Consider the following 107,391-nt stretch of genomic DNA (forward strand, 5'->3'; position numbering starts at 1 on the left):
CAGTCTCTTTAAAGTGCAAAGGCATGCAGGTTACCTGAACTATAAGTTTTCTGTTGGTGCATCAAAGTGACATTTCACCCAGTGATGTTTAAGTAACCCATTCAAGGTGTTTCCGTCTTAGGTATCGATTTGGTTATCTTACACACTGATCAGTTTCTGCACCTGAGCTTCTCTCACCACTGGCACAACATACCTGGGAAAGGTCATTGAAAATATATTCCACAATAGTGATAGACATGAATGCTGACTGTGCCGACAGAATGTGTTGTGAGAACAGTAGTCAAACATTAATATGTAATATATTTGTTGAATACATATGTCTTTGCTGTGAAATGATATAAACAAAAGGAGTGCTGAATTCGGAATCTTCAAGTGTCTGTGTCAAGAGATTTATTCTAAAGACACTTCTTCAGCTGAGAGTCTAAGAGGAGAAACACACACAGACGCTGCAGCATTTACATGTATACAAGGGCGATCACAGAACGCTCACACCAGAGTGGGGGCCCTGCGATGCGCGCTCTGTTCTTGCACATGTCTTTATTTATACATAAGAAAAATGAATACATTTGACGTGAGCATGTGCGTATGTGATTGTGTGTGTGTGTGTGTGTGTGTGTGCGTGTGTGTGTGTGTGTGTGAGGTCAGAACTGCTTGTTTGACTTCTTCCTATCGCTGTGAGAAGACTCAGATACAAATATCAGAACATGTTTTATAAAGAACAACCAGTCCTGAACAATGAAAAGAACAACCAGTTCTAAGCAAGGAAATGATCATCATGCAGCATTCTATCACAAGCAAACTTATATCATTAAAAGCTTATACTGACTAAAAAATACAATTTTCTATTGACATTCCCTCCTGTTGTCAGTATAACCTTTAAGTGAGATATCAGTATGTAACATCTTGTTGTACATTTTCTGTCACATCATCATTAATCACACAAAGTCTTCACATTCCAACAGGTCGGGGTCATCACCATCATCATTTGTCACGGCAATGTATGCAGCTACAGTGGAAACGATTATGCGGTTAATCATGAGTTTTAGACATGGCAGGATACATGTTACAAAACACAAAATAAAAGTAAAAATACTCCAGCTCCGATGAGTAAGATAAGATAAGATAAGATAAGATAAGATAAGATAAGATAAAACTGTATTAATCCTATTAACTGTAAAATTCGGTTTCCAAATAGCACAGCACCGACAGAAGTTACAGAATGTGAGCAGAATACTATATATACACATATATAAATACAGAGACATATATATAAATAAGAGTATACAAAAGGTAGAAATAGAATAAATACAAATACAAGGGAATTGCAAGTATTTCAAGTATTGAAGTCTATTGCACCGTTGGTTGTTAACAAAAAGTATTGCACAGTGAAAAGGCAGTAGTAGTCTTTTTAGCACCTGTAGCCAGGAGCCAGTGTAAAGCCAAGAAAACCAGTCACTTGTATTACTCACATAGTCCTGATTTTGGGCCTGCTGGATCTGTCTCAAGGCGTTCGGGGCGTCAGTCATGTTTGATGAGTGTACATTGTCTGGTATGCAAGTGCAGCAGGTGTTGTTGAAGAGGACGCAAAGTCCCCCTTTCTCTGCTAGTATCATGTCCAAAGCTACTCGATGTTGCATCACTGCGATCCGTAATGCATTGATTTCCTGATTCTGCTGTTCGTTGATCTTGCACGAAGCGTTCAAGAAGAGTCCAAAGCGGTAGTCCAGAGTTTCGATCCTCAGCATGTTTTTTCCGGTTCCCACCCAGGGGAACAATGTGTGGAGTACTTTCTGTCCGGTAGTCCACAGTTTGAATTCCTCAGGTACGTTGCTTCCCCATATCGGGTCATGTGGTTGAAGTTTAGGGAACGTAGATCTTCTTTTCCGGCGTGCTGTAGAAGTGATGTTTACTGCGGTCATCCTGAAAGTGTGGTCTGACAGGAATATAGGAGCACATGTTCCTGTCCAGCCTGGGGGCAGTATGAAATATGCCCGTTGTCCACATAGCCAGGCCATTCCTTGCACCCAGTACGTGCCGTTAGAAGGTCCACTCATATTCACAGGGGCGCCCTCTCCGTGGACTGCAGTTTGGACGCAGTTTGTCGTGTTTCCAACGGGTGTGTTACCTTTCTCTTGTTGATAACACATGGAGTGGTTCTTCCCTGGGAGTTGGTCCAGAAACACTGGGAAGTGGATGGATGTATTCCGGTTTGTCACATTGAAATCGATCCAGAAGAGTTGATCACATGTTCCATTACTAAGTCCAACAGCATGTGGGATTGTGTCGCTGGTGATGATTCGGCTGTGTTGGGATCCAATGCCAGCAAAGCTGGCTGCACACTTTGCTTGAGTCTTGTTCATATATTCACCATATAGTGTGGGGTGTGTCGATGTGCTGGGCATATGAGAACAGACATAACAGTCTGTATTTTCCGATTCTGTTCTGGTCCTGTCGTGGATATAACGGTACCAGGCATTGTTCATCCAAGGGTGGATGTGGTCTTGCGTCATGTCTCTTAGGTGCGAGTTGTCGTGCGTCCATCTTTTCTGTCTGCCTCGTGGTTCAGCTGTTGTTGGCGTCAGCTGGGGTCCTGTAAGGGTGAGCGTCGTAGTCAAGGTAACCAAGAGGGTCCACCTTCCCATGGTTGTACACACCTGCACCTGGCTGCCCTAAAGTTGATCGGATGAAGATTGGAGTGCGGGCTTACCCTACGGGGGCCCAATCAGCACTGCCCCCCCTCACCCCCGAAGCAACCAAGCGCGAGTGAGACTTTCCTTTACTAGTTGATTTCTGTGGAAGAAGTGGAATCTCGGGGACCTCAACTTTTTGCAGTGGCTCTGATGTATCCAGGAGGGTCTCTCCGCTATTTTGCAGGCACTTGGTATGGACCCTCCCACCGTGGCAAGCTCCAATTTTTTCTTTGGAGTACTCGGACAAGGATCCAATCACCTGGCTTCAACCTGCAAGAAATAGGTGAAGAACAGTCTTGCGGCAGTTTATTGTTCAAAACAACTTCTCTGTTTGTCAAAATTGTCGGTTTCTAATAAGGACCATTCCTTGGATCACCCCTCCTGATGAGCCATGGCTTAAAACCATGGCTCGCTAGAGCGGCTGTTTTGTGTAATGATTTGGGAAGAATGGGCTTTCCTGCTATTTTCAATATGTCATCAGTGTCTAGTACTGCTCCGTGTTTTAGCCATTGTTTTCTGTTCTTTAGGTGGTGCTTTTTGTTCGTCCTGCAGTACAGACAGTCGAATGGTGTGATTTTCATGAGTTGTTAATAAGACTGTGGTTTTATGGCTGCTGCTGTTTTTTTCAGCTTTGTCAGCAAAATTGTTTCCTTTCTAATTTCAGAGTCATCCTTCTGATGTGCTGAACATCAGAAGCATAGTGCTAAATGTCGTATCACATGGCGAGTTTTCTCCCATGTAAACAGATGTGTGCCATGATAAAATCTTCCTCCACACACTAGAAACAAGAAACTAATTTCAACCCTCTGTTACGTTTTATTATTATTATTTTATACTTATACTTATATACTTATTTTATAATCCAGTCATTTTTCAAATCTAGTATCAATCAACTAATTTGCATGTCAGCTCATAATGCGCTAAGTTGATAGGTCAACAGAAATGCACGTTCAAAGAGAATTTCCTTCATACAGTAAATTACTTGTTTTGCATCAATCAAACAGAAAGCATTCCACAATTTATTGTATTACCAACTAAATTTATTGTCTGATTACTGCTTGGTCATACCAGACTCTCTCTGTGTCTTTATTTTTTCTTCTCTGTTTTCACAAACGTTTCACCTATTGTCTTGCAAGCTGGAGAGTTAAATGTCAGCAGTGGATAAATTCAACATTTGATAACAAAACTCTGTTAAGTTTTTCCTGCTTTAACACCAATGAGAAATATAGGCGCATGTATAGTGTGTGCTATAGTATAAGCTGTCCTTCATTGCATGTATGTGTGTTAGTACGCTTGCATGTAAGGCCTGTGGGCTTCTCTCACCCAAAAAGGGCATTTTCTTAACAGCTGCCTTTCTCTTGCGTGTGTTCAGAAAGGCAAATCTGCTTGTAGCAGTTGTGAGATTATTATGCTGTTATATATTACATTATACCTGTAATCAAAATGAGTGAATCATGATACTGCTGTAGGCCACATCATGCTTCTTGTGTAATCAGTATGTAGTTTTAGTTTGCATCATACTTCTGAGTTAAAAGAATGTGAAAATCATTAGATTAATTAGATAGGTTGGTATTATCCTATACTGCTGATTTGCTGTGAGTGAGTTACACTATTTCATGTCATTTCATACTGCTGAGTTATAAAGAGAATATTGTGTTCAGAGAGTCAGGGCCTTTTTTTTTTTTTTTTTTTCTCATTGTAGAGACAACAGAGCACATTGCACGGGAGCAGATAAACAGGGAGCCAAGGTCATAACTCAGGCTCACTGGGAGTTAGAAAGAATGTAAATGCTTAGTTTTGTGGCTGTGGTGCATTTTGTATGGCTTCTTTTCTTTTGTTTAGTAGCTTTCTGCCTTCACCTGAGAGGGTGTGCCCTAAGTATGTGACTTTATAATTAGAGTTTATTTAAAGATACCTTGTGGCCTTAACTCAGCGACGTAACACAGCCATAGTATTTTGCTTACACCCTCCCTCTGGGTGGCCAGTCACTAAAATGTCATCTACGTAGAGTAGAAACTGTCTCTGCCCCTCAAAAGTGAAGCCAAACACTGAGAAAGCGTTTGATAAGTCTGTCACTGAGAACCATTGTTTTGTTTTGGAGTGACTTGATTCAGTATAGTGTGGGGATTTGCTACTACTGGTGGCATCATTTCAGTGATTTCATTTATTGCTCGCAGATCATGCACTAGACGGTATTTTGCAGTATTAGCTTTCTTCACCACTTAAACAAAACATCACTCTTTGTTTGTTTTATTATTATTATCATTATTATCATTATTATTATTATTATCATTGTTGTTATTATTATTTTAAATTCTCCTTTCTCAAAAACAGAAAATGAAATTGTAGTTGTTCTTGGCTGAGTAACACAAAACCCCTTCTTTTTTTTTCTTTTTTTTCCCAAGACAAGAAACTAAGTTTTAACTTTTCTGCCTTATCACCTAAAACAAAACAGACAACCCAGCTCTCAGCTGGCTCTGAACTTATCATCAAGGTCGCATGGTGAGAGCTACTTCAGAAGTCAAAGTACTCCTCACTCAAGCAACACGTCAAAAAACAAAACAAAAAGCAAAAAACTCTACACACACTACACAGAGAACAACAGTAAAGACACAACTGAAAATGCTGTTCTTCTTCGTTCTCCTTGAATTTTAGAATAAACTTCACCTGCATTAGTAAATCATATGCCTAATCATTATGTGTCACTAGTGTGATCACAAATTTATTTATTTTTTTCCAATTCAACAAAACAAACAAAACAAAACAAAACAAAAAGGCTGCTGCCAAAAACAAATCAGAAGTATGAGGGAAAAAAACTGAGCTCACAGACAGCTGCATGTTGCAACTCCTGCTCTAAAAAATGTGTAACCTGCTCATCAGCTTGCAGTGACCACATATTTAATTCAGCTTCTCACTCTTGTAGCTTTAGCTGTTATAGACAAGGTTTAGCTTATTAGTTGTTAGTATAGGTGTGCTCTATATTTCAGCAATGTCTTATCTAGGATGACAGGTTTTCAAGCAGGTCAAGTGCTTCTATGCACTTAAAGAAAATATCTAAACTAATTATTTTCTTCATCTCATATGTCATTGTACTGAAGTTGAGCAAACCTTAAGCTTGATGCAGACTACTTTTAGCAATTATCCACCTCACATCATAACTGACTGAGGTGCCTCTTCATATTAATATTATTTCATTATTAACGCTATTATCTCTTTACATAACAGCAATAGTATATTACAATATTTATTTATATTTTATTTGTATCCACCAAGGGTGGTGATCTGCAGTTTCACCCTTTCCCAAGCTGGAGACATTTACATTTTCACACACTTTCCTTGGCTGAACAATGACACAACCTTAATATACCTTATACATTTCTCTAATTTATTTAATATGTGTTTGTGTGAATCATTCTGTTCATTCAGGGCATGGTCTTCATCCCAACTATGTGTCATTGTTAATACCAGTTTACAGGTTGTTATCCTTGCTATCATCAACTTGAATACATTACAGTTAAGTTCTAAATCAATTTAGCCTTTTGTTTATTTTACTTTATTCCTCTTGTATCTATATGTATTCAGTCGGGTCTGTTTCCAGCCCTTTTTAAACTTCTGCTTTCATCTTGAATTTTTCACTTGGTGAGGGATTATTATGTTCTTCCTGATCTGAACTATTCTCTTCACCTGAGCTGCTATCCTGTTCTGAGTCACTGTCTTCTTTGTTTGTTAATGCTTTTACTCTTTTTTGCCTGTCGTCCTCTCCATTCCTCTCCCCTTCTTTTGGATTATTCCTGCTCCGTTTTGTTGTTTTTCTAACCATCCCTCATCAGGTGTTAATTTTGCTTGTTTATTCCCCATTTTTAAAGATTTTGCTGGGCCTTCGCTGGCACGCTTGACTTCAGAGTGGTTTACTGATACGGCCTTCGACTTGACCCTAGAGGTGAAGCGGTATCAGTTTTATGAGACGAAGCTCAACTGTTCTCCTCTGTCACCAGTACGTGAGCCTCAAGCAAAGAACAAAATAAAATAGAAGTAGTTCAGCAGCGTATTGTGCTGTAAAATTAACTTACTTCTAGACACATACACACATAGACATTTGCGCGCTTTTACAATTTGTTATGAAGTAATTACGGCTACTTCTAAAACCTAAGTCTAATTCGGTTCGTTACGGCGAATCCTAACCTATTTTAATTTGTTATGAAGTAATTACGGCTACTTCTAAAACCTAAGTCTAATTCGGTTCGTTACGGCGAATCCTAACCTATTTTAATTTGTTATGAAGTAATTACGGCTACTTCTAAAACCTAAGTCTAATTCGGTTCATTTTGGCGAATCCTAACCTATTTTATTTTTCTATTTTGTTTGTTATTCGGTTCATTACGGCGATTCCTAACCAAAATAGTGTTTCTCTCACCCTCAGACGTCTCACTGGTGGTTCGGATCGCCAGACTGAATCCCACCGCCATGGACCAGACTAAAAACACCGGCCTGGACCCGAATTTTAGCGTCCCAGGTCTTTCGGCCTCGTCTAAGAGGGCTGTGCACAGACTTCAGTGCTGGCTTCCCACGGCGTCAGGAATCAGTGCTGGATCCTGGAACAGAGTCACAGATAACAGTTCTGATGTTTCTGCCCCGGCTTCGAAGGACCAAAATAAATGTCAAGAGATTTATTCTAAAGACACTTCTTCAGCTGAGAGTCTAAGAGGAGAAACACACACAGACGCTGCAGCATTTACATGTATACAAGGGCGATCACAGAACGCTCACACCAGAGTGGGGGCTCTGCGATGCGCGCTCTGTTCTTGCACATGTCTTTATTTATACATAAGAAAAATGAATACATGTGCGTATGTGATTGTGTGTGTGTGTGTGTGTGTGTGTGTGTGTGTGTGTGTGAGGTCAGAACTGCTTGTTTGACTTCTTCCTATCGCTGTGAGAAGACTCAGATACAAATATTAGAACATGTTTTATAAAGAACAATCAGTCCTGAACAATGAAAAGAACAACCAGTTCTAAGCAAGGAAATGATCATCATGCAGCATTCTATCACAAGCAAACTTATATCATTAAAAGCTTATACTGACTAAAAAATACAATTTTCTATTGACAGTCTGATAAGCTCAAAATAAGCAAAACTGCATATCATGTAGTTGAACAGTTTTTTGGAAAGGATGGAAAACAATGACAGTTACAAATACATTGTGCATGAAACGAATTCAAACGTGGTGATAGAGCCAGCTGCAGATGTGTGTCACAAGTTAATCTGGCTGGATAATAAACAGAAACAACTGATCCCTGTTGTCTTTGCTTACTGATTGTTTTTAGTGTTGACAATCCACATTGCTGGCATTGCGTCTTTCAAACGGTTTGTGGGTAGATTTGGATGTACCAGGTGTAAGTGCAGCCATTCAGCCTCAATGTGATCATAGACGCAGGTGCAGATGTGTGTCACAAGTTAATCTAGTAGTAGGCTATGGTACTTGGCCACAGGTGGCAACCTCCATTTGAGACTGCTCCAGCTGCGATGTGGTAGTCAGTAGATGGGTTCCAACTTGAAGATCATATACAAGTTTTGGAGACTGTTTATTACTAATCACTGTGTAACTGCTGTACATTCACAGTAACTGCCATCTCCTTACAAATGTTTTTTTAGATTGACCACACTTATACAGTCTGTATATAACGACCAACTCTAAAATATTCGTTTGCAGAGAAAAGACACAGACAGACTATGCTTACAGGATGCGATGTGACAACACTAATGAAATATTGATGTGTCATATTTGTTCAAGACATTTTTCATATGGGCAAAAATATTAAAATCATGATGAACAGGGGTGGTGATTCTTATGACTTTGTGCATATAATTTGGAATTTTTTACAAATGTGGGCCAAAAATAGATACATGATATCATTTCAAAGGTTTATTTGCATGACGCACAAACAGACACAATTGAAAGTTACAAATGTATTGTGCATGAAACGAATTCAAACGTGGTGCAGATGTGTGTCACAAGTTGATCTGGCTGTAGGCTGTGGCACTTGGCCAGAGGTGGCGCTGGTTGATTCGAGACCATGTTAGTGCACACAAAGTAAACTGCACGCTTTAGTTGTGAAGCAAAAGCGCTGAAATCGGAGTAATAGCACGTACGAAAGGGATGATAACGACGACTAGATTCTCCCGATCGTTTACCCTTGCTGTCCTGTGAAAAACATCGGCGTAGTGTTAATTGTTTGCTGTTTTCGCGATCGCGTCGCGCATGAGAATATCACCAGGTAAACTCGCAACATTTTTAAACATTTTGTTGTTCAACAGCATCAAGACTGACGGAGTGTGTTTGAGATAACCTCACAAGTGTCACAGATGACACATTTGGCGGGGTTTTTTTGCTGGTTTGTCGGTAGCAGCTCCTGAAACGCAAGTGTGCCACACATCTGTTCGACCAAATCCAGTTAATCTAAGCGCCAGTTAATCTGGAACACCGACGGCGTCTCAGATTTGGCCGGGGAAGATGCACTAGGGCCTTCTTCATTACGAGATCCTGGAAGCACTGATCAGTGTAATCTTGGAGAGCCTCTAAACTCTCCCCGTTGTTCTCCAGGGTGTTGGAGATGATTTAGACAAATGCTGTTAGTTATAAGACAATTTATAAGTGTATTTGGTAATACTGAAGCTTAAAGGAATTTGTTCAATTCTAAACTACCATTCACTTTAAGTCCGTCACTTTTACATACTTTATATTCATTGCAGGTAAGGTATTCCAGATGCCCTCATCTTCAGCAACACTTTGCAGATCCTATGAGATGTTCCCAGCCAAAATAATGTGTAATTTCTCCAGCAGGTTCTGGTTTACTCTGGATTTTCCTTCCAATAGGAAGTGTGTCTGGAAAAAAACCCCAGGGGGTCAGTCAGGAAGCATGCAAAACAGATACCTAAACCACAATGGTTAAAGGAGTCTGATTTTCATGAGCATCATAGCTCATGAAAATCAGAAATGCAGTGTTAAAATAGCACAATATTTCCTAAGATCCAGAAAAGCATTTACAATGCAGAAATGTCCAGTTTCATTTCATTTATGCGTTCAGGTAGAGCTTCTTTTTTTTTTTTTTTTTTTTTTTACCACAAATTCATGCCTCATGGTGGTGTGGCATGGAGACAATCAGCTTGTGGCACTGCTGCGGTATTACTAGGGGCCCCGGATGAATTGATAATTGTCTTCAGCTCCTTTATTTCTGGGTTTCTGGGTTGCCTGTTTCTCATCTTCCTCATTGATTTTCAGTGGGATTCAAGTCTGGCGAGTTAGATGGCCAGCCAAGCAAAGTAGCCTAATAAAATGATCAGCAGCCTAAATGGTAGTAATTTTTGTTAGCAGATAGAACTATAAAGTTCACACTTCACACCGGACTTCAAACACCTTTGATTCTTCGGCTCTCCACTTTTCCTCATGACTCAAAGACTTTGAATTTCAAATGAAATGCAAAGTTTACTTCAGACCACTGAGCAGCAGACTTCTTTTTCTCCTTAGCCAACATAAAATCTACTGATGCTGTCTCTCATTTAGGAGTGTCTTTCCATTAATCAACTCAAGTCAACTTCCCATTAATATGCTGTAGTTTTTAGCAGTTAGCTTCTGTGGATTACCCTTCTTGCCAGAGGGTTTCGATCATCATCCTTTGAACAGCTGTCAGGTCAGCAGTCTTCCTCATAATTGTATTTGCATGTAGCAAACTAGACTCTGAAGTACAGTGTGTTTATGCTGTTTGAGTCATTTGTATTAAATGTTTTAATAACTGGAGAAACTGGATTTCTCATTTTCATGAGCTATGGTCATAACCTGTGGTCATGAATATAGAACACATGAAAGTTTACTTTAAAAAAAAACCCTCCAATTTTTGTAAATTTTGGAGGTGCACTAGAGTGTATATATATTTTAATAATTGTGTACTTTCCCCAGTTTCCAGCATTACATGTTGAAACCTAAAGGACTGGCTATTGCAGTTGTGGCTCAGTATGTCATCATGCCTCTTACAGCCTTTTTCATAGCTAAGGTTGGTATTTATGCAAAATTTTAAAAAGATTATACAGTAACCAGTTAAATAATGCACTTTTTATTTATGTCTACATATAGTTGAAGCTTCACATAAGGATATTTCGTTATGATTTGTGCCTCCTACAAAATTTGGACAGAGATGAGTTCAGTTACTTGGTTAATGTAATTTTTTTCCACGCCCATTTATTATACCTCCCATGAACTCTCATTTATGTCACTGTACTTTATTTCAATACATTTTCCATAGCTGACACCAGACTGGCATTTGTATTACTATTAGACATTCTTACTGGTGTTTGCAGCACCCTGTAAGAGGTTAGTGTGATTTTGTGTCACAGGTGTTCCAGTTCAGTGATATAACAGCTGTGGTTAATCTGGTCTGTGGCTGCTGTCCTCGAGGAACTCTCTCTAACACCCTGACTCTGGGTCTACAGGTGGACATGAACCTCAGGTGCATACACAAAGTTATGCAGTTAATTGGTCAATGTTTAAATAACACACTGATATATTTTTCTAACATAACTGATTGACTTGATATGTTAGCTTTTCTGTCTAATCTCACCGGTCTACAAAAATATCCTTTGTTTGCTACTGGGAATTCAGACCAGCTCTACATCTTTTTTTTTTCTTTTTTTTTCCCACACTGACTCAAGTAAGAACTAAGAGCAGTCAGTCATCATGTTCAGATTAAATTTTCCCTGATATTCATTGCCTGTCACTTTTATATCCTGATGTTCATCACTGAAAATGCCCAAATTTGATGGAAAAAAAGTTGAGATGAGAATGGAAAAAGTTAATCTTTAGTGATATTCTGGCACCCATTAGCAGATGTGCTTTCAGCACATTATCCATGAGTTCACCATTGTTATATGCTCTATAAATGCCAAGAAAATTCCTGGCAACCTGCACTAATGCTTTCTGTGCTGCTGACTCAATCAGTTTTCTTTTTGAACTCATTGTCAAGCAATAGTGCATGGATTTCAGGACCAAAAAAACACCTTTCCTACTTTTGGTGACGAAACGTATTTATTAAATGCTGAAATGAATTGCACTTTCTGTCCATTCTTACTATTGTCCGATATTTCCAGTGTCAAGATTATTACCTGATCAGCCATAGAAATTAAAAAAAGATGCAATACATCTGTGTTGCAACATCAATTAAATGTTCGTCATCACGGGGGAAATATCTGCCATGTTTTTGTGTACGATGTCAGGAACTTAGTGGTAAAGTGAATGTTCCCAGTCAGAAGTCCTTTTTTCACATGAATACACAATAAGGACGGGAGTATACAATTACTGGGCACTGCATTAGGTACACCTAGTAGTACCAGGTCAGAGTCCTTTTTGTCTTCACGACAACGTTAACCCTTTTTGGCACAGAATCAACAAGGTGCTGGAAACATTTCTTAGAGCTTCTGGTCCATATTGACTTGATAGCTTCACATAGTTCCCGCTGATTTGTCGACTCTAAATCTTCTGCTCCATAAGAGCCCAAAGGTGCTCTATTCAATCGAGATCTGGTGACTGTGGAGGTCATTTGAGTATAACAAGCCCATTGTCAAATTCGAGAAACCAGTTTGAAATTATTTAGGCTTTCTAACATGGTGCATTATTTTGCTAGAGGAAACAATCAGAAAATGGGCACACTACAAAGCAGGATGAATTGAGTTGAACTCAGTTTTATTTATATAGCACCAAATTGCAACAGTTGCGTCAACAACATGGATCCATGATTTCATGTTGTTTACGCTAAATTCTTACAATATCATCCAAATATGTCTGCAGAAATTGAGACTCATCAAACAGGCAATGTTTTCCTACTTTTCTGCAGCTGTAAGCAATCTGCTTCACGTCTTAACCTCCTAGGACTTGGTGTCCACATATGTGGACATCACATTTTGGGTTGTCTAGACCAAAATACTAAATTTTGCTCTACAAGGGCCTGATATCCACTTACAAGGACATTATACTGCCTCTGTTTTATAGAAATTTAAAACGAATATCCTCATATGTGGCTCTCATTTTTCTTAGAAACAAAAATCAGGTAAAAAAAAATATCTGGTGATTCCTTGTTTTGACATTCATCGGGTCCTAATTTGCCCAAATATCAAAGAGAAATTAAAAATGCATGCCATGAAAGAGTTCAGGTCTTAGGAGGTTAATTTGCTGAATGTTCAGAGAGGCTCTTCTGCATACCTTCTTGTAACAAATGATTACTGTTACTGTAGTTACTGTTGCCTTCTTATCAGATCAAAGCAGTCTGGCCATTCTCCTCTGACATCTGGCATCAACAAGGCATTTTCCCCTAAAGAGCTGCCGCTTGCTGGATAATCTTTTCCTTTTCTCTGTAAACCCCTCATGCCTAAATGCATTCAGTTGCTTTCCCTCACTCAGTTGCTTTTACTTATTTCATATTTGTATTAATCTAATGTAAAAGAATGTAAAAGTAATGTAAAAGAACCCACCCAGCACTTTATTTACACTCTAGCTCTTGTTTTAACATATGGCACAGAAATTGAACATTTAACAGTGTTTCCTGAAAACCCTCTCTTGTCAACATAGAATAGAATAGAATAGAATAGAATGCCTTTATTGTCATAAAATGCCTTTTATAACATACAAACCACTGCAGTGCAGTACCTGCACTGGTGGTTTGTATCATATCTATCTAATAGACTCCAGTTTGTTCGTGTAAATGGAGAGCCCTCTTCACACACTGAAGTTAATTATGGAGTGCCACAGGGTTCAGTGCTAGGACCAATTCTGTTTACATTATACATGCTTCCCTTAGGCAGTATCATTAGAAGACATAGCATACATTTTCACTGCTACACTGATGACACCCAGCTATCTATCCATGAAGCCAGATAACACACACCAATTAGTTAAACTGCAGGAATGTCTTAAAGACATAAAGACCTGGATGACCGCTAACTTTCTGCTTCTAAATTCATATAAAACTGAGGTCATTGTATTCGGCCTGAAAATCTTAGAAATATGGTATCCAACCCAGATTCTTACTCTGGATGGCATTATCTAAAAACTCCCTGAAGTTGGTCCACAATGCTGCAGCAAGAGTACTGACAAGGACTAGAAAAAGAGAGCAGATTTCTCCTATCTTGGCTTCCCTTCATTGGCCCCCTGTTAAATCCAGAATTGAATTCAAAATCCTGCTTGAATAATCAGGCCCCATCTTATCTGAATGACCTTATAATACCATATCACCCCATTAGAGTATTTCGCTCTCGCACTGCAGACTTACTTGTTGTTCCTAAAGTATTCAAAATTAGATTGGGAGGCAGAGTTTTCAGGCCCATCTTCTATGGAACCAGCTTCCAGTTTGGATTTAGATAGACAAACACGATCTCTGCTTTTAGGCTTAAAATGCTACTGAGGGATTTCCATGATGCACTGAGTATTTCTTCTTCAATCACCTTTCTCACTCATTATGTGTTAATAGACCTCTCTACACAGAATCATGTTTGTTATTAATCTCTAAATCTCTTCAACAGAATCTACCTTCTCTCACCTCAACCAGTCCTGGCGGATGGCCGCCCCTCCCTGAGCCTGGTTCTGCCAGAGGTTTCTTCCTGTTAAAAGGGAGTTTTTCCTTCCCACTGTCGCCAAACTACTTGCTCAAGGGGGATCATATGATTGTTGGGTTTTTCTCTGAATGTATTATTGTAGAGTCTGCCTTACAATATAAAGCATCTTGAGGTTACTGAATTGAAATAATGAGGAGTTTTACTGGTGTACCTAATAAAGTGACTGATGAGTATATATGGGAACTGGAGGAACCAGGTCAAAACAAACTTCAGTAAGTGTGTATCTAAAGTGTTTTTGGACAATAACAAGGTTCTATATAACTTCTGTACTTCTTAGTGTATCCGTTTATTCTTCTTTTCATTGAGTTTGATGAGAATAATTAAAATATAGAACAACATATTTAATTGTTAAAGATATAAAACAAGAATAGAAGCTAAACAATGATTTGCTTCCTATCTTGTTGTTCTCAAGTAGGTGTTACTACACTCAAAGAAATGAAATTGGGTGGTTGTTGCATGTACAAGATTCAAACTTGTAAGTTGAACTAAATGATTTCATGTTTCTATGGTGAACGTAACTAAATCATGTAGCATCTGCATGAAATTCAGCAACTTAATTTGTTCTTGTTGAGATGACATGATACAATCTAGTAAGAGTGGTTAGTTGCCTGGACTCACGAAATTCACAAGATCACATTAGATGTCAAACTGCAGGAAAATCACTGGAGTTTTAAGAGGCAGACAACAACACCCACACCACGTGTATGCTATCGCTATTTATTGTGGTTTAACCTGTCGAGGACAAAAATGTACAGAGAATTCTGCATCAAGCCTTGTAATCATAGCTTTCCTAGTTTTGTTAAGCCTGGATTGACAGCTTGGTGACGTGATGGTTAGTGCTGTTCCCTCACAGCAAGAAGGGCCTGGGTTCAAATCCACAATCCAGCTGGTTTGCAGTGTGTAAGTAGAGTTAATTGGTGATTCTAAATTACCCATGAATGTAAGTGCAAATAGTTGTTTGCTATGAAATCATCAACCCCCATATTGGTTCATTAAGCAAGACTAGCAGTTATTCCCTTGATTAACAAAGTAGTTGTTCAAACAATAAGATTTCATTGTGTTTTCCTGAAGTTTTTAACTTGTGTAGAATGAATTAAAACAAATTTCACTCTACATACTTAAATCACTTCAAGTCAATGTAAGAATACTACGTTGATCCAACTTAATCTGATTACATTAAACCACCAAATGCCAAATGTGTTGGTTTGACATGGTCAAAAATGGGTTATTGTACTTGGTTAAATCACGTGGAAATAGGTGCCATGATTAAATTGTGTTCATCCAACAACAGATTTTTTTTTCGTGGCGATCTTTATCTTAACATGCATTGAAAATGGAGACATTGCCAAGGCTGTGCTGTCTCCTTCACTCTTGGCCACTGGTGCTCTCATGCCTTTCATGGGCTTCTCCTTTGGATATCTGTTCTCTGGGATCTTCAGACTCAGCCATGCGTAAGTGGTTTTATTCAGTCACTGACAGATATTGTTAGTGGTCATATGAGCCTTTCTGTATCTCTCTCTCTCTCCCTATACATATATAAATATTACACATGTGAATTACTCTATCTGCCCTCAGGGAATGGAGGACCGTTTCTATGGAAACAGGCTGCCAGAATATCATGCTGGGCTCCACCACATTGAAGATTGCTTTCCCCCAGGAAGTGATAGGCGGTCTACATGGTGTTTCAGCTGTTGGAGGGGATGGTTCTCACCGTGCTGTTTAGGTGCTAAAAGAGAAAGTAGAAAGGTAAGCGTGACAGCAGGTTTCAGAGTTTACATGTTGACAAAGGCCTTTTACGTCTATTAACAGCATAATATTGTATTTTCACAAAGGGGTAATAGTTCAAATGTATTGTTCCATGCATCGTTGTGTGTAGCAGGCAGGTTAGGACCCAAATGCAGGACTCTCAGGATAGACTGAACTTAACAGCTTTATTTAACACATAACTAATTACAAGGACCTTAAATGGCAGGAACTCCAGCGTGGTAATAAGGATTTTTAAAAGATGTGCACAAAGCTGCATCTGGTCAGTCGGGAAAACCACCCTGACTGATAAGAGATATTTGTACCTTCATGCAATAAAGAGGATGCACACATATGTTGTATCACAAGAGGGCTGATCAATTTGTTTTACCAACTCACCTACACAAGGCATTTTGTAAAGGGCATAGCAGCCGTGGCAGTTTGTCTTGAAACAGCAATGGTAATCTCCTTATTTTGACTTTTTTCTCAAAATGATCACCAATAATTTTATTCTTAACATGGCCTTAAGACTCCGTCATACAGAGGGGAGAAAAATAAAGACCAATGAAAACTGAAACATCAGGGAGTTTCTTTAATAAGTGACTAAAAGATTGATCAGCTGTCAAAATAGTTAGCTGTATATCTTTTCGATGCATGCGTTTTAAAATTCAGTGACACTTATCTAAGCCATCGGGTGACTTACGAAGCTACAAGCACATTTACAATTTTTCTGTCAGGCAGCACGAACCGTCTCTTTTAAAAACTGAATTTTCCTGCTTTTCCTGCTTGAAAATGTCTGCCGTTAAAATTCTCAAACCACCAATGAGATACTGAGAAAACAGTTTGACGTTTGTTCTTATTTTTCCATTCACACAAACACAAAAAAGAACAAAGAATAACCGTGTGATCATGTTTTGTCTAGGCAGACGAATAACCAGACCTTACCATTTCATGTCTAACCACTAGAAACTTGTGCTAGAGCTTGGTTTGTAATGAACCTGCCTCTCTAACCCACAGCTACTGGGGAGGAGCTGAAAGAGTCTACTGTATAACATCAATCAATGATGTGAATTCTCAGACAAGTAAATCCTAAAGCTGACTATACAAACGGAAAAATGTGCTACAGAAGAGTTATTATAGCATACTGTAATCTGAAACTTGTAAATGTATTAGTAACTTTAGTTATAAAGCACCAATGATGACAATCCAGTTTTAATTAAAATTCTTTTATTAGTTAAGTCTATTGTCTTTCTACACCATACAAACACCCATTATAATTTTCACTGAAAATAAAATCCTCATGTACAAAAATCTACCCCCCAACCAAACTCTCACAGTACCAACAAGGGCCACTGGAATTACATTTAAAACAAAAGTCTGCAATCTGTACACAAAATCCCAAATAAAAACAAGTACAACGCCAAAGAAAACCGCATTCTGTAAGCAAAACCACTGAAAGTAAATGTCGACTTGATCCTTGAGTTTTTGCCTCCTAAAATAAGAAAGCCACTGCAAAAAAAAGTGGGATTCATTAAATTAATTTTTCTGTACAGCTGTTTAACTGATGCTGTGCTTAATTTTACACAATTGTTCTTGATAGAGAGCTGCCAGAGTGAGTTACATTAGAGTTTTAAGCACAAATAGGTAAAGAAAAAAAAAAGTATTATATTCTGATGAAACAAAAGCACATGCAACCATTAGAGGTTATACAGCAGCAGCAGCTGTGGGGTTCAGAAAACATGAGCAATAAGCACAGGAAATATGAGCTCAAATTCTGCCACTGACCAGCAAAAGGTATCACAAAAGGATTTAAGTGGTGACGTATCAAAAGCATCCTAGAGTTGAACAGAAATTCAAATCCCTGTTCAGAGTTTATTATAGTGGAGAGATTCATTTAACTGATGTAGATGCTGGCTCACACGGGCGTTTTGTGAGAAGAAACAAAGGTGGTGCATGTCCGCACCTGAAATTGAGCCACAGGGTGTTAACCGATACGCGTCCGGGCTTTGTTGACTAATGAGGAAGAGGACAAACAGCATCGCTGTCCACAGAAGTTCTGTTCGAGAATGTTCTGGATTCAGAGAACACCTGTAAATATGGGAAAATGAAGCAACAGTGACTTGAAAAGTCCAGACAGGAAAAAGCAAACCTTGCTCCAGGAAAACTCTTTCAAAAGAGAGTTTACAGGAGCTCCAGTGTGCCAAATCCTCCGAGCCGATTCTGATGAAACAAGCCGTGTCTTCTGTTGACTCCTGATAACTTACACCCAGCCTTTAGCGCTGGCTGTCAGTAGAAGGAGAACGAGAGCGAGAGCGGGAGCGTGAACGCGAGCGGGATCGGGAGGCGGAGGCTCTCTGGGCAGGCGCGGGGGAGGGCGGGGTCGCCGATTTGCTCATCTTGGAGGAGCGCTTGGCGGGCTCCTTAGATTTGGAGGTCGGGGAAGAGGCGCCGCCGGCAGGTGAACCGCTACGGGACCGGGAACGGTTGTGGGCTTTGGCAGGGCTGCGGGAGCGTCTTGGGGAGCGTGATGCAGAGCGACCACGGGAACGGGACCGCGAACGAGAGGAACTCTCAGACCGTGAGCGACTTCTCGACCTGAAAGAGGGAAAAAAAAATTACATCAGCATCAACACCAATATTCATAAAAGATTAGATAGATTATTAGCTTTTATTTAAATTAGCATTTTCAGTTTCATGAAAAAAGAAAACTAATCTGTTAATAACATAGTAAGAGTCTATGCAGTGCTCAAAGTAAAACCCAAACTAATTAAATCCGTCTCAAGGGAACCATTTTTACAGATCTATTTTACTGAGAATTGCCTTCATCACACAGCAATCAGAAACTAGTACAGTATTACATTCCACCAGTCTGTACACGGCAGAATTTGAAAACGAGGGTTTAACATTTAGTTCAGGTGCATTGAATGGTTAACCTAATGTCTCCTTAATTATCATCAAAACTCAAACATGTTTGACTTTCAACACATAAGCTGTTGTTCTTCATAAAAGCGCACGCAGTTCCTTGAAAGCAGCGCTAATTTGTTACAACTGAGTGAATTCATTTTGAAGCACACTTTAAAAAGAAAAGAAATAAAAGAAAAACAGGAAAAAAGTGAGTTCATCAGCCAAAAAAGACATCTTTCATAAATTCTGGTGTTATTTGAAGTGAACGGCTTTCCACAAACACACCTCTTCTTGGCAGCTTCGATGAGCTTGATTTTTCTGCCATTAATTTCCTTTCCAGAGAGTTTGTCAAGTGCATTTTTCAGGTCACTGTGAGAAGCAAACTCAACCACCCTGAAAACAAATAAGATACTCTGTTAGTCAGAACCTCGCTTTCCTTTTTTTATTATAAACAGACACCGGGCACCGGTTAATAGTCTCACCCTTCGTTGAGCTTGGGACGATGTGCGTCTGCGAAAGTCACCTCTCCAGCTTGCCTCATGAAATCTTTCAGGTCCTATACATGCAAACTTTGGTCAATTTACGGAGCGCCTCAGAACACAAGCACAGGCTGAGACACAAACAGGACTGAAGAGAGATGGTTAGATTCTCTGAGAGGACTACACAGACTACTGCAGATAAGGAGAATGAGTCCAAGAACCTCACAGTCTGTTCAGCTTGCAAGTGTTTCAACAATATAGAAAATTACAAAAACAAAAGAGGAGGAGGGGGAAAGGAAAAGGGGAAAAAAAACAAAGAAGAGGGTTTCATAATTGCTAATTAAAGTCTAAGCCAATTGTGATTGGCCGATTACTTGCAGCAGCTTTGAGGTCCTTGGACGCACCGCTCGTTAAAACTACAGAGAGATGAACACCATCTGCAAGAACTGCAGAGGCGCAGCCTGGGCAGCATTTGGCACTCAGAGCCCCATTTTCCTTGGGAAGGAGGGCACAGGGCTCCGCGCCGGGATCATCCCTGCCTCGGCACCCCACCTCAGTAAAGAGAGTGAACAGGGTGGAAGAGAGGAAACTACTACCTGAGAGCGAAACCCTTTGGGGTGGGCCGCAGGCTCTCCGAGCCCACCATAACCGGGAAAACAGCAGATTATATCCACGGGCACCTGGCAGGAATTCACACTCTCTCGCTCACGACGTGCGGGAACACCAGAGGGGGGAAGGGAGGGGGGGATATCGATCGAAGCCCCTCAAATTAACGAACCATCGATCAATACGCCACCACCATCGACTCTCGCTCTCTCCTCTGCTTTCTCTCTGCCAACCCTCTGTTTCCTCTCTCTCGCCCTCAACCACACATCAGGCGTTGCGAGCGAGCGAAGGGGGCCGCCAGCGCCTCTAGTGTGGAGCGAGCGCTCACATGACCAGCAGGCATCAACTAGGAGTAGGACAGACTGGCTGACACCACAGGCTCAACCCAGACAGAAGGACCCAGAAGGGGTTAACTCCACCATAAGCGAGCTCTTCCATATGACTGGCAAATAAAGGGGTGAAGAATTGGTTAAAATTTGAAAACAGGAACAAATTAAGTGTTTTGTTGCTGCTTCTGCTGCTCTTTGCATCACTAATGAACTGCATGATCTGCAGATTAATCAGAGCAATCATTCTGAAAAAGAATAACTTGGGCTGACTGATATAAATATATATATGTATTACAAGGTAAAACTGTTCGAAGTGTTTTGATTTCAGTAACATAGTCTGGTTTTAGCAGCAATTCTAAAACTTTAATGTGTATTTTTGGAGTTTGACTGTTGGAGGTGATAACATTTGTGTTTTGTTGCAGCTTTCAAAGGCTTGTCATGTTTTTTTTGCTTTTGTTCTGGTTTTTAAAAGAAGCGTGAGCCAATACTAACCTGCCAGCTGACTCGAGAGGACAAGTTCTCCACAATCAGGCGGTTCTCGGTGCGCATTGGAGGAGGGTTACGACTGGAAATGGAAAGATATAAAAGAATCAACTGAGCAATAACAGTGTAGGGCTGATACAGACCTTACCCAGAGTCTAAGAGCTCTCATTAGCAAACTGTCATTACAAGGCTAACTCATGTTAAAGAGCTTTCCAGATCAGCGAAGACAAGACTTGTGCTGCATGTTAATCGTGGCGCTGAACATTTCCAGCTCGCAGGCCATTAAACTGCTGCAATAATCTGACGACTGACCTTTCACCAAATAACAGAAGCTGTTTACAGAGCATGCTTGCTGAGGTTTTGTGTGCATCCCTTCTTTTTTTTGAATGTAATTAAAGGAAACTTGCATGGCATCTTAAAAAGGGGAGCTGTTACCTCCGGCTGTTCTGGGAGCCGCGGCCGTAGCGATCAGAGAAACGTCCCCCTCCGCCGCCGCCACCGCGTCCGCGGCCACCACGCAGACGCACACGAGCATGCTCAATGGTCACCCTGATGTATCAAGCATTAAAAATATATTTTATTATGGCAACAAATAGGAAACGAGTCCTCTTATTCACAAAGGAAATTCATTACCTTTCATTGCACAGCTCTTTGCCATCAAGCTCATAAACAGCGTCTTCTGCATCTCTGGGGTCGTCAAACTCCTGCGGACCAAGCACACAACACCCTTTACATCCACAGTTCTTAATGTTTATCCTTTTCATCATCAATGTGTCCTTCATAAACATGGCTAGATAGACATTTTAGCTAGAAGACATCACCATGACACCTAGAAAACAAAAAGGGCAACAGGTTCATTTGAACTCAATCCATAATCACTGAAACCTAACCAAGCTGTTTTTGTTACTGAAACGTTTAATGACTAATCAAATAGCTTTTAATACCAAGAATGGTAATGAATAACATTTAAAAAAATACATGACTCTTTTACAAAGTGTAAAAATTCATCACACGTATGACTCAAAATTTGTCTCCGGGCTGAGCGGTAAAGTGATTCAGTCCACCTCCAACCCTTCCAAATGTCACAATGTGGACTTTTCTGTGGTTCTAGAGAGGGAAATATTAATGTTGCATAAGTGGACACAAATCAGAGCAAATGAGACCAAATTGTGTTCAAGGACATGAAAATAGGGGAAACTGTATTAGATTAGAGGTTGTGGCTAATGCCAGGATTTTTCAGTAGGTATTACTTTGTCTAATCAAATCTATGAATTTTCCTTCCATATCTGCGGATTTCTTTAACGAAAGTGTTTATTATTTCAATAAAAGAGACCCCACTGATAGATGTAGATTTTGTGATAGATATAGCCATGTTCGGTTTATTCTAATGTGGATTTTAACTTGTAATGAAATAACCTACAACATTTTAGAAATCTGATTAAAACCCCTTAAAATTCATCTTAAATTCATGCACGTGTTGTCAAATCTTAGTTAAAATTTGGTTAAAGTAATAACCCTACTACAAGAATGACACCTCCTGGTGGTTCTAGCGATAAATGTCCATCTTTACATGACTAGAGTGTGCCCGTCTTCTGATGGCTGCTTGCAACAGGATGACGCTGCATCTCAAAAAGCTCAAACCATCTAAAACAGCTCTTTTAATATGACAACGAGACCACGACTGTACTCAAATGTCAAAGTCAGCAGACCTCAATCCAATACAGGCCCTTTGGGATGTTCTCATCAGCATCATCATCACCACCACCCAACAAATCTACAGCAACTGTGTGATGCTGTCAACGTCGATACGGAGCAAAATCTCTGAGAAATCTGTTAGCCCGGGCCATTTACTAAGTAGAATAAACTGTTAAAATCATAACGTCATTACAATGTTGGTGATTTTTCATTGGGGGAAGGCCAAATCCTCTTTAGGGGGTGCCATAACATTTTTAATGCAGGAAAACTCTTTCCAGATGCAATTCTCGACACTCGGCAGCCATCTTGTAACGCTCCCAGGTCCTTATTTGGGTAGGTATTTAGATGCATTATGCAAAATACCTTTATTTCAATTTTCACCTTGAAATATATACAAAAACCGCTTAAAGTCGAGCATTGTTCCACCTCGAAATTTAGGATTTTTTATTATGGAATTTCCGATTTAAAAAAATACACGTATTTTGAATTGCTTTCTTTATGACTCTGGTATGCAGAAAACGCTCCAAGCATATAAACGAGTCTCGATTTGGCCCTGATTTGCTGGTGGGTGTGTCACCACACAAGAGGTAGGCCGTGAAAATGAAACCATGATGATTCCCTGCGGCAGCCTGCTTCAAAAAAACCACATCAGGTCTGTAAAATACAGTATGGAGTCTAAATTTAACTGCAGAGCTGTGCATGGCGCCCAGAGTACATTTAAATACCTTTCAGCCATCCTGACCTACTTTCGCTCGGTGACTCACCACAAAGCCGAATCCTCTCTTCAGGTCGATATCTCGGATGCGGCCGTATCCTTTGAAAAACCTCTCCACATCCTTCTCTCTGGCCGAGGGGCTCAGCCGGCCGATGAAAATACGACATCCGCTCATGATTTTGGTCACGTTTAATTAGCTACAAGCAGAACACTGGCGTTAGTTTTTAAGGATTTAGCTAACACAGCTTCAGAGGAATACAAATGACCTACTTATGTGACTCAGCCTGTGGCCCGCTTTCGCAACGATAGCCTGTCAACCTTCGGTCCAAGATAACTAAATACCCAGATAATATCAAGTAATGACACCCGTCTGTAATGTAGATATAATGAATTCCAGTCGATGTACACGTACCTTTAAGAGGACTGCAGCAGCAGTTGTTTTTAATGACTGACAACAGTGATCCTCAACTCCAGAATAAAACAAAATGGAACCTCAGCTGTCTCCGGGAGTTTGGGAGGAGGGAGGGGGGTACATCCCACGTGACCAGTGACGCAGCCTGACACTGCAGAACTCGAAAAAAGCCGAAGTGCTGGGAGAACGTCTACGGAGATGACGTCACAAATCCGACTCATGTAGTTTTGGAGTCTGACCAATAGGTGTCACTCGGCAACTATATAGAAAACATTTAAAACCAATTTTCTCATTTTGAGCATTATGTCTACGGTTTAATTAGGCTGTTTGGCATAACACTAGTAGAGCAGCAGGACAAAGGATCATAACAATAAAGCGCAAGTTGGAATAATTTTTACAGAAATCAAGCAGAAAACAAAACAAAAAAACAGGTAATAAAAAAGCAATGCCACACCTTTAAAGGAGGATAGGCTTCTCAGGTTTCAATCAACCACAGCAGACACCACATATGGATCAAAAGAAACCACGATAACCTTTAACCGTGAGTACACGTATTTCCATCTCCCATCAGTTTAACGTTTAAATTTTATTTCTACCGATTTGGAGGAGATGCAATACCACCCAAAACTGAGCTGCTAGGGTAATGCAAAAATATATATGATCAATATGGATAGATCAGAATTATTTAATACTGAATGATTCCTTTAGCTTTAATTATAATTCAGCTGAAAAGCTAAAAGAAGCAGTCCTGCCACAGCCTGTGAATTAAATTTGGACTTTTATGGACAGGCAAAAGTGAAGTAAAAAGATGCTTAAACCTAAACAAGAATTCCATCTTGATTATCTTGTTTTAATAATTGCAGGAAGCTAGACTTGTATTTAAATCAAAATCTGATTCACTGCACAGCCCTGTTAGGCTTAAAAAATATCAGATGGTTCTAGGAAGTCTGCTTGTGCATTCATTCAGACTGGAGCTGGCCATCCATGTGCAAAACGAGATTCAGGTCTTCCATTTTCCAGTCCAAAGGAAAATGAATCATGTTCCGAGTAACACAAGCAGATACACATTGCACTGGAAATGTCTTGACATGACAATGTGATCAATATTTTCCTGGAAGTGCATAAATTCGGCAACACAGAGGAGTTCCAGCACGATGTGGTAATGAATAAGAGACAGGTTACTTTACACATTCAAAAGAAAGCTTTAATTAGAAAGTTATATACACAATGTAAAATTAAATTAAACTTTATACAAATATTAAATTACTATCTTCACACCCACTGCCATGTACAGAGGAAAAACCAAAGCTGAAAGCATTGAAACAAACAAAAATCCAGATGTTTTTCAAACTGGGAAGCAACACTGTACAACAGTGCTTCTGAATGCAAATGAATTCAATTTTTGCCCCTTTACCATGATTTTTTTAATGCCTTTTAATAAGAGAGAAAGCCAAGGGCAAATAAAACATAGGTGCTTAAAGGATCACCATCATCATCATCATCATCACAGTAGCTGGAAAAGCTAGGGGAGGACAGAGAAGGATGGACATTCATTTAGTCGTGTCCACAACAAAAGTAAACTCATTGATACATATACAGACAGTTTTATGCATAGAATAGAAAAGAACAGAGTAAGGCCATTGGGAAAACAGAACATGTTGCAGTACTGTGGCGCAACCAATGCAGAGGCTTAAGATTATACATCAAAAAAAAGAAAAAAAGAAAGAAAATTTACAAGTCTAAGGCAACATCTGTTTGCATTAATAATGTAGCCATTGACGTGACAAACGAATGTCAAAATAAAACTGAGAATAGAAATTCGGACAGGTTGCTGTGTTGTTGTATTTTTTCCCAGGCAGTTAAGCTTATAAAAGTAGCTCTGAGGATCCATCCGAGTCATGCTGTTGTCAGGGTGACCAGCTCAACCCTCTAAGCTTTTCAAGTGGCAACGAAAACAGAGGATGACTTCTCACAGAATAACAAGATTCTCTCTTAAGCTTGCACTTGGCATTCGAGGGGTGAGTGAGTACATGTGACAGGGTGCTGTATATATTTATATTTATAACAAAACTCTTATTTACTTCACTGCAACCAGTTGCAGTTTGTGTCAATAATGCACAAAAGTGGAGAGTCCTTAGTTCAGTGTGAAGATGGGCATGAGCCAGTTCCTCTGAGGAGGCCCGTGTTTTACAGCCATTCAGCAGAACATAATAACTATTCTAGCTTGAGAGCGAATGAATAATACACACATTGTGTTGTGGACTCGACGCCCGAAGTGAAGCTGGTTTGTTCATGTGACTTATTCAATGCTGGGAGGGATGTTTTCCTATGGTGACTGACGGGGACATTGTGAAGCCAGCCTTGGATCAGAAGGGAGGCAAATCAGGAAATGGCTGTATCAAGGCCTAACCAATAAGAGGACATGTCCTCTGTGGCCTCGCTGGCACATAAACATGCACGCACACGCGCACACACATGCACTCAAAATCAAGCAACTTAAAGCAAACCGAGCCACACGCCAATAAATACGATGGGAAGAAATTAAATTTCACTCATGTGCCCAATCACCTTGTTTAACAACAACAACAACAATAACAGCTCACTCTTAAGCTCAGATAAAATGTTGCATTTTGTTTTTCTTTCCCTGTACAGCTAAGATGTGTAGCGAAGTTGTGGATCGAAAACACCAATTAATCCCACTCATGCGACAGAAGGAGCAGCTTCCAGATGCCGGGTGCAGCGAGCAACAGAACAAAAAAAAAGAAAAAAAAAAGAAGCAGATCTTTTTATAGTTGTGATTTGGTGAAGTGGTTGTCGCTCCTACTTATCCACACGTTAGACGCCAACCGGATGCACAGATAAGCAGACAGTCAGAGAGGAGGCTTCATGCTTCATTCAGAATAGGCCGCCGTGCCGTGACAGCAAACAACTGAAAACCACATGCAGCATTCACAAGGAACTCAGGCATCACTCACAACTTTTCAAGTATGGTGGGAAGACTGAGTGCCGACAGCATCAGGAGCGAAAATCACACCTTTTTTCTTTTCTTCTTCTTGTTCTTTTTTTTTTGTATCCGCGGTTGTGTCAGATGCAGCTGGCGTGTCTCGATTGTTGTAGCCTTCTCTGAAGAAGCCTCTTTTAGCAATGTTAATATAGAGAAATACATCTGGGTAGAGGCAAGTGTATGGTAATACATAGCCTATAGTACACAACCTTGACTCAGGTATGTTTTTTACTCATATACACAGGATCTACAGGATTTAAATTGAACTTGCACCACTCTGCTTGTCTGGCTCGTCTTTAGTCTGATCCAGCAGGTGGGTCCTGTGGTGCTCCATAATTGCTTACAGTGCAGTACGGGTATTGGTTGTCAGCTTTGCTCTGCATGTCTAGCAATGGCAGAAGAGGCTGCGATAGGGAAAGGGCACAGTTCTAGTCTTTTCTCTGCTGGCTGCAGTGGGGCAGGTGGGACAAGTTCAGGGAAGAAGGTTGACAGCCACAGTCAGTTCTGGCCAGCAGCGTGAGAAAGGGAAAGAGGGGCTCTGCTGCTGATGCTGATAGCAGGCCAGCAGGCTTCATGCTTCCTTCAACAGGGGAATATCTGCAGGAGAAGAAAAGAGTCATATGAGAAATGACCAATACCTTAAGGGTCATTCTTAGTGCAGTCCTCAACCCATCACACGTAAAATACATGACATCAAAGTTTATATTGAGTTTTATTCATTTGTCATTTTTGGTTTTGTCTACTCTTGTCCTTGATATGAACTTGTTCTTTCAAAAATAAAATCTATGTACGTTCTCAGGTGTCACACTGGCTACTTTTTAATGCTATCCTCTATAAAAAACAAACAAAAAAAAAGGAAACAATTTTCAGTTATTTAAATTTACAAACTTAATCCAATGCAGAGAGGTTGAGTTTTTAATCTAAAGTGCTCCTCTGTCTTTATTCAGAATCTTAGCTGCAACTCCGTCTATGGAATATACAGGAACACAGTTAGACCATTGCAGCTACAACTTAAAAATCAGAGAAAAATGAGAAGACTGCTTCGTCTTACCATCACAGAAATCATCTGTTGAGGTGACAGAAAGCAGGCTGTGCTGGTCGCTGCTCTCAGAGTCTCTACGGAGAGGTAGGGGGCCTGCGCATGCACCCCCAGGGTGCTCTGTAATCCATGATGATGAAGAGGAGGAGGAAGAGGGAGCCTGGTGAACCAACACCGTCTCTGCATGACGGCGGGAGGAGAAGGATGAAGAGGAGGAGGTGGATGGGAGACAGAAGTCTAAGGCTCTGTGGTGGCGGGTTCTCCTGGAGCTTTGACCTCCTGTGGCTCCCTGAGGAAGCCCCTCAGAGAGCACAATAGGAACTCGAGACTCTGGAGGGGCTGGAGGCGGCGGTGAAGAAGGAGGAGGAGGACCGGAAGCGCCACACGGTCCACTGCTTCCATATACTGCCTCTTCATAGGAGGGCAGGGTCACCTGGACACCCTCCACCATGATGGAGCTGGCTTGGCCCGACACGCCCTGCTCCCTCCTGATAAACAGACATGAAGAAAGAATGAAAAGTGTGAACCAGGTGGATCACTAAACCAAGTCCATGTTCAAGCTGAAAGTCATGCATCTTGTATGCTGCAGTAGATCCTCTAAAGCGATTACTGATTAGTGTTAACTGTGCAATTTCTTTACAGCAGGCTACACTAAACCCTTGAGACCACTAAACAATCAGGAATAGTGTCAATGATCATTAGATCAAACCCTGCTGTCCTTTTTATCACAGAGCTACGCAGTTACGCAGATGGCATTAACTCATAACATGGGCTATGTTTCATTACTAAGAAATTCAAGAAATGCTAACCTGCGCAACTAGTCAAACATAAACTTTTTATGACTCGAGCCAACCAAAACTTCTGAATGCTGGGTGTGTCACAGAAAGATTGTGTTAATTTATGACACAGAGGTTAAGCTTTTGAAAGTTTCCATGTAAGAGAAAAAGACTGATATGATATATTTATATATTTTCAACAAACAAAACACAAACAGAGCCACACGAAGGCTGAAAAGTCTTTACCAGGCTGTAAAATGTGACTAAATCTAAAGGCTGATGTCATTTCAAGTAATCACACTTTATTGACCTATTTTATTGATGTTTTCTGAGGAAGAGGAGCAACTTCCCTGAAACCAGCTTTACAATGAAGTCCATTAAGAACAGATGAGCGACTATATTTTGCAACAAGGATATAAACACAATTTATTCATTTGTCTTAGAAAATACCCTCTAAAATGTTACATAAGATCCTGAAATTTATGAAACCGCAACTAAAAATGCCTTCAGCCAACTGAGAAACTACACAATTGCATAGAAGTGGAGTATTTATTATCAGCAACATTTCCAACTAATTTTTTATGGTGAAGTATTTGCTAGTGTGAGACTGCAGTAAAGTTTATGTGTCTTACCTGTTGTGATGAATAGACTTGAGCTTTGGTTGTACAAGAACAAACAGCACCACTAAAAGCAGGACCAATGCCACAGATCCGGCTGTAATTATCACAATAGACAGAGCAGGTGTAACCAGTGGAGAACTCGGCTCCTTCTCTGAAAGGACAAAATAAGACGTAGAGGAGGTGAGAATGTGATCTGCTGATTTTAACATATCTGCAACTGGTTATGCATGCTAATGAACAGAGATAACAGCTAACAGAGATTAGCCGAGATGGCAGACCTTCTGTGAGTCGGCAGCTAATCTGCATGGGACGGTCCCACTCGCCATTCCGACAGGTGAGGAACTTGTACTCTCCCTTCAGAGCGTAACCCTCGTCACAGAAGTACTCGATGACGGTGCCTTCGATCAGAGGGCTGCAGTGAGTCGGGTGACAACGGTAGCCCCCGTTTTCTGGCTCGGTAGGGGGTGAACATACTGGAGAGAGAGACAGGCAATAGAGATTTTATGTTTGTTGTTGAAAATGTGTTCACTGGTTCTCGGAATTAAGCTCAATTTTCCAAAGAGGTCTGACACTTCAGATTTGGTACAGCCATGAACACGTGATCAATGTTAGAAGCCATAAAAGTTGCCTTATAGGGAAGAAATTAAGAGTAAATAAACTATAAAATACAAATATGTATGACAGCAATACAAATGTCCATACACATCCTCCCAGACTACCCCTGCCTACATAAGCGCATACGCAATATTAAAAAATAATTTGCATGTTTTATCAGCATAAAGAAAAGTGGCTTTCTTATGTGCAAAATCAGCTAAAATGTGGATTTTGACCACAAAATGGACAGTACGCTACTTGAAGTCGCATTAAAAACACTAAATTGCATTGCTTATCTGCTTTATCACAGGTATATTTGCATTTTTGAGGCTTATTTACCATTGGTTTTGATGCAGCGTAGCAGTTGTTGTTGGGACCAGGTTCCAGAAGTGGTACACACGATGGATCTGGATCCAGACTCGGCGATGTATCCAGACTCGCAGCCATACATTAACACGGTGCCGGGTGGGAAAGAGCCCCGGTTGGATTCAGTCTGGTTCAGCAGGTATCCGTGCTGCACACCAGGTGGGTGCTGACAACCTGAAGATACAGAAACAAGTGAAAAAAAGAATTTTTAGTGGGCTGCTTAAAGTTGTCAGTGGAGAACCTTTTCTGAGCAGGACGTAAACAGGATCTGAGAACTCTTCCCCTCACTTACTTAAGGAACTACCAGCTGCAGGCCAGCATCCAATTTGGGATCTTGATCCATATAAAGCGATTATAAATTATGTAACTAAATGAAGCTGAGACTCCTTCTGGAAATGATGTACATCTTAATTATCAATTCATGTAGAAATTTCCAATTTATAGGGCTTACAAGGAAACAGGAAGCATTTGACTGAGAAGTTGCTGGGTTATCTAAAGAATAATTTACCATTATTGTGCCAAATTTATGAATTAAACAGTTTGTGTTCTGTCCGACTCCATCAAAGTTTAACAGGGAACCATTTTCCGGTGACTAAAATTTTAGTGGTAGATTAATGCTGCTGGAATATAGTGCCGTCCTTTCATTACTCTGACATAAACTGCATCTTGGTCTCCCCTGCAGGCGACTGCCACAGGGTCAAACAACTTTTCAGAGGGAGCCTCTGTCAAATTGACAGGTTGAGCTTATAATTAAAGCTCTGTGGTATTGTTACTTGAAACTAGGCTGCTTTTTACAACAGCAAGAGAGAAGCACTGTATCAACATGACAAGTTAGGTGGAGACAGCCATGCTGTGCATCTTAGAGAATACCTCAAGAGCCTACAGTGGATTAAAATGTCACAAGGAGCTTCATACAGATCTAATTTCTCTTGATTATTTGCTGTTCATTAAACCGTTTTCAGCCCACGCTAACATTGGTTCTATCTGTCTGGCGGAGAGACAGAGTCTTTAGCGAGGCTCATTTACTCCGTGCTAATGACAGACTTGAAGCTCTAAGCCAGCCAATAAACACAAGATGAGTCAGAAGACCTAAAGTTAATCGAGCTTTGATCCACCTTCCTGTGCTCCATATATCACACATACATACTGCAGTGACACGGCAACTGCTCTTTGCGTCTGTGCTAATGTTTAATCACAGTGTTAGAGTGAATTTGTGCTGCACTCCCACTGCCATGTTAATACACACAGGCAACAGGAGCTGTTACTGGCGAGAGCAGAGCCTGTAAATCCAGCCGATCTGACATCAACATTGCAACACCTGTGTAAATTGAGACAGCAGGAGACTGACTTTGCTTTCGGGAAGACTGACTGAAAAAAGTTATGTGGAAATCATACACAGACATTTTTATTACCACCCATGTGACCCATTTGGGAGGAGGTCGGGCTTGGCTTCAGTGGAAGCCAAGTATTTTTCCAATAAACACTTAAACCCCTTTGGGCAATAATATATAAATTAATTTTGTCATAATAAGTGAAGGATTTTTTTTAGTCTTTTAATCCGTACATCATATCTGTCTGATTTATTGATTTGAATTATACACTGTGTTGTGGCTTTTCTTACTAACAAGTAGGGATGCACCGATACCGATACTGGTATCGGGTATCGGGGCCGATACTGTAAAATGTGTGCGTACTCGTACTCGTAAAAGTTAACCGATACCATGAACCGATACTAATGTAGCCCGGATGGGAATTTGGGAGTGGATACTCATAATTCCCATGGACTTAAACGCCACGGTAACATAAGGTGTTCACAGTTGATGTTATGTGATGTAACTCTACCCTGAATGTAATTTGCCCTGTAATATGTCGCAAGGTAAATACAGGTAATTAGAGCAATCAAACTGTTATGTTAATCATAAAAGTATTATTTTATGGTATGTAACTCTGAAGGAGTTAAAATATTATTCAGAGTTCTCATTTTCTGGAGGCCCGTGAAGGTAGCATAAAAACGGACCTGTGTATCTGTTGCAATGGAGGAGGAGAAGAGAACGGCATGGAGAGATGAACGAGGTTAGCTGAACCAAAGTGAGAGACCCGGCTAGTTTTACTGAGGTTAACCAGCACAAAAGAGTGTGTGACTAGAAAGCTGACCGTGTGAGAGCTTCACAACAGAGTGTGGGTGAAGTGACTTTTTGTTTCAATGGTCGCACCACCGTGCTGTGTTTCCAGCTACGACCGCCGAGGCTAAAGGCTAGCCCGGACTGCTTGGCTTCGCCAAGGAGGCAGCCACTATGAACTGTCGGAGAGCTGGACAGTGACTCGCTAACGTGCTGTAGCAGAGACAGCATCGGGTCCGCAAGGAGTGGATTTATTGTGGGACTGGTGAACGGCGATCTACCGAACAACGGAACTGTAAGTCAGACTTTTGTGCTCTTACTGGGGAGAAGAGGATTTTTCTCCATCGTCCGGCGTGAGCAGCAAACAGGCCTGCAACAAGTGTGAATGTGAGTGTGTGGAGCCCATGTGTGAATATTGTGTGTTTAGTGGATTTATATAACGTGTTTTGGAGTGTATATTAGTGAGTCACTTACCAAAAGGTGATAACATAAGTTGGGTTGTTTAATATAATTTGAAAGGGAATTATTTCATTTATACAGTGTATTTCATTTGGTTAAGGAATTGGAATATCATTTGAGTTTAAAAAAGGGATGTGTTGTACAGTATTTGTCTCTGCCCTTACGTTCAGTAAACGTTTCGTTTGGGTTAAAGAGTTGTCTGGGGTCGTTTCTTTACTACTGGTTAAGTTTAACTTGTGTGTGGTAGAAGTATCGGTTTTTGTACTCGGTATCGGCAAGTACTCAGATCCAAGTATCGGTATCGGATCGGTTTCAAAAAAATTGGTATCGTTGCATCCCTACTAACAAGTAAAATTAAACACTCAACACAAAAACATTAATAATGCCATCAGCGCTAATGACCATATGGCTCATTATTTAATCCCTGGTCTGAGTATTTATAAAATCATATTAGCCATGGTCTAATGCAGTGCTTTATCACTTGCTTGACATAAACAAACACACCAACACCGCAAACAGGCACTTTGTCTTTCCTCTTGTGTGTGTGTGTGTGTGTGTGTGTGTGTGTGTGTGTGTGTATAGAGATTGAAAGAGAGACTATTTCCACAGCAGTGCCTCGAACATCCTCTAATCTCCGGAGAGAAATGCCGCTCTAAGCTGGCAGCACAAGATTAAATGCAAACACTCTAAATGTGCGAGTGCCTACTCATACACACAACAAACATGCGCGCGCACACACACACACACAAACAAAGTCAACACCCAGAAACAAGGCACACCCTGGGCTCGTGGGTGTGTGTGTTTGGGTGTTTTGAGCAGAACAAAACATGCAGTTACCATAACATTATTGTAGGTATATTCTAAAATTATAAATACAGTTTTAGATATAAAATTGAAGATAATGAGGTCGACATTAAACCCTCTTTACTTCCAAATCATCTAATTTTATCAGCAGAAGCTAGAAATTATTTTTCATTATGGCTTAATCTCAAGATAACCATTGTTATTATCTTGAATAACTAACTATTTAGAACATAGCACCCTGAAAAATGCTGATTAAAGTTTCCCAAAAGGACAGATGATATCACCAGATTAGCAGCTGCATCCTGTCAAGTGTCCAAAACCAAAGTCAAAGATGATGTAAGACAAAGAAACACACAAATGTTTCACATTTGGTTTTACTGAAACGTCTCATTTGGTTTTAATATAATTGCTCCTACATTCATTTCCTCGATTGCTTATTTTTTTAATCAAATGCTAATTAAGCTCTAGTTAGCTTCTATAGTACACAGATTTAATACAGAACACACATCTCAAAATTTAATCAGATGATCCATCCTGAATCTCAAGTTCAAATCCATGACTACAGCAGCTACCTAAATTAAAATCTACAATCCCATAAACACAAACATGTTGGCTTTGATAGGCAGGATCTGTAAAGAGATATTTAAAGAGCTGACTTAATGTACTGAAAGAGATTACCACTAATAACCAGACCTTTAAAATGAGCTGGAGTTTACTTACAAGAAATACCAAGCTTTGTGTGTTAAAGTAGTATCAAGTGTTCACACACAGTCACGCTTTCTCCTACACATACAAACACTGTCTGTACTTATTTCAGGATGCCATTTGACACCATGACTCGGTCCCTGAACTGCTTGTGGGCGATTAAAGGCCCTCTGAGTAAAGGATGGTAGTAACGGAGGTGGTAAGGTGATGAATTAATGACCCTAAGCTGGAAGGCAGCAGGGAACAAAAAAAGGGCCTGAGGGGGCATTTTAGGGCAAAAGCCTTTAGCCACTGTTTTGATCTTTTGTGGTGCACTGCAAGGCAGTCAATAGCAGTGCAGAAGACAGATGAGTGGTAATTGCATTCATCCTTTTGTTCTTTTGAATGTTTTCTTATCTGCAGGACTGCTTCAGATACAAATGCATGAGCATATTAATGTAAGTTGAGTTAATGCTATTCTTAGACAAAGACAGATTTAAAAAAAGATGCATAATGCCAATACCTTAAATCTATTAAAATAAAGGCTTCCTCCATTCTCTCTCTTTATTCTATAGTAATGAGTTCAGACAGCATACTGTATTTAAATGTGCTGCTTGATAAAAAATAATGAGCTGAGAAACAAAGAGGAGACCAGAGAATGAGTTTAATCTGGCTTTATCTCAAATCTTCTCATCATGTATAACACTTGTGAGTGCAGAATGAGAGGCTAGCTCTTCTTTTAACTTTAAGCAAATACACTTTTGTTTATGTTGTTGGTAAGTCAACAAGGCTCCTGCGTGATCATGGTGTTAGCTGGCAGAGCAGTAAGAAACTGTTCCAATGACAGGCTTACATTGTTCAGGTCACACAGTTTACTGAAGTCAGGCCAGTCTGAATGAACCCCGTAGGCAATGAAATGCGTGTCAATGTGGGAACTTCTGCTCCATTAAGAAGCCCAGCAAACTAAGTGCTTTCAGTCAAGGCAGGAAAAACCTGAACTGCATATGAGCTCTGTGAGAGTTCCATTATTGGAGTTTTTCATTTGCATCTGCTACACCAAGACTAGAATTCACAAAGAAAATCAGTGACAAGCCTTTGCTTGTCATGACAGAAACAGCCCAGAATATTTTTACAAACTGCAGAGGAGCACAGTGTGGTTCGCTATACTATTGTAAGGATGATTTAACAGCATCAGATACTTCTATTATCTACCCATATTGAACAACACAAGTAAGAATTTGTGGAAAAGACTGTAAATGTATCTTTTTTTTCAATATGTCAGCTTGGGTCTACGGAAGGTTCTCGTATAAAGCTTAAAGACAAAACTATTAAAACGGTGCTATGAAATTACTTAGCTGTTCAAGTGATAATAAAAGTAATTCTGTGTTGCATTATAGTGCTACCATGGACTCAGGTATGGGTAAAATACACACACACGCACACACACACTTTTTCCCTTACTGCATCCTTTGGGAATAGAGAAACTCAAACGGATGACAGCTTAAAAAGTGAAAATGATGAAAAAGATCTGGAAAATAAAGAAACGTCAAAAGAAAGTGGAGCAGTGAAGAAATTTGACTTAAACCCATACCCTCATGGGACTGTACTTGTCAAAACTAGTTTGAGCCTACCTGAGGGTCAAATATATAATTATATTCAACTGCAAAAAGAGCACAGATGGGGAAAAGAAGTACTTCTGAAAATTACCAAAGAAGACAGAGGTGACGTCTAGAAGCGGTAAAGAAAATAACCGCGAAGCAGTAAAATCGAAAAATACTGACAGGAATATGCACTCATCATTAGATAAACAGAACGGGAGGAGAAGGGAGGAAGGGCGAGAGAAGGAAGAGCGCAGAAATACGTCATTACCGTGGAACATGATGGCTCTGAGCAATCACAATCCACAACAAGACATGTTGAGGCAGGTAAGCATGTGAGGGAGAGGCTCTGCACAAGAGCAATGGGGAGACGAGTCTTCAGTTCATACCACACTGTGCTCGGACAAGCAAAAATTGATAGAGGCCGTTAAAGGAAAGAATAAACACTCGTTTGGTGCCCAGAGATGGTGCAGTGGTAAAGATAATGTATAACCTTGCTGTTTCCCCCTTTTCCATCAGCCTCTCAGCCTAAATTGAATACTAGCTTTGAAAGCAGACACTGGGAAAAATGATTAAAGCACTAAGCAATGCCAGAGTGGATTTCAGCACACCACGTTTTGTGCTTATGAAGAAGGGAATGAGTCACAGTTAAACACAAGCTGTTCTCTCGCTGGTCTGATGTTAAGAGTTTGCTCAAGAGAGCAGGTTTTTGAGAAATGTCGAAAAACAACAATGACTAAAGGAGAGTCACAAGTGCCTTGTGAAAGAAAGTGGAAGGAACAAGTGTAAAAAGCACACTTACAGAATTTCAAAAAATACAGAAAATACATTTGTGTTTAAGGATGTGGCCAACAGATTATCCCGTATTTGCTTTCATTATCCACTGAAGACCCCAGCAGTATTATGCTCCAACATTTGCCATATTGAGTTAAATAAAATGGACATATGAAAAGGTTAAAATATTAGAATAAATCTGAGAACGCAGCTGTAAGCTGACGAAAGAGCCTAGTTGCTAAAAGGTTGGGGGAACACTTCGTATTGTGGGAGGACTGGGCCCACACAGGGCACCCATGAGGCTGATTGCTAATCCCAACATTCAGCGCCTTAAGGCTATGCTCTAGGAGACTAAGACCACGGGGGGCGTTAATATCGCCTGCCTTGCTCTAAAGTGTCGGACTGGCTGTGAATATCTCCCTTTTCCCATCTGTTACTGACGGCAGTCAGTCTGCTAAGAGCTGGAGGGGGTGGGGAATGGATTGAGGAAAACAGAAGTGGGGAAAAGGGTTTGAGCCCTCTTTGCCCCAGCAAATTAAATTTCTAATTATGCTCCATTACAAGCTGGGTGTGCTCTAAAGCAAATCAGATACTGATGACTTCTGTAGCCAACTGTCTGGTTGTTCTATGCAACAATGGGCCATAAAAGAGGGTGTGTTTTCCAGTGTGCATGTTTAAGTGTGTCAGGGAGCGAGGGAATTTGTGTGCACGGATATATGCTACAGGGAGGGGGGGGCCGTGCATTGGATTAAGCTCAAAACCGAGGGGATGATGATGCTCTCTTTAGCTGTGTAAATATGTTTTTGTTCATTTTTTGGCCTCCCTCCAAGTCCTCTGTTGTTGTTGTTTTTGACGACGTTGCTGTCATTTTTGGGACGGGTGTTTTTTTGTTTTTCGCCACGTTCCCCTGTCTCTCCCGCTAATCCGTGGGATTTTTAGCCAAGCTGTTGTTATTAGAGTACAGTACAGTACACCAGAGCCCGTGTTGAGGGTAGCATTGGAAAGAATTAGTGGTCTCGCCAACTCATTTCTACCATTGGTAAAATCTGGTATGATTCATTTTAAATATCCAAAAAGAATAAAAATTTGACAGTGTGGTCACTGTGAAAGGTCTAACAAAACTAAAAATATTACTAAAATGATTACTGATAGAAAACTGGTCAGTAAATGTTTTGACTTTACCAAATGTGGTATGTGTAAAAGTTTTTTCCTGGTTTAAAATGGACCTCATAAACATGACTGGTCTGCACATAATTACATCAATTAGTCTAGGGTGCCTTACGCAACAGAAGTCTGTGTATTTTCCTGTCATTTTTGGCCATTTGCTAATCAAATGCATTCTATGCTTTAGTAAATTAAACTCCACTTAAAAAGGTCAAAACTTTTTCAGCATCTTGGTTATTTTCATCTGGTGGGAGGATAATACGTCTTTAGTGGTTGCCACGTGTTGGGAAAAACCCTAGTATTGTGAAGTCCTCACAGTGAAAGCATTTCATAATTTCGTCATGTAGACACGAAACTAGAAGTTATAAGATGAGTCATTGCTTCTGCATAATGTGACAAAGCATCCTATGTGTAATAGTTATTCTTTCACACACACACTCAAGCAAAGCAGAGAGAAATCTCACACAGTATACAGTGACACAATGAGTACGCCGACCTAGGTGGGTGATATGTAACATCCGATGCTTGTTATGTGAGTGACAGATAATAGCAGTGTCCTGTTGTACCAAAAACCCTGATACACTGAAACACACAGTCCTACTCAAATCATACTCCACTTAGAATATGTAAAAGCTGGGCTTAAAGAGAAACAAAGAGCACAAAAAATGAAAAAGAAAAAGTTAGTGGAAATGAAACTTGAAACAAAAGAAAAAACATATTAAAAAAAACAGTGAACTTCTATTACTGTAGCATAGGAATAAATTCCAAACACAGCTGAAATCTCAAAGCATGAAACACATTTTTTTAAAAGTGCTGCTGATCAATGTCTTGAGCTTTAACTGGAAGATGGAAGGACTTAACAAAGAAAGGAAGGAGGTGGAGGATGAAGAAAAGCGAGGTGTTGTTAGGGAGTTGATGTCGCCTTTATACAATAGCCTGAGTACTCACAAATACAAGCAGTCTACTCACTATGCAAGCGGAGGTTGCAGGTATATCACAAGGTGTCTTGCACATACATTTTATCCCTGTGCTGAGAGCTGTCCAAGCTAACATTTGTCCAGTACTAGATCAGAGTTTTCCTCGCCTCAAAGGCTTTGATTGTGATTATAGTAACAAGCGTTGCTATTGTTAGCTTGAGAAAACTGTGGATTGCAGCGCTGTCTATATGCTTCCCTTTGAAGAGACTCCAGCTCCACTATAATCGACGACAGCATCATCTTCACTACTTCTGTTATCAACCGTATTGTTGATAAAAACAAACGCTACTTTGGCTCAATCTCAATACACACATGCGCACGTCTATTTTTAGCTGGTGGCCAATCCTAACTTGGATAAGGGGTTAAGGAAGTGGATGGATGTGTAAATATCAATCAGTATCAGAATTTTTACTCCCTATGTATAAACACAGCTTCCCCTGACCCCATCCCCTGATCCAGCATCAGTCAGGCTATACTTGTTTTTCTCCAAGGCCAACCACTATTGGTTATCTACACTGCTGCTAAAGCCAACGTTGTCATTTGTAGGGTAAACAGGAAACTTGCCAGAAAACATGAGTCAAACAGCTGCCAGCCTCCAAAGGAGCATTTTGCAGAAAACTTAGCCATCCAGTCGCCACGTCTCTTCCTGCAGCTGCACCCCAGAGCAACAAACCCATGCTGCATCGCCTCTAAGCAGGTAGAGGCATCCTCCCCCTCCACACCCATTACCCCCCTGCTGCTGCAATGCATTTAGCAAGCCACGTGTGCTGCCAATACACCCCATTGTTCCTGCTCACTGAGGGATGGGGCACAGTGACAGATTTAAGCAGCGTGCCTCTGAATAGGGCAACAGACAACTTTGCATCTAAAGGGTTAAATATGCATGAGAGGCCAAGGCGACTAAGGGTAAGGGCAAGGGGGAGTACCCCTATTGTGTGACCTCAACATACAGACACACACTCACTCTCAGCCTCCATGTAACAGATGGGAGGATGTTAGAGGAGGCGAACAGTGAGCTCCCCCTTCGCTCTGCTGTTACCCTCATTGCTGAGGACAGCTGGGAGGCAGACATTCCTTCTTCTCAGCTTTCAGAGGAAAACAAAAGAGTGTGTGGGACCCCTCCTACATACACGTGCATGTGTTCAGATACACACACACACACACACACACACACACACACACACACACACACACACACACACACACAAACCCCCCTAACCAAAGCAGTGTCAGTGCAACTGTGGGTTGATCATATTTCAACAGTGTGAGCTTAACAGCCTGAAGAGGTATGAATGCTGAGCCCGGAACATTTGTTGAAGGTGAAAGTCAGGGTGAAATCACCAACCCTGCTCACCAGAGCTGGCATGCTGGTGTTTTAATAGTAGCAGAGCCACTGCTGAGAGCAGTGTACGAGATGTAATAGCAAAGAAATGTTACATAAAACTCGTGCTCGTGACATAAGCTCAATCCGCAGCTGGCTGCTCTTTTCTGGCCAACTCATCCTTTCAGTCCCGCGTGAGTTGTTTCATTAACAGGTTCACTGCAAAAGCACAGGACATAAGTTTATTACAGACAACACACTGGCTAGAGCTAGAGATGTCCAACATATGGCCAAAGGGTTCAGTGTATTCCACTGAACGGCTTTGTAATCTGAGACATACTGACGAAACTGCACTTATTTTTATTAAGAAATTTCAGGGTGTTTTGTGAATGAATGGCTCATTAAATCTCAGTGGTTTCACAAGTAACTTAAACATTTTTTCAGTGAAAGAAAGGGATTTTTTAATGCACTCATTTTACTTGTCTGGCTCCTCTGAGATCAAATTGCACCGTAGTTGACCCATGGACTAAAATGAGTTTGACACCTCTGGGCTAGAGGGAAAGCACGAATAAATGAAGCAGTCGTATTGCAGAGCACTGAAAGACTTAGCAAGAACAATAAATGTTTACTTCTGTTATGTCAACATTGGGTAATACAGGATTATGGTATCCTATACCTGTCAAAAGGAGAAAGGCAGGGAATACAGAAACAATGTTACCCACACTCAGACAATGCAGTCACTGTTGCAGCCTCGCTTTTATCACCAATGTAATGAAGTCCAACTGGACGAAGACAGAGCAACTGCTTGAGCAAGTCACTGAGAGGGTGGACAAATGGCATCAAGCATGAGTGTGTGTAACCTCTTAACACTTGCAGCCTGCTCTGCTGATAGAAGTGGTATGCTGTTTGTTGTCCGTGTGTGCCTCACATTTTTTGTAACAGTTGGCCCATATACTTAACATACTTAGCTGACAATACAGTGTTTCATATTTCCTCAGCATAAAACCTTAAACTGTTACCAAACACTCTTAATAACAAGCTAAGAACTTCAAAAGATGTCTATGGCAAATCTAAGAAGAAACACTGCAAGTCTGTTTACTCTGCTGTAACGATCAGTTAATTTTCCCGTAAGGTTGCCCTGGGAACAATCCGGACACTTTCTGATAGACTATTTACTGTAAAGCCTGATCCATTTATTACCCTTTGTTTGTTCTGTGTATAGCAGCAGCAACTTTATCTCCTAATCAGAGATACAACTGTTACAAAGAAACAGCAGCCAGCACTTTAAATTCACATATTAGCAAGCAATGAATTGTGTTCAGTGTGTCAGAGGCTAAATATTTCAGAAACTGCACACACATCAGGGGCAATATAAACTTGATAATGACATCTCCACTTACTGCCAGTCCTACTGAATAGAGTAATAAAGCAAAGATGCTCCTGCCTGTATTCAACACAGACAAAAATGATTCACGACCATAAAATACCAGGGTGGTATGAAACAGCGATAAATACAAAATGATTCCAGTCTAGTCTTTAGATTTAAATTGATTTCTTTGGCCAAACATCCCTGATGGAAAACACTGAATATATAATGATGTATTTCTAAGAATATAGAAACATAATGGCTTGAAAAAGTGTAAAAACGACAATACACAGTTTCAAGCCAGAAACACAGGTTGATTTTATTATTTCTAAGTGGTCCAGAAAGAGAAGGAGAGATAACTACTGTATCATCATGAGGCAATTACAAAGTACGGTTTATACTGCTGGGTAGACCTAAAACATAGCCATTTATGGACATGAACACGGTTATAAAACTCAAAGCCTGAATGGCTCTGCGGCCAAGAGGGCAACTTTACCCACACTACGTTTTAGCTCTGTGAATGAGAACGCAAAGAGGAAGCACAAAACAATGAACAACAAATAAGTCATTTATTTACACAAACAATAGAATAATTGTTCTTATTTAGGAGTTAGCCAAGCCTCCAGTCATCAAGAAAGTCACAAGTTTCTAGTTATTTTAAAATGTGCCAAATGCATTATCAAAACTAAAGTGTGAGACTCCAGCGCAGCGACATGAACAACTAGTAATAATAACTTCAGCCTACATATGCAAACCCAAGCTGTTCAATTTAAACATATTTAGCAAATTCATTGCATGAAAACGAGGAGCCAAACAACACATAATTTCTAAATCTAGGTGTGTTGGCTCACACTTTGGCAGACAAAATAAGCAATTTAAAAGACATTTCTTGACTCTGATAGATGGAAGACACCTATACAAATAGATATGCAAATACAGAAATATGATATTCAGGATATACACAAGCCGGCTTCCCGTAAATGCTAACACAATTATCCAAATGGATTCCAGGGTAGCATATACAAACACTTCCACCATTTGGCTGCTGTTTGTCACAGAGAGCTGTTTACAAATTACGTAATAAGCACAGAGGGCATTAGAGTGGACCTAAGCCAACTGGCCACGAAATATCTCAACACTCCAACTAATGGGCTGTTTAAAGTTTGAGTGATGAGACAAGACAAAAGAAAAGAAAAAAAACACGAAATAATGAGAAATAGACAGGAAATGCTGATTGGTAATTGGGACACTCTCCTGAGACCACAGCCAAGTTTCATACAATGTATTCACTGCAAAGTCAGTAGCCGTGTCAAGAGGGTGAGACTAAGGGGGTGTGCTTTATGTGAGACCCCATTTCAGGCCTGCAAAACAGTAACCACAAATAATACTGAAGCGCTTTCAATACTGAAAGCATGTGCAAAATCAAGTGATGGTATTTCTCTGATTTCTCTGTGCAGGAACATCAGATAAGAGTCTCTTTAACCAACTGCATTTCAGTTGGTTAAAGAGAAACAGCTGTACAGCACCTCCACCCATGACAACAAGCGGCACGCATGCAGCAGGATAGCACATGTACAGCCCAGCCCTTCCCCTTGGCTCAAAAACACTCAAAAATCTGTCAGACGAATTTTATCTTGCTCTCCATTTTTCTGCATGAGAGTGACTGTGTTTGAGCAGCCATCATGCACTTTGGAGAAGTTATTTAGTTATTAAACCAGTTGATTTTTTTTAAATGAAAGCTGGAGATTAAAGAAGAGTTGCAGTAAAGCTGAATTAACAGTTAGGGTTTGTGTGGGAGGCAGCGCATTATTCTCCCATTTTTACCGCCTCGCCACAGCTCCACATGTTGAGGCTTGAACATACACTGCACATATCTACAATGTACTTCACTTTTGCAGTTTTGGCTGAAACATGATAGGTGCCATTAAATGAGCTACCGCTGAGGTAAATGGACAAAAAAAATGTCTGTATAGCCAAGTATCTTTCTATGTTTTGGAGTTGCAGTCGCTGTTTTAAGTTGCATTTACTGCTTCTGCTTCACATTAAAAGCTTTCAAATGGCGATGCATTGGAAGGCCTCGTTGACACACAACAACAGGAAGTGCAGCTTTATTTGCCAACAGTGTCAGAGATCAACTGAGCTACAAAGCAAGATAACGATGTTTTTCCAATTATATTATGGGGACTGGTCAAATCAGCAGAAAGCTGATCATTGGCCCTTATCACTAAAACCAAATTCCTGAACTTTTCTCGACGTTTACTCACAGTGTCAGATTGTGCACACTGTAAAGACATTGCATATATTGAAGCCGAGCTAGAGTTTCTGTTCCTCAATTACGCTAGGATCTTGATGAGATAAAGGTCATTATCAAACATTTAGTGCAAGGCTCCATGCAGATGTGTAAAGACTCCACTTTGATGTACCAGTTTGTACTGTCTGCCGCTGTCCAAGTCAGCAACAGAACATCAGTCTTAGTCCAGTGAAAGCTAACCTGGTCAGCTTCGTTCCCTAAATCATATAGAGTATTTCTAGTAATGATAACACTTTTGCAGCAATGCTTGATCCTGCCGACATTTTCATGAGATTAAGTGTGAGTTCCATTTTACCCTTCCATACTGCTACACAGAAAACCATTCACGATGCACGATGCACCCACGTCATGTGCGCTCATGACGATTGCTCACAGTCTGACACAGCTTGGATGTCTCAACCATTGGCAGCTTCAGCATATGTGTGTGGGATGCTTGGAGCCTTATGTGTAAGCTGATGAACTTGTTTGAACAGGATGTTGCTGTTGACTAACGGTGTGACACAAAAAAAAAGGAGGGAAAAAAACCCCAGCCCACACCGTTTCAGTGGGCCTGAAAAACACACATCAAAGTTAAGGCGAGACAGGAGGGAAAAAAGACAAGGCAGAAAAAAAAGGAGATTGAACTTGGATAAAAAAAAAGAGTCAACGACAGAAAGAGATTAACATAAAGGTTTGACAGCTTGACAATGCAAAGCCAAAAAAACAAAAACAAAAAACAAACAAAAAAAAAAAAAAACATGAAACAGAAAACAGAAATTCACAAAAATGGGCAAAAACATTGTGAGTTAATGCACGTTAAAAAAAATAGAGTGAATAAATGACAAAAAGAAAAAAGCAGAAGCAAAAGCAACACAAGACAGGAGACTGGGGGATATATTTAGCAGCTCATTAGTCAGAGATGTCCTCTACTCAGCAGGCTGGTCCCTCAGATGAGGCCCTTTGGAAATCATTATGACTGCCTGCTGCTTCAGACAACCACACACATCTCAGTGGAAAACAATTTACAAACCGCCTCTCCTCTCCACAGCCTTAATGTTGCTTTAAAATGATCCTCAGTTTTTGAAAAGAGGCCCAAAACCAAAGCTTTAAACAACAAAGTGGCATGTTTTAATCACGACAACTGCATAGGTTTTAACACAACACACACTACATCAGCCTGTAACCAGTAAGAATGAGGTTATGTTGTAGAAGCAGCTTTTTGTACATTTTGTACATTATCAAATGTGACTGGTGGTGCGCTTGTACCACTACTTCCTTGTTTGACATTCATTAACCTTTATGATGAAACATCTGTCAACGGCAAAGGGCTAGTCAAACATCTTAAGGGTGAACAGGACAATATATATGTTAACCCAAAACTGCACCAAAACCAGTGGGAATAAAATTTAAAATACAGATAAACACTAAAGACAAAAAAAAATGTAAATCACACATTGTGACAAGCTTAGTGGCAAAAAGCTGGGAGGCAGCACTGTGTAGCTAACAATAATCCTGGCCATCTGGGATGTGTACCAGTAATGGAACTGTCTGGTCAACACTTTAAAGTGAATGAGATAGTCTTGCATCGCCTGTCCACACTGCAGCATCTGTTTTCATGAAGTATTTCTTTGTCTGGTGAGGCATTTAAAGTTTCCCCTTAGGGCTTGATTGGTTGGTAGAGCTGTTAAATGACACAAGATGAGAGCAGAGATTGATGGCTCAAGTGATAAACACACAGGTAATGAAAGAGAAAGGCTGCTGCATTCGACCAGACTGCTGCTAATGGGCTCCAGTCTCACCTGGCTAATGGCTGGCTTTACACATAGAGGAAGAGAGAGAAAGAGAGAGAGAGAAGAAGAGAGACATCATATAAAAAAAGGCTGTAGTGTGTTCAACACACAGTCACATACACACACAGACTTGAGTTAGCAGTTCTAATTGCTGAGTGGTGATCTAGCGGAGGTGCAGCTTGCTGTGATTTGGGCTATAGAGGGCTAAAAGCCTTCTTTGTTCTCACATTTCAGTAAGGAGCCAGTAGCCAGTGTGTTGGATTACTCCTGCCTGCCTGCAACCGCCTTGCTAACAGGACTTTAGGGGGCTTTTCTGAAGAGTTAATTGCATAGGAACAATTGTTCCCCCTCCCTTAGGCTGCACTGTTTGTAAACCCAGCCTATCTAGCAAACTTTCTGTGATGGCTGAAAACCAATAGTGTGGAAGGAGACTCACACACTGTGGTCTTTTTGTTACACACACACACACACACACACACACACACACACACACACACACACACACACACACACACACACACACACAACATTTTGTTGCTACATAAAGCAACAAGTTTCAAAGACTTAAGCTGTTTGAAGATGCAAGAAGTAGGGCATGGCCCATTCAGATATTTTCCTCTGTGGTCAGAGCAATGACGCTATGTTAGCCACTAGAGTCTACTCCATTATTATAGAGAGAGGAGAGTTGTCAAGTCTTGTTCTTTAAGACTTAAAACTGAGCCTTCAAGAAAATAAGTTCCTTGGGTTGGACGGATTTATGACGTGCCAAGAAAAATGGATTTATAAGCACAATAGCTCTTGATGAGGCAGAGAAAAATGTATTTACTCCATGAATGCACAACAATCGACTGTTAAAAACAAACACAAATTACAAAGGAAATTAGAAATGCAGCCCTCTGGACCCTGTCCTGCTCTCATTCCCTCTTCCCTCCACCACTTTCTTTATCCTATACCTTTTTTTTTTTTTTCCCAGAGCCCTGGAGAGCCGTTTCCTGTTCTCACACATGAACATATATTAACGTCACCACTACACAGAGCACACAGCGGGCTTGTTTCTGGTCCTTGCTAGCGCTTTCATGTACAGCTTTAACTCAACTTCAGAGGATAATATTTTTTGGGGGGCAATATTTAACTATTTAACTGGGAAAGTTATAGCCTTTCTGGCTCCTGATACACAACACATTTAGAGCAGAAAACATGCAGTATGGTTATGTGAATAGACCCTCTGAGCTTCCATCTTTACTCTTTCACTTCTGACTCACTGTCTGGGCCCACTTCCTCTGAAACAAACCACAAAGGCTTACTGTTAGGAATTGACACCATATTAGGAACTGAGCTCTGTGGAGCCAGCATAGTGGGATGTCAGATAGACTCAGAAAAGACATGAAACAAGCAGCGTTTGCACTGTGCCCTGAAAATCCACCAGACTGATGCTATTTATCCTTTGCATACACAAAACCCAAGGTGCTGCTTCGTAGCCATGTTTGTTTACTGGCACCCTGCTTCAATGAATAGGATGTTTTGTTTAGTATGTTGCTACTTTGGGAAGAATGTCGAGAATCATAAACACCAATGTAATCATGTGAAGCAATCACAAACACAAATCCCAGACAGCCATTTACATTAACCCAGAAGATAACCTCCTGGTAATCTTGTTTACGACGAACAGCTGAACGACAGATATAAAAGACATGACAAAAGACAAAACAAAGCCAGTGTTAAAAATACCTAGACTTTGCAGGCTTTGCAACTACTTTCTAACAGGCTGTATTAGCAGTTACAAGAAATTGTTGTCCTGACCTTTTCCAGAAAGAACATGAGGCTGAAAATATAGGAGCTTAAAGCTTTTCCCGGACGTGTTAAAGGAACCAAAGACAGGCAAAGCACATTCAAACGGTTAATGTCCATCATTTTCTCTCTCCATCAGCTAAAGGTCAAATTTCCTAAAAGAGTTATATCCACAAAACCTACACAGACTAGAAGTAGAAATCTGACGCTGCTCTCTGCTATAGTGTAAACTTCTATTTAAATGGACTATAGTATATTTTCTAGTATCCATTTCTATTCATCATCAACACTGCTGTTTGCTGGAGTCTGGAATAGGCCTGTTGGCTGCGATGAAATTTTATATTCATGAAATTTCCACAGCAATCTCCATCCCTGGAACACGTCAAGGGATTACCTGTGTGAATTAGGTATGTCAAGCAGGAGAGCGAAAGGAAATGGCCAGTAGCTAATGATGACGTTAACACTTTAACATGAGTGTTTTGCTTTTATGGTAATTTGTCTAATTATAGATTTAACACCATACTTCTGCTGTAAATGCCTTGCTCTAATGGCACTTATGTTTACAGCCAGCCCTCTGTATTACCATTATTTCCAATGACTTTTCTTGGCTGAATTCGCTCTTTCTTTTTTTAATCGTGATGTAAATTACCAGAGTCTCATCAATAAATATCAGGTTCATCTTGCTTTGTGCGATCAGGGCTCAATTAAGAAGAATGAAATGAGCTTCAAGTTCTGTTTATTAAGGAGCCAAGGCTCTAAATGTTTCATTGCTCATTACAAGCTCCTTGAGATTGTGATTAAATATTTAAATTTATAATACAGTGCTTGAATTGAAAATATACCCCAGAAAACTCAATGGAAATCTGAAATATTGTACTTAGGATGAAAAAGCCCCCAAAAGTTGTGAATAAGCCATTCTTCATTTGGACTTAATTAATGCCAAAGAGGACAATATTAAGTGTTATAGGACACTTGAACATTTGAACTGTGAGTCAGCACAAACACTGCCTCTTGTACTTTGAGGAAGTAGTCACAAGTAAAAAAAATTCCCACAGAGCTACAACAGTTAAAAATAACCTTTGGATTTTTATCAGTTAACACGCAGCAGCGTATAAAATGTTCCATTACATTCTTGAACAGCTAGTTGCACCATGACAAACATTTTTTTTGCATAAAAGTGGAGGTTAAAAAAAAAAAAAGAAAGAAAAAAAAGTAAATACAAAATCAGTATAAAACTTCAACAGTTAGTTTGATTAATACAGATTCCTTCAAGCAACTTGCTAAAAAGACAGCAAGACTAGAATGCTACAGAGCTTAAAAGTGTAGTGCTGAAGCAGGGGTGAGCAACATTTGTTTTCCAGAAGCAAATGAAGGGCCATGGATTGGACAGATGACACACATGTTTCAGAATTACGGTAAAACTCCATGAAATGTAGTGCACGCGGAAGACTATTTTACAGTAGGCTGTTTACCTATATTTATGTTTGAGCTGACTGAGATTGTCATGCAAAGATTACTTACATAAAACAATCCTCTGATATGCTGCATAAACAACTAAATGAGCCTAAATCCTTCTAACTGTCTAATATGTATCACTGCAGAGGTCAAACACAGACTCAAATCAGACTGTTTTACACTCATCAAAAAGTAATATTTGTCTCCTAATTCAAACATTTATATGCTTGCAGTAAGAGGATGAAAGACTTAGGTTAATATTTACCATCTATTTAAAAAAAGGGATTGTTTTGTACACATATACCAATATTGAATCATTTGACATGGCCATGGCAAGCATTAGTGGCACTTGGAACCAAGTTAAACAGCAGTACAGACTCATTACAGTCATTCACGTTGAGATTCATTAACACAATGTTGTCCTTTAATTAATTTCTAAGCATTGTTTTGCTTTCTTTTCTGTATGTCGCAGGGATCAAGACACTTCATGTTTTGCTCAAATATATGTTGGGAGTATAGAGAACTAGCTGTGACTTCCCAGAAGCTGACTGACGGTGTTAAAGACGCAAGTTCCTTTTTCTGTGTCAAAAAGAATGAAGTGGCTCGAATATCTGTGTTCAGCCCTACAGGAGGCAAAACAGCAAACAGAAATACTTGATTACAGACACACACACACAATCTTCTACAGCACCCTGAGCACGTGGGCTAGGGATTTGAGGACACACTTTTGTTGGTATTGGTAGACAGTCTATGCGTGCGAGTGTGCTGGACGCAGAACGTGAGCGCGATACCAGCCCCCCTGGGCTCAACATGAGTCATGTGTGTTACATAAGGCATACCGAGAGATAATACAGTTGCCATTAGCAATCCCCTCCTCCCTTGCTCAACGGCACATCTCCCTCGGTTTATACTCCTACTGTTGCTGTTTCTGACTCTCATTAACACAATCTATTTATTTAAGGAATTAAAGAAGAAAATCAATTAACGCTCATAAACATCTGAGAGCCTTAAACCACTCCTTACACAGACACACACACACAGGCACACACGCTCACACAGTATGCTTGCTCTCTGTGGCAAGGACATCTGGCACATTTCACAAGCTGGCTATGTGTGGAAAGTGCATGTGAGTGTGTGTGTGGTTGTGTTTTGTGTGTATGTAGGGGGGAGGGGACTGGAAGATTGGAAGAGAAAAGAAAGCTGGCACAAGTGAAGGGGTTCAGCAAGTCCACAGCATCAACATTACACTTCTTTAGAAGAAACAAAGGACATCAGCTTTACTGTTTACCACGTGCAAGACCACATTTCCCTCCATTAGACAACAATGAATTCAGTTTAAAAACCTGACACTTCCCAAAAAATGTAGGACCTCAGGGTAAAACGCCAAACCTGATCTGAGGGTTGTTGTGGGGCAATAACAAAAGTTGCCTAGCCGTGCCAAAAGCTCTCGGAGGATTCTAAATGTCATGGTTGATTAAAACCTTATGACAGAAATGTGACCGCAAACGACATCATCTCTCTGTTTCACTCGATAGAGGAGGAAAACTGTTGTGACTCATTAGGGCAGTGAATGGATTCACAGAGCGTGTGGGACTGAGCTCTTAGCTGCTCTGAACCTGACCAACCCAAGGGTAAAGGAAGTCGATTTAATCTAACTGACCTGTGGGAGGAGGGGAAAATAACCTCAATCAATTCACAAGAGACAGGCAAAGATAACAGTTTATTTGATGTGTATCGTGTGAGAGAACAGGCAGTGAATTAAAAAAGCCGTGAGCATGTGACTTACCTGATGCGTGACCATGAGGGAGCAGGATGAAGAGGAGGATAAGCACGAAGGCAGCCAGCCTGTGAGCTGGAGAGGAGGAGGAGGTAAAGGATGAAGAAGAGGAGGACAGGGCTCTCGTCTGAAACGCTACCATTCCATCGCACATCTTTTCCTCCGACAACCAGGGAGAGTCCTCTATGGCTTAACCTGTGCAGGCCACACAGACAGGAAGGGACAGAGAGGTATGAGGAGGGGGGAGGAAGAGTGCGGATTACTATCAACATTCAGCGAGGATTACGTAACCACAAGCAACACAGAGAGACAGGAGGGAATTAAGAGATAACCACAGTGCACAGGCTGGAAGACAGAGTCACAAAGTGAAGGCCTGACCTGCATCTTATTAGACAGCAGCTGAATTCCTGTTATTAATAACTGCATGAATGACTCTACGTGCATTTCCTCCTCATTTGTTTGATCTATGAACAGGATCATCCAGCATTAACCAGTGTTCCTCTTATCTCCTCTCGATCCCTAATCTTGGCTCTGCCACAGCATCTAACCAAATAAACCAGACGTTAAACTCCGTTGTAGATGATGTAACGAGATCACTGCTGCTGGTGAGTTAGCAACACTGGCGGCTGGGCGGGGGTGGAGACAGAGGCTAAAAATGTGTGTGAGAGAGTAAGCGCAAAAAATTTGAGCGTGATTACAACTGCAACTTTTGCAAAGACCCAGATGACTGGAAAAAAGGAGTTTGTCTAAGAAAACCTTCATCATGAAAGAAGTTTAATTTCCAGAAGATCGTGAGTCAGACTCTACTGTGCTGTTAAAGCAGTCAACATCAGCAAAAATTCAGACATTTGTAAGGATATTATTTATATTTCATTATATTATTTATACATCTAAAAAGATTTTTTCATGCTATATGTGCACCTCAACTGTGATTCTAACCCATCCTGTAGGTTGTTTACTACAATGGAGTGTGATGGAAAATATATGCAAAGATAATGGCAATAGGTAATAAATTCACAAATGATTCCCATATTTTGTTTACCACATACTGTAAATTGGCAATGATATCAGTTTGTTCAAATTTCTTTTCCTTGTACTACATGAAGACGGGAAATAATAGTTGTATAAAAAAGTTTAATCAAAATTGGTGCTGTAAATATACATATATATATATATACATATATAATATATATATATATGTACATGTATTTTTTTTTAAAGGTAAGATGCAAATGCAAAAATCAGACACCTAGTTCTCTGGGCAGACAGCAAAGAAAAGCATGAAGGACATCAAGAGTTACTGTGAGACATCTTTAAACAGTAATATGCAAATAGAGAGCAACAACCTCATCCTCTCTCCACCAATATCTCTCCATGATACCAACTTAAATAACTTCCTAAAAGCATTTGTTGGTTGATTGAGGTGATACGATGCGACACACCATTACGTAAATGAGATGCAGGTGCACATAGAGCTGTTTATGTTGCATCAGAGGGATTAGGATGAAGTAGAAGTGGCTCTGTTCTGTGGGAAACTAGATGGCCTGCAGGCAGAATATTCTCAAGAGGAGGCAGAGGGCCCATTACATTTCCACAAGGCTGTGAAGCTAATGCCTACAGTAATGGCATGGCTGCACTTAGAGAGCCGCAAATTTAATTGCTGATCTGCTGGATGGCCACTGGCACTGACACAGCGGATGATCTGGACTGTGTAGAGGAAAATAACTGTAAGCACATATACACTATATACTGGAATCTTATTAAGTTTTTCAGGTACAGGATGCAGACATGACAGTTCAATTAAAATATAGCTGCTTCCTCATTGCTTCACTAAGAAGTCAATGAGAGTCATGTGTTGTTTAGTCTGCTTTCTGCATCAAGGTGATTAGATAGGTTCTAATCGCCTGTGTTTTAGCATTTGAGTGCCCTGGACAGGGCTCTATTCCAAATTTCCAACACAAACAAGGGGAAGCAGCCCACCCACTGCCTGCCATCTTTCTGATGCCCCTAAGAGTGGGATGAAGAGTCGTACCTGACTGTGGCGCAAGCCAGTGGGAAACAGTGACGTAAGTTAATTTTGGCAGGACAGTCTGGGCACTGCATTGAGCCAAAGAGCAGCTAGTCAAAAGCACATGCAATGGATCTGTGCCAGCCATTTGATCCATAGATGCTTTCTCATTTGTCCATGCTGGCTGCTATTGTCGGGTTATATAGAGGCCCTTCATTATCTTTTTGACAGATGAATGTCAATTTTAGAAGTATCAAGGACAAACTGAACAAAGGAAAGACAAAAAACTGCAATTGTTGAGGCTTAAATAACTGCTTAGGGCTGCATTTAAAATGCAGGACTGACCTCCTGAAAAAGCTGAGGGCATAGTATTGACCAGCCAGAACGTCTACAAAGTGAAAACTAAAGCAGAATTAGCTTAATTGCTTTCACACAAGAGAATCTGAAAAAGGAGAAAGTCATTAAGTCTGTTCTAGGGTATCCTAAAAAGCACAGCTTCCAATTAGCTATAACAAGACATTTTCACAACATGAAAGGAATTTTTGCACATCTTCTAATGCACTGACTTTATGTTCACATATCTAATTGATTAATAACAGAGCAGGCAGGTTGACAGCTAAAAGCACAGGAATACTTTAAGTCTGGATGTCAACATGCCTTGCAAATGTGTGGGTTTCCTGTCAAATGCAGCAAAAGATGCTGCGCTTGAAACATCACATTAAAGAATGTGCTTCTATTTTCAACCTCAAGTTTCCTGAAACACTTTTTTTTTTTAATCAACCTGCACACAAAAACACTTCCTGCCAGAAGCTGCACAGTACTAACAAAGCAATTGAGACCGAAACTAAAGTAAAGTCTCTTTAAAGATAGCAAATATTAGAAATCACTGCGTATTTCAGTTTTACTGCAAAACCAATATAAATGGTTGACTTCAAAAGGAATTATTAGAGTATAACTACTTTACATTATACTAAATATCACTATCAAATTATATATACCAACAAAAAGGCAACTAAAAGGAAAAAACTGTGTGAGTTTCAGAAAACATACCAACCCCCATAAAAATTAGATACAGTAAACAATACTGTAACAGCATTCTGAGGCAGGAGGACATGAAGTGGCAAGAACAGCCAACCAACAAAACTGGTATGGGCAGTTCTAGCTTGCCATTAAGTTAATAGACAAGGGAGTCTATTGACCAAAATTTTCAATCTGCACCACAAAGTCTGATTAAGAAGACTAAGGATGCAACGATCCAATATTATAATCAGATATTGACTTGTAAAGCTGGATCGCATATCAGTGACAACTTCCCAGTCTCTGGAGCAATCTATTCAAATCTTTTAACTGTTGTTCTGTGTTTATGTCGTCATGCGACGGCAGCAGAGCTGAAAAAAGCTAACAGCAAAAGAGCGAGCGGTTTGGATGTATTTCATGCCTGCTAAACTGACAGCTTTTCTTTATACATTTGCAGACGTTTTTCATTAAGTGCAAACTGTGGTCAAGTGAAAAGCTCAGACAACGAAAAGGTTTTTGTCTTCTCTCCCTTTTAGTTTTGCTCTCGTTATCTGTGCTGGGAGAGACATTATATAAGGTAGAAACTAGAAGGATGTTGTTTTGGTAAGCTTTTATTACACTTACAGTAACACACTGTGAACTAGATTAATATTTCACTTCAACTATCTCTTGTCAGTTCCGCATTGTGTGTGTACAAAGGGGCTTAAAAAAAGACAAAAAATAAGTAACTAGAAACTACCATGACTTTCTCTTTAATTGAGTGGAAATGAGATGTTGGCAAATAAGATATATAAAACTGTAACTTCAGTTGTGTTTGGTCTGTTCTTTTATGCATTACTTTACTAAAAAAAAAAAACAATTAGGTAAGTTTATATTCTTCAACGAATTCATCCATCAAATTTTATTTTACAACATTAGAAAATAAAATCTTTGTGTAAAGCCCAATAAAAGGATGATTCCCAGTCTCTTTTTCAGTGTGAGGAAAAAAAGTGTTGTAATTTAACACTGGACCTGGATCAGTACTCTGTCTCAGCAGATACCCAAAACCAAGGAATGGCTATCAAATGGAAAAAACTGGGTCATAACATCCCTCAAGTTTAAAACTGCACTTCATGAGTCATTTGGACATTTCTTCGTCGTTTATCTCATTCCATTTGTTACATCTGTAGGCCATACTTAGGTCTAGCACATTAAAGAAGTTGAGGTTTTAAAAACATAAACACATTTTTAGAGTGTGTAGTCTTGAACTTGGGGGGAAAAAACTATGCAACTCTCCACTTGAGACACCAATGAGCCAGCCAGGCAGTCAGCAGACTGCTACTGCAGTTTTTCAGCTGCCCGAGGCTCCTGGAATGCAAAGGGAGCCAAGGAGAGCAGCAGCACAGGCATGTGTCCGGGAACAGAGAGGACTCAGTGCGCCAAAGAAACAGCCCAGAAGAGATTTCCATCCGATAGCCCTCCGTGCTACTGCTGCTGCTGGTAGAGCCTGCGTGGGCCTATGAAGGGAGCCCAGAAACGGGGCTCTGCATGAAGAGAAAGGACCCTTTGTTATGAAGCACGATAGTGTTAAACCCCACAGTGCCTCAGCATCCCTCTGTACTGCCGCAAGGAAAGAGAGAGAGTGACAGAGAAAGATGAGGGAGAGAAGGAAGAAGAAACAAGGGAAAAAAGGGGGAAATATGATAGTGGTGAAAGATGAGGAAAGGATTTAAGGCAAAAGCAGTACTCTCATTTATACTCACAATGTGTTTTCTCTAGGTATGTTGTCAAAACAGAAAACGCCCCCAAACTCAGGGCCCGGAGTTATAAAAATTTCACTGCAGTTACATAATGTCCTTTAACTAAGAACCATTAAAGCTTCACATTGTATATCCATTATTCTGCGGATGCTAGGGCTTGTACAATGCATGAAAACAAAACCAGTCAGTCTAAACAATGGGGGAAATAAATAAATAAATGAAGAACATGAGTGAGTTCAGCAAAGAAAAACAACCTTTCATCTCAAGCCTTAATTCTGTTGAAAAACCCTATCCAACAAAAATAAGCTCTAGGAATTAGACGCAAACATTTGGGTATCGCTGAACAACAACTAGCAGGTGTGACAGCATTATGAAATATTGGGAAATTTTGGGGCAATAAGCCCATCATATTACTTAATGTATTGAAGTCTTTTCACGTTAAACATGAGCTGACAGCAGAACGCATGTAAGCTGGATTTCCAAAAAGCAAACTGAGCGAGGGATGGGCGCAAACAACTTACTGTTGAACCTTGACCTGCTCAATAAAATAGCCAGTAGGCAAGAAAGTGCTGTTCACAGCATGTTCTACACATGTGAGAGTAAATCATTTAACTAAGCATCATAAAAATGTTTTGCACATAAGTGAAACATATTAATAAAAAACAAAAACTTTTGAAAAAGACGAAAACTTTGGTGCATGTTTATCAAGTCTGGGATGTCTACATGATATGAAATGCTGTATTTATATTAAAACAAAAATAGAAAGGTAAAACTGATTAAAATTATCTAAAAATATGATAGCTGTACTGAAAATCTGAGCTTAAATAAAGGGCTACTGTATATGGTAGATGTTATGAAACGACCAAAACAATACGAAGGTGGCGCACAGAGATCGGATCAAAACATTTCTCAGCCTTGTATTATCAAGAGACCACAGTAGGAAATTGAACCTGAATACTTCCCAGACTCTGATCTTCGGTATAAACACAACAGTTCACATCTGGGCTTCCCTGCTCTCCGCTTTGGGTCAAGTGTCACATCTTACCCTTTCCCTAGTAACAGGAAACGACTCAAAAAAAAGTTTTACTGGAACAAAAGCGTGGGGTGGGAAACTGCACTGCTGGGAATGAGAGGCCCCCCAGCGCAAACACACACACACAGAGAGACAAATAATAGCTCAAAGATGCATGTCTTCAACTGTATCAAATGTGGTCAGCTGGCTCTTTTTAGCCGTCCTACGGCAGTCACACGCTTCGACACGTGCAACTGTACAGTGAGGTATTTAAACAAAGAGTGTGGTGGTCTGCCAATGCCACAGGAACAAAAAAAAAGCTGAATAAAAAGAGAAAACAACACGATTCAAACAAGGAATACATCTGGATGTACCCGGTTGTTCACCAACTCAGCCTCTTATGTATACACCATAAACAACACAATACAAGCACACTTCTTGCTTCCTCGTTCCTTTTTTTGTTCACATGACCAGCTGTAATGTTGTTACAGTGGGTAACTGTTAGACGGGACTAACCAGCTACCAGACAATTTGCTCTTTGTTTCACTGTATCTGACAAGTCAAGGTGAGATATTCCCACAGATTCAAACTTATATCCAAGAGACAGACAGAGAAAAAAACGTATGACATTTAGCCAAACGTTAACTACGTTTATGACACGCTAGGTTAGTTTAATAATACACCTCGTTTGTTAAACAAAAAAGAAAAGGAAAAAATCAAACTAATTACTTCCACTAACGAGTTAGTAAGCGTTACCCTAAGACTAGTTACGCTTTTTCCTGGTTATTATTATAATTATTATGTAATGACCAAATACTGACGGGCAGAGAGAGACAGAAAGAAAGACAGAGAGAGAAGAGCAAGAGCTCTCGTGTGGCCTATGTGTGCTTAGCTGGCGAAAATACGTTCAAGACTCACCAACGTAAAGGTTACCAGCGGCGGCGAGCCCTCCTCTCTCACATTCACATTCGAGGCATTAAGGGCTGTGTAAATGGAGACGCTCGGACCTGAGTATAGAAATATAAAAATACGACGTCCTCGGCGTCAAGTTCCGTCAGTGCCGCTCCGCTTTTCCCCTGTCCTCGACTCAGCCAGCTCTTTATTTTAGGTGAGCGGAAACACTCGCTGTGAGAACTCTACGGGGCTGACTCGCTCTCGCGCGGTGTCCATGGCTACCTCTGTAAAAAAAAAGAAAAGGGCGGATCCATGGGTTGTCAAGTCACTGGGCTGGATTTCAAAATAAAAGCGCAGAGTTTTGGTGAGGGGAAACAAAAGAATCAATAAAAAAGAATCAAACAAAAGGACAATAAAAATGCAAATGGCTTATGTTCATGCTACAGTTGCATGTAGTTTTTATAAAGTCGTATGAGTCGTTATAGAAGATCGATATAGTATGCAGATTTAGGTTAATAAATATCTGAGATCCCGAAGAATAAAACTGCTAGATGAGCTTCAAGAGATAAAAAGCCAAATATTATCAGAGAATTAGTAATAATCGAAAATAATATTCACCTGTTTATCAGTTATGCTTTATGAGATGACTCTAAAATACTGTAAAAATGACTGTAAATATTTTTCATTTTGTTAACATTCTAGAATATATCTAGTATATAATATCTAGTTTTGTAACATACTATTTGTCAATTAACATTTTAACGTTATGACAAAAGAATGGAATAATGTGATGTTCCTGTGTTTCCACAGAATCTAAAATGCTAAGAATAGAAAATAATAGTCCAGAGGAGTTGTGGACATGTTAATAGATTCTTCATTTGTGTGCGCCTTGCATTTTCCCGTACTCATGTTTGAATTATTATACTTTTTTTCATGCATAGGTGTTTTTTTAATTTATTTGTTCGTGTAATTTAAAGGTTTGCTCTTTCTGATGATCTCTTTAACAGAATGCTAGTGCCTGTCTGTCTCCCTTTTACTGGGGTTAATAGACTCTATAAACATCAACCATGCTTTAAAAACAAATACATTCTGGACATTACCATTATATCACAGGTAAAGTGTGAGATTATGTAAATGTATTAGTATTTGAATTATCTCCCAGGGTTTATATCTAATGAAAAATTTTCCTGATGATTTCTGCAGAGGCAACCAACAGTGCCTTGGTTGGTGCCTCTGTGAGTGTTTCATTAGATCTTTTGATGTGATTTTTTTATTGGTTTTGATGCTACAGAGAAAGAACATCCCAGTGTGTATTAACTCAGATGGCTGGTTCTTAAACTGAGGAGCCAATGGATAAATAGACACATGATCTAAATGTCTGCCTTTATGCAATATGCCTGTAGAAGAAGGCAGGAAACGAGTGGGAGAAATTTTGTTTTCATTCGCTTAGAGGAGAAATGTGAGATCTTTGAGATTGCTCATTATGGCTAAATGCAGTTTACTCATCACTGTAACGTCACTCATCATTTTCACTGCAGCTCTGCAGATCATGAAGTTTTACTGCAAATATGGATGAAAGAGGGTAGTCACTCCTTTTAAACTCCTTATGTTACTACAGCTTACCATAAGAAAGTTGATCAATTGCTTGCAAACATCACTGCCCCAAAGCTATAGATCAAAAAACATTTAACCATTTCTGTCATCCACATTTAAAGAATGGTTGTCCTAAAGAAAAAAAATGAGATACCAGATAAAGAAGTCATGGAAACCAAATAAGGTCTCACTGAGTGATTTTAAATTGGATGATATTAACCAGATTTATCTTTAATGTGAGTTTAATTTCATCCCTATCGTACAGTAATCTCTCTTATCCTCTTAAATCCATTCGAGTCACGTGAATAATTTCCTTTTAAATCCCTCAAAGTCCAATAAGAGATCACTAACTTTGACGATTGTTTAATGTTTTGCCAACATGTTGTTTCTGCATAGCTTTTAAAACACATTTTTAAAATTTACCCTCTCCAGTTTTGCTTATATTTGGATGCCATCCTAATCCCTACTTACACCAATGTCATGTTTTAATTCCCCCTCTTTCCATATAAAAGTTTCCTTTCTCTTCTCCTCTCCCTGAGAAGAAATCTCCCTGATAACAGAGGCCCAAGTAAAGGTCAGCCAGTTATAGGATTATGCTAAGACTCCAGTTTGACACCTAGACATGCCACTGAGTCCTGTAAAGAAACTCCTACATACCCAGGAGAGAAACAAGAGGCAGGACACTGTCCAACCGCTTTGTTCATTAAAATGAAAATGTATGCAATAAGGTGGTTTAACAACTAATATCTCTCGCTCTACATTGAAATACATTAGATAAGTAAATGAGATATGACTTATCATGTTCTATTCTGGTTTTGTGTTCACACAGATAAGACTGGGGCATGCTCCAGATGCAAATGTCTATTCTGTGTTAAGATATATGTACATGAGGTGTGCTAGTCTTGTACAGAAGACCGCAGGCTATATGTAAAGTAGCCTGTATTATCTTTGAGTGAGACTCAGCATTAGAAGTCTGTACTAGTGCTGACATCTAGTGGCTCCATCGACTACTTACCTACATGTATAAGTATTTTACTTCATGATATTTGCTGAAAAAAAAAAAGATCTCCGTATAAATTACTTTATCATTAGAAATGTGTTAATTTACACTCATTTACACACTAGTGTCGTGATAAAAAATGGACGATTACTGGTATTTAAACTGTGATAAATGAGTTGCCCATAATCTGTCAAGCACATCTCAGACATATTTCTCATGAATGATTTTAAATTGTAAGTATGTATCCTTTATTTATCCATATAAAAACAGGAACTGACATTAAAACTGTATCTGAATGTGAATGTCTATGTGAATGAATGTGCAGCAGAAATTGCGACAAATTTAACATAACTTTTCTGTAAGGATATTTTAAGTAGCCAAAAATGATTGAACAGATTATACTATAGAAAACTGAGTAGGTACAATAACGTAGACTCATGAACACACTTGCAAAACAGGCAATTTCGTTATTTTTATATAAACCCTTTGTAAATCCAGTTGACTACAGGTTATTTACCAACATAAGCAAATATATTAGGCATAAAATCGCATAGAAACATTAGAAATCACGCTATAGCAGACGATCGCTTTTTGACAGATCACCTGGTTCAAAATATTATGGACGGTTACATTGCGGATGGTGGGGATGGTGGTGATAACATTTCTTCTCAAACTGTCATGAAATAAAAATGTCTCTCACTTTTGACATTTTGAAAGGCATATTTAGAAAACCAGGGTAAAAAAGAGTGTTACACTAACGTAATACAAACACGACAAAGCTACAGGTGATCTCAAATCGTACCCCCGACGCCCCCGTTTTAATAAGTGGCTGCTTCCGCTTGCTTTCTACTTGGACAGTGCGACTTCCGTCGTTAGCGTCGATTTTGTACATTAAAGCTTCAAGGTTGGACAGGTACGGTCAGACTGGAGAGGGGGTGTGTTAATTCTGATACTGGTATAAACATTTTGACCTGTTTTTGGGCTGTTCGTTGCCCACAACTATAGCTAGCCCAAACAATGAAAGCAACTCAAGTTAGCTTGTTTGTGTTTTGCACCCTTGTTGTTTTGTTACCCGGAGAAAACGAAAGAATTTCTTGACCCTTCACCCCAAGGGCGTCGATTTGGCATGGACGGAAGGGACGTGTCCCCACCAATATCCAGCGATTATTGAATTGTCCCCACCAATAATTTGATCTCTTCGAGTAAAGAAATACAAACCCGATAGAAAGAAAAAAAAAGATCTGTCAACGTCTCATTCACCCAGCGGTGCAGAAAGAGTTAAATTACGTCCTCTACTGGAGTCCTACCTCATGTGACAAATATGGCCAATGTGATTGGCTGTGCCTTTCAGGGAGCTCCGTTTAGTTTTAGCAGCGGCAATCCTGCGCTGTGAGGAGCTGCAAGGAGGAGAGGATGGCAGCAAAAAGGAAGAACCTGGTTATAAGAAAGTATTTTTCAAAGAAACCTGTAAGTCACTTAAAGTCAAGTTCACTCATAAAATGTGTCCGTCATAATAACGTTACAGGCAATACCAGGCCATACATGCCAACCCTCCCGATTTTTCCGGGAGAATCCCGAATTTCATTGCCCCTCCCGAAAATCTCCCGGAGCCACCATTCTCCCCAATTTCTCCCGATTTTCCACCCGGACAACAAAATTGAAAAACCATATCCTAGATTGGCCCAGCCAATTCCAGTTTCCAACAATGGCTACTACTACTGCAGCTACTTAGTATTAATATTACTCTTATTACTCTTTCTGGGTCGCGAAATCAACTTTTAACATATTTTCAGGCGAGATTGTAGTTGTGTAAACTTCAAATAACTTAAACATGTTATTGTTTGGCCTTTTTCAGTGTTTTATTTGTTCGTGAGTAAATCGGTTTGGCTGAGATTAAAGTTATTAGATTAGATTAGATTAAATAAAACTTTATTAATCCCTCGGGAGGGTTCCTCCGGGGTTTTCACACAGCTGAATAAATGTCAAACAGAAAACTGATTAAACAGAAGTGTGAGATGGTCGAGAATCTACGCAAGCGTCCGGTTATATTTTATTTTATTTAGACAGCAAGGAGCAGACGGCAGAGGTGACGTAATTATGAAGGCTAGACCCCCCCAATTTCACAGTCGCTCATTTCCGGTCTACCCGGGTTTCGGAGGACCCGGCCCACTTAGACCGCGAAGGCCGGGTCCTCAGGTGGACGCAGCCTCTGGACACCCCCGGAACAGGCAGGTGACATTTAACTTATTTTTTTCCGATAAGTAAACACTGTAAAAACCCCTTTGAATGTCTCCCTAATTCTGAGGTCTCAAGGTTGGCAAGTATGTGCTAGGCTTTGGCCCACATCAGTCTAAAACTGTATGTAACCATGAAAAACGTGTTGCCATGTCCACCAGGACAGTATAGTATAGACTCCTTCACATAGTGGACATTGAGTTGTTGTGTGGGGCACCAGTGTCCATGTGTGTTGCTGTAACAGTAGTTCATGTTTAGAATGAAAAGTCCCAGCTCACTGATTTGATTGGGGCAATAGTGCCTAAAATGTTGCATAATTTTGCTGAGAGATCTTTTACTTTGTGGTAATCTTAGATGAGTAGTTTTATGGACAAAAACCACCAGGTCATTCAGTGTTCCCTTAGTACTAATGTGTAAGAGATGTTGGTGTACTATAACTGAAGTAATGTTGTTAGGTCCTTAAAGTCATATTCTTTTATTGTCATGACTGTATTTGAAGCTTTTTTTTTTATTTTTGTATGATACCTGATTTATATGGAATATGGCTGAAGTAAACTAAAGTCTAAAATCAGTCATTTGTTTAATAGTAATTTAACATTATATAATTCACATATAAAACTATGAATTGTAATTTTAAATGGTTTAAAAGCATGTAGAATAACATATGTAGGCAGGTATATTTCTCCTTTTTTTTTTATCAAGAAGCAAAGGCAAAAAGGAGAAGAAGAAAAGAAAAAAGAAACAGGGCAGGGTTCGGTGGTTGAATCATCCGTCCCCACCAATGCCAAAACCAAATCTACGCCCTTGCTTCACCCAGTTAAACATTACTGTGTGACGCCGTATGGCTGCTCAATCTCAGCGTGACACCAGTCTTTCCCATGAATCGATGACCCTCAAACCATTTCTTACTTTAACAGCTAGAAAGTGTGACAGACCCTAGTGTCCCCTGATAACGGTACCAATGTGACTCTTCACTCTCTTATGTGCGTAAAAGGTTAATTTTAATAACAACGTGTACATTATAATGTTTATTTGGTTACCTTTCCTTAAATTCGTTATCCATTTTACTCTTAAATTTCATTTGTAGTCATCCTTATGTACAGTAGACTGGGAGGGAACACATCCTACAATACCCCATGTAGTCTCCAAATTCTATACCCGGCATATTGCTATTTTTTATATATATATATGTATATATATATATGTATATATATACATGGTAAAAAGCAAGTTTAATCATAAGTTTAGTAGTTATACCTACATTTGTTGTTGTTTTTCCAATTTAACTTCACGGCTTAGGTCCCTGTTTGGTTGTTGTGGTCAATCTCCAAAATAAATTATCTAAACTGGAGCAATGGCTATGTTAAAGACCTCTTACTGAATACAGACTGTCTTTTATCTTCCATCTAGGCACCATGCATAGGCTACTTAAATGCAAAATGAGATTTGTGATATATCTCATGAGCCCTGTTAGGTTTCGTATTTTGGTATAAATAGTCTTTCTTAAGATTTATCTCTTTTTTTGTTGTTTTGTGAATATTTCTATTGTAAATGATGATGTTAGCACATAAAAGTGATTTCTAGGTGAAAGCAATTACATTGATTTAATTCTCAATTGCCTTGACAGATGCAGTGACACCATTCCAGGCTACAGGGAAACAACCGCTCCCATCTTAAACAGCTGAAATGGCGCAATCACAGATCCGCTTGAAAATTCTCCCCAGTGTTCGCAGCTTCTTTGACAAGATGGTGCGAGTAAAAGTAGAGGGACTCACTCCTCACAAACCAGTGGAGCTGAGGTCCAAACTGGTTGATGACAAAGGTGTCATTTTCAAAGCCTCTGCCCTGTACAAAGCAGATGAAAGTGGTCAGGTGGATGTCTTCCGCACACCCTCTCTGGGTGGCAGTTACACCGGCGTGGAGCCCATGGGTTTGTTTTGGGCCCTGGCACCAGACGCACCACACACTAAACTCATGAAGAAGGATGTGCTCAGCCCAACACGCGTGACCCTGGAGGCTCTTAATGGAGAGACTGGCGAGGTTTTAGCATCTGAATCTAATGAGAGAGGATACGTGATTGAGGGGATGAAGAGAATACCTTTACAAGAGGGCAGAATACGAGGTGTCCTCTTCATACCACCAGGTTAGTAGGATTTTAACGAATTATTCACAAAATTAGGTATCAAGTCAACATTAACTGTCTAACTGTCCCCCCGTTTAGGAAATGGCCCATTCCCAGGAATTGTAGATATGTACACTTTTGGTGGAGGTCTTACTGAACCCAGAGCCAGCCTCTTGGCAAGTAAAGGCTTTGTTGTTCTGGCACTGGCTTATTTGCGTTACCAGGATCTCCCAAAAAACCCTAAAAACCTGGATTTGGAATATTTTGAGGAGGCGGTCACATATCTGAGGAAGCGGCCAGAGGTTAGTATTGAAGAGCAAACAGCAAAGAACATATTTATTAGCAGTAATTCAATGTTATGCATCTTATGTATGTGAAGGTTGTGAAAATATTGTTCAAACATCTGCATTTGAAGTGGATTTGAGATAGAGGCCTATAATTGTGTCTAGTGTGTCAATGTTGCCACCTGCTGGCTTTTCTTCTGATATCACCATCATGGATTAATGATGAAACCTCTATATTTCTTAAGTCTTAAAATAATACAAGCTTTTTGTCATTTTTTCTTTAGTTGAAATAGTTAATTGGCCATAAGTAATTTTGATTTTGGAGGTTTACAGCAAGATGTAATGATATGTGGTAGTAATAGTTCCATGAAATTAGAAAATGTTTAGGGGTTCCAAAGTAATTGGGTAGAAACACACAAAACAAGCAAAATTTAGTTTTATATTTTAAAGAAAATATTTGTCAGACAGAAACAACAGCAAACACCCTGTTCTCATATTTCTTGAACTAAAATTAGTTGATTGACTTGGGCAGCTAAGGATAATCTCCCTCTTTGGTCACTTTGGATATATATACTTAAGGTTGTTGTCCTGCTGCACAATTAAATGTCTCTCAGTCGTTGCAGAACTTCCAGCATCTTGAACAGATAACAATATGAGCTGCTCCCTTTTCTCCTCTTTTCACATATCTTTCTTTTTTGAAGTAAACCCATTCTAACTGAAGCTGAGCCTAAAGAACAAAGAAATGCTAGTGTCCATTAGTTTGTGATCTGCACTGTATTAGCAGATGTACACCTGTTACTTTAAACAGGTTAACTAACATAATACCTCTTGATTCAGGTGAAAGGTCCTGGGATTGGCGTCATATCGATCTCTCATAGTGGTACTTTGGCTTTGAGCATGTCATCTTTTCTCTCTGGGATCTCAGCGACTGTCTGTATTAATGCCTGTAATGCAAACACTGTGCTTCCTTTACACTACAAAGACATTGTATTCCCGCCACTGCCCCCTGTCTTGGAGAATGTGAAATTCACAGACTCTGGGCTTGTAGATATACGTGACGCCTTACCAGACCCCACCGAGGGCAAGAACAGGGCGTCTTTGATTCCAATTGAACGAGCTACCTGCCATTTCCTGTTTGCTGCTTCTGAAGATGACCACAACTGGAACAGCATGTTTTTTGCCAGTCAGGCTGCTGAAATTTTGAAAAAGCATGGCAAAAAATCCTACGAGGTTGTTACTTATCCAAAAGCTGGTCACTTTCTGGATGTGCCGTACATGCCTTATTGTTCATCTGGGTTTCATCCAGCTGTAGGGCATGTTGTGGTGTTTGGTGGGGAGCCAAAAGCCCACTCTGAGGCCCAGCTGGACCTGTGGGAAAGAGTCCAGGAGTTCTTCAAGACCCACTTGGGCAACAAGAGCACTTGATACTGTATTAATCCATCAAGCATCTCTGAATGGTTGTTCTTAGAAATGCTTACCAGTGCCTGTATTTTCTAATTAATAAAATTGTGAGAACTCCATTAACCTTCTAGTGTTCTGCATTGGAAACACTCCCACAACCGTTTGGTTTTAGCTGAGGTTTTTTCAGTATGTCACGGGCTTGTAGCACAAAAATTTTCTATAGCAAAAAGAAACAGAGATTTTGACTTGTCATGGGAAGGAAATGTAAATGGACTGCACGTAAAGCTGCTTTAAACTACAGAGTTTTGTTGGGGTAGGGTGTGGAATTTAGTGTCATCCCCACTTCTTGATGCAGACTCAAGGTCTGAGTAGTGGTCTACATCATAAGCCACAGCCATCAGCTCAAACTTGATTGTTTTGTTGAAGTATCTCACAAAAGTAGAAGACACTTGGACTTTTCCTGCAGTTACATGACATAATGTCTACCTATAAAATAACCTACATATGATTACTTCTTCTCCACTGACATGATGTTGGTACAGAACCAGTTCTGCTTTTGTGCTATTTGTAACTTCATGTCCACATGGGTTGGACATGAAAAAATATTTATTTTTTTTAGTGTTTAATGTATAGCAAAAAAAGGGGGGTAAATATGTGGGAAGGAAATCATGGTGCTGGTGCCAGATTTTGGGCATCTGAGCTGGTGAAAATGCATGGAGCAGTTTGTAACTTCAGCTTGAGTGGAAAATTAACAAAACAGTAGCATGTTATGGAATCACCTACTGAAAACCAAAACTTAAGTTGTTTTAATGTTGTTTTATCTTTCTAGAACTTATCTAGCAGTATTTGAAATTAATGCGATATTTTAATTGTATAGGGACTTGAATAATTCTGTATTTTAAGAAAGCTGAAAAAAGTGATCTTTGTAAAAAATATTTGATGTTTGCCCCAAAAAAATGAATGAAATTTGTTGTCATATACAATATAATCTATAATAAAGCAAAAGCAAATATTTAAATACTATTATAAATCCCGCTGTGCTGGTTTTATTTCCATGCCTGTTTCAAAGGATGTGAATATACTGTAATGATTTGAGCAAGGATCTGAGAGTACACTGCACCAGAAAAGGGATTCTTATTCTAAAGCTGGGAAAAAACATACAGACATATGTCCCTCACTGATATTTGGATCACATGAAAATTTGGATTTTCTGTTTTTTAACAAACAGGAAAACATGGAGTGTACTTAAATGGCACCAATTCTACATTTAAACATTTTTTCATGGTATTTTCCAAAAGAAAGTATTACTCCCTTATTGATTAAAACGCTAAGTGATCACGAAATGTCCTCTGGTACGGGGTTATTTTTTGTATTTTCAGCAACCATAAGAGGAATGTCGCAAGCTCCCATGAGAGTACAGACTGAACAAGACAACAGGGTCAGTGTGAAAAGAGTGAAGTTAAACCTACCCTTGTTTTTGAATTTTAAAATCCTTAATCCCCGTTTTTTTTTTTTTTTTTTTTTTTTTTTCCAATATAAAGGTTTATAGTGCTTAGAAACATGGCCATTAAGGTGAAGTAATGTAATGAAGCATTTCCTTAAAGTATATATATATATATATATATATATATATATATATATATATATATATATATATATATATATATATATATATATATATATATTTTGTGATTTAACAGCCTATTAGGAATGTAGCCATCTGTTACCTTTATTTCTCAGTATCAGCCAGACTCCTCTTCCTCCATGCTGCTTGTCATTCATAAGATTAAGTGGAGTTTCTCAGTGCTACATGAAGAGGAGGGCTCTCCTCTTCAGTCTTGCACCTCACGCTGTTAAATATTCAGTTGCAGGCTCCCCGCACCATCCAGTCTACCAATAAACGGCCTCTGACAGTGCGATTGGCAGCGGCAGCAGGAGTAACAGTCTGTCAGCCACACATATTTTTATTTATTTATTTATTTTCTGGACGGCGAGGGGTGATGGTGCTGTGTTCTCGGTGCTGCAGGCGTCGTTCCCGGAATGGACACTTCGCAAACCGGTGTGGTTTTAGGTGCACTGGGTGTCAGATAGTCCAGCATCCATCCAGCCACACTGCGCACGGATTTCAGTGACCGATTTCTGCCGTGCATCCGCATTACTGGGGAAATATGGGGCATACAGCGTAGGCTTTCCATCTCCCCGTGCTTTGATACAGGCTGGGATTATTTTAACATGTATTTTCCTCCCTAATTTATCAGACTTAATTACTGACAAAAGACCATCTCATTGCTGGCAGAGGAACGCATTTCCTGCCTGTGTCCGCGTTAAATCTTCATGGACATCTCCCGTGCAACATAAGATGTGATATGTCGATATCCCCCTTTTTACTACCAAAAAAAAAAAGGTCAGAAATGCCCCTTTACTCTTGGCTGTTGACTCTTTGTGAGCTTTCTTGAAAAACAAACAAACAAACATCAAAAACAGAAAACCCCCACAAGGATCTCGGAGTGAATCGACATGGATAGTGCAGGGAGCCGGGCAGCGATGGTGGGGGACGGTGCAGTCAATTTCACAGCAGCCCACCTCTGGCTGGATCTACTGAACGCCTCGAGCCCATCGACCCGGTGGGACAGCAGCCCGCCTGCCGAGGGCACCGGGCTGGACGAGCGGCAGCGACTCGTGCGAGAGCAAGCCTACCGGGACTTCACCACTACCGTTCAGGTTTTCATCCTCCTAGGTTCGCTGATCGGTAAGTCCGCTCAGTGCTCCCACACATTCAATGCAAACTCAATAGGGAATCATAAACATATTAAAAAAAACCCAGCCTCCTTTATTTAATTACTTATTCATTTCTGCTAAATTTAGATTAAACAGCTGCACAGTTTTTAAACTACAGGGCACTGCTTTTCAAATTCAATTGAAAACAGTGAGAATCTCAGATTTGTGTTAAGAGGATCTCCCTGTGCGGACAACCTGTGTGCCAGTAGAATGTATTTGAAATATCTGAGACTTTTTCCAACGTTTATCAGTCAGCCAATCAATCATCTTTTGGTCAGTATGAAATAGTAAACTAGTATCTTCTACTAAAAGAAAAGTCAAATTACGACTAAAGAGTAAAGGATAAGAAAAGCATGACAGAAATGAGTGCGCAGGCCAGTTTATTAGAAACAAACAAAACTGCTACAAGTGTACTACGTTATTATTATTTTTAATCTAATATCCCGTTAAAACCACCAGGAGCTGCCAAATGTAAACAACCCACTGTCCGTTACTGTCACCTGCTTACCTTGCCTCACAGCCCACTACACTAAAAATGCCAAGATGTGTTATCACTTAGTTATCCCCACATACCCCTAGGCTTCACATGATGTGTTCTGAATATAGGCTGTTTAAAAAAAATCTCAGCCCCCTGCAGTCATGTATAAGTTTGATCAAGGTGCTAAAACCATTCAAATAATACTAAACCAGTCTCACACATAACTTCTGATTTTCTCATTTTCTGGTTTGGCGCTGGATCGTGAATATGACATGGATGTATTCCATTTAAAATAAGCAGACATACAAAATTTGCTGTATTTTTAGGTCAGCAAAGAAGAATTTTATTGTTTTTTGTTTTTTTTTTCACCAGAAAACCAGATAAATAGTAGCAGTAACTTACATATTTTAAACTTCCTTAGAGTTGAATATGTGTTGACTTGACACCAGTGATGATGATGGTGGTATAAGTGTAGAAGGAGCTGTGTAGAGTGATCTTCTGCTCTTGCACACTCCTGGCTTTGACATCCCATCTCTATCATATAGACCGCCAGAAGCATAATTAACCTGCTTCTAATGATTGCTACAAATAAATGTGTTATTTGTCACAAATGTTTTTGTGTTGCCCTCTCTGCCCTGCTACAGAAAACACACACAGCCTTAGTGTTGTATGGAAACATATGGGCTCAGTGAGAAGCAGGAGAACAGCTCACCATGATGAAATATTGTGCAACTGACACAAAACGGACACAAAAAAAAAAGTCCAAATGACTTGCTTTGATCCAGTGCCACCTCCTGCTGTGCAGTGCAATGTGCAGGGTCAGAGAAGCGTGCCCTGACTAGCTGTAAAAATTGCCCTCTGGCAGCATGGCTCAAAATGCCTTTTTGTTTCTCTCTGCATGCTCTACGTGTCGCAGGGAATATATACACCAACGAACCAAACCCACTTCCAGGAAGGTGAATAGCATAAATTCTCTAATGTCAATACAACAGAGCACCTTTACATGATCGTTAAGATTCTCGGAGACATTAATGACAGCTATCAAAAGACAATGAGTGATAAAATACAAACAGACTGTGTGTGCCATAACAGTAATAGGTTCCCCTTTGCTAATGAAATAATCACGTCGGCAGAATTATTACTGGAAAAAATAAAGATAATTAGCATCAGATATCTGAATCAATTTCAGGACCAATCAGAAGCTGAACACTCAAGCAAGGCTTCATCAGTGGGCACCTTTAAATACAAGCATTATATTACCTGCAGCATAAAATGATGAGTGTTAAACTGATGACGGTTCCACGGGGCTGTCTTTTGAAGTTGAGTCCCCTAAAAAATGTTTGTGGTCAATTCTCAAGCTACTTTTAATGATTTCAAAATAGGCTTTGGTTGTATGATAAAAGCCTAGCTGCATCATATTTATATTCAGACATCAAATATTATCATGGATGAGCAGGATATGCTGGTTCCATTATGTAGGCACTTTGTTGTCTCTATGGGGATTTTAGTGCCCAAAAGAAAACCTGCATCACTGGCTGAAAGGGAAAAAAAAACCCATGCAATTTTTATGGGGAGATGTCTGTTTTGGAGGCATCTGTGTCATTAACACACTGGGCACATCAATACAAATCATTGAAGGATTCATGTTTATTACCTGAGGCATTTGACATGGAAAAGATAAATGTGTGGTAACTGCCTTCTGTATCTGCTTATGACTTCTTCTCTTATGGCACAGAGAGATATGCGAAGGTGAAGGAAAGTAAATGTTGCACAAACTGCACATTTGTTGAAAAGCCTTGATGTGGCAACAACCAGAGCTCATTAAATTCTCAGTGATGCGGATTGTTTTCACTTAGTTTGTGCACTTTGTATCGGTATTAACTCGCTGAATCATCCACCTTCTAGGTCTGAAATACTCAAACTCGAGAAGAATGACTTTTTCTTTTATTTAAAAGATTTTGTTTAACACACATTGTAGATGTGTGCAACAAAACAACACTAATAAGACTAATAAGTTATAACTGTAGGATCTCGTTTGAAGCTTTGAACAACATTCAGCTAAAATGCATGAATGTGAAGCGTTTGAACCCTTGGATATGGATATGTAAGAAGGGTTTTTCTATCACAAATTAGGCCAGAAAACAGCCTCTCTAGTGGAAGCTGGTTGAGCCGGTTTGCTGATTAACGGGTCTGTAGAGCCACGCTCTGTTGTAAAATGCTGTTTTGGGAGTTGAATGACATATAGCCATATAGTGGTTTCAGCAAAAGTACTTTGCTGAGTACTTTGGCAGGTTGTAAATATCCCATTTAATTCCACAGTGTTCCCACCTGGATACACGTGTGTCCAGATAGGAAGTGTGTAGCTTGCCAGAGAATCATGGGCACTTGTTGATGGGTGTGGTGAAAGGTGTTAGAAGTTGGGGAGCTATTTTTACACCACTTAACCACTGTTAATGCATTTGTAACGCTCTACATTATTATCTTTAAGTTGTGTACAAACACAGTCTTCTCAAAGGTGACTGTAATCTCATTCTGACTTTGTCAAGTTTCAGAAATGTTTCTGTAACACTTGTTCTGTTTTCAGATTTGGATCAGAAGGTCATTTCTGTCTCATGTCTTTAAGGATAACCGCTTAAACCCTGGTAGGAGGGGAAAGTGCTAAATTCCAAACATGCCTAATACCTACAAAGCTGACCAGTTAGGAAATCTTGTTTGTTTACACCATAAATAAAGAGGAAATTAGTTTTACGCAGTCATTTCATTGCAGAAACAGACCTAGATAGGCCCCATTAGAAAGCTGTAACTCTTCCTAAAATATAAACTAAACTGAACTGAAGAGAGAGAGGCATCAGCAGGAAATGGCCTTTTCCCCCCGTCTAAATGCACAGATGTGCGAGCCATTCCAGTTTTCTTATCTCACTCTCCTAGAAAGGGAGAATGCATTCCTCAAAATTTAGATTTTTTTTAATGTATAACATTTGCAGTCATAATTATGCAGTTTCACTGATAAGGTCAGAGTTTTACTGCAAATCTCATTAATGTGTCACAGTGTGCATGGCACTGGCTGACTTTGCCAACAGTTGTATTAAGGTCTGTGGGGAATTATGTGGCTGACTAGCTCTGCGGTTACTGCTCCTAAATGAGCCTGTCACTAAAGCTAGGGTAATTATAAAAGCACCAGGATGTAAGTAAAAAACTGTTAAGTGTGCTTCGCATGTCGAACAGCATGTGTTTAGACATCAATAGCAAAATGATCCAGCTCAATTTGAAGCAGACCACGTTGCTGCTACCACTAGTTAGGGTGCCATTTGTTAAGCGGGCAAAATAATCATCTGTACTGTTTGCGCTCTCTCGCTATTGGCTGCTCTGACTATGGTTACCAAGGTGTTTCTCAAATGCCCAGCGAGCATTTTGGGCTCAAAAGTACAAAGTGATGTTGTTTTTTCAGACAATACAAGTCCTGAAAAAACAAAAAACAACCATAAAACGATTTTTGTTTTTTGTCACAGCAGTTTTTAATCTTTGGCAGCTACCAGTTTCTATGAGCATTTAACAGAGATTAAATTTGGTTTTAATTTTCTGTCTGAAATCTATAAAATAAAAGTCAACTCTTGTATTTTGATTATTGAAATCTGCTTTGAACATTACATGGTAGCATGACTCTAGACAAAAATATCTTAAGTAACGGTTTTATAGCCTTATAAATGTAGTATCACACTTTCTTTCTTTCTTTTTTTTTTGAAAGACTGGGTGTTAATTGCCTCACATTAGAGACCAAAGGCAGCAAGATAAAATGTCAACATACCGTATGAACAGACATTTGTAATAAACATTCTTTTTATGTAGTTTGCATTTGAAATAATGAATATTTGTGCTGATTTAATTATTCCACATTAGTCAGCCTAGCAGAATGTACTTTTACCAGGGTTTCCCCGAAATACCATGCCTCAGTGCTATTCTGTATCACAGCATGTTAATTGAGTTCTGCATAGTTAAAGCACACCATGTCCTGCTGAAAACAGCTTCTTCCGTCTCCATTTGAAACCTCCTGAGGTACATAACAACAGAAATCAGGGATGTTATATACGACCTTGCTTTCATAGAAAAGGTCTTTTTTTCTCTCTCTCACGACTGTTTCATTTAGTTTTATATACTATGGTTACTTTTCTATTCCCCCATCCACCAGACGATGAGTGCGTTTTTCTTCTGACAACCTGAGGCCTTTGTTTTAAGCACAGGTCTCAGGAAAGACGTGAAACGGTTTCCTTCACTGCAGAACATCTTGCTCTCAGCCAGAGTGCAGCTAACACTCTGTGGGTAATTACTTTTGAAGGAGCTGAAATCACACATGGTCCCGTGTGACCTGACATGAGTTAATGCAGTGCAAGAAGGAAATAGTTCACCTTTTGAAACTTAATTACCAATCATTACCACTTTGTCACTGCAAATTATGCAGAGAGAAATAGAAACATAAAAATGTTGTAGTTTCTTTCTTCCTTGCAACTGTCAATTGTGGTCTCGCTTGGTTCAGGTGGAACTGATCCTGCAAACCTGCAAAGATAATCAGTATGATCAATAATTATGATAGAAATCAACCAATGTTTAAAACCATTTCAATCCTTATATGCCTTATAAAACATTATTAGATGGTATTTAGTGAAGTACAGTGGAAGACTTTTCTATGAAAACATAACCTGATTTAACCAGTGCCACCTGGCAGTTTGTTGCCTTCTGTCGTGTGATTGGCAGAAGAGTCTTGAAAAGGAAGTGTGTGAGTGAGGTGGGGTCAGTTCTCTTCTGTGTGAATTCCAGGAGGCGATGGTCTTAATCTGGTGTGAGTGGGTATGATTAGTGTGAGGTCACAAGGTTTTATGGTTGAATTTGTCTACAATGACTGTCTCCTGTTGTCCTTTTCGAGTTAGTTGCAGTTGCAGTTTTGTTTTAGTAAGTTCCAGCTTGCAGGCTGTTAGATGTAAATGATTGGGAGGATGTCTTGTGAGGGTGGACTGTTTTTTTTGTTGTTGTTTTTTTATCCCTCTTTGAACCTGGTACAAGTGACATATAGCACGAATTTGTTATTGCTGATGTAAATTTATTTCATTTGGCTATTTTTTATTTTATGCTTTAGTGGCACCTGCATCACTAATTTTGTCCTGTTCTCTGCCATCAAGTCTTTACAAGAAGGCACTGTCCCCCGAACAATTTTCATACTTTTTTCAACCCCCCCCCCCGCCCCAAAAATAAAAAGAAAAGAAAAGAAAGAGCAAGTCTAGGAGCTGAAACTCCTTGAAACGACACAGGGGAAGCCTTTTTGCAGTAAAATGAAGGTAAAAAAGGGTGTCCAGATGCAAATAATAACATTGAACTTGAACTTCCCCCCATTTTTTTTTTTTTTTGTCAAATTCATAATGAGTTTGATTTTAAGCAGTATTCTTGGTAGCGGATGCCTCGTCCTGCTGTGAGGCAGCTTCCAATCTAATGTGTAAAGACTTCCGGTTCACAGATGAGTTCATTGATGGCAAGTGTAAAACGAGATTGAAAGTGAAACATTTTCTTTTCTTTAGTTCATCTGTCAGTTGGCTTAAATCTCTTCTTACTCTTCAGTCTGTGAAGTACTTGCATTCCTTACATCGTTCAGTCACAGTGTTTGTGCTGGATGGACGTCAGGAATAAGCAGCTGAGAAATCATTCATCTGTGCTATAGCAGATCAGTAAGATAATAAGCCTTCCTTCCTGTCAATGGGCAATTTAGTCTTCAAGCTAACCAGGTCTTTTCTTTGAGATCTATGGTGTGCCTGGTAGAAACTCATACCAGCACAACAAAAGGAAAGGGCTGCTTGTACCAGCATTCAGGTTTCCAGTCTTTATTTAAACAGAGTTAGGCTTATGACAACACAGACTGTAGAATTCAAGTTTTTGTATGTGAACTGATAATCTGACCATAATTCTACACTTTAACTCAAGATTAGAAAACCATATTGTGTTGTGACCATATTTCACATTTGCTTGGATGCAGGATAGGTGATTAGTAGGCAAACTACTAATCTAATTTTATTCTAAATCTTTAAACATCTTTCTTTCTCTCAACAGGTAATGCCACTGTGTTGTGGTGCACCTGCTGCACAAACATCTTTAAAACAGTGACCAATCGATTCATCAAGAACCTGGCATGGTCTGGTATCTGCGCCGGCCTGGTGTGCATCCCCTTTGATGTGGCACTCGGAGCCAATCCTCGGTGCTGCTTGTGGCTTCACACGCTGGTGCTCTGCAAAGCTCTCAAGTTCCTCCACAAACTCTTCTGCTCTGTCACCATTCTCAGCTTCAGCGCCATTGCATTGGACAGGTAAACACAAAAACATGATACTTTTCAGTGTATACACAGAATTGAAGTAGATAGGGGCAGCATCATTTTTTTCAGTCATCAAGTGTGGTTTGCGCTTGAAATGACAAAACCCAAAGAGCCCTCTATCCTTTCAGTAAAATGAGTGATGTGTTTATTTTTTCTCACTTCAGGTTTGTAGCCAGAATCACTGCGTTTAAATTATGCTTTTGAAAGACACTAACATGCACCTCCTACTCACCTCTCTGTATTTGGATGGACCGCTTGGGGCAAAAAAAAAGTGGGTCCTTTATATCAGCTCCGATCAGTTTGTCAATATGTTGCTTAGCATAGTCAACTCGGCTAATTCTCTTTCCTTAAACACCCGGAAATCCAACTCTGAAAGATTTTTTAAAGCAGACAAACATCTCTACACCTTCTTTTAACACCCTGTTAAGAGGGGGTATAGGGTTGTGATTGGTGGAGCGTGTGTCCCAGGCCTCCCAGTACCACTTTGAATTTGCTGAATTTGTAAGTTTGCTCACTTACAACTAAATGAATAGTCTGTCATTTTATGGTAGTTTCATTTTAATGGAGAAAAGAAAAATTACCAGCCAAAAATCCAGAAAAAAAAACCATTACACAAAGATTATAAATTGATTTTCATGTCACTGAGTGAAATAAGTATTTCATCCTCTAGCAAAATGCGCCTTAGTACTTGGTGGAGAAACACTTTTTTGCCAAGCACAGTGATAAGACACTTCTGGTAGTTGGTCACCAGGTTGAACCTCATCTCAGGTGAGATTTTCGCCCACTCCTCTTTACAGAAACTCTCCAACTCCTTTAGGTTTCTTTGCTTTCGCTTGACAACTCAAAGCTTCAGCGCTCTCCACAGATCTTCTACAGGACTGAAGTCTGGGAACTGGCTAGGACTCTCTATGACCTTAATGTGCTTCTTCTTTAGCCACTCCTTTGTTAACCTGGGGTTAATGTTTGTAATTGTCACGCTGGAAGACCCATTCACAGCTCATTTTCAGTGTTCTGGCTGAGGGAAGAAAATTCTCGTTCAAAATGGCTGTACGTGGCCCTGTCCATTGGCTCCTCGATGCAGTGAAGTCATCTTGTACCCTTAGCACCTCTGTGCTTTACTGTGGGGATGATAGGGTGGTTTGGGTCATCCTCAGCATTTCTCTTCATCCCAACACAGCGGCTCAAGCTGATGCCAAAGAGCTCGATTTTGGTTTCACCTGACCCCAGGACTTTCTTCCAAACCTTCTCTGAATCCTTTCCATTACAGCGTAGTGTGTTACCAATGATGTTCTTGGTCCAAACTGCCTTGAGATCATTAAGATGCTCCTCCTGTGTAGCTCACCCCATGAGGCATGATCTGGCTCCAGACATGGGATGATTGATGGTCATTATATTCCTTCTAGTTCCAAATAATCACACCAACAGTTCTCACCTTCTCATAAAGCTTCTTGCTGTTGGTCTCGTAGCCCATTCCCGTCTTGTGCAGGTCTACAATCATGTCCCTGATGTCCTTTGACAGCTCTTTAGTGTTTCCCGTGGTGGTAGAGAGGTTTTAATAGAAGAAATTGATTCTCTGGACAGGTGTGGTTTGTACACATAAATTGAGATCAGGAGTATTTGTCATTGTTTGAATGATTGAACACAATCTGTCTGCCACATTAGCACACAGACTCTGACTTGCTCATAGGGGATGAAATACTTATTTCACTCACTGATATGCAAATCAATTTTGAACCTTTATGTAATTTACTTTTCTGCATTTTTGTAAATGAGCAAACCTATAAAATCAACAGCTGATAATTATAATTATTTCCCCACTGTATCTCAGCTGAAGTATTTGAAGCATATCGTTTAACTAGTTTAATTTTATTTTCTCAAGCTATACCCTTTAATTAACCTTTTACTTTCACTAATTACTGGAAGTGGGTGCTGGTTATGTGTATAATATTTCCTAAAACTGTGCCTAAAGCTGACTATTGACTATTTCCTGTTGTGCACTTTGTCCACAGTTGACCTTTCTCACAGAATTTTCCCAGCTGATTCTCTTGTACAGAACTCATGTGTAAAAATGACTGTAGTTGGTCAGAGTGGCTCTAATGTTTGTATTTTCTCCACACCAGTGTTGTCTTTGCTTAAAGAAATTAATTTTTAAAAAATCCAGTAAGAAAATAGAAAATTGGCATAGAAAACAGTGGGTAGCCTAAGTACAGATGCACAGACTTATATGAAATATAAAAAAATATACTTAGAAAGTATTGAGAAAACCTAAAAGAATTCCTTTTTCAGAATTGTATACATGACATATTATGATATGATATTTATTGAATCATGTTTTTATCTCTTTGCATGTTGCAACTTAAGATAACGCAGCTTCTGTATATAGTGCAGAAAAAAATAGCAAGTATCATAAATAGACATGTTCAAAATGGAACACAAAAGTGCACAGAAGCCACATTTTTCTGAATATTAATTTATAATTTTAAAATATACCATAGATAATATGGATGACTGCAGTAGTACGTGAATATCCTCTACCAACTTTATGGTGATTGCAGGGAGACTTTGTATTGTTGCAACCTCTTCCCAGCCCTCGTTTCACTGCTATAGAGATTATGTTGCCTCCATAGCAACTGGTACAGTCAGAATGATATCAAACCAATGAATTATTTATTCTCCAGGAGGGTAATCGAGGCTGTAGATATTCTGTACACAGGTTGGGACTGCAGTGTACATACACACGAACACACACAATCATACTGCAGCACAGACAAGATAGTCAAGGGACATCGTAGTAATGACTTTTTCATTTCGTTTACTCTCCTTATGAGTAAGGAAAAACAAAAGGATGTGAGGCAATCTGCATCCTATTATCTGCACTGCAGTTATCAAGAGATCACCCGTATAATTTTAACCTCTGCAGAAGTTAATATGCCATGGATAAATGAAAATTCTTTGATCTAAAAAGGGCTAAATGTTCATGATTGAATGTGTCCAAAGTGGCCACTAAAAATGGCACATATGGCTTTATTTTTAGATAACTGAGCTTTGTCCAATTCCTGTGGAATTTCCTGTTTTTCCTGTTTATAAAATACCTCAAAATGGCTGTGACAAATACTAAGCCTATGTAATACAATAAATATGTGAAGAGGCTGCAGGATAAATTTAGTAACTACATAAAAACCCCCAGAAAACTGCACCTCTCACCTTTTTGTCTATTTGGAGCTTGTATAATGGATTCATTAATATTATACCAGCACTACCTTTCTACTAAAACCCCTTCAAGCTCATACGTCAGTATTTTTGTCGTTTATTTTAAAATAATTTTCACATAAATCACCATAAGATGGATTTTCTTGAGCATTTTCAGTATGCCTGGACTCCAGGTGATACTCTGGCTTAGGAAAAAGCTTTTTTCACAGTGTGAACATCACCAAAACTACGCCTCCTTTGATTTGCTACAGGCCTCAGGATGTAAAAAATTCTCCCCTGGGGAAAGCGCCCAATTTGAATGTTATCAGACCATTTAATAACCATTATCAGCTATTATCAGCCCTGTAGCTATTGCCAATAGATGCTCTCCTCTACAATCAGGCTAAGAAGGCAGTTCGCTATTGTATTCAGTGATAAACAGAAGGAAAAACACATACTACATAGAAGAGCTAAGTAGCAAGTATAGCTTAGTAACAAGTGCTTAGAGTTGTGAGTGGTTTATTTATTTTGTTGAGCCAGAAGTCACAACTTTTTGGATGAGAGATTGCTAAATTAGCAGCTAACGCTAGTTGGCTTTGTCAGCAAGCTAGCTCCAAATAACTCAAAAGAAATGGCTTGTAAGAAATGTTCTAACACGAGGCATCTCAAACATGTGTGGCACTTGAGTAAAGTGGAATAAATGGCCTGGTAAATGGCCTGTATTTATATAGCGCTTTACTAGTCCCTAAGGACCCCAAAGCGCTTTACATATCCAGACATCCACCCATTCACACACACATTCACACACTGGTGATGGCAAGCTACATAGTAGCCACAGCCACCCTGGGGCGCACTGACAGAGGCGAGGCTGCCGAACACTGGCGCCACCGGGCCCTCTGACCACCACCAGTAGGCAACGGGTGAAGTGTCTTGCCCAAGGACACAACGACCGAGACTGTCCAAGCTGGGGCTCGGAATAAAGCCTTCCTCACAGCCCCATATGTGGATTTTTGCTTCTATTTTAGCCTGAAAACAGATTACTCATTACTTCTTCCATTCAGCAAGGCAAGAAAGCCTTCTCTGAATAAGCCTCTAGAAGGTGAAGTAGGAAACGCATAATGGACATTGAGTGGGTTTATAACATTGGAAATGGATAAAAATATCAAATGCATGTTGTTAAGCATTGAATTACTGTCTTTCTGTCTGTAGATACTACTCAGTGTTGTACCCACTGGAGAGGAAAATCTCAGACGCAAGATCTCGAGATCTGGTCATCTATATCTGGGTCCATGCAACTGTGGTCAGCCTCCCCGTGTTTGCTGTGACCAATGTGACCGATGTGTACGTGACCTCATCCTGCTCAAATGACCCCGCCCGCTCGCTGAGTCACATGGTGTACGTGTTGATCTACAACATCACCACAGTGATCCTCCCCCTGGCTCTGGTCTTCCTTTTCATGCTTCTGATCCGCAGAGCACTAAGTGCCAGCCAGAAGAAGAAGGTGATCATCGCAGCCCTGCGAACTCCCCAGAACAGCATCTCTATCCCATACGTGTCCCAGAGGGAAGCCGAACTTCATGTAACTCTTCTGGCTGTGGTACTGGCTTTCTCAGCTTGCAGCGCGCCCTATGGGGCCTTAGTATTTTACCGCACTATTTTGGCAGACGCTAAAGAACTGCCTGTCTCACTGTATCTCACAGCCCTCTGGCTTCCTAAGGTATCCTTGCTCACCAACCCACTTTTGTTTCTGACTGTTAACCGCTCAGCGCGTCACAGCTGTCTGGACCTGCTGGCCAGGATTCACAGACGTTACAGCCGCCGTAACGTGGTTAGCACTGGAGGTCTGGCTTCTTTAGGACCAGATGGCGTGATTGGGGAGCCAGTAGGACTGGAGACTGCTGGTCGATCTGGAAGCCAGCTTCTAGAGATGTTTAACATTGGCCAACAGCAGATCTTCAGACCGTCTGAAGAAGAAGAGGAGGAGGATGTGGAGCATGATGTGGAGATCCCATCTCAAGGATCAGGAGAAGGCTCAGGGCCCAAAGATGACCAGAAAGGTGGGTCAAGAATGGGAAGCCTCAGGGGTGAAGTGATTACCAAAAAGGACTCTCTGCAGGGCACAGGAGGAGGGCTGGTTATCACCAAGGAGGTACCTCCTTCAATTATAGCACCCCGGGCCTCTCCAGTCCATACATGCGCTTATGCCTCTTCATCACAAGTGGCACCTGCTACACCTACAGAAGCAGAGGACTCCCCACAGTTTGGTTTTGGACCTTTTGAGCTGCCACCTCAGTGGTTACCTGAGACCAGGAATAGCAAGAAAAGGCTACTGCCGCCGCTGGGTAACACGCCTGAGGAGCTGATCCAGACCAAAGTGCCAAAGCAGAAGCCAGAACGCAGGATCAGCAGGAACAACAAGGTCAGCACAATTCCCACCGTGGATCCATGAACTGTACCATTGGCTTCTGATCTGCAACACTGGAAAAATCAGAACTCCATATCCCCAACCGGGCCTGGGAGAAGACAATGATGTCTGCATGGTTTCTTCTGGTTCCTTCTTCTGATTTGCAGTTGTAGCCCTTGTAGAAGTTCAGGTTTGACATTTTACTGCATAAAAGCAGGTTCCCTGAAGCACTGTATTTCCATTTGTGAATCAATTTGATATCAATATAATATTTCTAGTCTGACAAATATGTCCATTCCATCCAATTTCACAGCTTTTCGAGAGGTCCAGTTTTATAATAAAGGACTTCCACAATGACTCCATGATGAAGGAACACAGATACCTTCATAAATCTTTCTTTTTATTGGAGGTGACATCAGTAGTCAAACAACACTGTACAAATCCAATTATCTCGAGGGATGCACTGATAATGGATAATATATTTCCACAGCAAATAATCAAGCAAGTATTATGGACCTGCTAACAAAACAGTTTTTAAAAATAGTTCTAATCTGATTGCACTCTGTATATGAACACATCTCAGTGTTGGTCCTTTCACTTAACCCATTGTGGGACTTTTCTTTTCTATGTTTGATGAGTTTTACAGAAATGTTTTGGGTGTTAACAAACTGTATGCCGCCTTTGTTTTTTGTCAAATTCCACTTTCTGAACATTTCTTGTAATGTCTATAGATGTTGTCGTGATTTTCACTTTCGATGTGGATGGTTTTCATAAGATTAAAACACTGACGTAGAGTATGCAAATACAAGTTTACAATGTGGAACAATCAGAGTTCAACTGTGTGTTCAGTCTTGGTTTCTGGAAGTGCATCACATATACTGAAATCTGCAGGTTCATGCAGACTGGGGATCTTTTAGCCACCCTTACATCAATCTTAACGATTTCTCACAGATTTCCTGAAAATCGGTTGCTCAATTAAAATGTATAATAAGTAAGAGCAGAGATACCAAGTGCACATTTTATATCATCTGACGCTCTGTAAAACATGTTTCCTTTTAAATATCTCTGACTGACACTTCTGGCTCTGTCTCCTTTGTGATGCAGAATTCATCAGTAACAGCTTTGACCTGCACCTTTGGCTGAGGTAAACAGAGCTGGGCTACACTTCAAATATTTGTCAAGCCGTGACTCCCTTCGGGGCTACCCACAATTCCTTGCTATGTCCACAGAGGAGCTGAATCTATGCTGCATCCTACCCATGCTGTTATCAGGCGAATCGTTCACTCATGCTTGACTTGAAATAATATCCACCGGTGCTACTTAAAAGCAAGAGAGAGATGAGTAATAGCTTTATTCAAATACACTGGATGCAGCAGTGACTTTTTGAGCGGTCAGGCTGTGTGTGGTAGTTGCTGTAATAGATATAGTGGATATACCGAGCTGAAAATGTTATTCAGTGTTGCACAAAGGGGAAGATTATTGATTGTTTCCTAGAATATTGACTTGTATTTCCCACCCAAATTGATTCAAGGCTTATTCAAATACCCTAACCCGATTCTCTTGCAATGATCAAGGGTTTGACAACAGAAATATTGTAACTGTAAAAAGAGAAGTCTGCTTCCTAAATGAATACAGTAGTTCTTGACCTTGGGAAGGTCTTACCATCAGGTTGGTTAAAACGCCATTCTGAAGCTTTTGATCAGTGCCAGTAATGAATTTTTAGTTTAAGCTCTTAGGCTAACATGGCCCTGAAGAAGAAAGACAAAAAGAAAAGCGGAGTTATGTAAATTCAGGTCAAATATTGAATTATACAATCAAAACCCACAGAAAACTAAATCAGTGTTGGTTTCCCTAAGCTGTTCCGTGAGGCAAGTCCATGTGTGCCACTGCATTTTGTAACTTGTAGAGTACACTGCGTAAGTCTTGAGTCAGCCCCTCCCTTTTCTTTATATTTTGCTAAGAAAATGGGAAATGGGTGCAGTGATTTATTGAAACATTTGCAAACATAAATATGCAACTTGGTGTGCAAGGCAAAAACAGAGTTTGCACAATTCTAACGAGCTTGAAAATCAATATTTTGTAGGACCACCTTTTATTCTTCAATACCACTGACTGAAATGACAGCACCTCCATCATGTATTACAGATGGCTGTAGATACTCAGTGTTGTACCTCTTGACCTCCTGTGTACAATGATTTGTACCAAAAAATTTAAATCCACCACTCCATAACATCTGTTGTCACTGTGCAGTTCTTGTGAAATTTGGTATATATCAACTTTTTCTCCCTGTTTCTCTTGCTTCCTGATTTCTTGACAGCCACCCTTCCACTGAGACCATTTCTTCTGTTGAGGCTTCAGTGAACAGTAGATGGATCAGCTGAAATGCAGATGAATCTCTCATGTCCAGTGTCAGGTCTTTGCTGTTTGCTGGGCATCACTTTCAGATACTATTAATCTGCTGCTGATACTTTAGGCACTTGTCACTTCTTCTTTTGTCTTCCAGTGATTCAGTTTCATTATTTTTATTAAGGATATGCTACACACCAAGGTGAAAGATGCCACATTTTTGGCTAGTAATTTTTTGCGATTCACCTTGTTAGTAGCCTACTAAACCTCCCCAAACTATTAATCAAATATTGTTAAGTTCACCCAAAGAATTAGTCAAAAATATCTTTTTATTTAATCTAAATTAATTAATTAATTTACTTATTAATTTGCAGCTGGTTTCTGGTAACTAAGTGCCTAAAAATAAAACTTAAAGTAGCTCTTTACTCAGTGTTAAGTGGCTTCACAAAAGAACAAAACAAACACAGAAAAAAAACAAAAACATTCCTTGGTCAATTCTCCAGAAAATTATCAGGTCCAAGGACTGGACTGAAAGTGAAAAGCAGCCAAAGAAAAGATTTCAAGGTCCTTCAGAAAGCCTGGAGAACTATTGTACAAGACCATTTAAGAAAATTATGATAACATCTGGCTCGAGACCTTTGCACGATATTGGACAACTGCACAAAAATTTATAAAGTGAACATTTACTGTTTGAGTACTCTGTATCTATAGATAGAGAAGTAATTTCTGCTTACTTAAAAAAATAACATAAAATAATTTAAACTTCTATCAAAGTGAAACCCAGTTTGTTCAAGTAATTTCTGGATAGTGGAAATGACATAAGAGAGTGTGATACTGAAAGCGCTTCAAAGGCAGTGATTGACAGTGAGGGGGATAACCTAATCTCTGACAGAAAATTGGGTCATGTTTTGTGTGAGATGCAGCTAAATACCACTGCAGACAACTCTCAATTTAAAGAAAGCATAAAAATAGAAGTGTCTGGCTGAAATCATCAGAAGGTTTTTCTTTTCTCATGGCCTCAGCTGGATCCATCATCTGTCCAGAGAAGTTGCTAATGCTAAAAAAGAACGAACGAAAACCGAACATCACTTCTGAGAAAAACTATAAAAAAGTGTTCTGTGTCTTTGAATCAGATGTAATAAAATGTAAAATTTACTGATAAGGTAATGGGAATAATTCATGTCATAGCGGAACTTGAAAACTGAAAAAAATCATACAGGGAGTGACACATGCAGAGAAGCTGCAGGTGTCGTGGTAGGTTGATGTGGTCCAAATGGGCCACGAAAAAAGTGCTTCTGTTTCACCATCCAATCAAAAGAGGATATTTTGTACCAATATAAATATGATGCAGGTGTGCTTTAAAATTTTGGCTTTCCCTTTGGTGTCCTTGGGCAACAAGATTTGTGCTCCATTTGTATTCTTTGGAAAATCAACTCATAAGGCACCATGTACAGAGGACTCCTTGCACTTGCAAGAAAATACCAATATTTTCGGTTTACTCCTGCTGTGGCTGAGCTTTAGTCATGTTGTCAAGGATTTTGTTATTGTGACTAACGGGGTGGTCAATGTCTAGATGTATTAGAAGCAGTTCAGTGGATTACCACCTACATAAAAACTCTAATGTATTATGTCATTTGAAAAGCTGCTGAATTTAGGCATGCTAACCAAAGAGCCCCCTCGTCTTTTATTAGTCTGAAACTGTCTCTTGTTATGTGACTCGCAAAGATAGTTGAAAAAAACTAAGCAAAACATGCTTCAACATTTTTAATTACAGCAAATTATAGCAGCTTCAATCCAGACTGCAAGAGTTTAATCTTCTTTGCCGTCTTTGTAAGAAGGAGCACATGACAGATTTTTGAGTAACTGAAGCGAGAGAACAAAGTCTGTATTTGTTATCAGCTTTGGTTTGTTGTAATCTAACCACGAATTGTCGTCACTGGTTACCGTCCTTGTTTTTTTTCCCTTTTATGGAAGATAGTATTGGATTTTAGGTGCTGTTTACCAAGTCAGTGGACACGATCAATTCGGTGGTGCCATTAAGAAGTAAAACCAAAGATAATGATGGAAATGCTATGACATAGTAGCATGGAAATGTTGTTTAGTCATATAATTTTAAATTCATGTATTTCATTAAAATAAAACAGTAGTTATGTAGCACATTTCAAGATAAATATTACAAAGTACATGACAATCAAAGACAAAAAGTTACCCAAAAGCAAATTTAAAGAGATTTAAAAAGCTTAACCTACTTTTTAAGAGACCACTGAGCCCCCAGCTTCTGGGTTCACCGGGAGAGAGTTCAAAAAACTGAAGGACACCGTTTTTAAAACTCTCTTTTCTTTGCCTTGTATCATGCAAAGCCAGCAGGCCCTAATCACTTAACCTCAGGGGACCTCCTGAGCATGTATGGAAAAAGTAAAAGTAAAAGTTCACTGGCCTAGAATTTCAAAGTGGATAGTCAGTGTAACAGAATCATCAAATGTGCGATACAAGCATTTATAAGACTGGATCAGAAGCCTTACAGCAGAACTTCAGATATTCTGAGGAGGTTTTATTCAGACAAGTAAACAGAGAATAAATCCAAATAATATGAAATAAAGGCATGAATGAATCATCTCCAATTCAGAGTGTGATACAAAAGAACTAAACTTACCGATATTTTGTAAGTTTGCTTCTTCTTAAGAGTTGACTCAAGGTTCCTTATAGAAGATTGAGCAAATGTGTCAAGGGAACCTGAAGTTTCCATTACCTTAGGCACAAGTCTGTTGGAGCCACAAACAAGTTCTTCTCATTTTTCTTCAGTAAGTTGACGATAATTGCCAACTATTCAATTTTTATTACAGTACCTATGCAAGTTCTCTAACTAAGAAACGTCTTGGGTCTCATAAGAGAGAGATGATGTCACCTACATAGCAGTGAAAAGAAATGTCCTTCAGTGTGCTTGAAATGTGCTGGAGAGGTATCTGATACAACAGTAAAGGCCCCAAAACAGAACCTTGGGGCACACCGTAGACAAAACTGAAAGATGACCTGTACTTTAGAAGCAGTCGTAAAAATGGGATTTTTTTGAAAGACAATCACTCAAAAGCAGGCCAAGCTATACCCATCCAGTAACTCAGATAATCAAGCATAATGTGATGATCAACAGAGATAAGTATAACAGAGCAATGTCCTGCATCACCATACACCAAAATGTCATTGGAGACTCTAAGAAGAGCAGTTTCAGAGAAATAAGCACCACAAAAGTCAGATAAAAAATGATCAATAATGTTGTATTTGTCTAGAACAGCTGTAAGCTGCTTCTCAAAACCTGTTCTAGAAACCTAGCAATAAAATCTAATTATAAGGTTGGTCTGTAACTAGAATTTGTTTTTTGAAGTGGGTGGATGATGGCATTCTTAAAATAGACAGGGACCTGACCAGAGTGAAAGATTCAGGTAAAATGTCAGAGGAGCAAGAAGATGCTCTCTTGAAATAAAAAATGGGAGGACTATTATAAACTGGAACTTAAACAGCCAAAAGCAGAGGCTCTTCTAGCAGAAATATAACCCACCATCATATTAAATAAAATCAGTTCATGATTGCAAACGGCTTTAGCTTAAAAAACAGTTTTAGAAAGTCTGGTGTGGTGCACTTCCAGAAGGAAAAATTCTCAATTTAATAGCTGAGAAATCTAGTCAAAATATCCTTAAAAAGTAGTTAAAGTAATATCATGCTGTCATTGTCAAAAGGAATCATTCGACTACACAGTTTGAAAGCCATAAGTGAGCTGCTGGTGAAGAGTAGAAACAACACACTGACAACAAAGATAACAGGTAAGACTGTTTTAAGAGTTCACCCAGTCTAGTTTAGTATTTTTAACAAGTCCCGCAAACCAAACAACAATATTACTTGCCTATACTGTTAGAAACTGTAGTATCTTATGTAAAAAGATGATGTAGATTATAGTTAGTCAACAATCAGGGTTTGGGTTAAAATATATTCAGCTTCAAGGCTAATTGGCTAAGTGGTTAAGGGCTGAAAGTGATCATCCATTAAAGAATCTTGACCACTGGTGAACTAGACTCAATGAAATTAGATTAAAATCTTCATATTAATATGCAGGACTTTGTGGTCAGAGTTCTATTCACCAGGTTTGAGCAGGCTGTTGCGCGCATAGAGGTAAACAGGCCATGAAGAGAGCAGAAAAGGGAATGTCCTAGCTGAAATGCAATCTTAAAAACATCATCTATCATCTGAATAGTTGCTCATAGCTTTATTTAGAAAAAAAAAATGTAGTGGAAAAACTGAAAGTTGGCCTGTATATCCGCTGGCTACACTTGAAGCCTCAAAAAACTGGCCCTTGACCTCGGAGGCTAAGTCCGCAGACGAGCTGATGGGTTCCCAGAGTGGCTAAAATAGCAAACAGCAGTCTTCAAATTGAATCCTTTTGGCTGTGTTACATCCCCAAACTTTATGCAACATCCCGTTTGGGAAGAATGGTCTTGAATGGAATTTTGATGTTATTTTGATGATGTGACATTTGTGACATTTAACTGTTAATTCTAAGCAACTTACACTGCTTGTGGGAAGTAATAAAAATAATCTTCTACAAGAAATAAACACTGACTATAAATAACACAAGTAGCCTCTTGGGTCAAAGTCTGAGGGCATATAAAGGCACCAAACTACTTCTGCCTTTGCTTGTTAAACACAGCTGGTAGTTTGTGATGGAAAATGTAATATACAGTTGTGGTCGTAAGTTTACATACATCATCATGGGCATGAATGTCACGGTAATTGTGGACTTTTCTTTTCCCATGGAATGATTGTCCAGCATACATCCTAAATGACTTTTTTAAAAAACCCAAAAGACCCAACAAGAATTGGTTGCACAGTTTGGAATTTGTTTTCAATTTAATTCTAACCCAACAGGGTAAATAAATATGCATACAGACTCAAATACGAGAAATCCCACTAAGATTTAGTTAAATGTTTCTTAGCAAGCTGTACCTCAACCAGATGCTTTTGGTAGCCACACTGTTAAAAAAAACGTCTTAAAAAACCAGTAATATTCCGGCAGCTGGGGCGCCAAAATACTACCGTAAAATAACAGAAAATAACTTCCTCATAAAATACAGTTATTTTCAGTAATGAAAATAGAGTTTGTTGCGCTAATTTTACATGGGATTCTGCCTTTTCCAAGTGCTTTTAGACATTAAATTAGGAACATTTTAACGTGATTAAACAATGAAATTACCTATAAACAAGGTCAATGAATGTGGCAATATGAATCATAATACGTAAATGCACAGAAATATACAGTTAACAGTTGGTTTAAATAATAATGGATTGCATGCCCTGGGACAGACTGACAGAGGCTGCCATATCGCACCATCGGCCCCTCTGGCCATCACCAGTAGGCGGTAGGTGAAGAGTCTTGACCAGGGGTCTGCAACCTTTAACACCCAAAGAGCCACTTGGACCCGGTTTCCACGCAAAAGAAAACACTGGGAGCCGCAAATACTTTTTGAAATCTAAAATGAAGATAATACTGTATATATTGTTTTTTACCTTTGTGCTTTCTGTGCACAACTAAAGTAAGTAAGTAAAGTTTATTTATTAAGCGCTTTTCACAGACAGGCAGTCACAAAGCGCTGTACACAAATATTAAAATAAACAATACAATCAACAGACATTATACACAATGTAAAAGATCAAATGTAAATAATGTAAAGAATATAAAATACGTAGATCAACAAAAGGTTTGTTTGAACAGAAAAGTTTTTAACTGCTTTTTAAAAGAATCCACAGAGCAACTAAAGTGTGTTGCTTATGTAATCCATGAAGTGCTACAGAGAAAATTACATTTTATTTATGTAATTAACACATTTTGAACTCTTAAAGAAATATAACAAAAGGAAAGAAACCCAGCTTAACTAAAATGATCCATGTAGCAAACTAAAACTGTTGTGAGCCGCCACCCTTTTTGGAAAAAAAGCACTATGCCGCTAAAAAAAAAAAAAAAAAAATAGATATTTGCAAAATTCTGCCTAAATATCTATTTTACCTGGTTAATGTGTGTGGCGGGGCGTGGTCTGCAGTGCCGCTGCATGGGAGTCGGACGCACCTGAGCGGCACCCGCAATCGCGCCTCGCCGCCTTAAAGTCTGTGCTCTCTCTGCTGTTGTGTTGTGGGGCTGTGAGCTGAAAAGCTACAGCCGGCTTTATGCATACAGCAACCGTGTGTGAAAAGTGGTCAATAAAGAGATGCTGAAAAGCATGTTCATGTAAAACATCGTCGGGTCTGCCGTGATATGTCTACAATGAGACTTCTGGTCCCGAACATCTGTGCACAGCGTCTGCAAGTCGGGGCTTTCATCTTTATGCAGGACTGTAAGCTGTCATGAGCAATGTTTGTCTTTAACATAGTTCACGGTGGAGAATAGCTGCCAACATAATGTGGATCCGAAGATCCATAACTGGCCTATCTGGGGTTGAAAGTCTCGATAAATGCATGGCGTTTCGGCGGGTACACCGGCTTCTGCCGGTGTGACGCTTATTTTGAGCGATGAAAAAAATAATAAGATATAATTTTATTTTTATATTTCAAAATCACAATAATCTTCCAATTTAGAACTACAAGTTAAAAAAAAAAGAACTAAACACAAATAAAATGCACTTCACCTACTTCTAATTTATTTTCCCAAACCAGCCGCAAGCCGCAAAATAAGGACTAAAGAGCCGCATGCGGCTCCGGAGCCGCGGGTTGCCGACCCCTGGTCTTGACCAAGGACACAACGACCGAGAGTGTCCGAACCGGCAACCTTCTGATTACAAGGCGAACTGCCAACTCTTGAGCCACGATCGCCCTAAACCAGGGTCGGCAACCTGCGGCTCCGGAGCCGCATGCGGCTCTTTAGTCCTTAGAGTGCGGCTCCGCCTCGTTTGGGCAAATAAATTAGAAGTATTTAGCTGAAGTGTATTTTATTTATGTTAGTTCTTTTTAACTTGTAGTTCTAAATTGAAAGATTATTGTGATATTGAAATATAAAAATAAAATTATATTCTATTATTTTTCATCGCTCAAAATAAGAGTCACACTCATGAAGCCGGTATACCCGCCGAACGCGCCGTGCATTTATCGAGACTTTCAACCCCAGGTAGGCCAATTATGGATCTTCGGATCCACATTATGTCAGCAGCTGTTCTCCACCGTGAACTATGTTAAAGACAAACACCGTTCACGCCTGACAGATGACAGCTTACAGTCCTGCGTAAACTGACTTCGTGCAGCCCCGATTTGCGGACTCTGTGCGCAGAGGTTCAGGAGCAGAAGTCTCATTGTAAACAAATCACGGCAGACCCGACGATGTTTCCGTGAGCATGCTTTTGAGCATCTCTTTATTGACCACTTTTCACACACGGTTGCTGTACGCATACAGCCGGCTGTAGCTTTTCAGCTCACAGCCCGACATACACCACCAACAACACAACAGCACAGATAGCGCAGACGTAAAGGCAGCGAGGCGTGATTGCGGGTGTCGCTCAGGTGCGTCCGCCTTCCCTGCAGCGGCGCTGCAAACCACGCCCCGCCGCACGCATTAATCAGGTAAAATACATATTTAGGCAGAATTTTGCAAATATCTATTTTTCATTTTTCAGCAGCATAGTGCTTTTTTCCAATGATCTTTTTTAAGAGTCAGATCAAGGCTCCAACAGCCCAAAGGCGATATAAGGTTGGCGGCTGACAACAGTTTTTGTTTGCTACATGGATCATTTTAGTTCAGGTTGGTGTCTTTCCTTTTGTTATATTTCTTTAAGAGTTCAAAATGTGTTGATTACATAAATATAATTTAATTTTCTCTGTAGCACTTCATGGATTTCATAAGCAGCACACCTTAGTTGTTCACACAAAGCATAAAGATAAAAAAACAATATATACACTGTTATCTTCATTTTAGATGTCAGAAAGTATTTGCGGCTCCCAGTGTTTTCTTTTGTGTGGAAACCAGGTCCAAATGGCTCTTTGGGTGTAAAAGGTTGCAGACCCCTGCCCTAAACATTTGAAATGTGAAGTCACAGTCTATTTACGTAACTTTAATGATATTCTAGAAGAACAGAACAAAACTGTAAAATGCACAGTAAAATACTTTTATATTAGGATTTTTTTTTTTTTTTTACAGTGCAGCCATACCCGCGACCTTGTGGTTGTTAGTTCACATTCATTGGCCGATGCTTAGCGTCATGTTATTATGTGTCCCAACATCCAATGGCATGTCACATTGTTTTCATGGCCACACCCTCACCCCAGGTGCAGAGGCCTATTTCTGTTCAGGAATGTTGTGAATACTTTGAGATTTATATTAATTGCAATTCCTACCTCTACATTTATTTTTTAAAATATATAATTAGCACAGCATGGCCGTGCAATGATTTATATGTTTTTTTTAGTTTTTATTCCTATTAATTATATTGTCACTTGTTACCTCTGAATTATTGAATCAGACCTAGATGACATGAAATTTTCAGCAAAATAATAATTCAAATACTCTTTTAATTATTGATTATTCTCACTACTTTTCAATCATTTTATATATTTTTCCATAGTATTACATTTGAATTTAACAGATCATTCTCTCAAATAACAGACAAATATTTGTGAAATTATGATACATTTCTGAATGTATTTTTACAATCTAAATATGCATATGTACAAAAAATATATTTAAAAAAAAAAGTAAATTGTGTTTTACTATATTTACAGTGATGTCATGTTATTTTACATTTGACATGTAAAATCACAGTCTACTTGTGTAAATTTAATGATATTCTAGAAAAACAGTACAAAACTGTAAAATATACAGTAAGATACTTTGACATTACTATTTTTTGGAACAGTGCATCAATAAGCTTCTGGGAAAATTCTGGTTGGATGATTGACCTGTCTTCTCTGCAGAGGAGTGGCCTAAGAGTTCACTGAAATTGGTTGGTTTCCTGGAGTGGACCTGGCTTTTTAGCAGTCCACAAATTTTCATTAGGCTTGAGGTCAGGCCTTTGGAAAGGTCATTCCAGAAGCTTAATTTTAGCCTGCTTTATACATTCCAAACCATGATGTGTATTTGGCATCATTGTCCTGCTGGAACACCTAAATTTATCCAAATTTAGGTCATCTGGCTATTAATTGAAGCAAAAATTTAAGAATTTAGAGGTACTCCTCCTCCTTCATTATTCCATATTTTTTGTGCAACGTAACAGTACCATTGGGAGCAAAATGGCCCCAGAGCACGATGATCATCATCATGCTTGACAGTTGTTACACTGTTCTTAGGTTTAAAAACCTCACCTATATTCCTCCAAATGCACCTTTTGGCATTACGGCCAGAAAAGCATTTTCCAGTTCATGGCAGGTTTGAACCTTTTGGTGGTTCCTGGGTTATTCCTGAACATACGACCCAATTTCCTCACATCTGAGGTGAGATTTTGGGTCTTCCTTCACACTTTAGCAAAGTGCTTAGACATTCAAATAACTTGTATAAATGTATAGATCTCCTTCTTAGATCTTTACTGAGTTTTACGACCTTTCCATCGTTCTGAAAATCTGTTAGTTCAGTGAGTGCTTCCAGAGGAACCCTTTTCATGCTGGCAAAGAGAAACTACCAGTTGTAGTCAATCATGATAACTAATACGCTAATAGGCCTTTGCCTTGTCAAGTGAAGAGATATTGTAGAACTATCGGAATATATTTGAGCCTGTATCTATACTTCTGGCCATGTGTGGATTAAAGGAAATCCAAAAATAAATTCAAAGAAATCATTAAAAGCCCCAAAGTACCATGACATTAATGCCCATGATGAGTGTATGTAAGCTCCTGACCACAACTGTAAGTTGTTTCAGTTGGTGAAATAAATAACAGAAACTATGGTAAAGAAAAAAATAGTGTAAGATTTATAGAACAATGACCTGATTGTACATCATATTTATCAGGACTTTGGTTTTTGGTAGAATGTAGGACTGAAAACAAGAAAGGCTGAAGCTGCTTTTAACTACTGATCAGCTATTCTGTGCTTGGCTGACAGAGAGGCCTGAGAACATAAACCCAGAGACTTCAATTACACAATAATTGGGAGCCGGAGACTCAGTGTGATGAGAACATTTGAATGATAATTGCCTTCCTGCTTGAAGCCATGCTATAAAAGAAGGCTTAGGAACATGGACTTCTCTGCTGCGTCACAAAGAAAACTATATTTGTGCATCACTCATCATTTAGGTGTACCCTGTACATGAACAGAAATGTTGCCACAGCCACAGAGATCTCAGAAACACAGCACATAACAATGCAGCATTAGAGGTGATTAGTTCATTTAAATGCACAACAACATTAATGATAATTTAATATGCTCCTCGTCATTATGCAGCGGTCAAGCCTTATTTTCATTTGAGAAATGAGTCACTAAGTGGTCCACAGAGCCATTATTGGTATCATTAAAACATTAAATAACAACAAGCACACAGATGTAAATTGAACTCGCATACAAACACAGCACAAAGTTTTGTTTTTTTTAAACAAACAAACTTAAAATTAATTTTTTGTAGCCATTACTGGTAATAAGTGGAATCAAATAATGATGTCTAGTTAACGTGGTGGCTAGGCAACTGAAAACCCAGTTCCTTTAGTGCAGGTGCTGTAGCAGCTCCAATGCTTCCCTCACTGCTGGTTTCAAATGGGAGGCTGAGGACAGAACAAGTGTGAGTACGTATTAAGCACATGAATAGAGTGGTGGTGCTAATGTGGAGTGCCCAAATGATGGCAGGCAGACAGATGCAAAGTCAGAGATTTTAAAGCAATCACCACTCTTATTCTACTGTAGGCACAATTATAACTTTATTATAATTTCTGAATTTAGTACAGCAATAACTTAATGTGTCATGCCCAACACTCAAACTCACTGAGAAACTTGGGAAACTATATTCTCATTGGCTAATAACTTGGAATAGGATATATTCCGGATAATTCTCCTTTCTGACTTTCAGAATGAACATAATTTAAACCAGAATATCGGTAGTTTAGTAGCTCATTCGGCTCACCCATCACAGGAAAGAAACCAATGAGAACCTATTGAGAAGGTGAGCCTCGCAAACAGTCATATCCAGAACAAATTAATCTTGTTTCACCAAAACCTGACCATTACTCTGGCAGTAATGACAATGGCAAACATAATCATGACCAGAAGCACAGTTGGATCAAAACCTATTAGTAAAAGTCTGAGCATTGCTGTAGGAGGTGCAACGATTCTTGTGAATTTTGAAGGGTTGGACAGACAATGGATGACTAGCTATTTCATAAGCTTATCGTAGGAGCTAAAAATAAACCTAATATTCTGTTCAATGACTTGAAAGTAGTTTTTCTTCTTCTTTTCTTTTTTCTTGGACTTTGCTTTTTTGCAACTACAGGAGGGACTGACTCACTTTTAAAGCCAGCTTTAAGTGGCCATTGGAGAAAGCGTAGTTTTTGGCACTTCATTTTTTAGCTCCAGAGGTTGCTGCTTTACCCTGTGGAGTTAGCGGTTTGTGCACGGCTGACTCAACTCAGCAGTCAGCACTCGGACTGGAGTACATAACCTGAGGGAGAGCTTTTGAGGGCTCTTTTGACTTGCAAATTTTTAATTTTTTTTTTTTGACTAGTTTGAATGTTTTGGTCTTGTCTTCGTTTTTATCCTGTTGGTCTACTATTACCCCCTGAACACTCTCTTTCTTATATCACATCTCATGGACTTGGGGTGTGTGTAACAAAGGACAGCACAGCAACAGGGTTTTTCTTTGGTCTATGATATCTGAAATGTGTCTCTTGCGGTCTCAATAAATAAAAGAAGCCTGTGTGACAAGTGGAAGGCAGCTGTTTGGGAGCAACAGGGCCAAGAGACCCAATTTTTCCACCCAGCTTAGCTCAGCTTGCCTGGCAGCCCAGAAAAGAAACTGTCACAGTCGTGTGCCTCGACAGCCTTTTCTTTTTCTTTTAGCATGAGTTTAAGTGAGTCAAAGCAATTACCTCGGCCTGAAACCCATCAGCAGGATGTCACGTGGCTCTTTTATTGTATACAAGCGATGACTAAATGGTAATTTGGCCAAACCTTTAAAGATAAATAATGGAAATTGCTTGGACTTTCTTAGTGAGCTAGCTTACGCAATCACACTCAGCCCTTCAGTTTTAAGGGTTGTTCCTGTGAGTGCAGACTTAGTGTGTAGGTGTGAAAATGACAGGTGTCATCTCTGTTAGTGTCAGGTCATCATGGTTACATCTGAAAGCTTGACATTTCTTCATCAGTCTTTCCAAAATCCTAAGTGTTCTCTGTCCATGTTGTAGAACTAACTGTTAACATGTTTAGGATGTATTCCTCAAAGCTTCAGTGTCATTTAAATGTGCATCAATGCAGACTTGGCCCCAGAGCTCAGCTGGCACCTTTTCCTCACCTGTGCTTCTCGTCTTTCATCAGTAATATATTTTCATTGATGCATAAAACCTGACAGGTTCTGTCAGAGGTGATGGTGGTGATGTAGAACCGCTTAGACTCCTGTTTCCTACTCAGAAGGACTCTGTTTCTCCCCTGTCTAAAGTGCAGATGTGTTACATTTTAAAACAACACCTGATGTTCTTGTGAGCAAAATAACAGAATAAATTTCCAACTGGGAAGGTAAAGACGCATGTTTTTCAAACTTTTGACACTGCAGTCTACAGTTTCATCACATAAAAGCTGATCTTCTTTGGGTATTGTGTGCAGTAGACTTTCTACTGGTCTTCCAAAGCTTTTCTTTGAGAACTGGCTGCTTTTTCAATCATTTTCAGTCCAGCCCTTGTACCTGACCATTTAATGATGACTTTTTTTTGTTAAGCTAGCCTCATCATTGTCTAACCCTAGCCTAATCATCAACAAAATTAATCATTCAAGCATATTAAAGGCACCTATTTGAAAAGATGAACCAGTGTTGTGTTTATACAACTTTTAAATTGTAATTTAGAAACTTTGCTACTAGCAGCCAAGTGCAAAAAGGCAAAATGTGTTTAGCTGAATCTACAAAAAATGCCAAAGATTACACAGTTTGACAGGCACAGATTTCTATTTTTGTGATTTCTAAAAAGCTATTAGCTTAAATTTCGGCACATCTCAGCATAGTGTGCAGTATGTCCTTAAAAAACACTGATGGACCTGGACAAGTGAAGAACAAAGGAAAAAGTGCAGCAGATGAACAGCATTTGAACATCATGTCTTTAAGAAATAGAAAAAAATCCAGCAAAGACCTGACACAGAACCTGAGCGATACATCTGGTCCATCTCCTCAACTATTAACCATAAAGGTATAAAAAAAAGAAATTTTGCAAAGTACTGCGATTCAGCTTTTTAATGTAGGAACATTTCAGCAATTGGGAAATATCTATAATAACTTTCTCTTCACCCCTTCAACAGACAGGTGACCTACATGTCATTTATTTGTTTCACCCCTGACTGCTGGGATAGGTTTTATCGGATTCGTTGACTCAAATAGTGGATGTGATGCCTTCTTAACAGAGGAAAACAAAAAAGGAAACAAACCAAATGCAGAGGATATTTCAGTCTGTTGCAGAATGTCCCGTCTTGAGCAACTGTTGCAAAATCTCTGTGTTCTTGGACTGATACACCATGGAAATGCCTGATGCTGACATGCTTGTGGATCTGTCCCAGCTGTGTTTCAGAATAAAAGAATGTGGACTTTTGGTCAAGCCTCTTATGTGTGGTCATAAACTGCCTATTGAATGGGCGTGTGATGAAATGCATTTCCGTTTTTTGGCTCTTTTCTGTCGGCCTCATTTTTCTGTGCTGGAGGTTTAGTTTACATTTTACTTCTTGTTTATCTTCCGAGTTTAATTTCCTGACATTTACGCAAGCAACTAAGAATCCTCAATCTCATGTTTCTGTCTCATCTCAAGTGTCACATGAAAAAACAAGTATTACAAACAATCCACAAAAATGAGAGGCAACATTTTTTTTCATTTTTGTATGTATGTTTTTTCTTTTTTTTGGAGCAGCCAGTAAAGTACTGAATGAGTAGGACATGAGCGAGAGACAGTGAAGAGGAACAATTACCTGTACTGGTGAACAGTAGCCAGCAAATATCCCCATGGCAACCTTTTCCCCAATTCTGAGAATCATGACGATGACGGATGCAAAAGGAGGCTGACCTCTTATGTAATTTGTATAATGCATAACTGTAACACTGTCCAGAGAAAATATATCTAATATTCAAAGTTCAACATTTTGTGCTTGCTTCTGTCTCCTGCAGCCTGTACTTAATGCCACCCTAAAAAAAATGGTTGACGCTCTTGATACTGCATTTTAAAAAATTAATCACCTGTAAAGGATCTAAAGTTTGTCACTGCTGTTTAAAATTTAAAGACAGGCGGAGAGATAACCTAGGATTTTCTCAGCCTGTCACATACGTTCAGACCGCAGCGCATCATCCCTCTGGGAGGCCTGCGTTCACCTGGGGCGCCTCCGGCTCTCTGCGACTCATGCAGGGTTGGGTGAGATAGCGAATCAAGGCGCGATGACAGCTGAACACTCAACAAGTCTATAGGAAACTGCAGAGGCTTCACTCCAAGACAGGTCAGTCTATTGTAATGCAGTTGTAAATCAATAATCAATAGAAAGTGTAAGCTCAGGTGCTCTGACCTTTGTTCTAAATCGAACATAGAAATGCATGACTGCTTCTTCAGGTCACAGGTCAGTGAATTAAGTAGTTTCAGTGAAGGACTTAAACAAGGTGACACACAACATGGAAGAACGTGACAATTTTAACAACCCTGTAGCTACTTACACGAGAAATGACGTCAATAATTTTTCAGCAATACTTCAGGCTAACAAAAAATAGTATCTACGTGAAGTGGTTGGCAATAATAGATGTTTTAAATGGGTGGTCACAGAGATAGTTAGTGGTTACGAAATTGTAGATTTTCAGTTGTCATGTAGCCTGCTGCAGTTTTGCCCTGTCCAAATGAATCATGTGACACACTTGATGTTAAATATTTTGAGCTGCTGTTGTAGGAAGGCTGAAATGCAGAGGAAAATAAATGAAAATTTAGACCCCTTATTGTGAACTGTTAATAAGCAGTCTGACAAAAGGTGTTTGGACTTTAATTTGTAAACATAATGTACAGACTTAAAAAATGTAAGCAGGTTTTAGCTACATTTTTGATTTCTTTTGAGTGCATGCTGCATGCCTTCAACATTCTTTGTTTGATTCACTTCAATTTACTGTCCAATAAAGGGAGATAGTAAATTGGGGTCACACATCTTATTTGTTGGCGTGCACTCAGCAGCCTTTTATTAGGTACCGCTCGCTAGTACAAGGTTGGACCAACCTTTTTCTTAATTCTACGTGGCATAGACTGAACATTTCTTGGGAGTTTGCTCCATCTTGACATGACAGCATCACACCATTGTCAGTTGTGTATTTGTCAGCTGCGCATCCATGATGAGACTCTCCTGTTCCACCACATCCCAAAGGTGCTCTATCAGATTGAAATCTGGTGACAGTGGAGGCCATTTGAGTAACATGTTCAAGAAACCAATATGAGTGATCCTAGCTTTGTGAGGTGATGTATTCACCCAGAAGATGGGTACATTATGGCCATTAATAGCAATACACAAGCAGGCTGTGGGGGTTTAATTTTCAAATCAATTCAGTTTTATTCATATGGCGCCAAATCACAACAGCAGTTGTCTCAAGGCACTTTATATTGTAAGGTAAAACCTCTCAATAATATATAGAAAACCCCTACAATCAGATGACCCCCTGTGACAGGGATGGGCAACTCCAGGCCTCGAGGGCCGGTGTCCTGCAGGTTTTAGATGTGTCCTTGATTCAACACAGCTGATTTAAATGGCTAAATTACCTCCTCGACATGTCCTGAAGTTCTCCAGAGGCTGGTAATGAACTAATCATGTGATTCAGGTGTACTGACCCAGGGTGAGATCTAAAACCTGCAGGACACCGGCCCTCGAGGTCTGGAGTTGCCCACCCCTGCCCTGTGAGCAAGCACTTGGCAACAGCGTAAGGGGAAAACCTACTTTTTAACAGGAAGAAACCTTAGGCAGAAACAGGTTCAGGAAAAGGCAGCCACGAGGGTGAAGGAAGGAAAACAGCAAGAGAGTCAGAGACCATAATAACTCATGGTTAAAGGCAGAGTGGTGTATAAACGCATAGTAAGTGAAAAAGGTGGGTGAAGAAGAAACAGCTCAAAAGCCTCGGCCTACCTCATCATAACTAAGGGAGGATTTAGCCTCACCTAGTCCAGTTTAAATGATCCTCAACCAGTAATAAGGGGTCCAAAGTATGCAGAGAAAATATAACCCTTACCACTGCACCACCACCAGCTGTCTGAACCACTGGTACAAGTCAGGATAGAGTCACGCTGTCATGTTGTTTATGCTGAATTCTGAGCCTATACCATCTGAATGTCACAGCAGAAATTGAGACTCATCAGAAAACTCATTTTCTAATCTTCTATCGTCCAATTATTGGTGAGGCTCATTTTCCTGTTCTTAGTTTTGTGGGTTTTCAGAACCGTCTCTGTAAACTCCAGACAAGGCCGTGTGGGAAAATCTCAGCAGATCAGCAGTTTTTGAAATACTCAGACCAACATCAACAACCACATTCAAAGTCAATTAAATCACTCTTTCTTCTCATTTTGATGGTCGGTTTGAACCTCAGCAGGTCGTCTTGACCATGTGTACATGCCTAAATGCATTGAGGTGCTGCCATGTGATTGGCTGATTTGTTATTTGTGTTAACAAAGAGTTGAACAGGTGTACTTAATAAAGTGACTAGCGAGTGCATATCCACAGCAGTCACGTGGTTTTGTGGGGCATTTACAAAAGCAGAGTTTATGGAAATAACGATGATTTGGTTAGTTGTTTAAAATCTAATGAAGACTTGTGGCAAAAAGTGACAAAGCTATGACCTCTATGCTGTAGATATTTCATTACATTACCTTTCAAAAAGTACACAAACTTTAACAGTGGCAATTTGGGGTCAGTTTTTTCGACCAAAAAAAAAGAAGTTTGCATTATAGCAAGTCTGGATAAATCTTTTCCCTCCATTAATGTTAAGTACTGCATAACCAAGAAGGCAAGTTTATTCATTCAGTTCTTGTTTAATTCAGAGAAGCGCTGTTAATGAATGCAGCGTACGCAGATCAGCTCAAAAATGCTCATGCACTGTGCAGCTCCATTATTTAATTTCACAGTCAGTATTTCTTGTAGTTTAACTTCAATGAGATTCAAAAGGCTTAACATTTTTACTTTCTCATTATGTACCAGTGCAGACAGCTGACATTTAGTGTTGAACATGACTGTAATTTCTAATTCAGCTGAGAGCCTATCGCGCAGACACTTGGCACACCGGCGTTGATATAATGTGACATTTTGTTTTCTAAATTTGCCCACTTGAGCAGAAGCATTAGGTGACATTGAGTGCTTTATTATTTTCCTTTAATTTACTTGACCTTTGTTTAAACAGATTTATAGTTGACTTTATTACTGAGGCAGGAGAATCAGCAAAACCGTTCAAACAAGGCTCACAGGTAATAAAACAGGAGAGTGCTACATTGAAAAGAGGACTAATTGTTGCATTGCTGTCCCCTTTGTCACACTCAAGCGTGACTGATATTGCAGTTATGTGGATGCTTACCTACTAAAGCATAAACGAATGTACCTTCAACTGCAGCTCATTAGAATGATGAAAAATAGAGATTCTTTATAGAAAATGATACAAGATTTTAAGTGACAGAGATTTGAACACACATTTGCCAATAGAGGGCAGTAGTGCCTCACAGGAAACACCTTGAGATTATGCAAGAAGTTGTCGTGCTTTAAAGAGTCATGCTAACAAAACCATCAGTAGTCACGAATTGTAATAGACTGGTCAGAAATCTTTCCAGGTTATTGTGTGAGGGACATCTAGCTCATGATGATCAGCCATGACAGCAGGCTGTCCCCTCCTTCAGGCACTTTCTCCATGCCATGCGACCAAACAGCTGTCAGACATGACAGTTTCTCATGTTCTGGTGACAGCAGGCATCAAAGCTTCAGTGTCTTGGAGGATTGTGAGGGACAGAGGCGGCAAACACAGAGGCAGGCTGATGTGCTGACAGACGCCCATCGATCTCGTTTAACACACCAGCGATCACAGAAACACAAACTAGCAGGCATTTGGATGGATGCATATATAAATGTGTCAGAAAACAGATGGATGCATTGTTCAGGAAATACATAGTCTGCAACCATATTTTTTTCTGATGAAGCAAAGTTAAAAATCTTGCTGTAAAGAATTTAAAATGATTGCACAAATATTAATTCAATTAAGAATCAACATGATCCATGAAATCAGACCCTGTGCCTGCCTGTAGCTGACAGACAGCAAACACAGAGATGCTGTCTTCCTTCTGAGTCCAGCTTCATAGACATGAGTATTTATTTTATCCACGTCCAGGGAGACCTAATAAAACCAGAAGGGCTTTGGTCTGACCAAAGGTTTATGGAAGGGCTGAGGTTAAAATGGTGCAGAGAAGGAACTGTTGAATTCAGTTAAGATATGTGGGCTTGTTTGGGTTCAGCAGGGATGATATTTATATACTACATAAGATAAAATACCTTAAATGACTGAGCTCTGAAGGCTTTGTAACAATATTCTCCCAGCAGACCGAAGCCACAATTAACCCAATCAAAGAGTGCTTGGAGTTCTGACCCCATCTGCTGGATTCAACAGGGCAGAACACTCCAACACACAGAGGTGATAAAGTTTTCCCTTGGACTGATGACTATTTTTCAGTGATCTTTACGTTCATGTTCCTTTAAGTGCAAGGAGAATATGCTAGGGTTGGGAAAAAAAGGGTAAACATCAGTGCACGCCATAAAAATATTTGTATGTGACCCCAGTTTTAAAACTTGCACTGGCTCATAAGCTGCAGGCTGCTGATTTATGGCATTATTGCATGAGTATGATGAAAGATTTACCAGTGCTTTGCTTTGGGGAGAAGTCTATTTGAAGAAAATGTGTTGTTTCGGGGCAGAGGGCAGAATGAATATGTGCAACTTGCCTGCAACAAGGTGCCAGATGCACCTCCTGGGTGCCAAAAAGAGTTATTTTTAGCAAAGGAACCATGCAGGAAGATGAACTTGCTGGACTTTTGAAAAGACTAAGTGACAGTAAAATTACCTCTTTTCATAAAATGTAACAGAAATCAGTTTTATCAACATCACAGTTACTCTTTTGGTAGACCCTAAGACTGTTTTTTTATTTGCCTTGTGTATGCATGTACGTTTCTGTGTTTCACGTGTTTATTATCGTGCAATATAATAATCATTACACTTAAAATAACAAACACTTCAGTGGGTTGTTTCAGGACAAAGAAGCTCAAGAAAGCCTGGGCTGTTTGTCAAGATAAGCTTTATTTATATTTGCTGGTGCCAGATGGGGCAATATATATTTTTAACAGCAGACAGTTCTCCAGGGTGCCACAAATAAATACATTTATTGATTCTTTTTTCAATTTATACAGGGAAGAACCTTTTGTCTAAATGTTTGCAGGACTTATTCCTTTTCTCTATCTGGCTCTTGTATTTTCTTTTTCTTTGTTTCTTTTTCTGCCCGTCGTGCTCTTGGCTTCTTATTCGCACCTCTTGTTCCTTTGGCTTCTTGTAATTTAAGGGGAGATTTTCTGGTTTACAGCTTTCTCTGTATTCCCCACTGTGGCTCAGACTGCGTGTTCCTTGTGTTTTTTTTCCCGCCCAGTCACCTCGCTCTGCTGCATACCAGCTTTACTGTGTCTCATATAAAAACATGCACAATGGCTCTCACAATCTCAGTGTTGTTGCTACCCAAGTGTAATTTTATCAGCACGAAACCTTGCAGATTTTGTGGCACATTAAAAAAAGGAGCGAAGTCCACAGGGTTATAACCTTTTTGGTGTTGGCCCACATTTTCATAGAACATAAACAAAACTGCACGAGTTCATATAATAACTTTGTATTATTTTCCTGGGGATTTTTAAATCATTTCCCGGGAATCTTCTGAATTTAAAACTCTTAAATTGATCACCCCCTAAAGAATGCATGTTTGAGTGAGTAAAATATTACTTACATTTAGTATTTATATAAAAAAAGAGCCAATCCATATTGTGCAATAAATTGTACAAAAATTGTTTTTTTTTCTTTTTTCATATGAACATTATGTACACTCACTGCCTGTTCAACACCCTGATTTCACAAATGGATGATCAGCCAATCACATGGCAGCAACTCACTGCATTTAGGAATGTACACGTTGTCAAGATGGCCTGCTGAAAATGTGATTTAAGTGACTCTGCATGGCATGGTTTTTTGGGTCTGAGCATTTCAGCCCAGCTTGCTAATCTGCTGGGATTTTCCCACACACAACCATCTCTAGGGTTTACAGAAAGTGATACAAAAAAGAGAAAAAGAGCTTAACAATCAGACGGTAAAGGTGCAATTTGGCATAAACAACATGAAAGCATGAATCGATCCCGCTTTTAATGAACAGTTCAGGCTGCTTCTGATGTTTTCTTGGCACTCATTGGATCCCTTATTACTGAGCATCATTTAGTCAACGCAGCCTACCTGAATATAACTGCTGACCATGCCCATCCTTTTATGATCATGGTGCGTACCCATCTTCTGGCTGCTTCAAGCATGATAATTCAAAATGTCACAAAACTTAAATCATCTCAAACTGGTTTCTCGAACATAACAATGAGTTCACTGTACTCAAATGGCCTCCACAGTCACCGATCTCAATTCACCTTTGGAATGCGGTGGGATAGGAGATTTGCATCAAGGATGCGCAGCCAACAAACTTGCAGCAGCTGTGTGATGCTATCGCTGTTAATGTGGACCAAAGAAATGTTTCCAGCGCCTTGTTGAACCTGTGCCATAAAGAATTCAGGCAGTTCTGAATTCTTGACCTGATACTAGCAAGGTGTAACTACTAAAGAGGCCGTGTGTATACTTGCCCACTGACTAGGTGGACAAGAAGTTTATTGCTGTGATTTAGTTCCCTGTTGCTGCTGTCATTTTCAACCATGTACAGTTGTTTTTATCTTTGATGACCTTGCTCTAGCTAGTGAACATATGGAAGCATAGACTGTATGTCGAAGATGGACTGGGCTCTGTGATATTACTCATTGGTTTGTTTACTAACTGACGCCTCAGTTATAGCATTTTGGTAATGGGATTTGGACAGCAGTGCGGAGGGCTATGCTATCAGCCAATGCTGATAGCTCTATGCAAGAATCTCAAACAGACACAGATAGTTGTTGTATATATAGTACATAACTTTGTTGTTTGCAGAATTTGTGTGTGAACTACATGTAAGATTTACATGTTTGCATTTCAAGTAATGAAAATGATTCGTTAAACATGTTTGTGGTTTTTATAATAAAATATATAACTTTTTCCAACTCAGCTTTGATGTTTTTTTTGTGTTATTTTAGATCAATTGTGTAAATACAGTATGTCAAAATGAAAAAATAACTTTAAATTCAGGCATGTGAGGTTGTGCAAAAAGGAATTGCCAGTTATACTCTGGAACCCAGAGGGTTAATGTAAAAAAAAACAAAAAACGGACTTTCAAAAAAAAAAAAACAACCCAGACTTGTTGGACATTTTTTATGACACAATAAGCCAAAATATCAGTCAGAGATAAAATGGTCAAAAAGGCACCAACAGTACAAACATGGTAGAGCGGTGCCCTGCCCTACCCTGGGGGTGGGGTGTTCCCGACTGTCTGTGATCAGCTATTTGGGCATGCCTGGTCTCCATCAGCTCTACTTTCTTGGATCTATGCCTGTCTTCCCTGGCTGCAGATCACAAAAGGAGACAAAATTAAGTGTTAATTCCAGTCAGGTTTATTAACAATTCTGGCAAAATACTCAGATGCATCAATACTTACCTACTTTCTTCCCCATGATGGTTCCCTGGTGACTTTGCACCTGGTCCCTATGCTGAAAGGCAACTTAGCTGAGTTGAACGTATCCATTTCTTTGCCTGAGAATCCTGTCAAAATAAAGCTCTTGAAAAATGTGTAATGGTCTCTGGGATTCTGCATTCATGTCCCTTCATTCCTTTTTTAAAATATATATTATTCTATGATATATTTTTTTAGATTATTCTTAGTTTTTTTTACATTTTTGCACAGCACTTTTTGGCTTCATACCTGTGAAAAGCACTGTGTAAACTTACATTACAAACCTACATTTGTTTTTGCCTTTACCCTGCCACTAGTTACCCAGTTTTGGGTATTGACTCCTGTTACTGATTTGCATTTTTCATTTACTTCCACGCCCATCTGCACTGATTTTTCCAATTAAATAAATTAAATTGGGTCATTTACACCTCACTAATTTACAAGGCAATGTGAGGTGTGTTCAGCAAGCACAGGACTAAAGGTTACTTGCACTGAACTCTTTTACTGCTCAGCAAAGTCAAAAAAAGTGTAGATTTGGAAATGATGAATCATTTACATGTCAGTAAGTCGTTACATGTCAGCTTCTGATCAATAGCACCTTGTTTCAAAGCTTGTGCGGTTTAGGAAAATTATTTACATATTCATTTTTGTGTGTGTGTCAAGTTCGATCGTGTAGAAGTGTCTGTTGGATGAAGGATGAGCAGCTCATAGCTGTTTCCATCAATTGTTTATGTTTATACATTTGGCTGAGCAGCACTCACGTGAGGGGAATTTTATTTTGCCAAGTGAAGGTGACCTCAGGGAAGAGCTGAAAGATTCTTCTTGTCTGTGTTTTTCTCTGTTGGAGTCTTGTCTCATAACACGGCTAACTCGTGCTTGGGCACAGGGGGTGGAAACAAACGAAGGGCTTCCCATGTGAAAGTGGTTCCCTCACAGACCAGCAAGAGCCTTTGTCCTAATTAGCAGGAATGAGTTACGGGTGGAAAAGCTGAGCTCAGGCAGGCGATGGGGCTGAGATGGAGAAGCAGCAGTAGCCATACTGCCGTGCAACAACTGTTTCAGCACTGAAACTGTTGACCTACTTGCCAGCGGGGCTCCCCGCAGCTACTGATTGAAAACAGCAAGGCTCAAAGGCTTACACTGGACATTAAGGTGAGATTTTAGTTCACTGGTTGACAGAATCACAAAAACATAGCGTGGGAACATGCACTGTTAAAATGCCGCTAACAGCAGCTTTTGTGAGACAGGTAGAAATCCAGTGGGTTCAGGCCAGGGTAAAGTGCACCTCTGGGATCGCTTACCAACCCCTTCAGTAGCTGATCCAGGAACTGGAGTCTGGAGATGATGTAAGACCCACTAAACAACAAAGACTCACTTGTGCCACTGTGCCACGCATTGCCTCAGAGTGCACTCCAGATGCACTGTGCTTTATGTGGGTTTATGTTTCAGGAAGAAATACCTGCAAAAAGGTTTGGAGTTATACATTAACAACCATCTTGACTGTTTAACTTGTAATACAGAACTGCAGACTAGCCCTTGCCTCCCCACCAGTTGGCAATCTACAGGGATGAAAAATGAAGCCAGAAACTGCAGTTCCTTTAGTGGCCACGTGAGGCCCTCCTCACAAGGAGTTGATCCACGAAGAAATAAAAAGAAAACAAGCGAGCAAATAAAGAAAGAAAGAAAAAAGTGAGAAAGAAAGAAAAAAAAAACATGTTGATAGCCTGCTAAACTTCTGTGGCCAATTTTTTGAGATCTTTATGAGGACTATAAATAATTTTTTACTGACTTGGGAGCAGCTGTGAACACAACAATTGCTTATTATCGCCTCATAAAGTTGATATACTAGGCATTTTTACAAATTGTTGCCTATTTACAAAGAAAGACACAAAGCAACTTTACCATGTAGATGGATTCCTTCCGATTTAAGTCTCCACTAACTTCATTAAATTTTTTAAGTAGCTGATAACCTCATCTTCTTCCCGTCATTAGCACCAAACGACAAAGTCGGCTTATCTGAGATTTTGCTTGCTGTTATTACATCATCTCGACATGCTAAAGAAGATTAT

The 107,391-nt window shown here is 39.7% G+C and overlaps 4 protein-coding genes and 2 long non-coding RNA genes across 10 annotated transcripts; 4 read left to right on the plus strand and 2 right to left on the minus strand.

Annotated features, from left to right (window-relative positions):
• The first annotated feature begins 8,787 nt into the window (after window positions 1–8,787).
• Window positions 8,788–14,983, plus strand: LOC120433096. 2 transcript variants are annotated; one of them, XR_005608313.1, is made up of 3 exons: window positions 8,788–10,739; window positions 11,080–11,192; window positions 14,254–14,983. It is a non-coding gene; the product is annotated as an uncharacterized LOC120433096 (long non-coding RNA). The 2 variants fall into 2 exon arrangements; XR_005608314.1 differs by lacking the exon at window positions 14,254–14,983 and having other exon boundaries at window positions 8,788–10,379; window positions 10,646–10,739; window positions 11,080–13,335.
• A 65-nt stretch (window positions 14,984–15,048) lies between these two features.
• LOC120433174 lies at window positions 15,049–17,738 on the plus strand. The gene is made up of 2 exons (XR_005608384.1): window positions 15,049–15,797; window positions 15,922–17,738. It is a non-coding gene; the product is annotated as an uncharacterized LOC120433174 (long non-coding RNA).
• srsf5b (serine and arginine rich splicing factor 5b) lies at window positions 17,300–23,840 on the minus strand. Of its 2 annotated transcripts, XM_039599012.1 has the most exons (9): window positions 23,713–23,809; window positions 23,571–23,634; window positions 23,350–23,497; window positions 21,524–21,594; window positions 21,326–21,439; window positions 20,900–20,972; window positions 19,476–19,549; window positions 19,279–19,386; window positions 17,300–18,684 (listed from the first exon to the last, which is right to left on the minus strand). In XM_039599012.1, the coding sequence occupies exons 3-9, from the start codon at window positions 23,473–23,475 to the stop codon at window positions 18,363–18,365; spliced, it is 888 nt and encodes a 295-aa protein (XP_039454946.1). In that variant the 5' UTR covers window positions 23,476–23,497; window positions 23,571–23,634; window positions 23,713–23,809; the 3' UTR covers window positions 17,300–18,362. The 2 variants fall into 2 exon arrangements, with proteins under 2 accessions (XP_039454946.1, XP_031601971.1); XM_031746111.2 differs by lacking the exon at window positions 23,571–23,634 and having other exon boundaries at window positions 23,713–23,840.
• A 1,050-nt stretch (window positions 23,841–24,890) lies between these two features.
• Window positions 24,891–57,432, minus strand: susd6 (sushi domain containing 6). Its single transcript, XM_031746115.2, has 7 exons — window positions 57,173–57,432; window positions 50,488–50,673; window positions 30,085–30,285; window positions 29,430–29,624; window positions 29,164–29,302; window positions 27,768–28,243; window positions 24,891–27,313 (listed from the first exon to the last, which is right to left on the minus strand). Exons 2-7 carry the CDS (start codon window positions 50,630–50,632, stop codon window positions 27,288–27,290), a joined length of 1,182 nt encoding a protein of 393 aa, XP_031601975.1. The 5' UTR covers window positions 50,633–50,673; window positions 57,173–57,432; the 3' UTR covers window positions 24,891–27,287.
• A 3,161-nt stretch (window positions 57,433–60,593) lies between these two features.
• LOC116325278 (acyl-coenzyme A thioesterase 1-like) lies at window positions 60,594–66,787 on the plus strand. 3 transcript variants are annotated; one of them, XM_031746123.2, is made up of 4 exons: window positions 60,594–60,654; window positions 63,604–64,119; window positions 64,198–64,400; window positions 65,220–66,787. In XM_031746123.2, exons 2-4 carry the CDS (start codon window positions 63,663–63,665, stop codon window positions 65,805–65,807), a joined length of 1,248 nt encoding a protein of 415 aa, XP_031601983.1. In that variant the 5' UTR covers window positions 60,594–60,654; window positions 63,604–63,662; the 3' UTR covers window positions 65,808–66,787. The 3 variants fall into 3 exon arrangements, with proteins under 3 accessions (XP_031601983.1, XP_039454700.1, XP_039454699.1); XM_039598766.1 differs by lacking the exon at window positions 60,594–60,654 and adding an exon at window positions 61,182–61,208; XM_039598765.1 differs by lacking the exon at window positions 60,594–60,654 and adding an exon at window positions 61,704–61,969.
• A 900-nt stretch (window positions 66,788–67,687) lies between these two features.
• Window positions 67,688–82,043, plus strand: gpr176 (G protein-coupled receptor 176). The gene is made up of 3 exons (XM_039598634.1): window positions 67,688–68,532; window positions 75,130–75,382; window positions 79,787–82,043. Exons 1-3 carry the CDS (start codon window positions 68,301–68,303, stop codon window positions 81,024–81,026), a joined length of 1,725 nt encoding a protein of 574 aa, XP_039454568.1. The 5' UTR covers window positions 67,688–68,300; the 3' UTR covers window positions 81,027–82,043.
• Window positions 82,044–107,391: the final 25,348 nt, after the last annotated feature.

The sequence above is a fragment of the Oreochromis aureus genome, linkage group 15 (genome assembly GCF_013358895.1).
Source record: "Oreochromis aureus strain Israel breed Guangdong linkage group 15, ZZ_aureus, whole genome shotgun sequence".
Lineage (NCBI taxonomy): Eukaryota > Metazoa > Chordata > Actinopteri > Cichliformes > Cichlidae > Oreochromis > Oreochromis aureus.

What these genes read in the sequence shown, in the direction of transcription:
- susd6 (XM_031746115.2), bottom strand. Translation starts at nt 50,632, where the DNA reads ATGTGCGATGGAATGGTAGCGTTTCAGACGAGAGCCCTGTCCTCCTCT. An exon ending in ACGCTGCATCAAAACCAATG is followed by an intron (nt 29,625 to 30,084) that starts GTAAATAAGCCT and finishes CTCTCTCTCCAG; the next exon opens with TATGTTCACCCCCTACCGAG. An exon ending in AACAGATGATTTCTGTGATG is followed by an intron (nt 27,314 to 27,767) that starts GTAAGACGAAGC and finishes CTTCTCCTGCAG; the next exon opens with ATATTCCCCTGTTGAAGGAA.
- gpr176 (XM_039598634.1), top strand. Translation starts at nt 68,301, where the DNA reads ATGGATAGTGCAGGGAGCCGGGCAGCGATGGTGGGGGACGGTGCAGTC. An exon ending in CCTCCTAGGTTCGCTGATCG is followed by an intron (nt 68,533 to 75,129) that starts GTAAGTCCGCTC and finishes TTCTCTCAACAG; the next exon opens with GTAATGCCACTGTGTTGTGG. An exon ending in AGCGCCATTGCATTGGACAG is followed by an intron (nt 75,383 to 79,786) that starts GTAAACACAAAA and finishes TTCTGTCTGTAG; the next exon opens with ATACTACTCAGTGTTGTACC.
- srsf5b (XM_031746111.2), bottom strand. Translation starts at nt 23,475, where the DNA reads ATGAGCGGATGTCGTATTTTCATCGGCCGGCTGAGCCCCTCGGCCAGA. An exon ending in GGCTCCCAGAACAGCCGGAG is followed by an intron (nt 20,973 to 21,325) that starts GTAACAGCTCCC and finishes TTCCATTTCCAG; the next exon opens with TCGTAACCCTCCTCCAATGC. An exon ending in ATCGAAGCTGCCAAGAAGAG is followed by an intron (nt 18,685 to 19,278) that starts GTGTGTTTGTGG and finishes TCCCTCTTTCAG; the next exon opens with GTCGAGAAGTCGCTCACGGT.
- LOC116325278 (XM_031746123.2), top strand. Translation starts at nt 63,663, where the DNA reads ATGGCGCAATCACAGATCCGCTTGAAAATTCTCCCCAGTGTTCGCAGC. An exon ending in TGTCCTCTTCATACCACCAG is followed by an intron (nt 64,120 to 64,197) that starts GTTAGTAGGATT and finishes CCCCCCGTTTAG; the next exon opens with GAAATGGCCCATTCCCAGGA. An exon ending in ATCTGAGGAAGCGGCCAGAG is followed by an intron (nt 64,401 to 65,219) that starts GTTAGTATTGAA and finishes CTCTTGATTCAG; the next exon opens with GTGAAAGGTCCTGGGATTGG.